The following is a 117,854-nucleotide window of genomic DNA, read 5'->3' on the forward strand; positions in this document are numbered from 1 at the left end:
ATCTTGGCTTAGGGATACTATCATGTGCAGAGAAACGAAGAATGATTTCAGTTCTTTTTAATTGAATGTATATGAATTTCACTGGTCTCTAACTCCAATGTTAAAAAGATTTAACCTCTTTATTTTTTAAAGAACTGAATTTAATATTTATATTGAGTCCTTGCTAATGGCAGAAATTTAATGATATTATAGAAACTTAGTAAAATCAAAGTTTGCTTCTTCCTCTTTGTCCTTAGTCTGGCATAAATGTTTCATGGGAAGGGTAGGAAAGCACAGGGTCAGTTGTGGTCTTTAGTCATTGAAATGCTCATTAATCTTTTGGTCCTGGCCTTTGGCATCTTTCCATATCATCTGCTGAGTCATCATGTGTCAGCCTGAGGTCCTGTTAGGCAATTCCTTTTTCCCTCTGCCCGCAACCACAGGGCCCCTTCCAGCCTAGAGGGTCATTCTTAGCTTCTTCAATGTTTTTCTTCTTCTTTTTAAAAAATATATTTTTATTGATTTCAGAGAGGAAGGGAGAGGGAGAGAGAGATAGAAACATTAATGATGAGAATCATTGATTGGCTGTCTCCTGCATGCCCCCTACTGGGGATAGAGCCTGCAACCCAAGCATGTGCCCTTGACTAGAATTGAACCTGGGACCCTTCAGTCTGCAGTCTGATGCTCTATCCACTGATCCAAACCAGCTAGGGCTTAATGTTCTTCTTGATAGCCCCATATTTCAAAACATGCCTGCAGAAAAGTCTAAACATATTGCCCAATGGATGATGTTCTTGGACTTTGGCCATCAAACATTTTGCTTTGTCTCTACTTACTAAATAGGCAGGAGCTCGTTTAACCTTCCTGAAAAGTAATTTGGAAATATGTGTAAAGAAAAAAGTCTTTAAACAGCCACTGACATTTGACCCAGAAATCCCACTTCAAAATTTTGTAATAATAGGTATATTTGCAAAGATTTTTGCAAATTAATGTTCTGTGAATAATACACTGTTAAACTAAAAATTAGAAAACAGTAAAATGACCTGCAGTAGGAAATAGAAAAAAAATTAAGTTAGCATTCTTTTCTATAATGGATAGTAGAGGCCCAGTGCACTAATTCATGCATGGGGGTAGAGGGGGTGATCAGGGTCTGCCAGCCGGAGGGAGGGACTGCAAGAGGTTGACCGGCTGGCCCTGATCTAGTTGTGTAGATGTGCTGAGGTAGCAGCAAGCAAAGACCACAGACAGAGTGCCCCAAAACGGCCTGAACACCAGCTATGCTCTGAGATGGAAATACAGCTCTACTTTGTTGCCCGTGCTCAGGCAGCCTCACTCTCCCCAGGGCAGAGTTGCTGACAGACAGACAGGTCTCTCGCCTACCTCAGCCACACATTTTCTCAGGGATCCACCACCAAGCAGGATAGGTAGCTGACTTCGGCCAATGGTGGCACACCACGATAGGAGTGCTAGCCAATCAGTGGTTGGGAGCCCGGAAAGGCACAGGGCCAAGCTAGAAGTGGCTGATGGGGGTAGAAGGGCATGCACGGTGCAGTGGCAGAGGTAAGATGGTGGTGGTGCTTACTTTGTCTTTGCAGTTAGGCTGCTGCCTTGTCCCTTTTGCCCCCTCCAAGCTGCTACTCTATCTCAATCAGCATCTGGGCCATTCTCCTCCTACAGGCTTCCCAGACCCAGATTCTCTGGTGCCCAGAGCCTTAGCCAGAGGAAGGGACCAGCTGGGGGTAGGGACCTCGGGAGGTTGGCTGTGGGAGTGCACTGACCACCAAGGGGCAAAACCTGCATTGACCATTTGCTCCCTGGTTGTCAGTGCATGTCATAGCGGCTGGTTGACTGATTGTTCTGGTTGCTCCAGTCATTTGGTCATAATGGTCTCTTAGGCTTTTATACACTGAATGGCCAGATTATTATGACCACCTGATGTTTGTAGGCAAATTAGCTATAATTTCATGCTGAAGCTGCTAGAGGGCCAGACCATTATAAATAGGGAAGCAGGTTGTTTACCACGACAGTAGAAGTGATTTTTTTCTGAAGATATGGGTAAACAACGCGATTTAACAGCCTTTGAACGTGGGATATATTTGAACATGAGTGGCCAGATTATTATGACCACCCCATCAGTACTTCATTGGGCCACCTTTTGCCTTCAATACTGTGGCGATTCTTCTTGGCATTGATTCCAGGAGATGTTGAAAGGTGATGCGAGGAATCTGACACCATGCCTGATGAATAGCAGTGCCCAGTTCTGTGAGATTTGATGGTTGTGGAACCAGCTGCCTGATAGCTCTTTTAACTTCATCCCACAAATGCTCAATTGGATTGAGATCTGGTGATTGTGGGGGCCACCTTAGCAAGGTAAAGTCTCCCTCATGTTCTTGAAACCACTCCTGCACAATACGAGCACCATGGCGTGGCACATTGTCTTGTTGGAAGAAGCCATCTCCATTGGAATACACCATCAACATGATAGGATGAACTTGATCAGCATACTTAGGTATGTTGTGCTATTCAGATGTTGTTCCACACAAATTAAAGGGCCCAAATCATGCCAGGAAAACATGCCCCAAACCATAACACTGCCCCGCCAGCTTGAAGGGTTGTACTCACGCATGTGGGGTGTATGCTTTCATGCTTTTTCTGCCAAATTCTCACTCTGCCATCTGCATGATGCAACTGGAAACATGATTCATCAGACCACATGACTTTTTTTCCAATGCTCAACTGTCCAATCCTTGTGTTCCTGTGCAAATTGGAGATGTTTTATCTTGGTAACTGCAGACAGCAAAGGTGATTGAACAGGCCTTCGGCTTCCATATCCCATATGATGCAGTGTACGGCTAATTTGCCTACAAACGTCAGGTGGTCATAATAATCTGGCCACTCACGTTCAAATATATCCCACATTCAATGGCTGTTAAATAGCATTGTTTACCCATATCTTCAGGAAAAAAAATCACGTCTGTCATGGTAAACAACCTGCTTCCCTATTTATAATGGTCTGGCCTTCTAGCAACTTCAGCGCAAAATTATAGCTAATTTGCCTACAAACATCAGGTGGTCATAATAATCTGGCCACTCAGTGTATATATAGACTAGTGGCCTGGTGCATGAAATTCGTGCACAGAGGGGAGGGTTCCCTCATCTCACCTGCACCCTCTCCAATCGGGGACCCCTTGTGGGATGTCCGACTATGGGATCGGGCCTAAACCAGCAGTCAGACATCCCTCTTGCAATCTGGGACCACTAGCTCCTAACTGCTCACCTGCCTGCCTGCCTGATCGCCCCTAACTGCCTCTGCCTGCCTGCCTGATCGCCCCTAACTGCCCTCCCCTGCTGGCCTTATCTCGCCCCCAACTGGCGTTCCCTCCTGCCAATTTTGTTCTGATTGGTCAGTTTCTATGCCAGTCAGCATCAAAAGCTCTGCCTCCTAGGAAGCCATTGGATCCTCACAGTTCAGCCAGATTTGATTCTGATTGGTTGGTTTCTATGCCAATCAGTGTCTCTGGGCCTATCTCTGGGCCTGATCAGAGAGGCAGGGCTGATCAGTTGCCCATGCGGAGGCCCGGAAAGAAAGAGAAAGAGAGGCCAGTTGCTGGCGAAGCCCGGAGAGAAAGAGAGAGGCAATGGCTGATCAACGGATGCTGCAGATCAGATCCTGCCTCTCTCTCCTGGCCTCTCTCCGGGCCTAATCCTCAGCCCCCTTGGCAGTCAGTGCTGGGTCACTGTGCCCACACCAGCAGCAGTCAGTGCTGGGTCACCACGGCAACCCAGCACTGACTGCAGGACTGACTTCTGGTGTTCAGTCCAGCCTTCAGTCAGTCGTTACAGACCCTGGGTTTTCATATATTAGGATTATAAATGATTACATAAGATTTGTGTTTCTGGACATTAAAATATGACCATTGTATAGTATGTGTTTGTGTGTGTGGAAGGGCATAAATGTTAGACAAATGTATATTAGGTAATTTCATTATGAAAGCACTCTTGACAACTGTAAAAACAACCCGGAGAGGTTAAGAAACTAGTTTAAGATACAAGGGAAGGGGGTAGATGCCCTGGAATCTTCTGAGTGACTGAGTGACTGAGTGACTGAGTGCAGGTAATGGCTGAAGGAGAGAGAGGACTAGGGGTCTGACTTCCAGGACTGGGTACAGAAGGATCCCAGTCTTTTGTTGTAATCAACTGTGAGATACAGACCCTACTGGGACCTAGGAGTTCACTCTGTTGATAGTGACAGAATACTTTCATTGTCCTTTGTCCTTGGAGAAAGAGTAATAAATTATTGTAATGACTTTAATCCAGGAGATAAGATTGAGAATTAATACTCTAAGAGGGACAAGACTCCTAAAAAGGGCAGAAAAAAAAAATGCAAACATGCTCTGTACTGGTCCATGGACTGAGGGAGCACTCAAGCTTTTTGTACTTTCTCTCTTTTTACTTTCGCTACCCTGTCCCAGTTCCTTGAATTAGTTACTCTTGTTGACTCCATAATGAAACACTCTACTAATGTGGTAAACAAGGATAAGAGTGATGAGGACAAGATGGAGACAGCGACAAACTTCCCTCCTTCTTTGTCTCACACAGTGGCATTGATATTCAAATGATCACTTCTATGAATCCCACCTTTCTTTTCTGAGGATGGTAGATCAAGGGTTAACGTGGGACAGTGAGCACATTGGAGTGAAGAGGCTCTGGGTTTAAATTCTACCTAACTCAGCCACACTGAGCCTCAGTTTCCTTCTCTACGAAAGTGAGACTAAGAAGTGCCCACATTGAATCATATTTAGGATGCTTATCTGCAGCCTCAGAATGGGCAGTGGTGAGAGCACAGCTTATACTAAAAAAGGAGGATTCTAAAAGCTTTAATAACACCATTCAAGTGATATTCTGGTCTCCATATGTGTAAGAAAATAGATCTGATTTTGCAAATCAGATCTTGTCAATATCTTTCCTACTACCTTGCTCTTATTACAGGTACTTGAAATGGGAAGGGAAAGAAGGTATAGTCTACACAATCTGACCCTCCTTCTAGTATCAGCCTGGCAGTCTCGCACACGTTGCAGAGACATGGCAAGGCCCGTGGGGGCAAAGAGCAACCTGGCATTTGGTGGGGGTAGCTCAGCCTCTGAACCTTGCAGAGCCAGCTCCTTCACCCTGAACCCAGAGAAGAAGAGCTGGATTTCATGAGAGCTGACACCAGAAGATTTTGCTTTGTGCACTGTCCACCTTACAAGCCTCAGCTCAGCAATTTCTGGAGGAGACATACTTAAATGCACTCTGTTAGATCCTGTTGAACTGCCTGCATTAAAAGGTAATTGCATCATGGGGAAGTCTTCCATTCCCATTTATCTCTGGGGACACCTGTGAAGATTGGTGTGGAGACAACTCTCCAGGTAAGGGCTCATGCTCCTCTCCTCCCCCCAAAAACATAATCATTGTTTTGTGATCCTCTCCACTTACATGACACAAACCTAAATGTCATATTGTGTTATGTTCAGAAATACCATGTGCCTTAGGATAAGAAATAACTTCAACTTCAGTAATATACATCTAGCACCTGCTCTGTAACAGGCAACTCGTTAGGCACTGAAAAATTTCTTACAGATTTGAATAGATAAATGAATGAAGAGAGTTTTGGGCACTTTCTGGAAGTAGGTGAGTGAATGGAACACTTAATATGGGAGACACTGAAAACATGACCATATTTAATCCTCCTGGTTATATTATAAATTCTTTTTTTTCAATGGATTTTAGTTGCATCATACATTAATCAAAAAGAAAAATGTACAAAAATAACCCTTTTGATTTATTTCATTTTTTCCATCACCATTTATACTCTCTAAGTCAAGCAGGTCCAACTTGCGGTCTGTGGCGCACAACGAATATTTTTGCGGCCCAGCCAATATAATGGTATATAAGTAATGTTTCAATAAAAATTTCATGACTTAATTTTTACAATATCCTGTTATACATAATTATTAATAATGAACTACAATGTTTGCTAATGACTGGTTACTATAATCGTGTTGCATTCATTTCCCTTACACACCTTACGTGCAGGCTCACCATTTCTCTCCACTAATATTAGCAGCAAATATTCTAGCAGCCGATTGCCACATCATTAGTCTTGTACTGACTTGTTTGGTGTGCGCAACAGGAAATATTTCGCTTTCAGGGAACAAGAAAAATAGATTTATTTGCGTTACGCTTATTAATTTGTGCAGTTAGTATGTGGTAAGTTAATGTTCAAGAAAAAATATTAATTTTTATTAAAATGTTCTATTATTTTATGTTAATGATTACTCATTTATTTCAGCCCTTTGTATTCAGCATGCCTCCATCGAAATAAACCTACGTTTATATGAAAATTGAAGCTTTTGGTTTTTTTGAGGCCCACATAAACTTCAACCTTGTTTATTTGGCCCGTGTTAGCCTTTGAGTTTGACAGGCTTGCTCTAAGCCCTCTTTCACCTGCACCCATCCCATCCACTGTTGTCCATGTCCATGAATTTTCTCTCTCTCATTTTTTTGTTGTTTTTGGTTCAATCCCTCTAACACTCCCAACACTCTCCCCCATACCAGAGCTGTCAGCCTGCTCTCTATCTATGAGCGAGCCTCCTTGGAATTCCTGTCTCCTCTTGATTAGTTCAACCTGTTTGTGCACAGGATATGTTGAGAAGAATACAGAAAAGTTAATGTGCCAGTGTGTGTTTCTCGGTATCTAGAAGGGTTCAGGAATCTGGAGAAGGGGCTGCTGTAAATTATTAAAGAGTCTGGAGACAAAACATAATTTTGGAAGGCATTTTGGGGAGCCAGAGAAGACTTGGCTAAAGAAACCAAGTCCTCTGTCTCTCTGGATCCCTTGCTTTTTATTAATACATATTGTCCTAAGGCAAAGTAGATAAACAGATCAAAGGCAAGATTTAGTGCACAGAATCCATTGTCAGATTGGGGGAACTGCCTACCTACGGTTGTTCAGGTGTTTGGCCACTAGGAGGCAATAAAATGTAGATTAAAATGCCCTCAGCTGTCAGGCAGCAAGCAATCATCTATGCAGATCTTTAGGTATGGGGAAATACCCTTAGCCATTTCTAGCAGGCAAGCCTTAAGGTTCCATCAACATTTTTTTTTAATATACTTTTATTGATTTCAGAGAGGAAGGGAGAGGGAGAGAGATATAGAAACATCAATGATGAGAAAGAATCATTGATCGGCTTCCTCCTGCCCACCCCCCACTGGGGATTGAGCCTGCAACCCAGGCATGTGCCCCTGACCAGAATCGAACCTGGGACCCTTCAGTCCTCAGGCCGGCGCTCTATCCACTGAGCAAACTGGCTAGGGCTCCATCAACCTTTTGATGAAACTTCTCGCATTTATGACATGCCTGAATTAGCTTCCGGCATTAATGGAAGTTTAAAAGTCAATAAAGTGGTGGGACAACCTGATGACAGAGCCACGTGGGACCCAGGGGGAGGGTTCTCCACCTCACACTCTGCTGCCTGAAGATTCCACAACGTGCTTCACGGGTTCTATTAAGAAATCAGCTCACCTGTTGGGGGAGGAAACAGATCAAAGTACACTCTTCCAGATCACTATACTCAGAGGACATATTTCACCTTCTGGAATAATCTGCTGCTTCTTGTTTTTCCCCGAGGATCTCTGCAGAGACTGAATGAGAGAACAGCTTTGCAGGTGAGAACAAGGGAGAATCATTGCTCTGGGACCCCTCGTCTCCTTTTGCTTCCCCTCTGTAGGGGAGTGATTCCGAATGCTACTGCTGGGTGTGCATGAAAATTTCTGGTTCATTTGTGTTGAGAATTCTGCAGAGGAAAAGAAAGCACTTCCATTTGAGGAACCTGTATTAGGAACCTAGGGTGTATAGGGTAGTACCCTAGTTCTGAGAGAAATTCTTGACTGACTAAAGTCAGGCTTTTGCTCTGAATTGGTAAATAAATGTGAAAAAAAACCGAGAGTTTTCCGTTGGTAGATAAGTAACAGAAAATGTAACAGCCCCTAGGAAGGAATATGCTGATTCAGGTGACATTTATATAGCACAGTTTGTACAGGTATCATGCAAATGTTATTTTTTTAAATCCTGGGTAACATTCTAAAGGTAGTCAGGTTTTTTCCCCCTTGGATAAATAATGACTAGGAAAATTACATTCCCTGCTTAGAGCTTCAAAAGGACAATGTAGATTCTGGTACCAGGACTATAATTCAGATGAGATCAATTATTAACTGAAGGGCATAAAAATAAATGTAATTTTAATAATCTCAGATGAACAGTCATTTTTCCACCCTTTTTATGTTAATTTAAAGTTCTCCCATATGGCACCATATATATCATAAACTTCATGTGAATGGGTCTTAGAGTAGGAAAATAATGATAAGTCATACCTGATTTACCATGTGCCAGATTCCATGGATTCTCCCCCATTTAAACCACATCACAAATTCTTGTGTAGAAAAAGAGTCACTCAATAGACTTTTTGGATGACAGTGTGGTTAAATGTTGCTTCTACTAATGATAATAATCAACAGGATACTGATTATAATCATTAATTGAGTGTTTACTATGTCCCAGACATTCTTCTAAGAACCTTACATGTACTGATTTATTTAACTCTTCAGTTACTCTGTGGTGCAGGTACTATAGTCATTGTCATTTATAGAGGAGAAAACCAAGGCACAGAGGAATTAAGTAACTTGCCCTATGGCATAGCTTCTAATTTGCAAAGTCAGGCTGGCTTGTCATGAATGGAAACTTAATCTCGAAGGATGGTCATTCATGCTTAGAGAATATATTTCTTAATCTCTGTGGATCATTAATTACTAGAATGCTGGATGATGTAAAAATCAAAATAATATTTTCAGAAATATTTTTTTATTATTGTCTACAGTTTTACATATGTCTTCTCTTTCCCCAATTGATACCTCCCTCCTCCCCAGCCATTCCCATCCCTGGAAAAATAACTTCAGAAAGAGGCACCTATGCTTTTTGCCAGACTTATCCTTCCTTAGAGTTGGTGAGGAGTTGAGTGAATGGGGCACCAATGCAATTACTAGGATAAAGGCCAGACCATTAGCTAGAACTGCCTACTGTGTCTTCTTTATGCCTTTGTACTAATATGTATTCCAGCACTTCTCATTCCTTGATGTTTCTTTTTTTTTAATATATTTTATTGATTTTTTACAGAGAGGAAGGGAGAGAGATAGAGAGTTAGAAACATCGATGAGAGAGAAACATCGATCAGCTGCCTCCTGCACATCTCCTACTGGGGATGTGCCCGCAACCCAGGTACATGCCCTTGACCGGAATCGAACCTGGGACCTTTCAGTCCGCAGGCTGACGCTCTATCCACTTTCGGCTCCTTGATGTTTCTTGATCCCCTCTTTAGGATAAGGTGCCTGCCAAGATGTTCCAATTACAAGACCCACGAATGCTGCAGATGCTAGAGAAATCCTTGAGGAAATTCCTCCCTGAGTCCCTAAAGGTGAGAGTGGAATCTTCTAGGGAAAAAAGGACAAGCGTCTGTCTGTGGAAAATGTGGGAAAGAGAATTAGCATTCACTGAGCCCCTGTTCTGTGCCAGGCACTCACTCATCTTGCACCTCACATAGTTCACATCATCTTGCTGCCAGACAGGTATATTATATCCATATAACCAAAGAGGATCTGGAGGCTCAGTTATATGGCTTGACCAAGACCACACAAGTAGTGAGTGGCAACGCTATGATTTGAACGCGCTATGATCTTTGCTATGTGATGACCCAAAACCATTCATTCCCTTCGGCCCTTCTAAGAACTATGTCAGATAGCAATGCAAGTGTTTCCAGAATTGCAAAGTTGGCTGTAACTAACTCATTAGTGTTCTAATCATTCTTTCTAAAAATCAAATGAGTAGTGAAACATTAACCATTATGATTCTTCTTTGCAATTAATAACAGATCAGGTTCTATTTTGTCAAACACAGATGAATTAGTTTTAGTTTGGGGTGACACAGACATTTTAGTTTTAGAAATGGATCAATGACCTTGCACCATAGAGAGCTTTGTGTTTTTTGGCAATAGCATATGTTACAAAAGGACTAGAATATTACCAAGGATAAAAAAATGCCATTGCATTCTAACGAAGGTACCTATTTACTAAAACAAAAACAAAAAATGCTAAAATGTATACACTTAACAACAGAGACTCAAAGTACCTGAAGTAAAAACTGATGGAACTGAAAGAAGAAATAGGTAAACCTGCAGATATAATTTTGTTTCTTTTTTTTTTAATTGAAGTTCTTTATTGTTAATATTACATGAGTCTTCTTTTCCCTCACTGACCTCTCCCTGGCCACTCCCACCACCCCCCACAGCACATGCCCTCACCCCTCTACTGTCTGTGTCCATTAGTTATGCTCATAACCCACAGATATAATTTAAGACTCCAACGCTTCTCCCTCAATAATGTTTAGAATAAATATAAAACCTGTAAGGATAGAGAAGAGCTGAACAATACTATGAGCCAACTTAAACTGATTTTTATGGAATACTTTCCTCAACAACAGTAGAATAATATTACTTTTTAAAGCACATTGAACATTTACAAAAAAAGGCCATATTTTTAAGAATTTTAAAAGATTAGAAATTATATCCAGTATGTCCTAAACAATATGGAATTAAACTTAAAATTTAACAAAACCTGAGAAGTATCTGGAAAATATCTACATATTTAGAAATTATACAATACACTTCTAAATAAATCATGCTTTAATGTCCCAGGTAAGTTTTAAAATACTTTATTTGAATGAAAAGGGAAGTACAACATCTGTAAAGTTCTGGGATACAACTAACGCAGTGATAAGTGGAAATATATAGCATTTAGTGCTTGTGCTATAAGAGAATAATGGTCTCAAATCAATCTTTCAAGTTTTCACCTTAAAAACTAGCAAAAGGAGAGTAAATTAACACCAAAGCAAATAGAATTAAAGAAATTATAAAAGATAAGAGTGAAATCAATGAATGTGGGGAGAGAAGAGCAATTAAGAAAATCAATGACTTCAAAATTTTGTTCTTTGAGAAGATTAATAAAAAAACTGACCAAGAAATTAAGAAAGAAGACAATTTACCCACATAAAGAATGAAATAGGGGACACTACTACAAACCCAATAGACATTATAAGGATATATAATGACATACTATTATCAGAACTAGGCCCATAATTTTTACAATTTATGGCCTATGAAAAGCACAAATTACCTATCACTGACTTATCACTTAATATGGGAATCTTTTGTAGACTAAGCCACAGGCACTTAGTATAAATCTAAATCACTGATTGTTCTGTCTAACATAGGATAGGGTAACTGTGGAGAAGGCAGGATCTAGAGTCAGACTGTTGTGATTCCACAATTTACTGTTTCAGGGAAACATTGCAGAAGTCAAACATCTATGATTCTCAGTGTTCTTGGATGTAAAATGAGTAAAACCAGAAAGTCTATACTTTTTGATAGCTGTTTCTCAATCTTTACCAGGGTTACCAAATAAAACATGATAAAATTAATATCCAACTCTTCTTGAAGAGTTACTATCAGGAGTTACAGCAACTATTTTACATAAACTCAAAGGTCTTACTTGAATCATACTGCCTCTCAATTAATTCCAAGGCTTGAACCAGATTACAAACCTAGACCCCTTGAATGAAGGGAAAAGTGGGTGCCCTTGAAAAAGAAATCACTACACTGTCAAAAATATGACCATTGTGTGCCACATCCAGCATGGCAAGAATTCAAGATCTGGAGAAGGGGCCACGCACAAATGAAAACACTAGACAAGAAATATGAATTTAGAAGGCATGGGGGCCAGGCAGAAACTTCCCTCTAGAGGAGAAGCTCCCCAAAGCCCTGGACCTGTTAGCTTTTATTAAATTTTAGATACACATCTTGCCCTCAGTTAGGCATGGCAATCTGGTAGCAAACAGACTATCTCAAAGGTCAGTAAATATTAGTAAAGATTTAGTTTGAGACTATTGGTCAGGAAATTGCTTCGAGCCACCACTCTCTAGGCAGAACAATCAGTGCATAGGTTTAGGCCTTGCTAAAACTCAAGGTTCATCAGCCTTCCAAGTTCCTTGTTGCACTTTCATGATAGTGTTTGACAGTGGATGGTTTCCTGCAATTGTGCCCTGGCTGGGTGGCTCAGTTGCCTGGAGCATTGTCTCATACACCAAAAGGTTGCAGGATCAATTCCCTATCAGGGCACACACACAAGTTGAAAGTTAAATCCCCATTCCGGGTGTGTACAGGAGGCAACTGATCACTGTTACTTCTCACATCCATGTTTCTCTCTCCCTTCCTCTCTCTATAAAATCAACAAACACATATCCTCTGGTATGGACTTAAAAAAAAGGAAAGAAAATATGATAATTGTATAGTGTGTACTAGAGGCCCAGTGCACAAAATTCATGCATGGGGGGTGGTCCTTTCAGCCCAGCCTGCACCCTCTCTAATCTGGGACCCCTTGGGGGATGTCCGACTGCCTGTTTACGCCTGATCCTGGCAATCGGGCCTAAACCGGCAGTTGGACATCCCTCTCACAATCCAGGACTGCCAGCTCCTAATTGCTCACCTGCCTGCCTGCCTAATTGCCCCTAACTGGCCCCCCTGCCAGCCTGATCACCCCTAACCGCCTCTGCCTGCTGACCTGATCACCCCTAACTGCCCCCCTGCCAACCTGGCCGCCCCCAACTGCCCCCAACCGCTGGCCTGGTTGCCCCTAACTGTCTCCCCCACTGGCCTGGTTGCCCCTAACAGCCCTCCCCCACCAGCCTGGTCACCCCTAATTGCCCCCCTCTGTGGGCCTGATTGCCCCTCACTGACCCCCTGCTGGCCTGGTAGCCACCAACTACCTCCCCTGCTAGCCTGGTCGCTACCAACTGCCCCCCCCCCAGCTTGGTCGCAGCTGATGGCCTTCCCTGCATGCCTGGTCGCCCCTCACTGCCCCCTCTGCCAGCCTTGTTGCCCCACACAGCCTACTGCTCAGCCGTTTGGCCATCACTGACTAACCCCTCGGCCAGCCTGGTCGCTCCACAGAGCCTGCTGTTCAGTTGTTTGGTCATTCCTCATTAACCCCCTTGCCGGCCTGGTCGCCCTACGCAGCCTGCTGCTCAGTCATTTGGTCGTCACTCACTAACCCCCCTGCTGGCCTTGTCGTCCCACTCAGCCTGTTTGGTCATTTGTTTGGTTGTTTCAGATGTGACGGACCCTGGCTCTTTATATATATACTAGAGGCCTGGTACATGAAATTCGTGCGGGGCGGGGGTGGGGTGTGTCCCTCAGCCCAACCTGCAAGAGATGTCTGACTGCCTCTTGCAATCAGGGACCGCTGGCTCCTAACCACTCGCCTGCCTGCCTGCCTGATTGCCTCTAACCGCTCTGCCTGCCTGCCTGATCACCCCTAACCCCTCCGCCTGCCTGTCTGATTGCCCCTAACTGCTCCCCTGCTGGCCTGATCGCCCCTAACTGCCTCTGCCTCACCCTGCACCCGGGACTCAGGATTCCCTCCTCTGGCTGGCCATAGGCACCCAGGACCCAGGCCAGCTTCTCCTGGGCTGGCCGAAGGTGCCTGGGACTGTGGGGCAGACGGCTTGTCCTTCTCCCGGGCCGCAGCCTGGCTGGTCCCCATTCCTCTCTCTTGAGCTCAATTTTGCCTGGCTGGTCCCATTCCTCTCTCCCCAGTGTTGAGCGTCTCAGCAGTTATGGTGTGGTGGCGTGAGGGCGTGATGATATGAGGGCATGATGACCATTTGCATATTAGCTCTTTATTATATAGGATAGATGTGTGTGTGGAAGAAGATAGATGTTAAACAAATATAAATTAGGTAATTTCATTATTCAAAAATTGGGTGTGACTATGAAAATAAGTGGAATAAAATGAAAAAATATGTCACAAAATTCTACAGTGTGATAGTGAATGATTTTTAATTTATTTGATATATCTAGATATTTGACTATATAATTATCCTCAGGGCTCAACCCAAAAATCTATTTCTATTGGAGTAATAAAGTAGGACCTGAAGACTGTTTGAAGTAAGTGCCCTACCAGTTACTTATCCTGATTTCATAGAAATAATCTTTATCCTGGTAAAAGAGGGCACTGGTCATCCCTTCCTAATAAGCTGACCCTCACTTTCTCATGATGCTACAGGTTTATGGGACTGTCTTCCACATGAACCAAGGAAACATGTTCAAGCTAAAGGCCCTGGTGGACAAGTGGCCTGATTTTAATACAGTAGTTGTCCGCCCTCCAGAGCAGGTAAGGTGCCACATGTGAAATGCATGCACTTCTGTTTGCTATACTAGCATGTGTCTACAATGCACATGGCAATGTAGACCCAGGGGACAGAGAAATAAATCACAATGCTGTTGAAAAGGTCCTTGTCCTCAAGGAGTTTACAGCCTGAAGGAAAATATAGGTAAGCAAATAAATGACAATATGGTGTGAAAATGTATGAAAACACTCATGAACATACAAGTAACAGAAGCAGCACTGGCTAAGAAGTGATTCAAGCCTAGATGTCAGGGTATGGAGGGAGACGAAAGGAATCTTCCTGGTAACCATTTCACCCAAACTGGATTTTGAAGATAAATAGGTTTTTGACAGCTTGACAAGAACAGAAGGTACATTCTAAGCAGAGAAAATAACACTGAAAAATAGGTTAGTTAAATATGAAGAATGTTAGGGAAATATAAAGAAAAAATTGCAATGCCTGCATTTGGCGATGCATTTTCAGTACCAGTTTTTAAACAATATCTCAAACTCATATATGACAATCCTATAGCTAACATCATACTAAACAGGAAAATCTGGAAGCTTTTCCTTTAAAATCAGAAATAAGACAAAAATGTCCACTTTCACCACTCTTACTCAACATGGTACTAGAAGTCCTGGCTACAGCAATCAGGCACAAAAAATAAATAAATAAAAATAAAGGAGAAGAAGAAATATATGGATCCAAATTAGAAAGGAAGAAGTATAATTGTCATTATTTGCAGACGACATTATACTTTATATAGAAAACCCTAAATATTTTTTTAAATTTAAATTCTTTATTGTTTAAAATATTACATAAATCTCATTTTGCCCCATTGACCTCTCCCTGCCCAATCCCACTGCCTAGTAATGCCCTCGCATCCCCCACCCCCATCTGTGTCCATTGGTTATGCTCATACAAGTCCTTTGGTCTATCTCTTACCCCCTCACCCCGCCCCCCACCCATCTTCCCTCATAGGTTGGATAGTCTGTTCAATGCTTCTATGACTCTGGTTCTATTTTTGTTCATCAGTTTATGTTGTTCATTATATTCCACAAATGAGTGAGATCATGTGATATTTATTGTTCTCTGCCTGGCTTATTTCGCTTAGCATAATATCCTCCAGTTCCATCCATGCTATTGCAAATGGTAAGAATTCCTTCTTTTTTACAGCAGCGTAGTATTTACAGGGAACTCATACAACTTAACAAAAGGAAGATAAGCAATCCAATCAAAAAAATGGGCCACAGACCTAAGTAGACACTTTTCAAAAGAAGACATACAGAAGGCCAAGAGACATATGAAAACATGCTCAAAGTCACTAATTATCCAAGAGATGCAAATCAAAACAACAATGAGGTACCATCTGACACCTGTCAGAATGGCTATCATCAACAAATCAACAAATGACAAGTACTGGCGAGAATGCGGAGAAAAAGGAATGCTCTTGCACTGCTGGTGGAAATGTAGACTGCTGCAGCCACTGTGGAGAACAGTATGGCATTTCCTCAAAAATTAAAAATGGAACTGCCATTTGACCCAGTGATCCCACTTCTAGGAATATATCTCAAGAAATCAGAAACACCAATCAGAAAGGATATATGCATCCCTATGTTCATAGCAGCACAGTTTACCATAGCTAAGATTTGGAAACATCCTAAGTGTCCATCAGCAGATGAGTGATAAGAAAACGGTGGTACATCTTCACAATGGAATACTACGCTGCTGTAAAAAGGAAATCCTAAACATTTTACACACACACACACACACACACACACACACAGAGACAACTACTAGAACTCTCTCCCTTCTTCTCTCTCTCCAAATTAATAAAAACATATCCTCAGATAAGGAATAAAAATAGATATACATAAAATAAAAATAAATTCAACATGGTCCTGGCATATAAACAAATACATCAATCAAAGGAACAGAATAGAGAGCCCAGAAATAAAACTCAACACATACACAAAAAGACCAATCTGATTTTAAAAAAAGTGGGGGAGGGGACAGCAGGCCTGACTAGACACTTCTCCAAAGATGGCATACAGATGGCCAATAGACATATAAAAAATGTGCAATGTCACTAACCATTAGAGAAATGCAAATTAAAACCATAATGACATATCACCTCATACCTGTCAGGATGTCTCATCAATAAATCAGCAAACAACAAGTGTTGGCAAGTATGTGGAGCAAAGGGAATCATTTGGTGGGAATGCAAATTGGTGCAGCCATTATGGAAAATTGTATGAAGTTTCCTCAAAAAATTAAAAATGGAACTAAGCAGAGAAAATAACACTGAAAAATAGGTTATTTTTATTACCCAGAGATTCCATTTCTGGGCATATATCTGAAAAAATCCAAATTGCTAATTTCAAACAATACATATGCACTCCTGTTTATTGCAGTGTTATTTGCAATAGCCAAGATATGGAATCAACCCAAGTGCCTATCAATAGATGAGTGGGTATAAAAGTGGTGGTACATATATACAATGGAATATTATTCAGCCATAAAAAATAATGAAATCTTACCATTTGTGACAGCATGGATGGACCTAGAGAGTATTATACTAAGTGCAATAAGTCATAAGTAATTCAGAAGAAGACAAATACCATATGATTTCACTTATATGTGGAAATGAAAGAGCCAAATAGGTGAGCAAACAGTGTATAAACAGACTCATAGATATAGAGAACAGACTGATGGTTGCCAGAGGGGAGGGATGTGTGAGAACTTGGTGGAAAAGGTGAATGTATAGAGAAGTACAGATTAGTAGTCACAAAATAGTCGTGTGGATATAAAGTAAAGCATAGGGAATAGAGTCCATAATATTGTAATAACTATGTTGCTGCCAGGTGGGTAGTGAAAACATCAGGGGACCACTTTGTAAAGGATATGATTACCTAAGCACTATGCTGTACATCTGAAACTAATACAAAATAATACTGAATGTAAACTGCCATCCTATATAATAAAGAGCTAATATGCTCATTAGACCAGAGGGCGGAACGACCTTCCGGAACTACCAGTGGGCAGGGGGCGGAGCTGCAGGGCCAGGAGGCAGCAGGTAGGGCTGCGAGGGCTGAGGCAGCTGGGGCTGTGAAGGCCTACCCTTGCACATATTTCATGCATTGGGCCTCTAGTTAATAAATAAGTTTAAGAAGAGAAAAAATAAAATTACCCAATCTAAGTACTTCATACATTTCATATACAAGTATGTTATAAAGCATATCAGAAAATATAAAGCAAAAACTTATGCATGCAAGAATATATAACTATATAATATCATTTTAATATAAAATATTTACAAATAAAATATAAATGTATAGTGCTTTTCAGAAAATACCAAACTAGACAGCATACAAACTGAAGATATTTAGCTTAGTTGAAATTTAAATATGAAAAAATGTTTATTTTTTAAATTGATCTTAAAAGCATAGATTGTCCTTGTATTAATGCAGTGGATTTCTGTATAACACTTTTTGGCCATTCTACCTTTGTTGAGTTGTTGTTCTCTAACTCCTTCCTTCATTTTCCAATAATTCCATTTCTTATATATTAATTTTGAGAATATACTTTTGAATAAATTTTGCATATCAATTTTGTTGGAAATGCAAATTATTTTTTAAATAATAGTGCATTGTGGCTTGCATTTCAAAGACATTGAGCCTCTATAATTTGTATAGCATTATCATACGTATGTGAGAATGCTAATTTGTTTAGCATTGTTTCCCTCATCTGTGTCAATTTTAATGTTGTCATGTTCATAATCCATTTGTTCTGAGACTCTTTAAAATGGAGTAAGATTTATTCTTGCAATGGAAACTTGCCTTTGATAAGAGTACTTTATTTTTCCCAAGGATTCCAGAATTACAGAAGAATTCTTTCTAAAGCAGTACATGTTTGGTTGATTCAAACTTGTAATGCAAGATATAAATATCCAGTTCAGCAAGTTTTTCTTAATCAGAAATTGAATAATTTAGTAAATATGTAACGTGGTTTTATTATGTAAGCGATACACAGATATTGATAGCATGTTAAGAAAAATATCAATATTGAAGTTTGTAAAGTAGTAAAGTAGTATAATGAAAATCCTAAACTCAGGTATTATAAACAATTTGATTTATCTCACATTACTCAATGAAACAGGAGATGACAGATGACTTTGATCATTATACCAATACCTACCAAATCTATTCCAAGGATCCCAAGGACTGTCAAGAATTCCTTGGCACATCAGACGTCATCAATTGGAAACAACATTTACTGATCCAAAGTAAGTTAAAAATCTGGGATGTGTGTTAGCTGCTGGGACAGCTAATGTCTATACCTGGTGGATCACTTTTCATCCCAAGAATATTCATCTATTACATTTATTCCTTCTACCAAACCCTAGACACTCAACTTGATGTTCATTTCTTGTATCAGCTGCCACCACCTTTTTCTTCAGGGTGGTAGAATTCAAACTGCAAATTATGGGGTTCATATAGGGAAATGTGAGTAAGTAAACTTCTTGTTAGCTGAGGATATATTTTTGCAGTCATATTCTGGATCCCACAGGGTGATTACGTATAAGAGCAGAGCTACCCCTATGGCCTCCATCCCCAGAATAAGAATGATAGCATCTTGTGCCATAAAGCACATCCCAGGTGACAAGGACAACTGTCATGCTTATGATCATACCCTCCAGAGTCAGGCTCCCTAGGGTGGCATCCTTGCTCTGCAGGTTAGTTTCTTTGTGATCTTGAGCAAGTGATGTAACTAGTCCATTATTCAGATTTTTTTGGATATAAAAAGAAATGAGGATATTACAAGTATGTATAACATAGGGTCAATGTAAAGATAAAATGTGGTACTAGACCAATACCTGGGCATGTTGTATGTGCCTATGCAAGCTTGGCTACTATTCTTAACTATCACTTCTCCTTTGATTTCACAGTCATAGAGTCAGGATTTCTAGTATTACCTCTGTTTTGTAGCATTTCACTTGTCTCCTTACTTTACCCCCCTCTAGGTTCACAGTCCAGCCTGGATGAGAAAATACGCAATCTTGCAGCCATAAAACAGGTCAAAGTCAAGCAATCCCAATGCATCCTCTATATGATGCCCAAGACAGCCAGAAGGCTGCTCCCTTCCCTGTCAGAGGCAAACAACTTTACTCTTAAAACTGGCAAGCCCAAATTCATGTGAGTTTGAAAAAAAGATGCTCTCACTACTCACATCTTTCACTACTTTCCTTCCTACATTCACTCTTGCCTCCCTACAATTCATTTCCAGTACTATGTCAAACAGGAGTGGTGAAAGTGGGCATTCCTGTCTTGTTCCTATTCTTAGGCGAAATGGTTTTAGTTTTGGTCCATTGAATATGATGTTGGCTGTAGGTTTTTCAAATAAGGCTTTTATTATGTTGAGGTATGATCCTTCTATTCCCACCTTGCTGAGAGTTTTTATCAAAAATGGGTGTTGGATTTTGTCAAATGCCTTTTCTGCATTGATTGATATGATTATGTGATTTTTGTGTCTCTGTTTGCTTATGTGATATGTCAGGTTTATTGATTTGCGGATATTGTACCATCCTTGCATCCCTGGAATAAATCCCACTTGGTCATGGTGTATGATCTTTCTAATGTAATGCTGCATCCAACTTGTTAAAATTTTGTTGAGTATTTTACCATCCATGTTCATCAGGGATATTGACCTATAATTCTCTTTCTTTGTAGTGTCTTTATCTGGTTTTGGAATTAGGATAATGCTGGCCTCATAAAAGAGGTTGGAAGTGTTCCTTCTTCTTGGATTTTTTGGAATACTTTGAGTAGGATAGGTGTTAGTTCTTCTTTGAATGTTTGGTAAAACTCCCTTGTGAAGCTATCCAAAATAGGGCTTTTGTTTGCTGGAAGATTTTTGATTACTGCTTTTATTTCATTAGTAGTTATTGGCTTATTCAGATTTTCTTCTTCCTTATTCAGTTTTGGAAGACTGTTTTCTATGAATTTTTCCATTTCATGCACATTGTCCAGCTTGTTGGGATATAGTTGTTCATAGTATTTTCTTACCATTCTTTGTATTTCTGTGATGTCAATTGTTACTTCACCACTTGCATTTGTTATTTTATTTATTTGAGTCCTCTCTCTTTGTGTCTTGGTGAGTCTGGCTAAAGGTTCATCAATCTTGTTTATCTTTTGAAAGAACCAGCTCTTGATTTCATTGATTATTTTTGTGGTGTGTGTGTGTGTGTGTGTGTGTGTTTGTGTGTGTGTGTGTGTTCTCTCTATGTCATTTATTTCTACTCTAATCTTCATTACTTTCTTCCTTTTACTTGCTTTGGGGATTTTCTTGTTGTTCTCTTTATAATTCTTTAATGTGTAGGGTTAAATAGTCTATTATTAATTTTTCTGGGTTTTTTTTTTGAGGTAGGCCTATAATGCTATGAACTTCCCTCTCAGAACTGCTTTTACTAAGGATGTTCTTAATATCCCTATTTTATGAAGAAATAAATGGAGACAGAGAGACATTATGTTGCCTGCTAAAGATCGCACAGCTAAGTCAGATTATGCATCCATGCATGCTGGCTATAGATGCATTACCCAGAGATAATTTTGAGGAAAATAAATATAATCCTACACAGTGTGTGTGATATTACAGGCTGTTCATCTCTCTTTTCTAACAGTAATGAAGAGCTGTTTAAACTCTCCTCCCTGGATGTTACCCATGCTACCCTGGTGGATAAATTCTGGCATTTTGGTGGCAATGAGAGAAGCCAGAGATTCATCAAGCGCTGTATTCAGACCTTCCCCTCCTTCTGTCTTCTGGGGCCTGAGGGAAGCCCTGTGTGCTGGAACCTGATGGACCAGACAGGAGAGATACGAATGGGGGCCACCCTGCCTGAGTACTGGGGCCAGGGTCTAATATCCCATACATTGTTTGTCACTACTCAGACTTTGGAGAAACTGGGCTTTCCTGTATATAACCATACAGACAAAGCCAACAGTATCATACAGAAAGCCAGTCATAATCTGCACCATGTCCTCTTGCCCTGTGACTGGAACCAATGGCAATGTGTGCCTCTTTGAAGCAGCCCTGAACACAAGGCAGTGTTGAGTGGGTTTGTCCTACAGCAGGAGAAACATGTGGATGGATGCAAAGAAAAAAGGAATGATGATCAGCAATAAAGCAGTTCATGTTTTGTGAGCTCTGTAGAAGCAGTGTGGGTGGTCAAGAGGACTGACACAGTCCCGGCTCATGAATTTCCCCTGGGTCCAGCAGACCTGGAATAGACAGAACTTGCTGTAGTGAACCCTGATATTGTTCTGTTTCCTACACTTTTGGATCTCAGTGATACTCTTTATTAAACTGCACACTGCCCTAACACTTCTCCTGGTCTCCTATCTCCGTGTGGATTGTTGTTGTCAATGGGGAAATTGGACAGGTACATTGCAAAAAAAAAAAAAAAGAAAGTAGGCCACCTTTATACCCTACACAAGAATAAACTCAAAATGGATCAAAGATCTAAATGTTAGACCTGAAACCACAAAAATCCTAGAAGAAAACATAGGCAGTAATATCTTGGACATTTCTCATAGCATTATATTTTCTGATATATCTCCTAGGGCAAGAGAAACAAAAGAGAAAAGTAAATGTGACTATATAAAACTTAAAAGTTTTGGACAACAAAGGAAACCATCAGCAAAAGGTAAAGACAACCCACTGAATAAGAGAACTTATTTGTGTATACATCTGATAAGAGGTTAATATCCAAAATTTGTAAAGAACTTATAAAACTCAACACCAATCAAACAATCTAGTTAAGAAATAAGCAAAGGACCTGAACAGGCACTTCTCCAAAGAGGACAAGCATGGCCATTAGATATATGAAAAGATACTCAACATTACTAATCACCAGAGAAATGCAAATTAAAACCACAATGGAATATCACCTCACCCCTGTCAGAATGGCTATTATCAATAAATCAACAAATAACACATTTTGGTGAAGATGTGGATAAAGGCAAACCCTTGTGGACTTTTGAAGGGAATGCAGATTAATGCAGCCATTTTGAAAAGCAGTATGGAGTAAGCTCAAAAAATTAAAAATGGAACTGCTTCATGACCCAAGATTTCACTTCCAGGAATTTATCTGAAGAAACCGGAAACATTTATTTTTTAAAATAAATCTTTATTGTTGAAAGTTTTACATATGCCTCATTTTCCCCCCCATTGATACTATCTAGCCCACCACTACCCCCCACCCGAGGCCTTCACCACCCTATTGTCTGTGTCCACAGGTTATGCATATATGCATACAAAATCTTCAGTTGATTACCTCCCACCCACAAACATTCTCCCTTCTTCCCTCCAAGATTCTGCACTCTATTCTATGCTTCCATGTCTCTGGATCCGCTACGTTCATTGGTTTATTTTGTTAATTATATTCCACATATGAGTGAGATCATGTGATACTTGTCTTTCTCTGACTGACTTATTTCACTTAGCATGATACTTTCCAGGTCCCTCCATGCTACCTCAAAGGGTAAGAAATTCTTTTTTTCTACTGCTGCATAGTATTCCATGGTATAAATGCACCATGGCTTTTTTATCCACTCATTAACTGATGGGCATCTACTGATCTTAGTTATTGTAAATTGTGCTACTATGAACATAGGAGTGCATACATTCTCTGAAACACTAATTTGAAAGAATATATGCACCTTTCTTTTTATTATAGCACTATTTACAATAGCCAAGATTTGGAAGCAGCCCAAGTACCCATTAGTAGATGAGTGGATAAAAAAAGCTATGTCACACACAATAGAATACTACTTAGCCATAAAAAAAGAAAGAAATCTTACCTTTTGCAACAGAATGGATGGACCTGGAGAATATTATTGTAAGTAAAATAATTCAATCAGAGAAAACACATATCATAAGATTCCACTTAAAGGTGGATTCTAATGAACAAAATAAACTAACAAACAAAATAGAAACAGACTCATAGCTGTCAGAGGAGAGGCAGTAGGGAGGCTGGGTAAAACAGGTAAAGGAATTAAGCAAAAAAAAAAAGTTTCATAGACAGAAAACAATATAGTTATTCCCAGAAGGAAATGTGGATAGGGGAACCTAGAGAGGGTTAATGGGAGATAAATGATGATGGAAAAAGACATAGAGACACAACGTGGGATAGTGAACACACAATACAATATATAGATACTGTATTTTAGATTTGTACACCAAAAACTTATATAATTTTATTAACTAACATAACCCCAATAAATTCAATAAAAAATTAAATTAAAAATAATAATAATGAATCTTAGCAAATATTTAAGTGGTTAGCACAGTATTGTTATCTATATGCACAATGTTGTACAACAGATCTCTGGAACTTTTTCATCTTGCACAACAGACATACTTTGCCCTTTGAGCAAGTCATTATGCTTCCGCTCCCCAGCTCTCAGTAAGTACCACTCTATCCTCAGCTTCTATGAGCATCATTACTTTAGATACCTCATTTAAATGGAATCATACATTCTTTGTCCTTCTGTGACTGGCTTATTTATTTAGCATAATGTCCTGAAGTTTCACCTATATTGTCACATATGGCAGGATTTTCCTCTTTTTCAAAGACTGAATAATATATATATATCAGTAGACCACATTTTCTTGATCAAGTCATCTGTTGAGAGACACTTAGGTTGCTTCCACTCCTTGGCTATTGTGAATAAGGCTGCAATGAACATGAGAGTGAAGAAAGCTATCCAAGGTCCTGATTTCAACTCCTGTGAATACATTCCCAGAAGTGGGATAGCTGGGTAATAAGATAGGTGTACTTTTTTGTGTGGAATTCTCATATTGATTATAACAGTAGCTACACTATTTTACATTCCTATCATTAGTGCACAAAAGTCCCAATTTCTCCATATCTTTCTCACACTTGTTCGTTTCTGATACCTCAAAACTGAGCACAGGAAGAGTTCAAAACCCTACCAAGTATTATTATTTACTGCTCTTTATATATACAGAAAAAGAGCACGAAAGATGAAAAGTCTGTCCAAGGTCACATCGTAGGTAAGTAATGCAGTCAGGATCTCAATCCTGTTAGTTTGGCCCCGTTGTTCTCTCTCTGAGCCACTATGCTAGGCTGCTTCTATCATCATTGCCAGCACCTCACTCCATTACCCAGGGAAAAACACAGAGATGAAGACTGACACCAGAGCTCCTGAACCCCTTTCCTTGTACCTTATCCCAAAGAATGCAAGAAAATTTACATTCATTACTTCATGTAACACAGCAAGGATAAAAGCACAGAGTCAAGGAAGAGCAGAACAATGCTTGGTTATCTGGTACGAAAGCACTCTTGACAGCTGGGGAAACAACCTGGAGAGGTTGAGAAACTAGTTTAAGATACAAGGCTTGGGGGTAGAGGCCCTGGAATCTTCTGAGTGACTGAGTGCAGGTGATGGCTGAAGGAGAGAGAGGACTAGGAGTCTGACTTCAGGTACTGGGCACAGAAGGATCCCACTCTTTTGCTGTAATCAACTTTAGTGAGAAACAGACACTACTTGGGACTAAGGGGCCCACTCTATTGATAGTGACAGAATAGTTTCATTGGCCTTTGGCTTTAGAGAAAGAGTAATAAATGATCATAATGACTTTAACCCAGGAGATAAGATTGAAAATTAATAGTCTAGGAGGGACGAGACTCCTAGAAAGGGCAGAAAAAATATATGGAAACCTGTGTTGTGCTGATCCATGGACTGAAGGAGCACTTAAGCTCTTCTTTCTCTCTGGACACCAGTTACACCTGTCTCTGCTCCTCTGATTAGAGTTACTCTTGTTGCCTCCACACTGAAACTAATGTGTAAGCAAGGATTAATGTGACGAGGACAAGATAGAGATAGTGTCAAACTTCCCTTGTTAGTTGTTTCACACAGTGGCTTTGATATTCAAAATATCACTTCTATGAATTCCCCTTTCTTTTCTGAGAATGGTAGAGCAAGAGTTAATGTGAGGCAGTGAGCACATTGGAGTGAAGAGTCTCTGGGTTTAAATTCTATCTAATTCAGAGGAGAGAACCAAGATGGCGGCATAGGTTAACGCCGGAGTTTGCTGCTTTGAACAACTACTTCAAAAGTGAAACTAAAACACGGAACGGACATCACGCAGAACCACAGGAACGCCGGCTGAGTGGAAGTCCTACAACTAGGAGGAAAGAGAAACGCATACGGACACTCAGAGGAGGCGCAGTGCTGAAGTCAAATTCTGAGGTGCGGAGTGCGCCGAGCGGGCTGGCGGCGGAGGGCGCGGTTGGCGTTTTCAGTCGGAGGGAGTCGCAGACTCTGAGCTCCAGATACAGGTGAGTCTTTAGGGACCCAGACTCAAACGGGAGAAGCGGGACTGTCTGGCTTCGGTCAGAGCAAGTGCAGCTTTCTCTCCCAGCTTTGCAGCGGGTGCTGGGACTCAGGGAGGCAGAGCCCCTGGGGATAGGACTGAGAGCCGCCATAACTGCTCTCTCCGGCCCACGCTGTTGATCCTGTTCGACCCGCCCTGCCCAAGCCCTGCACAGAGGCATTTGCCGGATAGCCCCAGGCAAAGGCTAGATTAGCACCTCCCTAGAGGACAGAAGTTCTCTCACTGCTGACACAGCTGATTCTCATAGCCGCTTGGCCTGGAGGTCAAACCCTCCCTAGTATTAGCTACAACAATCAAGGTTTAACTATAAGACTGCGAGCAAAGACCACTAGGGGGTGCACCAAGGAAGCATAACAAAATGTGGAGACAAAGAAACAGGACAAAATTGTCAATGGAAGATATAGAGTTCAGAACCACACTTTTAAGGTCTCTCAAGAACTGTTTAGAAGCCGCCGATAAACTTAATGAGATCTACAAGAAAACTAATGAGACCCTCGATGTTATGTTGGGGAACCAACTAGAAATTAAGCATACACGGACTGAAATAACGAATATTATACAGACTCCCGACAGCAGACCAGAGGAGCGCAAGAATCAAGTCAATGATTTGAAATGCGAGGAAGCAAAAAACACCCAACCGGAAAAGCAAAATGAAAAAAGAATCCAAAAATGCGAGGATAGTGTAAGGAGCCTCTGGGACAGCTTCAAGCGTACCAACATCAGAATTATAGGGGTGCCAGAAGATGAGAGAGACCAAGATATTGAAAACCTATTTGAAGAAATAATGACAGAAAACTTCCCCCACCTGGTGAAAGAAATGGACTTACAGGTCCAAGAAGCGCGGAGAACCCCAAACAAAAGGAATCCAAAGAGGACCACACCAAGACACATCATAATTAAAATGCCAAGAGCAAAAGACAAAGAGAGAATCTTAAAAACAGCAAGAGAAAGTAACTCAGTTACCTACAAGGGAATACCCATACAACTGTCAGCTGATTTCTCAACAGAAACTTTGCAGGCCAGAAGGGAGTGGCAAGAAATATTCAAAGTGATGAATACCAAGAACCTACAACCAAGATTACTTTATCCAGCAAAGCTATCATTCAGAATTGAAGGTCAGATAAAGAGCTTCACAGATAAGGAAAAGCTAAAGGAGTTCATCACCACCAAACCAGGATTATATGAAATGCTGAAAAGTATCCTTTAAGAAGAGGAAGAGGAAGAAAAAGGTAAAGATACAAATTATGAACAACAAATATGCATCTATCAACAAGTGAATCTAAGAATCAAGTGAATAAATAATCTGATGAACAGAATGAACTGGTGGTTATAATAGAATCAGGGACATAGAAAGGGAATGGACTGACTATTCTTGGGGGGGAAAGGGGTGTGGGAGATGCGGGAAGAGACTGGACAAAAATCGTGCACCTATGGATGAGGACAGTGGGTGGGGAGTGAGGGAGGAGGGTGGGGCGGGAACTGGGAGGAGGGGAGATATGGGGGGGGGAAAGAGGAACAAATGTAATAATCTGAACAATAAAGATTTAATTAAAAAAAATAAAAATAAATAAAATAAAAACTTTCAAAAAAAATAAATAAATAAATAAATAAATTCTATCTAATTCAGCCATATTGAGCCTCCGTGTTCTTCTTTATAAAAGTGAGACTAAGCCCAGCCAGTATGGCTCCGTGGTTGAGTGTCTACCCATGAACCAGGAGGTAACTGTAAGATTCCCTAGTCAGGGCACAAGCCTAGGTTGTGGGCTTGATCCCTGGTGGGGTGTGTGCAGGAGTCAGCCAATCAATGATTCTCATCATTGATGTTTCTATCTTTCTCTCCCTTTCCCTTTCTCTCTCTCTCTCTCTCAAATCAATTAAAATAACTTTTTTTTTAAAAAAGTGAAACTAAGAAGTGCCTATATTGAGTCATATTTAGGATGCTTATCTGAAGCTTCAGAATGGTCAGTGGAGATGGCAGTGCTTACACTAAAAAAGGAGAGTTCTAACAGTTTTAGTCACTCCATACATGTGATATTCTGTTCTGCATATGTATAAGAAAATAGATCAGATTCTATAAATCAGATAGCATCTATATCTTTACTACAATCTTGCTCTTATTGAAAATGAGAAGAGAAGAAAGTATTGTCTACACAGTCTTACTCTCCTACCAGTATCTGGCCTGGTAGTTTCACACACATTGTAGTGTCATAGCAGGGCCTGTGGGGGCAAAGAGCAACCTGGCATTTGGTGGGGGTAGCTCAGCCTCTGAATCTTGCAGAGCCAGCTCCTTCACCCTGAACCCAGAGAAGAAGGGTTGGATTTCATGAGAGCTGACACCATAAGATTTTGCTTTGTGCACTGTCCACCTTGCAAGCCTCAGCTCAGCAATTTCTGGAGGAGACATACTTAAATGCACTCTGTTAGATCCTGTTGAACTGCCTGCATTAAAATGTAATTGCATTATTGAGAAGTCTTCCATTCTCATTTGTCTCTGGGGACACCTGTGAAGATTGGTGTGGAGACAGCTCCCAGGTAAGAACTTGTGCTTCTCTCCTCCCCGACAAAAGATGGGCATTGATTTTGAAATCCTCTCCACTTAAGTGACACAAATCAAAATGCTCCTATTGTGTTATGTTCAGTAACTCCATATACCAAAGGAAAATACATGTGGCACCTACTCTGTAAAAGCAACCTGTTAGGCACTATGAGCATTTTCTTGCAGGTTTCTGATCTGAACTGATAAATGAATGAGGAGAGTTGGGCACATTCTGGGAGCAGGTGGGTGAGTAAAGCACTTATGTTGGAGACACTGCAAACATCACTACATCTAATCCTCCTGGTTATAACTTTTTTGTTTAAAAGTTTAAAGGTCAATAAAGTGTTGGCACAACCTGATGACAGAGCCACGTCCTTGAACATAGGACCCAGGGGGAGGTTCTCCATCTCACACTCTGCTGCCTGAAGATTCCACAGCGTGCTTCACGGGTTCTATTAAGAACCTCAACTCACCTGTTGGGGGAGGAATCAGATCAAAGTACACTTTTCAAGATCACTATACTCAGAGGACATATTTCAACTTCTGGAATAATCTGCTGCTTCTTGTCTTTCCCCGAGGATCTCTGCAGAGACTGAATGAGAGAACAGCTTTGCAGGTGAGAACAAGGGAGAATCATTGCTCTGGGACCCCTCGTCTCCTTTTGCTTCCCCTCTGTAGGGGAGTGATTCCGAATGCTACTGCTGGGTGTGCATGAAAATTTCTGGTTCATTTGTGTTGAGCATTCTGCAGGGGAAAAGAAAGCATTTCCATTTGAGGAACCTGTATTAGGAACCTAGGGTGTATAGGGCAGTACCCTAGTTCTGTGAGAAATTCTTGACTGACTAAAGTCAGGCTTTTGCTTTGGATTGGTAAATAAATGTGAGAAGAATTGGGAACTTGCTATTGGTTGCGCAGAAAATGTAACAGCCCTTGGGAAGGAATATGCTGATTCAGGTGACATTTATATAGCAGTTTGTAGACATACTATACAAACGTTATCTTCTTTAATCCTTGGTAACATTCTAAGATAATCAGCTTTTTTTCCCTTGGATAAATAATGACTAGGAAAATTAATTTCCCTGCTTAACATTTCAAAAGGAGAAGGTATAGTCTAGTGCAAGGATTAAAATGCAGATGAGATTAATTGCTAACTTAAAATCATAGATAATAAATGTAATGTTAGTAATCTCAGCTGAACTGTAATTTTCCTAACTTTTTCATGTTCATTTTAAGACTCTCCTATTTGGCACCATAAATATCATAACTTTCATGTGAATGGGTCTTAGAGTAGTAAAATAATGATGGCCATTCCTTATGTAAATTATCTTTATAAAGAGAAACAAATTGTGTGCGGTACTTTCCCATCTGTTAATATTAATTCACAAAAGTTCATGGACATCAAAAGTAGAACAAGGGTGAACCTTAAATGGTCATTAAAGTAGGTAGATAAATGAATCTAGACAGCAGTGACTTTCTCCTGATATCTACAGGGGTTTGCAAATCCAAGTTTTAACACAATTGGAGCCTCATAAGAATACTTTTCTCCATAGTTCCTAACAGAGAGAGTTAGCCTATACTTCCCAGGAATATGGCAACTAACACCATCCTCCTCCCCAGTTCTCCCGTGAGAACCCTATAAACTTCCACTTAGAAGTAATGGCTCCCTCTTGTAAAATCTCATAGAGTTTAGGCAAAACTCTTGATTTTCCTTGTCCACCATTTTTAGTCAGCATGCTTGATCCAATCACCTTGAGAATCCCAGTTTGATGCAGTAAATCAAAACAGACAAATGCTCTTCATATTATGTAGTAATATACACTACATACACCTCACCCTTAGGTTTAAGGACGGGATAAGGTTCAAGAAGAGGTAAGGATTGGGGATACGCTAAGTTAATCAGTTTTTAATATAATTTAATTATAAAATTGAAAAGAAAAGTTATTTCTGTTTCAGACCACATCAAAATGTCCCCCATAAAAAAGGCTGTATCAAAATGTCATCAAATCCACAGCACATATATGAAGTAATTTAGGGGCATTTTCTTTAGTTATGTACCTGTTTTATTTCCTTTATTAGTTTGTGAGTTCTTAAAAGGTAGTTTGTTCAAGTGTCTTCTAAGCTCACAGTTGCTCAGATTATTGATCAGAGTTGTGTGTTTCAGTCAGGGTTCAAAGAGAAGCAGAAGTAGATGTGTCACAGGATTCAGCCGTCTGCACTTCTGTGTGGTAGTTCAGCAATTTTGGTAGGCTGTTTCTTCCCATATGCTGCTGAAGACTGAATTACTAGAAGAGGTAGTTGGGAAAGAGAAATTAATTTAAAGTGGAAGAGAATAAGAACAAGCTAAACCCACAGCACAAGCTGGCCCTCACAGGAACAGAAACCTCATCAATTCTTGCTGACTTTGACCTTTGGAGAATGGGTACCCTGCAGAAGCCAGGCTTCTTCATTAGGGAGCTGAACACTATGCAGCTGATGACAGTGAAGGTGAAGGCAAACCCAGGGGACAGTGAAACCCTTGCCAGCCCAGCCACTGCCTCATGTCGCCAAGTCAGCTACAAAAAGCCTGTGGCTCCATCCTGCCTTCCAAGTAAGTCCCCCATAGAATCCCATAAAATCCAAAGGGAATTCCAGGAAATATAGTCCAGCCAAGCTGAAGTACACCTTACAAAGCCACAATAGTCAAGTTCTCAATCAATAGTATGGTGATTACCAGAGGGAACTGGGGTGGCACAGGTGGAAGAGGTAAATGGGGGATAAATGATGTTGGAAGGAGACTAGACTTTGGATGCTGAGCAGATGTGCAGATGACGTATTGCAGAACTGCACTCTTGAAACCTACATAATTGTATTGACCAATGTAACCCTAATAACTTCAATAAAAAGTCTCAATCAGTGTTTATGGAGTGAATGAATAAATAAACAGGTTAATACTTAGATTTCCAGGCTAGTCACAAGTCCATTTACTAATAATGAAGCTGGGCCAAAGTATTGCTAAATAGAAAACAACTCTAGACTTAAGTAAGGAGAGAATTTATTTGAAAGGATTATTGCAAGAAGGAGAAAGGGGACTGTTATAATAGGGAGGGAGACTAGTTCAACCAGGAGAACCCCAGAACTTCTTTTGTAAAAAGGAATAAGCAAGACACATGGAGTATCTTTCTGCCAAGGGTGGTCTTCTGCTGCCAATGCTGGACCCAGGCTGAGTGTGGGTCAAAGTTCAGTCCTGTGTAGAGGAGAGAGGCTTAAAGTTTAGTTAAATCCGCTAACACTTTGTTAGCACAACAGAACTTTGTCCTGGTAGATCGGTTTGCTAACCATTAACGAAGGAAGTGTAAACAGGTCTAGAGAGAATCCCCAAGGAAGCGAGAAATGCAAAAGAGGCAGGATGCATACAGCTCAGAGAATGTTTTACCCTGAGTTCAGCCTCTTCTTGGTAGGGACTAAGAATGGGGTTATATGCTGACTCAGTCCAGGGGAAGGAGAGAAAATGAACTCAAGTTTGGTTAACAAGCAGTTTGTTCTGAAATATCAGTGGGGATTCACAGTTAGCTAATCATTCATGAGACAAACACTGGGAATTTGGAGCATCAGCATCTGGCTTTATTAGAGGTAAACAAGGAGGACAACCATGTGTCTTAAGTCAAATGGGGGAAGGCTGGTTCCTTGCAGTGAGCCATTTCAGAAATGCAAATTCGGTGGAAGAAATTCTTTAATCATTCATGTTTTCCAGGATAACAGGACTTGGGTAAAATTCAAAATTGTCCATCTGCCAAAGAATTGCATCTACTGAAATACACTTTGACCCCAGCATTTTGGCCAACTTTGAGAATTAGCTCTACAAGTCTTCTTGCTTTACGTATTTGAAAGGTATTGTTGAGGATTTACTGTATGTAAATTATATCTCAATTAAGCTGAACAACGGTAATAAAAATAGCCCAGAGAACTTTTAAAAAAATATATAATTATACATCTCATATTCCCTTAAGAACTTCTAAATAATAATATACCAGAACCAGGATTAAGTAATTTTAATTTTTTCAGATGGCTCTAACACATGGTTGAGTTTGGAAAATGTTTCATTACATCATTGATTTGTCTCCTATATAAGGGCTCTTTAATTTATTATTATTTTTTTTTTTGCTCTAGAAGCAAGAAAAGATATATGCTTTATTTAAGTTAAAGTGATAACAATAATAAAAATGGCTGACACATACTGAGTACTACTCCATGCCAGGCACCCTGTAAAGATTTAAAATTAAATGTCTCATTTACCATATGCCAGATTCCATGAATTCTCCCCCATTTAAACCTCATCACAAATTCTTGTATAGAAAAAGAGTCATTCAATAGACTTTTTGGCTGACAGTGTGGTTAAATGTTGCTTCTACTAATGATAATAATCATTATCATTAGTATAATCAGGATACTGATTATAATCATTAATTGAGTGCTTACCATGTCCCAGACACTGTTCTAAGAAGCTTACATGTACTGATTTATTTAACTGTTCAATTACTCTGTGGTGCAGGTACTATAGTCATTGTCATTTATAGAGAAGAAAACCAAGGCACAGAGGAATTAAGTAACTTGCCCTATGTCATATAACTTCTAATGGAAGTTTAATCTCAAAGGATGGTCATTCATGCTTAGAGAATATATTTCTTAATCTCTGTGAATCCTTAATTATTGGAATGCTGGATGATGTAAAAATCAAAATAATAATTTCAGAAATATTTTTTAAAGTTTAAAAACAGTACAAATAATTTCATAAAGAGGCATCTGTGCTTTCTGCCAGACTTATCCTTCCTTAGAGTTGGTGAAGAGTTAGTGAATGGGCACCAGTGAAATGACTGGGATAAAGGCCAGACCATTAGTTAGAACTCCTCCTCTGTCTGCTTTGTGTCTCCATATGTCTTCTAGAACTTCTCATTCCTTGATGTTTCTTGATCCCCTCTTTAGGATAAGGTACCTGCCAAGATGTTCCAATTACAAGGCCCACAATTGCTACAGATGCTAGAGAAATCCTTGAGGAAATTCCTCCCTGAGTCCCTAAAGGTGAGATTGGAAGCTTCTAGGGGAAAAAAGGAATAGCGACTGCCTATGAAAAAGGTGGGAAAGAGAATTAGCATTCACTGAGCACCTGTTCTATGCCAGGCACTCACTCATCTTGCATCTCACATAGTTCACATCATCTTGCTGCCAGGCAGGTATATTATATCCATGTAACCAAAGAGGATCTGGAGGCTCAGTTATATGGCTTGACCAAAACCACACCAGTAGTGAGTGGCAACGCTATGATATAAACCCACTATGATCTTTGCTATGTGATGACCCAAGATCATTCCCTGTGCCCTTCTAAGAGTAATGTCAGATAGCAATGGAAGTGTTTCCAGAATTTCAAAATTGGCTGTAACTAACACATTCATGTTTAAATTATTTTTTCTAAACAATCAAGTAACTGATGAAAGGTTAACCATTATGATTCTTCTTTGAAATTAGTAACAGATCAATTTCTATTTTGTCAATACCAAATGTATTATGTTCAATTTGAGGTGACACAGAAATTTAGTTTTAGAAATGGAACATGATCTTTTATCAGAGAGAGGGTTTTTTTGGTTGTTTATTTATTTATTATTTTTTGCAATAATATATGTTGCAAAGGGACTAGAATATTACCAGTGATAAATGTCATTGCATTATGACCAAGCTATCAATTCACCAAAAAGACAAAAACATGCTAAAATGTGTACAGAGACTCAGAGTACATGAAGTAAAAACTAATGGAACTGAAAGAAGAAATAGGGAAACCCACAGATGTAATTTAAGACTCCAACACTCCCCTCTCAATGATTTAGAGAATAGACATAAAACCTGTAAGGATATGGAAGAGCTGAACAATACTATGAGCCAACTTGAACTAACTGATATTTATGGAATATTTCCCTCAACAACAGTGGAATACATATTATTTTTAAATGCACATTGGACATTTGCCAAGATAGATGATATTTAAAAACATTTTTTAAAGAATTGAAATAATATAAAGTATATCCTTGAACAATATGAAATTAAACTTAAAATTTAACAAAACCTGAGAAGTATCTGGAAAATGCCTACATATTTAGAAATTATACAATACACTTCTAAATAAATCATGCTTTAGTGTCATACAAAAAATTAGAAAATACTTTATTGTAATGAAAATGGAAATACACCATCTCTAGTTCTGGGATGCAATTTAAGCAAGGATAAGTGGGAAATATATAGCATTCAGTACTTGTACTATAAAAGAATAATGTTCTCAAATCCATGTTTTAAGCTTTCACCTTTAAAACTAGCAAAAAAAATGAGTAAATTAACTCTAAAGCAAACAAAATTAAGGAAATTATAAAAGACTAGGGGCCCGGTGCATGAAATTCATGCACTGGGGGGCGGGGAGGGGGGGTGGTCCCTCAGCCCAGCCTGCCCCCTCTCACATACTGGGAGCCCTCAGGGGATGTCCTACTGATGGCTTAGGCCCGCTCCCTGCCCCCCTTGGGGAGTGGGCCTAAGCCGCAGTCTTGCCTCTCTTTGTGGGAGGCGACTGGGCTGATCAGGGGAAGGCACCAGCCCCATCACCCCGCTGCTGCAGCCACTGCCAGTCACCGCAGCCACCAAGGTGTTTTCATCAACACGGACTCCAGTCCCTTCACCATGAAAAATATGACAACTTTCTTTAGGCATTTTCAAGATGTGTCTTTCTTTTTTTTTAAATTTCTTTATTGGTTAAGGTATTACAAATGTGTCCTCATCCCCCCATTAACCCCCAACCTCCCCCCCAACTCATGTTCTCATCCCCCTGCTGTCCATGTCCATTGGTTTGGCTTATATGCATGCATACATGTCCTTTGGTTGATCTCTTCCCCTTACCCCCACCCTCCCCTATTTTCCCTCTGGGGATTGATAGTTTGATCGCTGTTTCTCTGTCTTTGGATCTGCCCCTGTTCATCAGTCTATGTAGTTCTCTATATTCCACAAATGAGTGAGATCATGTAGTATTTACCTTTCTCTGACTGGCTTATTTCACTTAGCATAATGCTCTCCAGTTCCATTCATGCTGTTGCAAATGGCAAGAGTTCCTTCTTTTTTACCACAGCGTAGTATTCCATTGTGTATATGTACCACAGTTTATTAATCCACTCATCTGCTGATGAGCACTTAGGCTGTTTCCAAATCTTAGCTATGGTGAATTGTGCTGCTATGAACATAGGGGTGCATATATCCTTTCTGATTGGTGTTTCTGGCTTCTTGGGATATATTCCTAGAAGTGGGATCACTGGGTCAAATGGGAGTTCCATTTTTAGTTTTTTGAGGAAACTCCATACTGTTTTCCACAGGGGCTGCACTAGTCTGCATTCCACCAGCAGTGAAGAAGGGTTCCTTTTTCTCCACATCCTCTCCAACACTTGTTGTTTGTTGATTTGTTGATGATAGCCATTCTGGCAGGTGTGAGATGGTACCACATTGTTGTTTTGATTTGCATCTCTCGTATAATTAGTGACTTGGAGCATGTTTTCATATGTCTTTTGGCCTTCTGTATGTCTTCTTTCTAAAGTGTCTACCTAGGTCCGTTGCCCATTTTTTTATTGGATTATTTATCTTCCTATTGTTAAGTTGCGTGAGTTCCCTGTAAATGTTGGAGATTAAATCCTTATTGGTGATATCATTGGCAAATATGTTCTCCCATGCAGTGGGCCTTCTTGTTGTTTTGTTGATGGTTTCCTTTGCTGTGCAAAAGCTTTTTATTTTGATGTAGTCCCATTTGTTTATTTTCTCTTTAGTTTCCATTGCCGTAGGAGCATTATCAGAGAAGAAATTCTTTCGGCATATGTTTGCGATTTCGCTGCCTGTGGATTTGTCTAGTATTTTTATGGTTTCCTGCCTTACGTTTAAGTCTTTTATCCATTTTGAGTTTATTTTTGTGTATGGTATAAGTTGGTGGTCTAGTTTCATCTTTTTGCATGTATCTGTCCAATTTTCCAAACACCATTTATTGAAGAGACTGTCTTCACTCCATTGTATGCTCTTGCCTCCTTTGTCGAATATTAATTGGGCAAAGTGGTTTGGGTCGATTTCTGGGTTCTCTATTCTATTCCATTGGTCTATATGTCTGTTCTTGTGCCAGTACCAGGCAGTTTTGAGAACAGTGGCTTTGTAATACAGCTTGATATCTAGTATTGGGATTCCACCTACTTTGTCCTTCTTTCTCAGGATTGCTGCAACTATTCAAGGTCTTTTTTTATTCCAGATGAATTTTTGGAGCATTTGTTCTAGATCTGTGAAATATGCTATTGGTAATTTAATGGGGATTGCATTGAATCTATAGATTTCTTTGGGTAATATGGACATTTTGATGATGTTGATTCTACCAATCCATGAACATGGTATGTTCTTCCATCTGTTTATGTCTTCCTCTATCTCTTTTTTCAGTGTCCTGTAGTTTTTGGCATATAAGTCTTTTACCTCTTTAGTTAAATTTATTCCTAGGTATCTTAATTTTTTTGGTGTGATGGTAAATGGGATTGCTTTTTTAGTCTCACTTTCTGTAAGTTCACTATTGGTGTAAAGAAATGCCATAGATTTCTTGACATTAATTTTGTATCCTGCTACATTGCCGAATTCATTTATTAAGTCTAATAATTTTTTGATGGAGCCTTTAGGGTTCTCTATGTACAGTATCATGTCATCTGCGAATAAGGACAGTTTTACTTCTTCTTTTCCAATTTGGATGCCTTTTATTTCTTCTTCTTGTCTGATTGCAACGGCTAGTACTTCCAGTACTATGTTGAACAGGAGTGGTGAGAGGGGGCATCCCTGTCTTGTTCCTGTTCTTAAGGGGAATGGTTTTAGTTTTTGCCCATTGATTATTATGTTGGCTCTGGGTTTGTCATATATGGCTTTTATTACGTTGAGGTATGATCCTTCTCTTCCTATCTTGCTGAGAGTTTTTATCAAGAAAGGGTGTTGGATTTTTGTCAAATGCTTTTTCTGCATCAATTGATATGACTATGTGGTTTTTATCTCTCAATTTGTTTATGTGATGTGTCAGGTTTATTGATTTGTGGATATTGTACCATCCTTGCATCCCTGGGGTAAATCCAACTTGGTCATGGTATATGATCTTTCTGATGTACTGCTGGATCCGATTTGCTAGGATTTTGTTGAGGATTTTGGCATCTATGTTCATGAGGGATATTGGCCTGTAATTCTCTTTCATTGTGTTGTCTTTGTCTGGTTTTGGTATTAGGGTGATGCTGGCTTCATAGAATGAGCTTGGAAGTGTTCCTTCCTCTTGAATTTTTTGGAATAGCCTGAGGAGGATAGGTTTTAGTTCTTCCTTGAATGTTTGGTAAAACTCCCCCGTGAAGCCGTCTGGTCCTGGGCTTTTGTTTGCTGGAAGCTTTTTGATGACTGCTTCAATTTCTTCCATAGTTATTGGCCTATTGAGATTTTTAGATTCTTCCTGATTAAGTTTTGGAAAGTTGTATTTTTCTAGGAATTTGTCCATTTCTTCCAGGTTGTCTAGTTTGTTGGAGTAGAGTTGTCCATAGTATTGTTTAACAATCCTTTGTATTTCTGTGGGGTCTGTTGTTATTTCTCCTCTTTCATTTCTGATTTTGTTTATTTGTGTCCTCTCTCTTTGTTTCTTGGTGAGCCTGGCTAGAGGTTCATCAATCTTGTTTATCCTTTCAAAGAACCAGCTCTTGGTTTTGTTGATATTTTGTATTGTTTTTTTGGTCTCTATGTCATTTATCTCCACTCTGATCTTTATTATTTCTTTCCTTCTGCTTAGACTGGGCTTTTCTTGTTGCTCTCTTTCTAACTCTTTGAGCTGTAGGGTTAGGTAATTTATTATCATTGTTTCTTGTTTCTTGCAATAGGCTTGTAGAGCTATGAACTTCCCTCTCAAGACTGCTTTTGTTGTATCCCATAGGTTTTGGATTGTTGTGTTTTCATTGTCACTTGTTGCCATGATGTTTTTTATTTCTTCTTTGATCTCTCTGGTGACCCAGTCATTGTTTAATAGCATGCTATTTAGTCTCCATGTGTTTGATTTTTTTGGATTGTTTTTATTGTAGTTGATTTCCAGTTTTATGCCATTGTGATCTGAGAAGATGCTTGATATGATTTCTATCTTCTTGAATTTGAAGAGACTTTGCCTGTGACCCAATATATGGTCTAACTTTGAAAATAACCCATGTGCACTTGAGGAGAATGTATATTCTGTGGCTTTGGGATGAAATGTTCTGAAGATGTTAATTAATTCCATCTGATCTAGTGAGTCATTTAAGATTGATGTTTCTTTGCTGATTTTTTGTTTAGAGGATTGTCCAATGGTGATAGTGGGGTGTTAAAGTCCCCTACTATGATTGTATTGCTGTTAATCTCTCCCTTGATCCCCTCCAGAAGTTTTCTTATGTATTTGGGTGTTCCTATATTGGGTGCGTATATGTTTACCAGAGTTATTTCTTCTTGTTGGATTGCTCTCTTTAGTATTTTGAAGTGGCCTTCCTTATCTCTTTTTATGTCCTTCACTTTGGGATCTAATTTTTCAGATATAAGTATTGCTACCCCAGCTTTTTTTTCACTTCCATTCACCTGAAAAACTGTTTTCCATCCCTTCACCATCAGTCTGTGTGCATCTTTTTTTCTGAGGTGGGTTTCCTGTAGACAGCAGATATATGGGTCATGTTTTCTTATCCACTCAGTTACCCTATGTCTTTTGATTGGGGCATTTAATCCATTTACATTTAAAGTTATTATTGATAGATACTTGTTTGTCGCCATTTTTATTCTTTACCCCTGTGTTCCTTCTTCGTTTCCTATTTTTTCTTTTTACAGCAGACCCTTTAGCATTTATTGCATTGCTGGTTTGGTGGTAATGAATTCCCGTAGTCCTTTTTTGTCTGTGAAGCTCCTGATTTCACCCTCAATTTTGATTGATAGCCTTGCTGGGTACAGTATTCTTGGATTCAGACCCTTCCTTTGCATGACTTTGTATATTTCATTCCATTCCCTTCTTGCCTGACGCGTTTCTTTTGAGAAATCAGTCGCTAGCCTGATGGGGGATCCTTTGTAGGTAACTTTCTGTCTCTCTCTGGCCACTTTTAAGATTCTTGCTTTGTCGTTAGTGTTTGCCAATTTAATTATAATGTTCCTTGGTGTTGGTCTTTTGGGGTTCATTTTGTTTGGGTCCCTGTGAGCTTCTTGGATTTGTGTGAGCTTTTTCTTCCTTATATCAGGGAAGTTTTCTTTCATTATTTTTTCAAACAGGTTTTCTATTTCTTGCTCAGTTTCCTCTCCTTCTGGCCCCCCTATTATGTGGATATTGTTTCGTTTTGTGTTGTCCCAAAGTTCTCTTAGGCTCTCCTCCTGCTTTTTAATTTTTTTTCCTAGAAGCTGCTCTGCTTGGGTATTTTTTCCTACCTTGTCTTCTAGCTCACTGATGCGACCCTCTGCTTCTTCTAGTCTACTGTTGATGCTTTCTATTGAGTTCTTTATAGCAGTGATGTCATTTTTCATTTCTTCTTGGTTCTACTTCATTTCCTCTTGGTTCTTACACATATTGTTGAATTTATCTTCCATTCTTTTCATCCACCTTATGACCATTTCTCTGAATTCTTTCTCTGACAGGTTGCTTGCCTCCATTGCCTCCATTTTGTTTACTTCCTTTTCTAGTGGTGCCTGTTTTTCTTTCATATGCAGGCTGTTTCTTTGTCTCCCCATGATCTCTCTTTTCCAGGTGTTTGGTTATGTAGTTCTCTCTCTGCTGCGTTCATTTAAAGGCATAAAATACAACACAACAAGGCACAAAGCACAAGGCACTGAACACAAATGTATTCACGAATCTAATAACCCCAAATAAAGGTGACCACCAGATCAAGGAGAATTAGGGGATAAGGAAGAAAGAAGAGAAAAAGAAAAAAGAGGAAAAAAAGAAAAAAAGGAGTGAAAAAATGAAATTGGGAAAAGGAAAAAAAAGTAAGAGAGAAAAGAAAGAGAATGAAATAGAAGAGGGGAAGAAACTACTTATATCTGGAGAAAACTCCAATAGAACAGCCACTAATCCCAACAAATTCCAGCAACAGAATGTAAACTACAAACAACAATTGATATCAAGTGAGGCAAGGGAAAGCAGGAGCAAAAAAATAAATAAATAAAATAACCGGAAAAGAAAAATGAAAAACAAAAACAGAAAAATAGAAAGAAAAAGCAAAACAATCTCGCAAACAAGCATAAAAAAACCCAATATACTGAACAATCAAGTAAACAACAACCAAATGACAGAGAGAGAGAAAAAATGTGGATAGTGAAGAAAGAGAAGAGAGAGGTGTATATGGATTTAGAGCGTGGGATTGGAAATTAGATATATAAGTAGTGTGAAATTTTAATGGGGTAAAAAGAAGGAATACGGAAAATCTAAAGCAGGAATAGGGTAAGAGAAACAGGACAACAAAAGGGGAAAAGTGAGGAGGAGAGTTTTGGTGTAAAGGTAAAGTTGAGGTAGAGTAAAATGATGCTAAATGAAAGATGAAAATAGAATTTAGAACACTAATCCCAAAATAAGATAAAGAGAAAATATAATGACACTTTTTTAAAAAGTAAAATGGTAGTAGTAATAATACTGGTTAAAAATAAAAATGTAGTAATTAAAAAGGTAAAATCAGGTGATGAAAAAAGAAAAAAAATTAGCTTCTTAAGTAAAAGGTGAAAAAAATAAAATAAATAAAAATGTGCAGTAGTGAAGGTCCTTCAGTTCCTCTACTCTTCTGTTTGACACGCCTTAGTCCTGTCAGGTATTCAGGAGAGTGTTGAAGTTCCCTGTGATGCACTGTTCCTCCGTGTTGTAAACCACAGTCCTGATTTTAAAGCAGGCAGTATTTGTTTCCCAGACTGCCTTTATTTGTGTTTACAGAAGAGCCAGTTTGTGGTTCAGCCTCTGGGTGGCTGTGTTTCTGGATTGACCTCCGAGGCTATAAGTCCTCTCTAGCCAGTAGTTTGGGAGAGCTGTTTCTGCCACAGAGCTGTTTCTTTTATTGTTACTCCCAGCTCTGATTCCCAGGTTCCACAAAAACAACTTTTCCCTGCAGTCTCTGCGAGTGACCCCAATTGGGCAATCCTTTCCGTGAGGAGGAGCAGGGCTCCTCTGAGTCCATGTATTCGCGCTGCTTTAGATCCAGTGTTTCTGGGACAGTAGCCAATTCCTGGATGCCATGGTTGCAAGGTCTCTGGATATATACGCTTCCAAAAACAGCCATTCAAGATCTCAAGATGTGTCTTTCATAGGATATTATTAAAAATAATTTATTATTATTTTTTATCCTCACCTGAGGATATGTTTCCATTGATTTTTAGAGAATGTGGAAGAGAAAGGGACAGAGAGAAACATCAAAGTGAAAGGAACCCTTGATTGGTTGCCTCCTGCATGAGCACTGACCTGGGCCCCAGCCAGGGAAAAGCCTGCAACCTAGGTACATGCCCTTGGTAAGAATTGAACCCAGACCCTGTGGTAGGCAGGCCGAGGCATTATCTACTGAGCCAAACCGGCAAGGGCAGGATATGATATTTCTTAGCCCCTTCAGCAGCAGACCTTCGTTTTTTTTCTCCAGGAGTGAGGTGGAAAAACCCTACATCACCTTCTTGGATTCTTATTACCCAAGTTACTAAGAATATTACCAGTGGCATACAGGGAGCTTAGCCAATGAGCGGTCAGAAAAGGTGTTTCCTCTGTAGTTCACACCAATCTCCATTCTCGGCCCCTACCCAGGCCTAAGGCCTTAGGCCAGGCATTAGGCCTGGGCAGGGGACTCCCAGCCCCTTGCAATTGCCAGCTCTGCCCCTTCCCAGGCCTCAAGCCTCTGGCTGGGGTGTTAGGCCTGGGCAAGGGACCCCCAGCCCGCTTCGATAGCAGGCTCTGCCTCTGCCCAGGCCAGAGGAGCATTAGGCCTGGGCAGGGGACCCCCAATCTCCTCCGATCGCCTGCCCAGGCTAAGACCTCTGGCCGGGGCCTTAGGCTTGGTAAGGGGACCCCCAGCCCCCTCTGATAACAGGCTCCGCCCCTGCCCAGGCCTCAGGCTTCTGGCCGGGTGTTAGGCCTGGACCGGGAACCCCAGCCCACTCTGATCGCCTACCCAGGCCTCAGGCCTCTGGCTGGGGCGCTAGGCCTGGGCAGGGGACCCACAACCCCCTCAGATAGCAGGCTCCGCCCCTGCCCAGGCCAGAGGGGCATTAGGCCTGGGCAGGGGACCCCCAGCCCCGCGCGATCACTGGCTCTACCCCTACCTAGGCCTCAGGCCTCTGGCTGGGGCTTAGGCCTGGGCAGGGGACCCCCAGCCCCAAGTGATCACCAGCTCCACCCCTTCCCAGGTCTCAGGCCTCTGGCCAGGGTGATTGCTGGCTCCGCCTCCCCGGGTGGCATCTGGCGCTGCCCGCCCTGCCTCCCTGGTCCCCGATCTGCAGCCTGGATCCTATGGGCGGTGTCTAACGCTGTCCGCCCCACCTGCAGTATGCAAATTTAACGGCCATCTTTGTTGGTTAATGTGCATACTCTTCTGATTGGCTGGCGGGCATAGCGAAGGTAGAGTCAATTAGCATCTTTGTCTTTTATTAGTGTACACTAGGGGCCCGGTGCACGAAATTCGTGCACTGGGTGTGTGTGTGGGGAGGGGAGAGGTGTCCCTCAGCCCAGCCTGCCCCCTCTCACATACTGGGAGCCCTCAGGCGTTGACCCCCATCACCCTCCAATCGCAGGATTGGCCCCTTGCCCAGGCCTGACACCTCTGGCCTAGGCGTCCGGCCCGGGCAGCGGGGACCTGCAGTGGCAGCGGCCCCGCGATCGTGGGCTTTGCTTTAGGCCCAGGCAAGGGGCCCCTAGCTCCTGGGACTGCCAGCTTCGACCGTGCCCAGCTCCCATCGCTGGCTCCACCCCTACTTCCTGCTATCACTGGCCAGGGCGGCAAAGGCACCTGATTCTCCGATCATGGCTGGGGGGCAGGGCAAAGGCGGCCCCAGGGCCGCCTTTGCCCTGCCCCCCAGCTCTTAGCTCCCCCCTGGGTTTCCAATCACTGTCAGTGGCAGGGGGTTTCTTCCTGCTTTCCCTTTCGCCTCCCTGCATTGTGCCTACATATGCAAATTAACCGCCATCTTGTTGACAGTTAACTGCCAATCTTAGTTGGCAGTTAACTGCCAATCTTAGTTGGCAGTTAACTGCCAATCTTGGCAGTTAATTTGCATATAGCCCTGATTAGCCAATGAAAAGGGTATCATCGTACGCCAATTACCATTTTTCTCTTTTATTAGTGTTGATTAGGTGTAACTATGTAAGTAAGTGGAATAAAATGGGAAGATATGTCACTAAATTTTACATTGTGAACGTGAATAATTTTTAATTAATTTATTTTATATATCTGTACTAGGGGCCCGGTGCACGAAATTCGTGCACTGGGTGTGTGTGGGGGGGGGAGTGTCCCTCAGCCCAGCCTGCCCCCTCTCACATACTGGGAGCCCTCAGGCGTTGACCCCCATCACCCTCCAATCGCAGGATCGGCCCCTTGCCCAGGCCTGACGCCTCTGACAGAGATGTAGACCCCCATCACCCTCCGATCACTTGATCGGCCCCTTGCCCAGGCCTGACGCCTCCGCCAGAGGTGTCAGGCTTGGACAAGGGACCCCCATCTCCCCCTGATCACTGGCTCTGGCCCCTGCCCAGGCCTGAGGCCTCTGGCTCAGGAATCATGCCTGGGCAGGGGACCCCCATCTCCCTCTGATCACTTGCTCCACCCCCCGCCCAAGCCTGACGCCTCTGACCCAGGCTTCAGGCCTGGGCAAGGGGACCATCATATCCCCCCAATCCCAGGCTCATCACCCCGCCCAGGCCTGACGCCTCGGCCAGAGGAGTTGACCCTCATCACCCTCCGATCACCGATCACCGGATCGGCCCCTTGACCAGGCCTGAGGCCTCTGGCCTAGGCATTCGGCCCCCGCAGTTGCAGGCTCCGCCCCTGCCCAGGCCTAATGCCTCTGGCCTAGGCATCCGGCCCGGGCAGCGGGGACCCGCAGCTGCAGCGGCCCCACGATCGTGGGCTCCGCTTTAGGCCCAGGCAAGGGACCCCTAGCTCCCGGGACTGCCAGCTTCGACCGTGCCCAGCTCCCATCGCTGGCTCCACCCCTACTTCCTGCTATCACTGGCCAGGGCGGCAAAGGCGCCTGATTCTCCGATCATGGCTGGGGGGCAGGGCAAAGGCGGCCCCAGGGCCGCCTTTGCCCTGCCCCCCAGCTCTTAGCTTCCCCCTGGGTTTCCGATCACTGTCAGTGGCAGGGGGCTTCTTCCTGCTTTCCCTTTCCCCTCCCTGCATTGTGCCTACATATGCAAATTAACCGCCATCTTGTTGGCAGTTAATTTGCATATAGCCCTGATTAGCCAATGAAAAGGGTATCGTTGTACGCCAATTACCATTTTTCTCTTTTAGTAGATAGGATACTTGACTATATTTTTATAATGTTCCTGTGATTTAACCCCAAAATCTATTTCCATTGGAGTAATAAAGTAGACAGTTTGAAGCAGGTGCCCTACCAGTTACTTACCCTAATTTCATAGAAATAATTCTTTTTATTTTTTTGTAATTTTTTAAATTAAATCTTTATTGTTCAGATTATTTCAGTTGTTCCTCTTTTTTCCCCCCATAGCTCCCCTCCACCTGGTTCCCACCCCACCCTCTGTCCTTACCACCCCCCCACTGTCCTCATCCATAAGTGTATGATTTTTGTCCAGTTTCTTCCCACACCCCCCACACCCTTTACACCCCCGAGAATAGTCAGTCCACTCCCTTTCTATGCCCCTGATTCTATTATATTCACACTTTATTCTTTATTCTGTTCATCAGATTATTTATTCACTTGATTTTTAGATTCACTTGTTGATAGATGTGTATTTGTTGTTCATAATTTTTATCTTTACCTTTTTCTTCTTCTTCCTCTTCTTAAAGTGTTGTAAATGTTTCCCTCCATGTCCCACATGGTTCAGGGTTCAGGATCTGGAAGAGGAGCCTCACACAAATGAAAGAGAAAAGACAAGAGATAATTTGGGAATATTGGGGGGCCAGGCGGGTAAGTCCAAGTCAAGAGGAAGGACTTCCACTGGTGCTCAGGCTGCACCAACCATTTTATAGTCAGAGGTAAACAAGGTAGTGGTTACCATAGTTACACTGTTCTGAGTTTCACTTGTTTTGACCATAGTTACACTTCCTGCACTTCCCTCAGCCCATTAGCTTCCCAGATAAGATCTAGGGAGTATTATAAGGTCAAGCCTAATTATGCTAAGAGGACTGTGCCCTCTAAGCTGGGACTTGTTTGTGACTTTGCCAACAGGTCAGTCTGAGGCTTAACCCTATATTGGCTCCCCACATTAAAGGATACCTTTCAGCATTTCATATAATACGGGCTTGGTGGTGATGAACTCCTTTAGCTTTTTCTTGTCTGTGAAGCTCTTTATCTGACCTTCAATTCTACATGATAGCTTTGCTGGGTAAAGTAATCTTGGTTGTAGGTTCTTGCTATTCATCACTTTGAATATTTCTTGCCACTCCCTTATGGCCTGCATAGTTTCTGTTGAGAAATCAGCTGACAGTCATATGGGTACTCCCTTGTAGATAACTGACTGTTTTTCTCTTCCTGCTTTTAAGACTCTCTCTTTGTCTTTTGCTCTTGGTATTTTAATTATGATATGTCTTGGTGTGGTCCTCTTTGGATTCCTTTTGTTTGGAGTTCTCTGTGCTTCCTGGACTTTAAGTCTACTTCTTTCACCAGGTAGGGGAAGTTTTCTGTCATTATTTCTTCAGATAGGTTTTCAATATCTTTCTCTCTCTCTTCTTCAGGCACCCCCATAATTCGGATGTTGGTACGCTTGAAGTTGTCCCAGAGGCTCCTTACACTATCTTCATATTTTTGGATTCTTTTTTCTTTTCGTTTTTCCAGTTTCTTGTTTTTTGCTTCTTCGTATTTCAAATCTTTGACTTGATTCCTGCAATCCTCTAGTCTGCTGTTGGAACTCTGTATAATATTCTTTATTTCAGTCAGTGTATGCTTAATTTCTAGTTGGTCCTTTTTCATAACCTCAAGGGTCTCACTAGACTTATTGAGGGTCTCACTAAATTTATCAGTGGTTTCTAGAAAATTCTTGAAAAACCTTACAAGTGTGGTTTTGAACTCTATATCCAGTAGTTTGCTTTCCTCCATTTCTGTCATTTATGACCTGATTCTTTGTCTCCACTTTTTTTATGCTTCCCTGTGTTGATAGAGTGGCTTTCGGTGCTAGGTGTCCTATAGGGCCCAGTGGCTCAGCATCCCCAATTACCTGAGGTGGACACTCTTGGTGCACCCCTTTGTGGGCTTTGTGCTCAGTCTTGTTGTAGTTAAGCCTTGATTGTTGTAGGTAACACTGGGAGGAATTGACCTCCAGGCCAATTGGCTGTGAGAATCAGCTGTGTCTGCAGTGGGAGAACTTCTGTGTTGGAGACACCCTTCTGGGGCAAGACTTGCTTCAGTGGGGCTTTGGTGCTCACTGAGTCTGCCCCCTGAGTGTGTCCCTTATGGATCTGAGGAGTTGTAATCTGGATGGTCACATTCTAACCACTGGGTACACTGGCTCTTGGATCTCTAAGGAGGTGCTAATTTAGCCTCTGCCTGAGGCTACCTCGCAGGAGCTATGGAGAGATCTGCAGATTCCTCTTCTTTGTTTGGGGTTTGGAGGTGACCAGATGAGGCCCATCTGTGAAGCAATGCAAGCTGCTGTGGGGCCTTGGGGCTTCTTTTGGAAGTTCTGGGTCTCTCTGACCCAGATGCAGTTTGTTAGGTAATTTTCAGATGGTAAAGGGCCAGACCTTTCATATGACAAGCCTCTGGGCACAGCTTGGGTGGGGTGGGGAATCAACAGGGTGGAGCAAACAGCTATGGCTGATCCTAAGAGGCCTCACGTCTCAGTGTCCTGGTAATCGCTGCAAGCACCTCTGAGAGAAAGCTGCCCTCGAGTTCCGACCAATGCCAGACAGTCCAGTTTCTCCCCATATGAGTCTGTGTCCCCAGAGACTCGCCCAGAACTGGAGTTCAGAGCAATCAGGAGCTTGAGACTCCCTCCCGATTGAAAAAGACAACCGCGTCCTCAGTTACCAGCCCTTTCCACATGCACCTCCGTACCTCTGCACTTTACTTCCACACCTCCTCTGAGTCTCAGTGTGCTTTTCTCTTTCCTTCTAGTTTTAGAATTTCTACTCAGCCAGCCTTCCTGTGGTTCTGGATGATGTCTGTTTTGTCTTTTAGTTGTATTTTTGAAGTGGTTGTGCGAGGCAGCAATTTCCAGTGTTTACCTATGCCACCATCTTGGTTTCTCTCCATAGAAATAATTCTTATCCTTATCAAACAGGGCACTGGGCCATCTCTTCCTAATAAGCTGACCTTCTCACTTTCTCATCATGTACAGGTTTATGGGACTGTTTTCCACATGAACCAGGGAAACCCATTCAAGCTAAAGGCCCTGGTGGACAAGTGGCCTGATTTTAATACAGTGGTTGTCCGCCCTCAGGAACAGGTAGGATGCCAGATGTGGAATCATACACTTGTATTTGCTATATGTGCCTACAATGCACATGGCAATGTAGAACCAAGGAAAAGAGAAATAAATCACAGTGATGGTGAAAAAATCCTCATCCTCAAGTAGCTCACCTTCTGGAGGAAAAGGTGGCTAAGCAAGTAAATTACAATTTGATAAGAAGTGTGTAACAACAGATGATGCACAACATACAGAAATAGCACAGACAGAAGCTGATTGAACTGTGGAGGTTGAAGATGGAGGGCACAGGAAAAGCTTGGAGGCACATCTTAGTGGAACTTTACCTGAACTATATTTTGTAGATAATTATATTTTTTTTAGGCTGAGAAGGAAAAGAGGACATAGAAAGGGCAGGACAATGAGTTGGGGTGATTCTAAAAAGTAAATTCATAATACTAGAATTTCCATATACATTTTGGGAAACATTTAAAAATTAGTGCAACTCAATATCAAAAACAAAAATTATAAGTTCACTTTAAAACATCCAGTGAAATGATCAATTTATAACAAATACAAGTAGTATATCTTTCAGACAAATAAAAATTACTTCTAAAGCCACTAAGTTAGAGAATATATAAAATGAATAAATTTATGTTAATAAAAACTGAACTGACATAAAATTATAAAATAAATTAAATAATTATAACTTTTATCTTAAATATGTTAGTGGTATCATTGCTTACTGAGTGTATGTTGTACATTTTCTAACTATGAAAAAAAAAAAAAGGCTGTTTAATTCTGCACTAGTCCTGGTAATATTTTCCTGTGCCTCCTTCTTTTAACAATCTCATCTGTTTTTTAATAATTTTAGGGGATCTTTCTAAGTCAGCAGTTTCTTTGTTCTTCTAGAACTACAATGAGGATAAGCATAGTATTGTTTTAAGAATGCATTTCTAATCAGATTTCATCTTCTTTGGCTTCATTAAATATAGATGGAGATTTTAATCCAGAGTAATCTACAACCAAATTTGAAACTGTCATGTTCATAGTTTTTGTGTTCTGCAAGTGTTTCAAATGTAGTAAAATTTATTCTTGCAATAGAAGCTTTCCTTGTCAACTGTTTGTCGATCATCCTGAGGAGGAGGATGGAAATACAGAAGAATGCTGTCTAAGTAGTTATGTCTTTGTTTAATTTGATATTTTAATGCAATATATGGGTAAAAATGATATTGTTCTGAAATTTTACATCATAAATTGAATACTTGAGTCTCTCACCTTGATCACACGATTTAAATGATTCAGAAATAATTGTAATGCATTAATAAAAATACCAATATTTTAGTACTTAAATATATCACATTGTAAAGGAATAAAAAAAGTATTGCAATCATGAACTACATGGAATTTGCTTTATTTCCCGATCACCAATGACAACAGGAGATGGTTGATAATTGGGATCATTACACCAATACTTACCAAATCTACTCCAAGGACCCCAAGAACTGTCAGGAATTGCTTGGCTCACCAGAAGTCATCAATTGGAAACAGCATTTGCAGATCCAAAGTAAGTAAGAAGAGTAGGAAGTGTACTGACTCACTTCTCTGCCCTGATAATTTCCACTATGACTCTTATCTTTCTCCATACTTCAGACCATCAGCCTGCTGTTAGTTTTTTTACTCAGCTGTGAATATACCTGTAATGGGGGAAAACACCCTCAAACTTGCAAAACAATGGGCTTCATACGGGAAACAACATAACTCTTTGATAGCCAAGAATTTATGCCATATTTGCAGACATATCCAGAATTGCCTAGGGCCAGTGGTCAGCAAACTCATTATTCAACAGAGCCAAATATCAACAGTATAATGATTGAAATTTTTTTGAGAGCCAAATTTTTTAAACTTAAACTATATAGGTAGGTACATTGTTATTAACTTAATTAGGATACTCCTAAGGCTTAGGAAGAGCCACACTCAAGGGGCCAAAGAGCCGCATGTGGCTCGCGAGCCACAGTTTGCTGACCATGGGCCTAGGCTGATTGGGTGCCAGAGCAGAGCTCTCCTCAGGTCCCAGGGCTTTCCATGCCTGGAATAAGAATGACAAGTTCTGCCTTAAGCACCTCTTGGTCATTAAGGAAACCGTCATGGTTATGAGCATGCCATCCAGAACACACTCCCTAGGATGGCATTTGTCTGTCACTTGCTATATCATCTTAGCCACATGACATATGTTCCCTGAGATAATATATAAAAACTAGAGGCCCAGTGCACAAAAATTTGTGCACTTGGGTTGGGGGGAGTCCCTCAGCCCAGCCTGTGCCCTCTCGCAGCCTGGGACCCCTCGGGGGATGACCACCTGCTGGTTTAGGCCTGCTCCCAGGGGGATTGGGCCTAAATTAGCAATCAGACATCCCTCTGGCAGCCCAGCAGCCCTCGAAGGATGTCCACTTGCCAGCGGGGAGAAGACCTAAGCTGCAGTCGGACATCCTTAGCGCTGCCGAGGAGGCAGGAGAGGCTCCCACCACCACCGCTGTACTGGCAGCCATCAGCCGGGCTTGTGGCTGAGCAGAGCTCCCCCCTGTGAAAGTGCACTGACCACCAGAGGGCAGCTCCTGCATTGAGCGTCTGCCCCTGCTGTTCAGTGTGTGTCATAGTGACCAGTCATTCGCAGTCTTTCTGCTGTTAGGGTCAGTTTGCATATTACCCTTTTACTATATAGGATAGAGGCTTGGTGCACAGCTGGAGGGGGGGGGCGGCTGGTTTGCCTTGAATGGTGTCCCGAATCAGGGTGGGGGTCCCGCGTGGGTGCCTGGCCAGCCTGGGTGAGGGGCTGATGGCTGTTTGCAGCTGGTCACACCCCCTTCAGGGTGAGGGTCACCACTGGGGTGCCTGGCCAGTCTGGGTGAGGGGCTGAGTGCTGTTTTCAGGCTGGCTGGTGACTGGAGCTCCCAGCCTCTCCTTTTTTTCTTTTTTTTATTCTGGGATTTACTTACCTTCTATAATTGAAACTCTGTTGCCATCACTGGCGCTCCCAGCTCTGAGACCGTGGCTGGCTGAAAGCAGGTATCTGGGGTTTGTTTGACTTCTATAGTTGAAACTTTGTTGCTTTTGGAGCTGTTGCTTTTGGAGCTGAGAGCCGGGCCGCGGCAGGCAGGGAACCTTGGCTCACTCCAGCACTGGAGCAAGCAAGCCTCCTGCTTGCTTCAGCTGTGTGGCTGCCAGCCGCCTTCTTTGTTGGCAGTTAATTTGCATATCTTGCTGATTATCCAATGGGAAGCATAGCAGAGGTACGGTTCATTACCCTTTTTGTCTTTTATTAGATAGGATGAGGATAATGGTAGCTAAAGCACAAGGGAATTGAAAAGATTAGGTGAAATGTTGAATAGGAATTGCTTAGCACAGTGGTCGGCAAACTGCAGATCACGAGCCACATGCAGCTCTTTGTCCCCTTGAGTGTGGCTCTTCCACAAAATACTGACTTCTGCGCATGGGCCACAAAGTTTCAATCACACTATACATGCGCACCTGCACGTGGTATTTTGTGGAAGAGCCACCTCAAGCGGCCAAAGAACTGCATGTGGCTCGTGAGCAGCAGTTTGCTGACCACTGCCTTAGCACAATACTTGGATGTGTCAATTAACTTGGACTGCAAAGCAAACCTCATAATTCTGTGAATCAACATTTGGACTGGGCTTTGCAAGACAGTTCTTCTGCTGGTTTCACCCAGATTTACTCATGTGGCTGCAGGGTACTAATGGATGGACTCTGAGCTAGTTGCTCTAGCATGGTCTCACTCACATGCCTAAATGACAGTTCTGGCTATTGGTGCTGGCCACCTTGGTGACAGCATGCTAGGAGCACAAGTCCTCAGCTGACTACCCTAATCCTATCCATATGGTGTTGGTCTCAACGAAACCAGAAGCACAAAGAAAGCCCATGGTGCAAGCCCTCTTTAGCCTCTCCCTACATCGAATTTACTCTTTTCCATTGGCAAAAGCAAGCCATATGGCCAAGGTCAGATGCAATGCAGGAGAGGACTATTCCAGGGAAAAGATACAAAGAGACATGGGCACATTGTGGGTTATTCCTGCAACAATCTGCCATACTATGAACAGAGTAAGCACACAAGAGATGTTGGCTACTACTGTTTTTATAATGCCTCTCCTATGATTATGAAAACAATATGTTCATGTAGCCCAGAAAACTTGGTCTCGGTCTTGGCATTGCCACGAATGGTATGACCATGGTTGGGAATGAATCTCTGAGCATGTTCATTGCACAAATCCTGACTAGGTGATAACCCATCACACATTGGCAGTACCAAGCCAGAACATAGGTTTTTAGACTGTAAATGTAGACATTTACCACTCTACTGTACAGCTTCACCATAAAATGTACTGAAATAATTGCATGACTCCTCTAAACCCCATCTAGGTTCCCAGTCCAACCTGAATGAGGTGATACAAAATCTCGCAGCCAGCAAATCCTTCAAAGTCAAGCACACAGAGCGCTTTCTCTATGTGGTGGCTGACACTGTAAAGAAGCTAATTCCTTCTCTGTTTGATGAAAAGAACTTACCACCTGGTGGTGGCAAACCCAAGGCCATGTAAGTTTGAGAAAAGTCATGGGACTACTCACACCTCCCATTCCTGAAGTAGCCTCCCAATGCCTCTTCCTGCTTTCACTCCTGCTTCCCTACGGTCAATATTCTTCAAAGCAGCCAAATCATTGTTTTCAGAAATGTATCATAGACAATAGAGGCAAGAACAGATATAATAAGTACTCATGGACTTTACTTTTCTCTTGGAACTTCCATAGCAATCAAGAAATGTTTAAACTCTCATCCCTGGATGTTACCCATGCTGCCCTGGTGAATAAATTGTGGCATTTTGGTGGCAATGAGAAGAGCCAGAGATTCATCGAGCGCTGTATCCAGAAGTTCCCCACGTTCTGTCTGCTGGGGCCTGAGGGGAACCCTGTGTGCTGGGACCTGATGGACCAGACAGGAGAGATAAGGATGGCAGGCACCCTGCCTGAGTACCGGAAGCAGGGCCTCATCTCCTATGTCATCTATATCCAGACCCAGGCTCTTAACAACCTTGGCTTCCCCATATATTCTCACACTGACAAGAATAACAAAATAATGCAGAAAATGAGTTACAATCTGCATTATATCCGCATGCCCTGTACCTGGAACCAGTGGTACTGTGTGCCTCTGTGACACTGTTCTACAAACAAGTATCAGATGGTCCCCTACATGTGGCTGGAACAATGGGTGGGTGGGCAGAGAGAAAAAATAAATTGTACATAATTGTAATTATCAGTAAAGTAGTGGGCTCTGGGGAGGCAGTGTGAATGTTCAATACCATGGTCCCTGCACTCAAGTCACTGCTGGCTTCCCTTAGATGTATCAGGTTGAAGCAGCCCCAGGCACTCCACATGGTTTAGTTCCCCCACGCTTCCGGGGATCTCCATGACACTCTCATCAGCTGCATGCTGCCCAGAATGGCTTCTCCTAGAACTCATACTATGTGGATCTGTAGAGCCTTGCCAGATTATCCAGAGAGAGGTAATACTAGTTTCTGAGCATTATGACTTCTTATTCTCTCTTTCTATGGTCTTTCTCTTAATGATCAGCAAGTGCACTCTGCTCAGTAGGTCTGTAGAGATTATCCTCTCCTCTGCTGCTTTCTCGATACATTAAAGGATTATATACTAATATGTGTGAAATACTAGGTTAAACATAGTGTACATGATATGGCAGGGAGAGTTTCGATGAAAAAGACCAACTTATATTATTAGCCTGTCCCCTCCTCACTCCCACACCAGGGAAAATGATTCAATGTTGCTTCTAATAGCAGAGATTTCTAAATCCACCCAAACCCAAACAATAAAGAGACTTTGTGTTTGATTGTACAAGTTGAAGTGAAGTGGTTTGTGATGGGAAGAGCCTGGGTTGGGTTTATGGAGAGTGGGAAGACCCAAACCCAGGGAGGTGGCTATTTATTGAGAAGTTTAAGGGGAGGGCAGTACATCATGGTACCTATTGTTTCACTTGACCTTGGCACATTGTTTCAGGATGCCTAAATTCTATGCAGTCCAGACAATGGTCTCATGGGAAAGTCTGGTTTGTGGTGTGGAGCAATTTTTGTCCTAGTTGGATCAGGGTAGTTGGGAGAGTTTCCTGCCCCAACATTTCAACAGAAACAGCACTAAACCTTGGCACTGGGACCCAAATAGAAAACTGGACTGAAGATAGTCATCTGGATTAAGAACCTGTTTGCTTTCAGTCCAACTACAACTAGAATTAGGCTGTAGAATTGAGGATGAAAGCCCCACAAACAGAGAAAACAATGTGTGAGGTTTAATTTCTTATCCACTCAAAAGAGTGGAGGCTCAGTTTAGAGAAGGGATTCTCAACCTTGGTACAATGGGCATTATAGAGTGGACAATTTTTTTCTCATGGGGCCATCCTTTGTGTTTATAGGATATGGAGCAGGATCCCTGCTCACTACCCACTAGATGTCAGTAACACTTTCCATTCCAGTTATGACAACTAAAAATGTCTCCAGCTCTTGATAACCTCCCCTGGTGGCAAAATCAACTTCAGTTGAGAACCACTGGTTTAGGAGTTGAGGTTCTCTCACTTGTGGATGCATCTGAATCACTTAGGGGGATTGTTAATACAAATAGTGGGTCTCACCCCTAGATTTTCTGATTCAGTGGATTTGGGGTAGATTTTCACATTTACATTTCTAACAAGTTTCCTGATGCTGCTGGTCCAGGAGCCATAGAACTATAGATGAAAATTAATATTGCACACTTCTTAGATATATTGTTTTGCCTTAATAGTTATAATGTAAATTTTTAAAAATAAATTTTTATTGATTTCATAGAGGAAGGGAGAGGGAGAGAGAAATAGAAATTTCAATGATGAGAAAGAATCATTGATCAGCTGCTTCCTGTATGTCCCCTACTGGGGATCAAGTCTGCAACCTGGGTATGTGCCCTGACCAGAATTGAACCTGGGACCCTTTAGTCCCCAGGCCAACAATCTATCCATTGAGCCAAACTGGCTAGGGTAACATAAATTTTTTTCTAATTGATATGTCATATTTCATAAAATTATTTTTTTAATTAAATAGACATTCAATACTTTATATTCACTGCAGCTATATATTACTAGAGGCACAATGCACAAAAATTTGTGCAGTTGGGTGTCCATCAGCCCGGCCTACGCCCTCTTGCAGTCTAGGACCCCTTGGGGGATGTCCGACTGACAGCTTAGGCCTTTTCCCCAGGGGATCGGGCTTAAGCTCTCAGTCAGACATCCCTCTGGCAGCCTGGGAGTCCTCAGGGGATGTCTGACTATGGCTTTGGCCAGCTCCTTTGCGGCTGTCTCTGTGAAAGGACCAGGCCCACGCTGCTGCCTCTCCCACCATCTCTATGAAAGGAGGGGTGCCGGGCCCACCATAGCTGACTGGGCAGCACAGGCTCGCTGGCCCTGCCCCTTGCCCACTGGTTGTTCTGGCAGGTCATTCCAGAAGATTGTCCTACCATCTGGTCTAATTAGAATATTAGCTCTTTATTATATAGGATAGCAGTTAGGTAGTTATATAATTTACAACATGATTTCCCCAATAAGTTTAGTTCCTACCTTATTCCATACATAGTTATTACATTACTAGAGGCCTGATGCCCAAAATTCGTGAAACGGGCTTGGCCCTCGCAGCTCTAGCTTCATTTGGAAGATCATCTGGATGGTCGTTCTGCTGTTTGGTCAAATTAGCATATTAGCTCTTTATTATATAGGATTATTGACTATACTAGAGGCCCAGTGCACGACATTCGTGCACTGGGTAGGGGGTTCCTCAGCCCAGCCTGCACCCTCTTGCAGTTTTGGACCCATTGGGGGATGCCCGATTGGTCCTTAGCACTGCCGCAGAGGCAGGAAAGGCTACCACCACCGCCGCTGCGTTTGTCAGCCATGAACCTGGTTTCTGGCTGAGTGGGGCTCCTCCTATGAGAGCACACTGACCACCAGGGGAGAACTCCTGCATTGAGCGTCTGCCCCCTGGTGGTCAGTGCATGTCATAGAGACTGGTTGTTCCACTGTTCAGTCAATTTGCATATTAGGGTTTTAAGATATAGGACTTAGAGGCCCAGGGCATAAAATTCGTGCACTGGAGGGGGGGTTCCCTCAGCCTGGCCTGCACCCTTTCGCAATCTGGAACCCCTCAGGGGATGTTCACCTGCTGGCTTAGGCCCATTCCTTATGGGGAATGGGCCTAAGCCAGCAGTTGGAAATTCCTCTCGCAGTCCGGGACCCCTCGCTCCTTACTGCCCACCTGCTTGCTGCTCCTTACCACTCAGCTCACTGCTCCTTAGCACTGCCATGGAGGCAGGAGAGGCTCCCGCCACTGCCACTGCACTTGCCAGCCGGGAGCCCTATTTTTCTGTGTAGTTGTCTGTGGGCCAACTGCTTTCTTCCTTCTCATTTAGGGTTAGCAGAATATGAGGGCAGAGCACACTGTCATGGAATGCAGACAGCTTCCTGAAGCTGAAGGGAGTGGCTGGGCCCATGGGGTGAGAGGTAGACACAGAGGACATTATCTCACCCAATTGTGGGGCTGGCTGGACAGCCTTCATCTGCCTGGCCCCTCCCAGGCAGGGATCGAGCAGGGTGTCTGCCTCTCCATTCTCCATCCTTCCATCTGTGACATCTGTCACCCTTTCCAGGCCTCCCCCAAAGTGAGTTCAGCTCAATCCCTGAATGTAAAAGGGCATAGGAGGTGTGATGTGAATGATACCACATCCCGCGGGGTTCGGGCTCTGGAAGAGGGGCTGCATGCAAATGAAAGATACAAGACAAGAAATAATAATTTGGAAATTGGGGGGACCAGGCAGGAGCCCATCCGAAGAGGAAGGACTCCACTTGGGCTCTGGCCTTGCCATCCTTTTATTTAGTTTGTGATACACCTATAGCCCTTAGGCAGGCAATTTCCAGTAACAGACAGGCTATCTTATCAGTAAGGATTTACATGACTATCTGGTGGGGAAGTTGCTTCAGCTACCATTGTCTGGACTAAACAGTTGGTGCAGAGCCGTGACCTTTGCCAGGGCTCAAGGGTCACCAGCATTCCGGGCTCCTTGTCCACACTTCTATTCTAGAGAAGACAATAGGTGGCTTCCCACAGGGGGGCTCCACTCCAGTGCCCCCTGATTCACAGCGACAGGACCTGGTCTCAGGACGGTGGCCACAGCTGCAGAACAGAGATATGTTTCAAGAAAAGTTGGGAATGCAGAATTTTGTATGAGCCCCTATTCCAAAAGGTGGCAGTTTATTCACATTGTGGCAAAGACACCTTCAAGAGTAACATAAGTGGGTAAAGTCAGGGCCAAATTGGACCATTTCCTCATCCAATCTCTCTGAGGCATGTGGACAGAACCAAGTCTCAGCTCTTAGAAGGACACTTCTGGGGTGTTTTTTAAGCCTAAAGGACAGTAGTCTGTCTCCATTCTTGTTCTTTGGGATTTTTTTCATCATTGGATAAGAGGATACATACATTGGGGCAATCCTCTGGAGATACAATATTCCAGTTGCACCCATGTGATGATGACAGCGCCACTTAGAGGGAGGAAGCCCACAGATGGAGAACAGGGAATTCTAAAAGCAAAAACAATGACAGAAATGCTAAGCCTTTCCTTCACGCGTCTGAAACCCATCCTTAGGCAGCCTTCAGGCTGGGTGTCTGCTGGACCTTTACCACTTGATGTTCTGGCAGGCTGCCCTGGGCCCTGCTAGGTGGTGTGCAGGTCTGTCTGGGCCCGGGGGGGGGGGGGGGTCCACCCCGCCAGCCACTCCTGGTACAGCTCCTGCACATGGGCGCTGGTCTCCGGGGGCCACACCGGGATGGCATGTAGATGCCTTCCATATGCCGCAGCAGTGCCCTGTCTGCACACCCGTCTTCCGCCTGGTCCTGGCCCCTGTCGCTTAGGCATCCCCAGCTCAGGCTAGGACCTCCACCAAGTGTCAGGGGAGTTTGCCGCTCTACAGCTTCAGTATCACTTCTGGATGTTCCAAATGCCATAAGCAGCCTCAAAGCATAGCAGAATTTCTCCGTCCCATTCAAGGGTGACCTCCTGGAAGTCTTTGTTCATCAGGGTGCAGTAGGTGAGCACCCCATGTCCTTGTTGAACAGCGCTTTGGCCATGTGCCTGAAGATTTGTGCCTGGTACCCGCCGGAGCTGGCACCCTCATGGAGCCTTACCTCCTCCTCCTTCGTGTCTCCAAACAGAGTGTCCATGGTGGCGTCATTTGAGATGATGTCACTTTGCTCCATTATCTGGACAATTTCACCTGAGGTTAACATGCAGTCAGCACCCTGGGAACTATGCAAGCTGTGGGAAAATCTTCTCAAAGGGCCTCCAAGTTCTTGTCATAACATGGGCCACAATGACTTGGAAAATCTTGTCTGTGCCTGGAGACAGGTTCTCCAATCTGGTGAGGTAATCCTACACCAGAGAGCCCATGATCTGCTGGGGAGACTTGGCCATGCAGAGGTGGGAGGTGATGGGGTGACCCAGCACAATCTCTGCATATCAAACTCAGCCAGGGTAGGCAGAGGTCAGCATGGATAGCCGGGGCTCTTCCTCACAGTGCTGGCAGTACCGACGCACAAATTCCTTCTGAATCTCTAGAATGCTGAAGTCCACAGCTATCTTCATGTGAAAGACAGTGTACCCCAAGGCTTTTGAGTAGCCGCAGAGCCTTCTGAATGCATCAGTGACACTGAGGCCGAATGTAGCAGCAAAATAAGGCAGAGACTGAGGACACATGACACTCCCAGCACCTTGTGTTGTGAGGTATCACATTTCTTATTAAGGTTCAGAACACAGAAGAAGTCTGTGGTGTTCTGCTGAGAAACTTGGACTCCCTCCTTTGTGGTCACACAACTGTCACACACCAGGCAGTCACTCAGAAATATGTTGGCATTGTCCAACTTATGGAATTCTCTCTTCTCTCCCTTCTCCTGAGCCAGACTCCTGACATTGACTGCGGCATTCTCTTGGTCATTGGTTTTGTTTTTTTACTACATTCCTCCCATGTGCAGTGCTCACACTTCATCTGGAGCGGGGCAGGTAGGGGAAAGCAGTCACCTTTGGTTGCCTCTGGCACTGCTGGCAGTATCCTTTCTTCCTTGTGGAGCATTTAGGGAGGTAAAGTGGCCGCAGTGCTCGAGGCTGAGTTCCAGGAGGCTGGCAGTGCTGTCGGAATAGTGCCGGTGGCATTAGTTGGTTGGTGCCTGGCCTGTCCTCTGGAGATTGAACCTGCAGGACTACTAAGGGAGCCAGTCCCCAGTCTCACCCTGCCTCCACTACCAATTGATTGGAGCCTGAGGGACCCCAGTTCCCTTTTGGCCATCCCCTGATCAATTGGAGCCTGAGGGCCAGGGGGATGGACCAGTTTTGTATATGTAGATTCCCTATACTATACTTTACATCCTCATGACTATGTTGTAACTGCCAATTTGAACTTCTCAATTCCTTCACCTTTTCCACCTACCCTCCTGACACCCTCCCATCGGACAAACATCAGTTTGTTCTCTGTATCTATGAGTCTGTTTTATTTTGTTTGCACATTTATTTTGCTCTTTAGATTCCACATAAAGGTGAAATTGTGTGGTATTTGCCTTTCTTTATCGGACTTACTTCACTTAGCCTAATATCTCTAGGCTCATCATAAAAAATTCTCAAAACTCACATAAATATTGTCATTAATCAGTGCAATAGCTACATTACAGATTCTCTGATTATAGAAAAGGCTCAGGCCATTCACCTAAGACATTCATTTTTTATTTTCCTCTCAACAACTCTCACATCTTTAATATTTCTTAGTCTTCCTTAAACTGGAGGTCCCAGCCAAGTTGCTTCGTTTACAAAGCTTAGGGATGCTAACTTACTAGGGAGTTCTCAAGGTGGGGGGTGGGAGGAAATCCCTTGAGACTCCCTAGTAAAAGGGGGGAGAGATATGTAATACTCTTTATAATACTTTTGCCGGGGTCCAACCCCAGCGGGTCCAGGGGTCCCCAAAGGTGTGGACGGAGTCGGCGAAGAAGGAACGATACAGAGATAGCGTTCAGTTGATCATCATAGCCGGGTTCGCTTGTCAGGGTCTCCAGCCAGGTTCTGTACAGGTACTCCAGTCAGGTTCAGTGTCCAGGTTCCAGTCAGGTTCTCCTACCAATCTCTGTAGTCAGGTTCAGTCCAGGATCCCTTGCCATGTTCTCCCGCTAGGCTCTGTCTCTAGGCTCCGAGGCCAGTCCCTCTCCAGGATCCTCTGGCATGCTCTCTCCAGCGAAGTTCTTCTGTCTCTAGAGAACGTTCTGTGTAGGTTCTGTGCCTAGGCTCTGTCTCTCTTGGTCCTGCCTTCCAAGCCCTGTGTTCTCGATTCTGTGTTCTGAATTCCGTGTTCTGAGTTCTGAGTGTTTCTGTCTTGTTACAACTGTATTTATACCAGTTGATTCAATCCTATCAATCTCTATTACAAAGGTTAGGGCGTTTCTTATCTCCATTCCAGGGAGAAAAGATTATGTAGTTTAAGATGATTGTTCGTAGTTAAAGGGATTAATTACCCGCCTGGCACTTAGTTGAGGGGTTTTATTCCCTCCCTAACTTCAGGGGAAAATCCCTACCTGGGGATTCAACCTTTCTCGGAGAGGTGACCTTGGTTAAAACACAGCGCCAAGAAGGTGAGCAAACATATTAAGAACCGTATGCCATATATGCCAGGTCCCTTGAAACAGCAAGGATGGACCGGCTCCCGGCAAATTCCCCCTTTTTTATTTTTTAAAAGCAAGCATTAAAAAGAAAAACCTGAAACGCTCTCTTGTATCCATTTTAAGAGTAGGATTGGCGCTTTCTGCTATTACCTGAGTCCTGATCTATCACCCCAGGGAGAGCTTGCCAATCCTGCACTTTCCCGGGGTGGAAAGGCTGCAGTGAGGTTAAGGATAAGGCTCCTTGGGCCTTACCTTCTCCCATGCCTCTACATTTACCTTTCCGGCACCTTTCCTTCCTCAGAAAAGCATGGACGTATTTCTTGTATAAAATGTTCTGTCTGACTGGGAGTAACCTTAATTCCTCTGCTAATAAGCATATATGTTAAAAGATCAATACGGAGTCTTTTTTCTTTAGACTCAGTATGGCACATCTTCTTAATCTAAAGATCAATACAGAGTCTTCTTTCTTTGGACTCAGTATGGCAAGACCGGCTCCCGGCATACTTTAAGCAATAAAACAAAAATTTTTTTAAAAAAGTAACAATCCAATGTCCTTAAAGATGAATATAAGATATTTTATGGGAAACAAGATGACTTTGCAGTCTTTGATGTGTATCTTTCAGCATGCTGGGTGCCGTATTCTTTGATGTAGATGGTAGAAAAATATCCAGAATACCTCAGGATTTACCCTCTTGTCCATTAAAGACCTAAAGTTTCTAGATCCCAAGTCTACCTAACATAGCTAAATCGTCTCTGGTAACTTTCTTATTTGTTTTAATACCAAAGATTTCCTGCCTGGGGTAGATAACAGTGCTCTATCAAGAGCTCTTGTAAGGCCTGGCCAGCGTGGCTCAGTGGTTGAGTGTCAACCTATGAATCAGGAGGTCATAGTTTGATTCCCAGTCAGGGCACATGCCAGTGTTGCGGCCTTGATCCCTGGTGAAAGGCGTAATGATTCTCTCTTATCATTGATGTTTCTCTCTCTCTCTCTCTCTCTCTCTCTCTCTCTCTCTCTCTCTCTCTCTCTCTCTCTCTCTCTCTCTCTGAAACGGGGCTAAGATCTCCGCCTATGCCTTCGACAAGAACCGGGGGAAGGGGCTCGGCTACTGCACGAGTTGCTGTGGGAGTGGCACAGGGGCGTTATCGCTCCCAGGTTCCAGGTTGTGCATCTCAACGCGGTGACCGTGGACAATCGCCTGGACAACCTGCAGCTGGTGCCGTGGGGCTGGCGGCCCAAAGCGGAGGAGACCTCCAGCAAACAGAGAGAGCAGAGCTTGTACAGGCTCGCAATCCAGCAGCTTCCCCCGGACCCCATCGAGGAGCAGTTCCCCGCGCTGAGCGCCACGCGGTACTACCACGCCAACGGGGACGTGGTGGAGGAGGAGGAGAGCTCCTGCCACTACCCCTCCTGCATGATAATCTATGATCGAAAAGCAGCTCCGGGAGTTCAACGTCTGCGGGCGCTGCCAGGTGGCCGGGTACTGCGGCTCCGCTCGCAGTGCCAGCAGAAGGACTGGCCCGCCCACAAGAAGCACTGTCCGGAGATGCTGCGCCCCTTCCAGCAGGAGCTCCAGCTGGAGCGGTGACTGGGCAGCGGCAGCACGGCCCGCGGCTCCAGGCCTGCCCTGGGCACCTCGGACACGGTGTGGGGGAGCCTGGTGTGGAAGAAGCCAGCGCCCGGAGCGGCAGCGGCCCTGGTTGTGGGCACTTGGCGGGGCCCAGCGCTCCCCTGGAAGTGCTCCTCCAGTAGAGACAGCGGGGAGGCTCCCGCCAGGATGCTTCTCATTATTTATATGTTAATATGTTTGTAAAAAATATATATATAAGAGCTTTTATAAGGAAAAAAAACAATATGAGCTTTTATAAGGAAAAGAGAACACATTGCATGTGAAAGTGACTTGTGACTGCGACATGTGGTGGAAATAGACTATTGTTTTAGTATGCCCAAATCTAGTGCACCAGCTAATGTGGTAACAAGGAAGGACTAGAGGTCAGGAGTGTGTCCACATTTGGGTATGGTTCAGCCACTCAGTGGAAAATACTGGGCAAATTACATTAGCATGCTCTGTTTTTATTTCCCATTTCAAAAATGCAGATAAAATATATGCACTTGTAAACATAGATATAAAGAGGATTGTATAAGTGCATGTTAGAGAATTGGCTCAAGATTGCAGGTGGAATCTAGTTATCATCAGTCTAATCCTCATTTGGTGATTAAATTAACATCAATAAGAGCCAGGGAAGAGAAGAATTCATTAACACTTCAGTTGTGTTGGGGAATTCCAACAAGCTGGAGAGTGAAGATCAGGAATAGGGAGAAATGAAACTGCAAGAATCCACCACCTATAATACATGTGGAGTGTCTGCTAGGAGGGCACAAGGGGGAGATTCAGCCTAGAGTCAACACACAAGTTGGAGGAAACCCAACTCAGGCCTGTTATTGATCAGAGCTAGAGTACCCAAAGCTTGGACATTGACCCTTGATTCCATTCTAGTTTTTGCTAAGCACTTTGCTAGTGTGAGGCACTGAGGAGAGACACTGGGAACGGGAAGGAACAAAGAGTTTCTGACCCTTGGAAGAGCAGAGGGTCTTACACAAAGATGGCAAACTATTGTCATGTCTTGCAATGTGTCCCCTCCCATCTTCCCAAAATACCGGGAACATGCAACTGTCATTGTTTTAGGTGTGGAGAGAAACTCTCAAACTCAAAAATAAAATGGAAACCAGGAATGACTAAAGAATTGACAAGGAAAAGAGAGGCATCAGACTCAACCTGTGGCTGAATTCACATCTACTGAAGGAGAAATAGAACAAAGAGAAGACTCCCAAGTATTTCCTGCTACAGGCATATGAAAGAATCACTTAGAGATTTTGGAAATTAAGTTTTGGAACTTCAGTAAAAAATCTCAGTAGATGGACTGAGTAGCAAAGTGGACACTGCTGACAGATAATTAGAAAGCTGGATGATCTAGCAGATAATACAAACTGAAGACCAGAGGGGACATATGAAAGAAAAGACAAGAGAACTGAACAACACTGACAAGTTTGAACATCCATCTGAGTGGCATTCCAGAAAGTGAGAACAGTACAAATGGAGTGATAAAAAATAATTTAAAAGGAAAGGAAAGGCAGAAGTTGCAGAAGAAGCAGAAAATTTTCCAAAAGTGAAGAATGGCTTAAGATTGAAAGAATGCACTTCAGACTGAGTGTGAAAAGAACTCATTAGACATATTACTGTGCAATTTCAGAGCACTGGAGATGAAGACAAGATGCCACTACTTCCAGAGAGAGGGAACAGACTGGATATGGTCAGAAGACTAAGAATCACACTGACTTCAGACTTCTCACCAGCAGCTCCAGGTACCTACTAAACAGAGAAGTGAAATAAACATTATCTGGTTTTAGGCCAACATACATAAAGGAAGACAAAACATTTGGAATAAAGTACACAGCATAGGTAATCTATACTAATAAAAGGGTAAGATGCTAATTAGACCGGACGTCTTCCAGATGTCCATTTGGACAAAGCCGCAGCGGTTCAGTGGCTGTGAGGGCCAGGGCTCAGGCAGCTGTAAACCCCAGCGGCTGCAAGGCCCGGGGCTCAGGTAGCCATGGCGGTCAGCAGTGGTAGCAGCAGCAGCAGCAGCAGCGGGGTGAGGGGGGCGGCACCTTCCCCTGATTGGCCTGGTCGCCTCCACAGAGGGAGGTTAAACTGTGTCTTAGGCCCACTCCCTGTGAGAGGGGGCAGGCTGGGCTGAGGGGACCCCCCCCCGCCACCCCCAGTGCAGGAATTTTCATGCACCAGGCCTCTAGTATAGTCAATAATGTTGTATTATCTATGTTTGATGTTGGATGGTTACTAGACTGATCGGCATGATGACTTCGTAAACTATTATATAAATGTCTTACTAATACATTGTTCACCTGAAACTAATATAATATTGTATGTCAAATGTAATTGAAAAGTTAAGAATAAAGAAAATGTACTAATAAAATAAAAAATGTTCAGTACATTAGAAAATATGACAAAACAGCATTTAATTAGAAGAGAAATTTTTTTTAAAATTTGGACATACAATTAGTTCAGTAAGTTTAATACACGGAGATTCTCACTTTCTATCTTTTAAAATGAGGTATAATTAACAAGCACACAGATCTTATAATTCTGTGGGGTTGAAACAAGTTTACATCATAAAACCTATATCATTTTCAAAGAAAAAGAACAATATTATCACTTCTGATAGCACTTCATAAATGTTAGCTTATTTAACTTAAAAATGAAAACACCAGTAAGAGTGGGTACTATTATTCCCTACCTGTAGATGAGGAAACTGAAGCACAGAGATTAGACAACTGGACAAACACTAGTAAATGGATGCAACCTTGGGACACGAGCAGATTCCCAAACCTGTAGAACCAGCTTTCTGAATATGCCACCAAGAGGGAGGGACTGCCTCTGGATCCCACACCAGCTAACAGAAATTTCCTACTCCTCCCAGCCTTTAAAAGGGCAAGTCCTGCATTAAGTGCTTCAGCTTAATGATTTCTATAGAAAATTTACCAAAACACGCTTTGCAGGTCTGAGCTGTGCATGCAAAGATAAAGGGGGTTTCATATTCTGGGAAAGTCTGCTGCCTCCCATCTGTTCCTGGGGACCAGTCTGCATGGAGTTCACCTTCCAGGTGAGAACTCATTTCACTGGAAAGACCCACTGGCTTTGGGAAACCCACCCACCCCCTTCTCCCTTTTCTCCTACAGCAAATGACCTTGGTGGTTTTACAGAAGTGTTGAGTTTATTTAGTGATACTTGGACCATGGGAAAGGGAGTCTATTCCCTTTGAAAGAAAACGTTTCTGCACCTAGTATGTACAGAGCAGATGTGCAGTGGAAAATTCTCAGGAGGACTAAGTCAGTTCTCCATTCTGAATAAATAAGTTATGAAGGGATTTTGGAAGTGGGTGGGTGAAGGGAGAGATAATAACATTGGCAAGAAAGGATTCTTGGTCCAAGTAACATTAATTTAGCACCTAGTGTATAGAGATACTATGCAGATGTTATTTTGTTTTTTGGGGGGGAAACAGTCTAAAGGAGGCAGCTTGTTCCTGGGATAAATGTTAACCAGGAGAGTAAAGTACTCTATTAAAATAAGAAAGAAAATATTCAGACCAGATGTACTATTCATTTAAATCATGTGTGTGTGTATGTGTGTGGGGGGGGGGGGGAGGGGGAGCTAAGGAGGTAATTTAAAAGATTTTATCTATAGTGCTCTGACCATAAAATAGGTTTTTTAAATTTTAAAATATTGTTTACTATGTTTGAATATTATTTAAAGCTTAAAAATAAGCATTTCTTTTCATCCAGCAATTACACTTCTAAAAACTGTATCTTAAGAAAATAAACATGGATGCATATTAACAGAATCTGTTCAACAGAAAATTATTAACAAAAGAGAAACACAGTTAGCAACCCTAATGTCCAATAATAGGAGACTGGTTCAAAATATGTATGGTACATGCCTGCAATGAAATAATAAAAATAGAATATCTGTAATTTATAATAATGAAATATATATGAACTATATAGAGATATTTTTTAACATTCATGTTCTAAAATATTTGATGACATGGATTCTGTCATTTTAAATTTAAAACAAGTTAGATTTTTATATATATACTAGGGGCCCGGTGCACGAAATTCGTGCACTGGGTGTGTGTGGGGGGGGGGGAGTGTCCCTCAGCCCAGCCTGCCCCCTCTCACATACTGGGAGCCCTCAGGCGTTGACCCCCATCACCCTCCAATTGCAGGATCGGCCCCTTGCCCAGGCCTGACGCCTCTGACAGAGGCGTCAGGCCTGGGCAGGGGACCCTCATTTCCCCCCATCACTGGTTCTGCCCCCAGCCCAGGCTTGATGCCTCGGCCAGAGGCGTAGACCCCCATCACCCTCCGATAGCCTGATCCGCCCCTTGCCCAGGCCTGACGCCTCCGCCAGAGGTGTCAGGCTTGGACAGGGGACCCCCATCTCCCCCTGATCACTGGCTCTGGCCCCCGCCCAGATCTGAGGCCTCTGGCCCAGGAATCATGCCTGGGCAGGGGACCCCCATCTCCCTCTGATCACTTGCTCCACCCCCCGCCCAAGCCTGACGCCTCTGACCCAGGCTTCAGGCCTGGGCAAGGGGACCATCATATCCCCCCAATCCCCGGCTCCGCCCCCACCCAGGCCTGATGCCTCGGCCAGAGGAGTTGACCCTCATCACCCTCTGATCACCAATCACCGGATCGGCCCCTTGACCAGGCCTGAGGCCTCCGGCAGAGGTATCAGGCCTGGGCAGGGGACCCCGAGCTCCCCGCGGTTGCAGGCTCCGCCCCTGCCCAGGCCTAATGCCTCTGGCCTAGGCGTCCAGCCCTGGCAGCGGGGACCCGCAGCTGCAGCGGCCCCGTGATCGTGGGCTTCGCTTTAGGCCCAGGCAAGGGACCCCTAGCTCCCGGGACTGCCAGCTTCAACCGTGCCCAGCTCCCATTGCTGGCTCCACCCCTACTTCCTGCTGTCACTGGCCAGGGCAGCAAATGCACCTGATTCTCCGATCATGGCTGGGGGGCAGGGCAAAGGCGGCCCCAGGGCCGCCTTTGCCCTGCCCCCCAGCTCTTAGCTCCCCCCTGGGTTTCCGATCACTGTCAGTGGCAGGGGGCTTCTTCCTGCTTTCCCTTTCGCCTCTCTGCATTGTGCCTACATATGCAAATTAGCCGCCATCTTGTTGGCAGTTAACTGCCAATCTTAGTTGGCAGTTAATTTGCATATAGCCCTGATTAGCCAATGAAAAGGGTATCGTCGTACACCAATTACCATTTTTCTCTTTTATTAGATAGGATATATATATAAAATGCCCTTATTTTTGTAAAAAAAAAAACAACAATGTGTGAAAACAAATGGATACATAGTCTCAAGTTAATATGTATCCATATTAACTGGATACTGCAATTTTTATTTTTTTTATAAAATAGTTTTTAATATTTTATTTTCCCTTCTAAACTTTACTTTCTATATTCTTAAATTTCTCATGTATATTGCATATTGAATATGTATAAGCACAGTTTATATATTACAATAATAAAAAACTATGTACTATTTTCTGTTCCACATTTTCTCCTTTTGTTTTAATACTGTCCCTTGTGCATGCCTGTGTTGTATCATAGTTCTTATGGTAATGGCTCCTTGAAGTTGGAATTTACTAACAGGTCATATTTATGTAACCTCATTCTAGTGACAAAAGAGATTGTGTCTTATTTTTTCCTATTTGTTGATGTTGCTTTATAAAACTGCTCTCTACGACTCATTTTCCTTGTTTGAGTTGTCCCTTTTGAGGACATTTCCAGTAAGGGGAAGACTGGGTCTAAAGCGCCTTCTCTGTGGACTTTGCCCACTGCCAGGGCTGAAAGCTCACATAAGCTGTTTTAGAGCCACTTCAAGTTTCAGAAACGTCTAAGACGAAGAAAATGTTCTCTCTCTTAAGTATGATGAAGGTTTCATAGGCTTATAATGTGTTAAATCTGTAGACTTGTTCACATTATGTGCTTTTAATTGTGCCCATTTAACTACTCAGTGTGCCCTAGCCGATTTGGCTCAGTGCCCTAGCCCCGTGGTCCGCAAACTGAGGCTTGAGAGCCACATGCGGCTCTTTGGCCCCTTGAGTGTGGCTCTTCCTAAGCCTTAGGAGTACCCTAGTTAAGTTAATAACAATGTACCTACCTATATAGTTTAAGTTTAAAATATTTGGCTCTCAAAAGAAATTTCAATCTTTGTACTGTTGATATTTGGCTCTGTTGACTAATGCGTTTGCCAACCACTGCGGCCTAACCGATTTGGCTCAGTGGATAGAGGTTGGCCTGCGGACTGAAGAGTCCCAGTTTTGATTCAGGTCAAGGGCACATGACTGGGTTGTGGGCTCCATCCACACTAGGGGGCATGCAGGAGGCCTCTGATCATTGATTCTCTCTCATCATTGATGTTTCTATCTCTCTCTCCCTCTCCCTTCCTCTCAGAAATCAATAAAAATATAATTTACAAAATAAAATAAATTACTGAGCTTTAAAGTTGTTTTTAAAAGAGACAACAAAAATCATAACGATGCCAGAAAAGACTTTCCTCTCCCCCCACTGAGAAGTAGTGTTAAGGGGAATAAAATGGCTGTTATTTTCCCTCAAAGGACTGACAAGCAACTGAGGGTGTGGGACAGGACACATGCACATGAAAAAGTCAAGAACATTCACAAGTGCAATTTCAAACCTGCTCAAATAGTAGGTGCCAAAGAGTAAATGAGATCTTTAGAACCAGAAATATTTTCCCGTTGAAAACAACCACCACTGGTCCCATCTCTATAGTCTCTGTAGTTGATCATTCACAAAGGACATCTGTTTCTGGAAGAAAGAAAGAAAGAAAGAAAGAAAGAAAGAAAGAAAGAAAGAAAGAAAGAAAGAAAGAAAGAAAGAAAGAAAGAAAGAAAGAAAGAAAGAAAGAAAGAAAGAAAGAAAGAAAGAAAGAAAGAAAGAAAGAAAGAAAGAAGAAGAAAGGAAGGGAAGGAAGGGAAGGAAGGAAGGAAGGAAGGAAGGAAGGAAGAGGAAGAGAGAGAGGAGGGAGGGGAGGGGAGGGGAGAGGAGGGGAGGGGAGGGGAGGGGAGGGGAGGAGAGGAGAGGAGAGGAGAGGAGAGGAGAGGAGAGGAGAGGAGAGGAGAGGAGAGGAGAGGAGAGGAGAGGAGAGGAGAGGAGAGGAAGCGAACAACGTCCTGGCCTAAGGTCTGGGAAGCCAGAGTGCCTCAGCACTAAAGGGATGAGTACATCAAACAATATATTCTCTGCTTCCTTCAGGGAATGATGTTAATCATGACACATAAATACTATTCTGTGTCAGGCACTTACTAAGAAATTCCCATGGGCTTTTTTATTCCCTTGATGCCAGTGCCTGGATTACTCATTTAATCTCCACAAACTCTCTCAGTAAGTGTTGGTGTTATTCTCCGGACGCTATTCACACTGAAAACACTCACACGGTGAGCTAGGTTAAAGTTACACTGCATTTCTTAAATAAACAAAAAAACAAACAAAAAATAATCCAATGGGCTGAGCTAAAATACTGTGTGGTTAGCTGCCAGTTATAATATTAATAATAACAGTAATGAAAATAATAATTTTGAGTTATTATATGCTAGAAACTCTACTATGCACTTGATATGTATTAACTCACTTAACCATCACTATGATTTTCTTTTTATTTCCAAACCAACAAGGTGTTCAGTTAGGTTTTTGTAAGAAATTTCAGACACCAGTTTGTGAGGATAAAGCCAGTTGATGAGAATAAAACACAGAAGGGACGTAGCCTGGAGCTGAGGAACACCTTTAATTTTTGGCAAAAGTTGCAAGTCGATGGCTTTCTGATCAACCTTGTGCTGCTCTGTCCTCTCATATTTCTGTTTCTCTGTGTTGAGGAGCTCACCCTCCTGGTGACTGGGGAGGCGCTGCTCCTTCTTCCTGAAATAAGCACCAGTGAGATGTTTAGGGATTTTCACCTCCCCTCTGTGTTTGCTCTCACCAGTGCAGGGGGCTTTATCCTCACACACTGGTGTACTAAATTTCTTACAAAAAAAAACTAATTAAACACTGATATCGGTCTTGCTAGAGATGGTGATGATGAATTTCTGGTGTGCTCTATGCAGAGGAACTTGATTAAGGCACAGAGGCGCAGACATTAAGGCCCCTGCTCAGCTGCTTCAGGAAAACCACTCTCTTGGCTCCGTGGTGCCTAGGGAGGACCGTCAGAATGGTCCCGGGTGTGATATGGGCCCACAGTTTTCTCACATGCTGACCGAAGGGCTTCTTGTAGTGGTTCAACAGCTTTGGAGGCACATCTTCAGTGGGGTAGTATCTAGGCATTTTGCAAAGTATAAGCACTTGGGCACCACCTTTCTTGTCACTACCAACTGGGTTTGTGACAGCATTAAGAACTTTCTCCTTTTTCATTTCAATCCAGGATTTACCTACTGAATACTTCCACTTGTGCATGGTCTTTAGGAATACATAGCCGACCAGGAATATCTGCCAATTCCTCTGACCAGGACAGGGTTTCACCTCTGTGGGGCTTCCTCTTCTTACACATATTACCTTGGGGTTACCCTTCTTGACCTTGTCACCAGCATCAGCCTTCTTGGCTCCAGGTTTCTCTTCCTTAGTATCCAGCTTCTCAGCTTCTTCAACCTCCATCTTGCAAAATGGGAAGGAGAGAATAATTTTCTAGGTAGAACTTCTTTTCTTTAGGATTCATAAGTAAACCAAGAGGGAAGTAACTTTTCTAAGGCTAAAGTTTGTTAGTGGTGGCATTAGGGACATCACTGACTGCAACCTAATCCCCAAAGATAAACTAGCATATTTAAAGAACATATTTGTTAACATAAATGTGCATTAAATAAAAATTCAGGGCAGCGTAAGAAAGGGAAGCGAACATTTTCAAAAAGAGAACCAAGTGCTTTCTGACAACCTCCTCCTTCCTTGGTGTTACTGAGGACGTCAGTGTGGGTAACACCAGTAGAAGGCACTGAAAAAGGTTCTGGACATTAGCATAGAACCTGCTACTCTTGTGTCTTGGTGTTGGTTTCATTTGAACTTTTATGGTGTGTCTCCTTCGCAGTAATGGTAGAAATTTAGTTTGACTCTACTTTCTCTCCCCCCATGGCAGTTATTTTAGACGTGGGCAGACTTATCTTACCTGATACCTTCTAAGATTCAGGTAAAGGTGTGTGGATCTAATTCCTATGGGTTCAACATTTTCTCATCCTGACTGTTTCTTGATCCTCCCTCTAGGCTAAAATACCTGCCAAGATGCTCCACTTGCAGGGTCCACAGATGCTGCAGATGCTAGAAAAATCCTTGAGGAAGAACCTTCCTGAGTCCTTAAAGGTGAGAGTGAGACAACCTCAGGGAGAGAAAGGGTTGTGTATTCTTTTGATACAAGTGGGGAAGAGAATGATCTTTTAATGTTCAGCTATTTTGTGGTGGAAATTCACTCATGCTCCATCTCATTTACACTCATGTTCACATCACCTCTTTTGCAAGGGAAGTATATTATGAAATCTCTTTATCCTATCTTTGTTACTTCATGTGAATAAATTAGAAGTTTAATAGCTATAGTGAATTTGGCTTAGTAGGTAAAGTGTTGGCCTAAGGACTAAAGGGTCCCTGGTTCTATTCTGGTCAAGGGCACCTACCTGGGTTGTGGGCGTGATCCCCACTGGGGGGCATGCAGGAGGCAGCTGATCAATGATTCTCTCTCATCATTGATGTTTCTATCTCTCTCTCCCTCTCCCTTCTTCCCTGAAATTATTAAAAATATATTTAAAAAGAAAAGTTTAAGAAATAGGTTTGTTCATCCATGTCATAGAATGCTCTTAAGTCATTAAAATTATTTTTATTTATTGGAAAAGAAATATGAGTAGAATGTATTAAATCAATGGAGAAAAACATTTTAAAATCACATCTATCTGAAAATTTTCAGTTTGTAAAATTTCTTGTGTGTGTACATGAATAGTAGAAAATCTATTAAAAGATTTTTTCAGAAACCAAGATGGCGGCATAGGTAAACACCGGAGATTGCTGCCTCGCACAACCACTTCAAGAATACAAGTAAAAGACAGAACGGGCATCATCCAGAACCACAGGAAGGCTGGCTGAGTGGAAACACTACAACTAGAAGGAAAGAGAAAAGCATACCAAGACTCAGAGGAGCTGTGGTGCCGAAGTTAAGTGCAGAGGTACTGAGGCGGACGCGGAAAGGGCTGGCGGCTGAGGACACGGTTGGCTTTTTCAATCAGGAGGGAGTCTCAAGCTCCCAACTCCTCTGAACTCCAGTTCTGGGCGAGTCTCTGGGGACCCAGACTGAAACGGGGAGAGGCTAGACTGTCTGGCATTGGTCGCATCTCAAGGGCGGCTTTCTCTCAGAGGTGTTTGCAGCGATTACCCGGACACTGAGACTCAGGCCCTCTTAGGGAAGAACTGATGATCAGCCATAGCTGTTTGCTCCACCCTATTGATCCCCTGGGACGCCGCCCCACCCAAATTGTGCAGGGAGGCTTTTGCATATGAAAGACCTGGCCCTTTGCAATATGAAAATTACCTAACAAACTTGTAGCTGGCCCAAGGCCCCAGGGCAACTTGCATTGCTGCACAGCTGAGCTCCTGCTAAGTAGCCTCAGGCAAAGGCTAGATTAGCACCTCCTGAGAGATCCAGGAGCCAATGTACCCGGTGGTCAGAGTGGGACCATCCAGATTGCAGCTCCTCAGACCCATAAGGGACACACTCAGGGGGCAGACTCAGTGAGCACCAAAGCCCCATTGAAGCAAGTCTTTCCCCGGAGGGGTGTATCCAGCACAGAAGTTCTCCCACTGCAGACACAGCTGATTCTCACAGCCAATTGGCCTGGAGGTCAATTCCTCCCAGTGTTACCTACAACAATCAAGGCTTAACTACAACAAGACTGTGCACAAAGCCCACAAGGGGGTGCACCAAGAGTGTTCACCTCAGGTAATTGGGGATGCTGAGCCACTGGGCCCTATAGGACACCTAGCACAGAAAGCCACTCCATCAACACAGGGAAGCACAAAAAATGCGGAGACAAAGAAACAGGACACAAATGACAGAAATGGAGGAAAGCAAACTACTGGATATAGAGTTCAAAACCACACTTGTAAGGTTTTTCAAGAATTTTCTAGAAACCACTGATAAATTTAGTGAGACCCTCAATAAGTCTAGTGAGACCCTTGAGGTTATGAAAAAGGACCAACTAGAAATTAAGCATACACTGACTGAAATAAAGAATATTATACAGAGTTCCAACAGCAGACTAGAGGATTGCAGGAATCAAGTCAAAGATTTGAAATACGAGAAAGCAAAAAATACCCAACCAGAAAAGCAAAAAGCAAAAAGAATCCAAAAATATGAAGATAGCATAAGGAGCCTCTGGGAAAACTTCAAGCGCACCAACATCCGAATTATAGGGGTGCCAGAAGAAGAGAGAGAGCAAGATATTGAAAACTTATTTGAAGAAATAATGACAGAAAACTTCCCCTACCTGGTGAAAGAAATAGACTTACAAGTCCAGGAAGCACAGAGAACCCCAAACAAAAGGAATCCAAAGAGGACCACACCAAAGCACATCATAATTAAAATACCAAGAGCAAAAGACAAAGAGAGAATCTTAAAAGCAGCAAGAGAAAGACAGTCAGTTACCTACAAGGGAGTACCCATACGACTGTCAGCTGATTTCTCAACAGAAACTTTGTAGGCCAGAAGGGAGTGGCAAGAAATATTCAAAGTGATGAACACCAAGAACCTATAACCAAGATTACTTTATCCTACAAAGCTATCATTCAGAATTGAAGGTCAGAAAAAGAGCTTCACAGATAAGGAAAAGCTAAAGGAGTTCATCACCACCAAACCAGTATTATATGAAATGCTGAAAGGTATAGAAGAAGAAGAAGAAGAAGAAGAAGAAGAAGAAGAAGAAGAAGAAGAAGAAGAAGAAGAAGAAGAAGAAAGAAGAAGAAGAAGAAGGAGGAGGAGGAGGAGGAGGAGGAGGAGGAGGAGGAGGAGGAGGAGAAGAAGAAGAAGAAGAAGAAGAAGAAGAAGAAGAAGAAGAAGAAGAAGAAGAAGAAGAAGAAGAAGAAGAAGATACAAATTATGAACAATAAATACACATCTATCAACAAGTGAATCTAAAAATCAAGTGAATAAATAATATGATGAACAGAATAAACTGGTGATTATAATAGAATGAGGGGCATAGAAAGGGAGTGGACTGACTATTCTCGGGGGGGAAAGGGGTGTGGGGGATGCAGGAAGAGACTGGACAAAAATGGTATACCTATGAATGAGGAGAGTGCGGGGGGAGGAGGGGTAAGGTCAGAGGGTGGGCTGGGAACCGGGTGAAGGGGAGCTATGGAGGGAAAAAAGGAACAACTGTATTAATCTGAACAATAAAGATTTAATTTAAAAAAAGATTTTTTTCACCTTTTTAAAAATTGAGGTATAATTGACATACATTACATTAAATGTTTATTAAATTCTACAATGGGAGAGTTCATGATTTTTATTCACAAATTTTATTAGTCTGAATATTTTACATTGTGAATATATTTCTAAAAGATACATTGATTGAGACAAAACACTGAAACTTAAAATTGCTTGGCAGAAATACTCATTAGAGAGTATTTCATAGAAATATAAAATTTGATGATAAAATTTCATGATTTCATAGAAATAAACCTGTCCTGATCAAATAAGTTACTTTACCATTCTTTCCTAATACAGGGGTGGGAAAAGTAGTTTTACAGTTGTGAGTACGTGAAACAGAGTTAATAAAGCTATTGTAATAAGCATAACCTGCATTTTTCTCAGATAAACAACCATAAGCCTACTTTTATCGACCCCTGTATATTGACCCTCCCACTTTCTTGTGATGCTGCAGGTGTATGGGACCATATTCCACATGAACCAGGGAAACCCGTTCAAGCTAAAGGCTCTGGTGGACAAGTGGCCTGATTTTAATACAGTGGCTGTCGGTCCTCAGGAGCAGGTAAGGTGTCAGATATGGAATGAATGTGCATCTATGTATGTATTTGCTATGTGTTTATCTGGACCTGGCAGTGTGGGAGACCTGGGCATATAGAAATGAATTCCTAGAATAGTAAACAGTCCCTGTCCTTGAAAATTCCACAGTCTGGAAGAGAATACAGATGAGTCCACAGATAAATTACAGCATGGTCTGAAATGTGCAGCAAGAGGAGAATTGAATGAAATGATTGTCTAACCACTATGCTGTGTACCTGAATCTAATCTATATAATAAAAGCCTGATATGCAAATTGAACGAACAACGCAACGACTGGTGGAACGACTGGTTGCTATGATGCACACTGACCACCAGGGGGCAGATGCTCAAAGCAGGAGCTGCTCCCAACCAGCAGGCCCCAGGCAAGCCAAGGCAGGTGCAAGCGGGGGCCCCCCTGATCACCCCACCAGTCGCCCCGCAGAGGGAGGCGACCAGCAGCATTGGGGAGGTGGTGCTGACTAGCGAGCAGGCTACCACTGCCCCCTGATTACCCCACCCGTTGCCCCACAGATCGGCCTTGATTGCCGGCCAGGCCTCGGGATCTTACCCATGCACGAATTTCATGCACCGGGCCTCTAGTATAAAATAATATTGAAGAGCAACTATAATTGGAAAATAAACTTCATTATGAAAAAAAGTAACAGGTGGGAAGCTGATTAAAATTATACAGGAGACATTTTCATACTCACTCATTGTTTTAATTTATTTTCAAGGCAGGACCCCAAATGGAATCCTGGTTATGCTGAACACCAAGCACCCTTCATTATTTCCTTTTTTTAAGTTAAATTCTTTATTGTTTAAAGTATTACATAAGGCTCCTTTTCCCCTATTGACCTCTCCCCGGCCGCCCCCACCCCCAGCACATGACCTCTTCCCCTCCCCACCCCGTCTGTGTCTCTTGGTTTTGCTCATATGCATGCATATAAATCCTTTAGTTGATCTCTTAATCCCTTACCCTCCAACCTCCCTCATAGGTAAAGTTTGTTCAATGCTTCTATGACTCTGGTTCTATCTTTGTTCCTCAGTTTATGTTGTTCATTATATTCCACAAATGAGTGAGATCATGGGATTTTTATCTTTCTCTGACTGGCTTATTTCACTTAGTATAATGCTCTCCAGTTCCATCCTTGCTGTTGCAAATGGTAATTCCTACTTTTTTACAGCAGTGTAGTATTCCATTATTTCTGGCCTCTAATTTATGGGAAGAGAGGCACCCAATGGAAGATTGTGCTAATGTAAGATTATATTGAGGACATAGACAAAAGGCTGACATTTTGTTAAAGATATTAAAGCAACATTTCTCAGACTCAACATCTTTATTGGTGTGAATCAAACCCTAGTTCCATTTTTAACCTATGGAGAAAAATTATTTTCTATCTTTTAAAAATATCAACCTTGAAACCACACCAACTCACTAGTGCTAACTCACAACTTCTTGTGATACTGCATCCCCCTTGAGCAGCTGAATGGTATTTTAACCAACTGTCATCAATAAAGTCAATAAAATAGGGCATTAAAAATAATTATATGTAGTAGAGGTTGCAGAGAAAGGATCAGAAATGCTTCCTGGTGGAAAATTTACCAAAACTGCATGTCAATGATAAATAAGGTTGTGTTTGTTTGTTTTATGGAGGGTCAGGACAGGATTTCATCCAAAGCAAACAAATTACAAATTGTGAGACATAATGTCTAAAACAACACAGCAATTTAGGGAATGTTAGAGCAAAATGCCATGGTTGTAGTTGTTGGTTATATATTGTGATAATTTTTAAAAATTAATAAAATTAAATAGTTGAAATATTTCAAAACTAAAAATCCTATAAATAAAAGCCTAATATGCTAAGTGTCCAGTGGTACGTTCAACCAATCAAAGCGTAATATGCTAATGATATGCTAAGGCCACTCAACCGCTTGCTATGACATGCACTGACCACCAGGGGGCAGATGTTCCAACTGGTAGGTTAGCTTGCTACTGGGGTCTGGACAGTTGGGACTGAGCAAGATGGACCAGACATGTCCTGGAGCCCTTGGGGGTCCATCTCTGGCTGGTCAACTTCCCGTGTCCCTCCCCGGCCCCAGTCATGCACTGGTGGGGTCCTTCTGCCTGGCCTGCATCTTCTCACAATCCGCGACCCGTCCGGGGATGTTGGAGAGCTGGTTTTGGCCTGATCCCACAGGTCAGGCTGAGGGACCTCACTGGTGCACAACTGCATGCACCAGGCCTCTAGTTTATTAACATTAAAATATTAAACTTGTATATAACTTGTATAGAAGTAAAATTGGTAAAAAACAAAACAAACATATTTCATCAAATCAAATAATTTGGGAAAAAAAGACTGTATTATTGATAAAAACCTCAATGAGAAGTATTATTTGAGCTACTTTCAAAAACACAGTTTTAAAAATAAAGTTTTCCATCTTATGAGACTTAATTGACATATAAGATTGTGTATGTTTAAGATGTGCAATGTGTACATTTGATACACACATGTATTGCAAAATGATCATTACCATGACACCTCCATCATGATACATACTGACTATTTCTTTCCTATGTTGAAAATATTTAAGATTTTCTCTCTTAGCAGCTTTCAAGAAAGCCAACTGCATGGGAGAACATATTTGCCAATGTTATCACCGATAAGGGTTTAATCTCCAACATTTACAGGAAATTCATACAACTTAAAAAAAGGAAGATAACAAGATGAACAAAAACAAATCCAGAGACAGAGAAGCATCGATCAGACCGTCAAACCTCAGAGGGAAGGTAGGGGAGGGTGGGGGTATGGGGGAGAGATCAACCAAAAGACTTATATGCAATAATATAGGCCTAACCAATGGACACAGACAACAGGTTGGTGAGGGCATGAGTGGGGGCGTCAGGGGGGTAATGGGGAGATAAGGACACATATGTAATATCTTAATCAATTAAGAAATTTAAAAAAGAGTATATAATACAGTATTACTAACTACAATCACCATGCTGTACATTAGATCCTTAGAACTTATTCATCTTATAACTTTTTTTTTGTTTCATCATTCATAGGTGGGTATTCAAGTCTGTTACCTCCATCAATTTTGATAGAGACATGTTCAGAGCCCACATTTTGTAGAAATCTTTGGTCTACAGCAAGATTTATATTTTTGGCCAAAGGTTTTCACTGTCGGTTTACTCTCTACATGAGTTTTAAGTGCTAGCTAAATACTTTATTTGATTTTAGTTTTGAAAATGTTGCATCTTTATTTAGAAAATCATATTGATGTTTAGAAAGTTCTGACAATTGCATCTGACTGTTCCTAAGAATTTGCATAGCATGGTAGAATGTGAACATTTCCCTAATCTGATTTGTTTAAATATCATAAGAGAACAAAAAGTGACTTTGTTTTTGTTTTGTTTTGTTTTGTTTTGTTTTGCTTTGTTTTGCTTTTGTTTACTGAAGCCGTTGGAGCTAACACATTTACAACCATAACATGTACAAAAAGCATTTTACTAAAAGTCTGACTATCCTGTGCTTTTTGAAAGAAATGTTAAATTCTAAGTGGGTCAATTTTGTTTGAAATTTTAAAGCAAGAGTTGAGTTCAGAATAGTTTTATTCAGGAAATTTTTAAATATGAATTGAATAAGGAAGTCCTTGACTTGACTTCATAACCTAAAAAATTCCTCAATAAAAGTAATACACTAACAAAACACCTGATATTTAAAAATAACAGAGCATAATGGAACAGGTACAACCGGTATGGCAATCACAAAATACAAATATTTTGGTTGATTCTGCCTTTCCCAATGCAAACAGGACATGGTAGATGACCTTGATCACTACACCAATACTTACCAAATCTACTCCAAGGACCCCAAGAACTGTCAGGAAGTGCTTGGCTCGCTAGAAGTCATCAATTGGAAACAGCATTTGCAGATCCAAAGTAAGTAAGAGGAATGGGAAGTGTGCTGAGTCACTTCTCTGTCCTCTCAATTTCCCATATGATTCATATATTTCTCTATACAGTGGGGCCTTGACCTATGAGTGTCCCAACTAATGAGTTTTTTTGAGATATGAGCCATCTCTCGACCGATTTTTTGCTTTGAGTTGCAAGCTCAAAAAAATTCAGGTTACGAGCCAGCTTCAGATAGCCCACCGCTAGTTGGCGCAGCGAACGTCACAGTGATTTGACATATGAGTAATTTGAGTTATGAGCTCCGTCATGGAACGAATTAAACTTGTAAGTCAAGGCCCCACTGTACTTCAGACCCTCAGCCTGCTATCAGTTTTTTACTCATCTGTGAATATAACTGTAGTGGGGAAAAACACCCTCAAAGCTGGCAAAAAATGGGCTTCATATAGGAAACATAATTTTTTAATAGCCACGAATTTATTTTGCAAACATATCCAGAATCCCTTAGGTTGGTTGAGTGCCAGGCCAGAGCTTCCCCTAGGACAGCGGTTCTCAACCTGTGGGTCGCGACCCCTTTGGGGGTCAACCAACCCTTTCACAGAGGTCACCTAAGACGATCGGAAAACACATATACAATTACATGTTGTTTTTGTGATTAATCACTATGCTTTAATTATGTTCAATTTGTAACAATGAAATTGGGGGTTACCACAACATGAGGAACTGTATTAAAGGGTCGCGGCATTATGAAGGTTGAGAACCACTGCCCTAGGGCCTTCCATGCCAGGAATAAGAATGACAACTCGTGGCATAAAGTACCTCCTAGGTCATTAAGGAAACCGCATGGTTATGAGCATGTCGCCCAGAATCACACTCCCTTGGATGGCATTTGTCTGTTACTTGCTATGTCATCTTAGCCACTAGAATTATCCTCACTGAGTCATATATAAAAACAAGGATAACAATGGTAGCTAAAGCACAAGGGTGTTGAAAAGATTAGATAACATATTGAATAGGAATTGCGTAGCACAATACCTGGATGTGTCAATTAACTTGGACTGCAAAGCAAACCTCATAATTCTGTGAATCAGCATTTGGACTGGGCTTTGCAAGACAGTTCTTCTGCTGGTTTCATCCAGATTTACTCATGTGGCTGCAGGGTGTTAATGGATGGACTATGGGCTAGTTGCTCTAGCATGGCCTCACTCACATGCCTGAATGACAGTTCTGGCTGTCGGTGCTGGCCACCTTGGTGACAGCATGATAGGAGCACAAGTCCTCAGCTGACTACCCTAATCCTATCCATATGGTGTTGATCTCAAGGAAATCAGAAGCACAAAGAAAGCCCCTGGTGCAAGCCCTCTTTAGCCTCTCCTTGCATCAAATTTACTCTTTTTCATTGGCAAAATCAAGCCATATGGCCAAGGTCAGATGCATTACAGGAGGGGACGATTCCAGGGAAAAGATACAAAGAGACATGGGCACATTGTGGGTTATTCCTGCAACAATCTGCCATACTATGAACAGAGTAAGCCCGCAAGAAATGTTGGCTACTACTGTTTTTATAATGCCTCTCCTGTGATTATGAAAACAATATGTTCATGTGGCCCAGAAAAATGAGTTCCAGTCTTGGCATTGCACCAATGGTGTAACTATGGTTGAGAATGAATCTTTGAGGACCTTCATTACACAAATCTTGACTACGTGATGCCCGATCACACGTTGGCAGTACCAAGCCAGAACATAGGTTTTTAGACTGTAAATGTAGACATGTACCACTTTACTGGACAGCTTCACCATAAAATGTACTGAAATAGTTGCATGTCTCCTCAAAATCCCATCTAGGTTCCCAGTCCAACCTGAATGAGGTGATACAAAATCTCGCAGCCAGCAAATCCTTCAAAGTCAAGCACACAGAGCGCTTTCTCTATGTGGTGGCTGACACTGTAAAGAAGCTAATTCCTTCTCTGTTTGATGAAAAGAACTTACCACCTGGTGGTGGCAAACCCAAGGCCATGTAAGTTTGAGAAAAGTCATGGGACTACTCACACCTCCCATTCCTGAAGTAGCCTCCCAACTTCTCTTTCTGCTTTCACACTGCTTCCCTACGGTCAATATTCTTCAAAGCAGCCCAAATCATCATTTTCAGGAATGTGTTATAGACAATAGGGACAAGAACAGATATAATAAATACTCATGGACTTTACTTTTCTCTTGGAACCTCCATAGCAATCAAGAAATGCTTAAACTCTCATCCCTGGACGTTACCCATGCTGCCCTGGTGAATAAATTCTGGCATTTTGGTGGCAATGAGAAGAGCCAGAGATTCATCGAGCGCTGTATCCAGAAGTTCCCCACATTCTGTCTGCTGGAGCCCGAGGGAAACCCTGTGTGCTGGGACCTGATGGACCAGACAGGAGAGATACGGATGGCAGGCACCCTGCCTGAGTACCGGAAGCAGGGCCTCATCTCCTATGTCATCTATATCCAGACCCAGGCTCTTAACAACCTTGGCTTCCCCATATATTCTCACACTGACAAGAATAACAAAATAATGCAGAAAATGAGTTACAATCTGCATTATATCCACATGCCCTGTACCTGGAACCAGTGGTACTGTGTGCCTCTGTGATGCCGTCCTACAAACAAGTATCAGATGGTCCCCAACATGTGGCTAGAGCAATGGGTGGGTGGGTAGAGAAAGAATAAATTGTACATAATTGTAATTATCAGTAAAGTAGTGGGCTCTGGGGAGGCAGTGTGAATGTTCAATACCATGGTCCCTGCACTCAAGTCACTGCTGGCTTCCCTTAGATGTATCAGGTTGAAGCAGCCTCAAGCACTCCACATGGTTTAGTTCCCCCACGCTTCCGGGGATCTCCATGACACTCTCATCAGCTGCATGCTGCCCAGAATGGCTTCTCCTAGAACTCATAGGGTGTGGATCTATAGAGCCTTGCCAGATTTTCCAGTGAGAGGTAATAGTTTCTGAGCATTATGACTTACTCTTCTCTCTTTCTATGGTCTTTCTCTTAATGATCAGCAAGTGCACTCTGCTCAGTAGGTCTGTAGAGATTATCCTCTCTTCTGATTAATGCTTTCTCGATACATTAAAGGATTACACACTAATATGTATGAAATACTAGGTTAAACATAGTGTACTTGATATGGCAGGTTGAGTTTCGATGAAAAAGACTAACTTATATTATTAGCCTGACTCCTCCTCACTCCCACACCAGGGAAAAGGATTCACTGTTGCTTCTAACAGCAGAACTTTTCTAAATCCACCCAAACCCCAAACAATAAAGAGATTTTGTGTTTGATTGTACAAGTTGAAGTGAAGTGGTTTGTGATGGGAAGAGCCTGGGTTGGGTTTATGGAGAGTGGGAAGACCCAGACCCAGGGAGGTGGCTATTTATTGAGGAGAGAAGGTGAGGGGAGGGCAGTACATCGTGGTACCTACTGTTTCACTTGACCTCGGCACATTGTTTCAGGATGCCTAAATTCTATGCAGACCCAATAGTCTCATGGGAAAGTCTGGTTGGTGGTATGCAGCAATTTTTGTCCTGGTTGGATCAGGGTAGTTGGGAGAGTTTCCTGCCCCAACATTTCAACAGGAACAGCACTAAACCTTGGCACTGGGCAACAAAGAGAGCACTGTACTGAACATAGTCATCTGGATTAAGAACCTGTGTGCTTTTGGTCAATCTACAACTAGAATTAGGCTGTGGAATTGAAGATGAAGGCCCCACAAACAGAGAAACCAATGTGTGAGGTTTAATTTCTTATCCGCTCAAAAGAGTGGTGGCTCAGGTTAGAGAAGGGATTCTCAACCTTGGTACAATGGGCTTTATAGAGTGGACAATTCTTTGTTAAGGGGCATCCTGTGCATTTATAGGATATGGAGCAGGATCCCTGCTCACAACCCACTGGACGTCAGTAACACTTGCCATTCCAGTTATGACAACTAAAAATGTCTCCAGCTCTTGATAACCTCCCCTGGTGGCAAAATCAACTTCAGTTGAGAACCACTGGTTTAGGAGTTTAGGTTCTTTCACTTGAGGATGCATCTGAATCATTTAGGGGGATTGTTAATATAGATAGTGGGCTTCACCCCTAGATTTTCTGACTCAGTAGATTTGGGGTAGATTCCCAGATTTACATTTCTAACAAGTTTCCTGATGCTGCTGGTCCAGAGCCATAGAACTATAGATGAAAATTAGTATTGCACACTTCTTAGATATATTGTTTTGCCTTAGTAGTTATAATGTAAATTTTTAAAAATAAATTTTTATTGATTTCAGAGAGGAAGGGAGAGGGAGAGAGAAATAGAGACATTAACGATGAGAAAGAACCACTGATCGACTGCTTCCTGCATGCCCCCTACTGTGGATTGAGCCTGGAACCTGGGCATGTGCCCTTGACAGGAATTGAACCCAGGACTGTTAGTTCCCAGGCCAACACTCTATCCATTGAGCCAAACTAGCCAGGGCAATGTAAATTTTTTTCTAATTGATATGTCATATTTCATAAAATCATTTTTTTCTGTTAAATAGACATTCAATATTTCATATTCACTGCAGCTATATATTACTAGAGGCCCAGTGCACAAAAATGCATGCACTCAGGGGTCCCTCAGTCCAACCTACACCCTCTTGCAGTCTGGGACCCTTTGGGGATGTCTGACTGACGGCTTAGGCCCACACCCCAGGGAATCGGGCCTACGCTGTCAATCAGACATCCCTCTGGCAGCCTGGGAGCCCTCAGGGGATGTCCAACTGTGGTTTAGGCCAGCTTCTTTGCAGCTGACTCTGCGGAAGGCACAGTGCCAGGACCGGGCCCCTGCCGCTGCCTCTCCCATCGCTTCTGCGGGGGGGGGGGGGGGGGGGGGGGCGGGGGCGGGGTGCCAGGACCATTGAGGCTAGCCTGGCAGTGCAGGCTCGCTGGACCTGACCCCACCCACTGGTTGTTCTGGCAGGTCATTCCAGAAGGTTTAATTATAATACTAGCTCTTTATTATATAGGATAGTAGTTAGATAGTTATATAATTTACAACATGGTTTCCCCAATAAATTTAGTTCCTACCTCGCTCCATACATAGTTATTACAATATTAGAGGCCCGATGCACAAAATTTGTGCAAGGGGCTCGGCCCTCACATCTGCGGCTTTGTTCACAAGGTCGTCCAGATGGTCGTTCTGCTGTTTGGTCTAATTAGCATATTAGCTCTTTATTATATAGGATTATTGACTATACTAGAGGCCCAGTGCACAAATGTTGCACTGGGCCTCTAGTATTGATGGAGGGGTCCCTCAGCCCAGCCTCCACCCTCCTGCAGTTTGGGACTCCACAGGGGATGACCAATTGGTCCTTAGCACTGCCATGGAGGCAGGAGGGGCTCCTGCCACTGCCGCTGCACACGCTGCCATGAACCTGGCTTCTGGCTGAGTGGTGCTCCCCCTGTGGGAGCGCACTGACCACCAGGGGTCAGCTCCTGTGATGAGCATCTGCCCCCTGGTGGTCAGTGTATGTCATAGAGACCGGTTGCTCCACCGTTGGGTCAATTTGCTTATTAGGGTTTTATTATATAGGACTAGAGCCCTGGTGCATGAAATTCATGCTCTGTAGGGGGAGTCCCTCAGCCCACCCTGCACCCTTTCACAGTCCCGGACCCCTCCCTCCTTACCGTCCTCCTGCTTGCTGCTCCTTACCACTCAGCTCACTGCTCCTTAGTACTGCCACTACACTCACCAGCCATGAGCCCTGTCTTTCTGTGTAGTTGTCTGTGGGCCAACTGCTTTCTTCCTTCTCATTTAGGGTGAGCAGCATGTGAGGGCAGAGGGCACTGTCATGGAACGCAGAGGGCAGCCCAGAGCCGAGGGGAGTGGCCAGACCCACGGGGTGAGAGGTGGACACAGAGTACACTATCTCACCCAATTGTGGGGCAGGCTGGCCAGTCTTCATCAGCCTGACCTCACCCAGGCAGGACTGAGCAGGGTGTCCGCCTCTCCATTCTCCATCCTTCCATCTGTGACACCTGTCTCCCTTGCCATCCTCCCCCAAAGTGAGTTCAGCTCAATCCCTGAGTGTAAAAGGGCACGGGGGCTGGGGGGCGGGGGGGGCTCCACTCCAGTGCCCCCTGATTCCCAGCGACAGGACCTGGTCTCAGGATGGTGGCCACAGCTGCAGAACATAGCTCTGTTTCAAGAAAAGTTGGGAATGCAGACTTTCCTATGAGCCTCTATTCCAAAAGGTGTCAGTTTCTTTACATTGTGGCAAATACACCTTCAAGTAGGTAAAGTCAGGGCCAAAGTGGGCCATTTCCTCACCCAATCTCTCTGAGGCGTGTGGACAGAACCAAGTCTCAGCTCTTAGCAGATCACTTCCAGGGTTTTTTTAAGCCTAAAGGACAGTAGTCTGTCTTCATTCTTGTTCTTTGGGATTTTTTCATCCTCAGATAAAAGGATACATACAGTGGGGCAATCCTCTCGAAATACAATATTCCAGTTGCATCTATGTGACCACAACAACACCACTCAGAGGGAGCGAGCCGACAGATCCGAAGCAGGGAATTCTGAAAACCAAGGCAATGACAGAGATGCTAGGCCTTTCCTTCATGTGTCTGACACCCCTCCTCAGGTGGCCTGCAGGCCGGGCATCTGCTGGGCCTTTACCACTTGATGTCCTGGCGGGCTTCCCTGGGCCCTGCTAGGCGGTGTGTAGGTCTGCCTGGGCGCGGGGGGATTCGCCCCCCCGTCCCTCAGCCACTCGTGATACAGCTCCTGCACATGGGCGCTGGTCTCCGGGGGCCACACCGGGATGGCAGTGGAGATGCCTTCCATCTGCTGCAGCAGTGCCCTGTCTGCACGCCCGTCATCTGCCTAGGCCTGGCCCCTGCAGCTTAGGCATCCCTGGTGCAGGCCAGGCTGCCCCTCTACAGCTTCAGTACCACTTTCAGATGTTCCAAAAGCTATAAGCAGCCTCAAAGCGTAGCAGAATTTCTCCGTCCCTTTCAAGGGTGACCTCCTGGAAGTCTTTGTTCCTCAGGCTGTGGTAGGTGAGCACCACCACATCCTCGTTGAACAGCTCCTTGGCCATGTGCCTGAAGATGTGGGCCAGGTACCCGTCGGAGCTGGCACCCTCGTGGAGCCTTCTCTTCCTCCTCCTTCATGTCTCCAAACAGAGTCATGATACGTCATTTGAGGCGAGGTCACTTTGCTCCATTATCTGGACAATTTCACCTGAGGTTAACACACTGTCAGCACTCCAGGAACTATGCAAAGCTGTGGGAACATCTTCTCAAAGGGCCTCCAGTTTCTTGTCATAACACCGGCCACAATGACTTGGAAAATCTTGTCGGGGGACAGATTCTACTACCTGATGAAGTAATCCTTCACCAGCGAGCCCATGATCTGCTGGTGAGATTTGGCCGTGATGGGGTGATCCAGCTGGGGTAGGCGGAGGTCAGCATGGGTAGCCGGGGCTCTTCCTCATGGTGCTGGCAGTACCAATGGACAAATTCCTTTTGACTCTCTAGGACTAGAATGCTGAAGTCCGCAGCTATCTTCATATCAAAGACAGTGCACCCCAAGGCTTTTGAGGAAGCCTCAGGGCCTTCTGGATACATCAGGGACACTGAGGCTGAATGTAGCAGCAAAATAAGGCAGCGACTGAAGACACATGATACTGCCAGCACCTTGTGCTGTGAGGTATCACATCTCTTATTAAGGTTCAGAACATGGAAGAAGTCCATGGTGTTCTGCTGAGAAACTTGGACTTTCTCCTCTGCGGTCACATACCAGGCAGTCACTCAGAAACATGTTGGCATCGGCCAACTTATGGAATTCTCTCTTCTCTCCCTTCTCCTGAGCTGGACTCTGAACATTGACTGCGGCATTCTCTTGGTCATCGGTTTTGAGGTTTTTTACTACATTCTTTCCGTGTGCAGTGCTCACACTTCGCCTGGAGTAGGGCAGGTGGTAGCCAGCTCGAGTGACCTGGAAGGATCACAGGGAGAGCAGTCAGCGTTGGTTGCCCCTGGCACTGCTGGCTGTATCATTTCTTCTTTGTGGAGCGTTTAGGGAGGGGAAGCAGACACAGTGCCCGAGGCTAAGTTCCAGGAGGCCACAGCACTGTCGGGATTGTGCTGGCAGCACTGGTCCCTTGGTGCCTAGCCTGTCCTCTGGAGATTGAACCTGCAGGACTACTAAGGGAGCCAGTCCCCAGTTCCAGCCTGCCTCCACCACTGATTGATCAGAGCCTGAGGGACCCTGGTTCCCCCTCTAGGCATCCCCTGAACAATCAGAGCCTGAGGGCCAGGGGGATGAACTGGTCATTTGGTTGTCCTGGTCGTCACGGCCATGGGCTTTTTATATATATAGATTCCCTATACTATACTTTACATCCTCATAACTATGTTGTAACTGCCAATTTGTACTTCTCAATTCCTTCACCTTTTCCACTTCCCTCCTGACACCCTCCCATCGGACAAACATCAGTTTGTTCTCTGTATCTATGAGTCTGTTTTATTATGTTTGCACATTTATTTTGTTCTTTAGATTCCACATAAAGGTGAAATTGTGTGGTATTTGCCTTTCTCTATCTAACTTACTTCACTTAGCCTAATATTTCTAGGCCCACCAAAAAAAATTTCTCAAAACTCACATAAACATTGTCATTAAACAGTGCAATAGATAGATATCAAACTACCCTTTTACAACTTTGTCATGATACCTGACAACTAGAGAGCACCTGAAATTCTTTTTTAATAAATGGAAAATAGTCTTCAGCTATTGAGTGTTGTGCAGTGTAAAAATGCAGACCTTTGAGTGATAAGTCTTTGCCCGTTATGTATATTCAACTGGGTTGTTTGAAATCTGACCTAATGGATTGGCCTGCAGACTAAAGAGTCTCCGGTTCGGGCCCCTGATCAGACTCTCCCAACCAAGATGGCGGCATAGGTTAACGCCGGAGATTGCTGTCTTGAACAACCAAATCAAAATACACCTAAAAGACGGAACGGACATCATCCAGAACCACAGGAAGGCTGGCTGAGTGGAAATTCTACAACTAGGAGGAAAGAGAATATCATACCCAGACTCAGAGGAGGCGCAGTGCTGAAGTGAAATACTCAGGTACGGAGTGTGCGCGGAGCAGGCTGGCGGCGGAGGGCGCGGTTGGTGCTTTCAATCGGGAGGGAGTCTCAGATTCTGAGCTTCAGATCTGGCCTTTGCCGCCCTGGCCAGTGATAGCAGGAAGTAGGGGTGGAGCCAGCGATGGGAGCTGGACACGGTCGAAGCTGGCAGTCCCAGGAGCTAGGGGTCCCTTGCCTGGGCCTAAAGCGGAGCCCACGATCGCGGGGCCGTTGCAGCTGTGGGTCCCTGCTGCCCGGGCCGGACGCCTCAGCCAGAGGCATTAGGCCTGGGCAGGGGTGGAGCCTGCAACCGCGGGGAGCTGGGGGTCCCCTGCCCAGGCCTGACACCTCTGCCGGAGGCCTCAGGCCTGGTCAAGGGACCGATCCGGTGATTGGTGATCGGAGGGTGATGAGGGTCAACTCCTCTGGCCGAGGCATCAGGCCTGGGTGGGGGGCGGAGCCGGGGATTGGGGGGATATGATGGTCCCCTTGCCCAGGCCTGAAGCCTGGGTCAGAGGCGTCAGGCTTGGGCCGGGGGAGGAGCAAGCGATCAGAGGGAGATGGGGGTCCCCTGCCCAGGCATGATTCCTGGGCCAGAGGCCTCAGGCCTGGGCGGGGGCCAGAGCCAGTGATCAGGGGGATATGGGGGTCCCCTGTCCAAGCCTGACACCTCTGGCGGAGGCGTCAGGCCTGGGCAAGGGGCCAATCAGGCAATCGGAGGGTGATGGGGGTCTATGCCTCTGGCGGGGGCGTCAGGCCTGGGCAAGGGGCCGATCCTGCGATTGGAGGGTGATGGGGGTCAACGCCTGAGGGCTCCCAGTATGTGAGAGGGGGCAGGCTGGGCTGAGGGACACTCCCCACACACACACACACACACCCAGTGCACGAATTTCGTGCACCGGGCCCCTAGTAAATAAATAAATAAATAAGAAATCTGACCTAATGGATCTTTTCTATTCAGAGTGACATCTCTACTGTCCTCATGGCCCCACATTTAAGGGCACATTTTCTGTCTATGCTGCTCAGCACCAGCCTAGCTCTACAACTACTTGTCATGAGCCCTCTTCATACCACCCCAAGGTAAGTTGCATACACAATCTGGCATTCTTCAAAATGCTTTCTGAGCTAAGCTGCAGACCTCCACACATGAAAGCTGCCATTTGTTTTTAGATTTTAGTGCCTTTGTCAAGAGCAGGAAGAATTACAGTGGACTAGATAAGAACCCCCCGCACACACACATACACACACACACACACACACACACACACACACACACACACACACACTCCAAGAAGTACCTGTGGTCAGTGAGAAGGAAGAGGCTGATGACACTGAAATAGGGAGAAGGACCTCAGGGTCAGATAAAGGAAAGCACACTCCACTCATGACACCAGCACAAAAGAGGAGATCTCATGGCAATTATGAAATCAATAGGATATATTGTGGAACACAGCAGGCAAAGTGAGGGTGGAGTTGAATGTGTTATTGTTGCACTTTTAAGGATTTGGAATTTTACAGAATAAAGGCCCAAATTTTTTTTAAAAAAATGCCTTTTATTGTGGATAGGATTAATTGATTTTCACATTTTTCAATGATCCAATAAATAAGTTAATAATACCATATTGTCTGTATGTAATTGTGGACTCACAGAGTTAATGTATTTCAACTACAGTCATAACTCTCCATTATTGCAACTTTCACCAATAGAACCCTCTATTCTGTTGATTCTTAAATTCTTTGGACATGACCTCATTAATGTTTGAAAGATTTTTTTCTTTCATACACATAAAATGCTTCAAATTTATTTTATATCTCCCTGCAGGAAACCAGAATCAATTCTTTCTTCAAGAAGTCATAGTTATTTTTACTGGAAAAAAAAATAGTGTTAGAAATAAGGATGTCTGTATCTTAAAATTGTCAAATGTAGAATGAGAATAGCACTACCTACCAACATTGACTTGTTAAAATAATTCAACAAGATAATTCATATAAATTTCCCTGCTCAGTGTCTGGTCCACAATAAATGTTACCTCCCCTTATTATTATCACTGAAATGGAAAAAATATGAAACAGATTCTCTGGCTATTCCAATTCTTCAAGAATTGGTGAGGAATTCATTGATCTATGGTTAATCTAGTTACTGTAGAAAAGGCTCAGGCCATTCACCTAGGACATTCACTTTTTATTTCCCTCTCAACTCCTCTCACATCTTTAATATTTCTTAGTCTTCCTTGAACTGGAGGTCCCAGCCAACTTGTTTCTTTTACAAAGCTCATGGATGCTAACTTTACTAGGAAGTTCTTTTAAAGGAATAATCCAATGTCCTTAAAGATGAAGATAAGATATTTTATGGGCAACAAGATGGCTTTGCAGTCTTAATACATATCTTTGGATATCTTTCAGCATGCTGAGTGCCTTATTGTTTGATGTAGATGATAGAAAAATATCCAGAATACCTCAGGATTTACCCTCATGTCCGTCTAAAGACTTAAAATTTCTGGACCCCAAGTCTACCTAACATAGATAAATTGTCTCTGTTAAGTTTCTTATTTGTTTTAATATGAAGGATTTCCTGCCTGGAGTAAATAATAGTGCTCTATCAAGAGCTTTTGTAAGGCCCGGCAGGTGTGGCTCAGGGCACATGCCAGTGTTGCGGCCTCGATCCCTGGTGAAAAGCATGCAGGACGCAGCTCATCAATGATTCTCTCTTATTATTGATGATTCCATCTCTCTCTCTCTCCCTCCCTCTCTGGCATATAGATATAGATATAGATATAGATATAGATATAGATATAGATATAGATATAGATATAGATATAGATATAGATATAGATATAGATATAGATATAGATATAGGTATAGATATAGGTATACGTATATATACGTATACGTATACATATACATATACATGTACATGTACATATACATATACATATACATATACAGGTAGATATATATTATATCTATATCTATCTATATCTATATCTTAAAGAGCTTTTATAAGGAAAAGAGAACACACAGCATGGGAAAGTGACTTGTGACTGCGACATGTGGTGGAAATAGACTATTGTTTTAGTATGCCCAAATCTAGTGCACCAGCTAATGTGGTAACAAGGAAGGACTAGAGGTCAGGAGTGTGTCCACATTTGGGTGTGGTTCAGCCACTCAGTGGAAAATACTGGGCAAATTACATTAGCATGCTATGTTTTTATTTCCCATTTCAAAAATGCAGATAAAATATATGCACTTGTAAACATAGATATAAAGAGGATTGTATAAGTGCATGTTAGAGAATTGGCTCAAGATTGCAGGTGGAATCTAGTTATCATCAGTCTAATCTTCATTTGGTGATTAAATTAACATCAATAAGAGCCAGGGAAGAGAAGAATTCATTAACACTTCAGTTGTGTTGGGGAATTCCAACAAGCTGGAGAGTGAAGATCAGGAATAGGGAGAAATGAAACTGCAAGAATCCACCACCTATAATACATGTGGAGTGTCTGCTAGGAGGGCACAAGGGGGAGATTCAGCCTAGAGTCAACACACAAGTTGGAGGAAACCCAACTCAGGCCTGTTATTGATCAGAGCTAGACTACCCAAAGCTTGGACGTTGACCCTTGATTCCATTCTGGTTTTTGCTAAGCACTTTGCTAGTGTGAGGCACTGAGGAGAGACACTGGGAACGGGAAGGAACAAAGAGTTTCTGACCCTTGGAAGAGCAGAGGGTCTTACACAAAGATGGCAAACTATTGTCATGTCTTGCAATGGGTCCCATCCCATCTTCCCAAAATACCAGGAACATGCAACTGTCATTGTTTTAGGTGTGGAGAGGGACTCTCAAACTCAAAGATAAGATGGAAACCAGGAATGACTAAAGAATTAACAAGGAAAAGAGAGGCATCAGACTCAACCTGTGGCTGAATTCACACCTACTGAAGGAGCAATAGAACAAAGAGAAGACTCTCAAGTATTTCCTGCTACAGGCATATGAAAGAATCACTTAGAAATTTTGGAAATTAAGTATTGGAACTTCAGTAAAAAATCTCAGTAGATGGACTGAGTAGCAAAGTGGACACTGCTGACAGATAATTAGAAAGCTGGATGATCTAGTAGATAATAACACAAACTGAAAACCGGATGGGAAATATGAAAGAAAAGACAAGAGAACTGAACAACACGAACAAGTTTAAACATCCAGCTAAATGGCATTCCAGAAAGTGAGAAGAGTACAAATGGAGTGATAAAAATAATTTAAAAGGAGGAAAAGGAAAGGAAAGGCAGAAGTAGCAGAAGAAGCAGAAAATTTTCCAAAAGTGAAGAATATCTTAAGATTAAAAGAATGTACTTCAGACTGAGTGTGAAAAGAACTCATTAGACATATTACTGTCTAATATCAGAGCACCAGAGATGAAGACAAGATCCTACTAGTTCCAGAGAAAGGGAATAGATGGGTTATGGTCAGAAGACTAAGAATCACACTGACTTCAGACTTCTCACCAGCAGCTCCAGGTACCTAGTAAACAGAGAAGTGATATAAAAGTTATTAGGTTTTAGGCCAACACACATAAAGGAAGGCAAAACCTTGGGAATAAAGTACAGCATAGGTAATATAGTCAATAGTGTTGTATTAACTATGTTTGATATCAGATGGGTGCTAGACTGATCGGTGTGATGACTTCGTAAAACATTATATAAATGTCTTACTAATATGTTGTTCACCTGAAACTAATATAATATTGTATGGCAAATGTAATTGAAAATTTAAGAATAAATAAAATGTGCTAATAAAATAAAAATGTTAAATACATTAGAAAATATGATAAAACAGCATTTAATTAGAAGAACAAGTTTTTAAAAAATTTGGACATACAGTAACTCGGTAAGTTCAATACACAGAGATTCTCACTTTCTATCTTTTAAAATGAGGTATAATTTACAAGCACACAGATCTTAAGTTACAATTCCGTTGGGTTGAAACAAGTTTACACTTATGGAACCTATATCATTTTCAAAGAAATAGAACAATATTATCACTTCTGATAGCACTTCATAAATGTTAGCTTATTTAACTTAAAAACAAAAACACAAGTAAGAGTGGATACTATTATTCACCCTTCCTATAGATGAGGCACAAAGATTAGACAACTGGACAAACACTAGTAAATGGATGCAACCCTGGGACACAAGCAGATTCCCAAACCTGTAGTAGAACCAGCTTTCTGAATATGCCACCAAGAGGGAGGGACTGCCTCTGGATCCCACACCAGCTAACAGAAATTTCCCACTCCCCCCAGCCTTTAAAAGGGCAAGTCCTGCATTAAATGCTTCAGCTTAATGATTTCTGTAGAAAATTTACCAAAACACGCTTTGCAGGTCTGAGCTGTGCATGCAAGGGTAAAGGGGATTTTATATTCTGGGAAAGTCTGCTGCCTCCCATCTGTTCCTGGGGACCAGTCTGCGTGGAGTTCACCTTCCAGGTGAGAACCCATCTCACTGGAAAGAACCACTGCTTTGTGACACCCACCATTCTCCCTTTTCTCCTACAACAACTGGCCTTGCTGGGAAAAATCAAATGACTTTGTTGGTATTAGAGAAAAAGTGTTGAGCTTATTTAGTGATACTTTGACCATGGGAAAAGGAATCTTTTCCATTTGAGAGACAACATTTCTGTACCTACTATGTACAGAGCAGATCTATGGTGGGAAAATTCTCAGGAGGACTAAATCAGTTCTCCATTCTGAACAAAGAAATGTGACGAAGGGATTTTGGAAGCTAGTGGGAGAAGGGAGAGGTAATAACATTGGCAAGAAAGGATTCTTGGTCCAAGTAACATTAATTTAGCACCAAGTGTATAGAGATACTATGCAGATGTTGTTTTGTTTTGAGGGGAAACAGTCTAAAGGAGGTAGCTTGTTCCTTGAATAAATGTTAACCAGGAGAATAAAGTACTCTGTTAAAATCAGAGAGAAAATATTCAGACCAGATGTACAGTTCATTTAAATCATGTGGGTGGGTGTGCGGGGGGGGGGGGTGTGATTTAGCAGATATTATCTATAATGCTCTGACCATAAAATAGGTTTTTTAAATTTTAAAATTTTGTTTAATATATTTGAATATTATTGAAAACTTAAAAATAAGCCTTTCTTTTCTTCCAGCAATTACACTTCTAAAAACTTTATCTTAAGAAAATAAACATGGATGCATATTTACAGAATCTGTTCAACAGAAAATTATTAACAATAGAGACAAACAACCCTAATTAGATAGCAACTCTAATGTCCAACAGTAGGAGACTGGTTCGAAATATGTATGGTACATGCATACAATGAAATAATAAAATATAAAATCTATTATTTATATTAATGAAATATATATTCACTATATATAAATACTTTTTAACATTCATTTTCTAAACATATTTGATGACATGGATTATGTCATTTTAAATTTAAAAACGGGTTACAAAATCATATATATATATATATATATATATATATATATATATATATATATATCATGCCCTTATTTTTGTAAAAAATAAAACAATGTGTAAAAACAAATGGATACATATTCTCAAGGTAATATGTATCCATATTAACTGGATAGTGGAATTTTTCTTTATAAAATAGTTTTTATTATTTTATTTTCCCTTCTAAATTTTATTTTCTATATTCTTAAAATTCCCATGCACATTATGTATTGAATTATATAAACGCAGATATACATATTATCATTAAAAACCATGTACTATTTTCTGTTCCACATTTTCTCCTGTTGTTTTAATACTGTCCCTTGTGCATGCCTGTGTTGTATCATAGTTCTTATGGTAATGGCTCCTTGCAGTTGCAATTTACTAACAGGTCATATTTATGTAACCTCATTCTAGTGACAAAGGAGACTGTGTCTTATTTTTTCCTATTTGTTGATGTTGCTTTATAAAACTGCTCTCTACGACTCATTTTCCTTGTTTGAGTTGTCCCTATTGAGGACATTTCCAGTAAGGGGAAGACTGGGTCTAAAGCGCCTTCTCTGTGGACTTTGCCCAGTGCCGAGGCTGAAAGCTCACATAAGCTGTTTTAGAGCCACTAAAGTTTCAGAAACGTCTAAGATGAAGAAAATGCTCTCTCTCTTAAGTATGATGACTTATAATGTGTTAAATCTATAGACTTTTTCACATTATATGCTTTCAGTTATGTCCATTTAAATTACTCAGTGTGCCCTCGCTGGTTTGGCTCAGTGGATACAGCGTTGGCCTGCGGACTGAAGAGTCCCAGGTTTGATTCAGGTCAAGGGCACATGACTGGGTTGTGGGCTCCATCCACACTAGGGGGCGTGCAGGAGGCCTCTGATCATTGATTCTCTCTCATCATTGATGTTTCTATCTCTCTCTCCCTCTCCCTTCCTCTCAGAAATCAATAAAAATATAATTTACAAAATAAAATAAATTACTGAGCTTTAAAGTTGTTTTTAAAAGAGACAACAAAAATCATAACGGTGCTAGAAAAGACTTTCCTCTCCCCCATCTGAGCAGTAGTGTTAAGGGGGATAAAATGGCTGTTATTTTCCCTCAAAGGACTGACAAGCAACTGAGGGTGTGGGACAGGACACATGCACATGAAAAAGTCAAGAGCATTCACAAGTGCAATTTCAAACCTGTTCAAACAGCAGGTGCCAAAGAGTAAATGAGATCTTTAGATCCAGAAACATTTTAGAACCATTGAAAACAACCACCACTGGTTCCACCTCTATAGTCTCTGTAGCCGATCATCCAAAAGGACATCTGTTTCTTAAACAAGAAAGGAAGGGAGGGAGGGAGGGAGGGAGGGAGGGAGGGAGGGAGGGAGGGAAAAAGAAAAGAAAAGAAAAGAAAAGAAAAGAAAAGAAAAGAAAAGAAAAAAGAAAAGAAAAGGAAAGAAAAGAAAAGAAAAGAAAAGAAAAGAAAAGAAAAGAAAAGAAAAGAAAAGAAAAGAAAAGAAAAGAAAAGAAAAGAAAAGAAAAGAAAAGAAAAGAAAAGAAAAGAAAAGAAAGCCAACAACATCCTGGCCTAAGGTCTGGGTAGCCAGAGTGCCTCAGCACTAACGGGCTGAATACATCAAACAATCTTTTCTCTGCTTCCTTCGGGGAATGATGATAATCATGACACACAAATACTATTGTGTGCCAGGCACTTACTAAGAAATTCCCTTGGGCTTTTTTACTCACTTGGTGCCAGTGCCTGGATTACTCATTTAATCCTCACAAACTGTCTCTCACATAAGTGTTGGTGTTATTCTCAGGACACTATTCACACTGAAAGCTCTCACACTGTGGGCTAGGTTAAAGTTACACTACATTTCTTTTAAAAAAACAACAACACACACACACAATCAAATGGGCTGAGCTGAAATATTGTGTGGTAAGCTGCCAGTAATGATATTAATAACAGTAATAAAATAATAATTTTGAGTTATTATATGCTAGAAACTCTACTATGCACTTAATATGTATTAACTCACTTAACCATCACTATGATTTTCTTTCTATTTCTAAACCAACAAAGCATTCATTTAGGTTTTGGTAAGAAATTTTGGACACCAGTTTGTGAGGTTAAAGGCAGTTGGGGAGAACAAACACAGAGGGAGGTAGCCTGGAGCTGAGGAACACCTTTAATTTTTGGCTGAAGTTGCAAGTCCATGGCTTTCTGATCAACCTTGTGCTGCTCTGTCCTCTCATATTTCTGTTTCTCTGTGTTGAGGAGCTCACCCTCCTGGTGACTGGGCTGGCACTGCTCTTTCTTCCTGAAGTAAGCACCAGTGAGATGTTTGGGATTTTCACCTCCCCTCTGTGTTTGTTCTTACCAGTGGGCTTTATCCTCACACACTGGTGTACTAAATTTCTTACAAAAAAACTAATTAAACACTGATATTGGTCTTGGTAGAGGTGCCGGTGATGAATTTCTGGTGTGTTCTATGCAGAGGAAACTGATTAAGACACAGAGTTGCAGACATTAAGGCCCCTGCTCAGCTGCTTCAGGAAAACCATTCTCTTGCCTCTGTGGTGCCCAGGCGTATGATAGAATGGTCCCGGGGGTGATGTTGACCCACAGTTTTCTCACATGCAGACCAAAGGGCTTCTTGTTGTGGCTCAACAGCTTTGGAGGCACATCTTCAATGGGGTAGTATCTAGGCACTTTGCAAAGTGTAAGCACTTGGGCACCACCTTTCTTGTCACTACCAACTGGGTTTGTGACAGCAGCAAGAACTTTCTCCTTTTTCATTTCAATCCAGGACTTAGCTACTGAATACTTCCACTTGTGCATGGTCTTTAGGAATACATAGCCGACCAGGAATATCTGCCAATTCCTCTGACCAGGACAGGGTTTCACCTCTGTGGGGCTTCCTCTTCTTACACATATTACCTTGGGGTTACCCTTCTTGACCTTGTCACCAGCATCAGCCTTCTTGGCTCCAGGTTTCTCTTCCTTAGTATCCAGCTTCTCAGCTTCTTCAACCTCCATCTTGCAAGATGGGAAGGAGAGAATAATTTTCTAGGTAGAATCTGTTTTCATTAGGATTCATGAGTAAACCATGGAACCAAGAGGGTAAGTAACTTCTCCAAGACTACAGAGTTTGTTAGTGGTGGCACTGGGGACATCGCTGACTGCAACCTAATCCCCAAAATGCACTGCATATTTAAAGAACATATTTGTTAACATAAATGTGTATTAAATAAAAATTCAGGGCAGTGTAAGAAAGGGAAGTGAACATTTTCAAAAACAGAACCAAGTGCTTTCTGCCATCCACCTCCTTCCTGGCCATTACTGAGGACTTCAGTGTGGGTAACATCAATAGAGGGCACCGAAGAAGGTCCTGGACATGAGCATAGAACCTGCTACTCTAGTGTCTTGGTGGTGGTTCCACCTGAACTTTTATGGTGCTCTCCTGCGTAGTAATGGTACAAACCTAGTGTGACTCTACTTTCTCTCCCCGCAAGGCAGTTATTTTAGAAGTGGGCAGACTTATCTTACCTGCTACCTTCTAAGATTCAGGTAAAGGTGTGTGGATCTAATTCCTATGGGTTCAACATTTTCTCATCCTGACTGTTTCTTGATCCTCCCTCTAGGCTAAAATACCTGCCAAGATGCTCCACTTGCAGGGTCCACAGATGCTGCAGATGCTAGAAAAATCCTTGAGGAAGAGCCTTCCTGAGTCCTTAAAGGTGAGAGTGAGACAACCTCAGGGAGAGAAAGGGTTGTGTATTCTTTTGATACAAGTGGGGGGGAAAATGATCTTTTAATGAGCAGCTATTTTGTGGTGGAAATTCACTTATGCTCCATCTCATTTACACTCATGTTCACATCACCTCTTTTACAAGGGAAGTATATTATGAAACTTCTTTGTAGTATCTTTGCTACTTCATGTGAACAAATTAAAAGTTTAAGAAATAGCTATAATTGATTTGGCTTAGTAGGTAAGCGTGGGCCTAAGGACTGAAGGGTCCCTGGTTCTATTCTGGTCAAGGGCATCTGCCTGGGTTGTGGGCTTGATCCCCAGTTGGGGGCATACAGGAGGCAGCCAATCAATGATTCTCTCTCATCATTGATGTTTCGCTCTCTTTCCTTCTCCCTTCCTCCCTGAAATTAATAAAAATATATTAAAAAGAAAAGTTTAAGAAATAAGGTTTGTTCATCCATGTCATAGAATGCTCTAAAGTCATTAAAATTATTTTTATTTTTTGGAAATGAAATATGACTAGAATGTATTAATTCAATGGAGAGAAACATTTTAAAATTACATTTATCTGAAATTTTTCATTTTGTAAAATTTCTTGTGCATGTACATGAGTAGTAGGAAATCTATTAAAAGATTTTTTCACCTTTTTAAAAATTGAGATATAATTGACATACATTACATTAAATGTTTATTAAATTCTACAATGGGAGAGTTCATGATTTTTATTCATAAATTTTATTAGTCTGAATATTTTACAATATGAATATATTTCTAAAAGATACATTTATTGAGGCAAAACACTAAAACTTAAAAGTGCTTGGCAAAAATATTCACTGGAGACCTTTCAATGATAAAATTCAATGATTTCACAGAAATAAACCTGTCCTGATCAAACAAGTTACTTTAACATCCTTTCATAATATAGAGTTGGGGAAAAGTAGTTTTACATTGTGAGTACATGAAACAGAGTTAATAAAGCTATTATAATAATCATAACCTGCACTTTTTTTCAGATAAACAATTGTAAACCTACTTTTACCAACCCCTGTACACTTTCTTGTGATGCTGCAGGTTTATGGGACCATTTTCCACATGAACCAGGGAAACCCTTTCAAGCTGAAGGCCCTGGTGGACAAGTGGCCTGATTTTAATACAGTAGTTGTCCGTCCTCAGGAGCAAGTAAGATGTCAGATATGAAATGAATGTGCATCTATGTATGTATTTGCTATATGTTTATCTTCACCTGGTAATGTGGGAGACCTGGGCATATAGAAATGAATCCCAGGAATAGTAAACAGTCTCAGTCCTTGAAAATTCCACAGCTTGGAAGAGAATACAGATGAATCCATAGCTAAATTACAGCATGGTCTGAAATGTGCAGCAACAGGAGAATTGACTGAAATGATTGTCTAACCACTATGCTGTATACCTGAAACTAATCCACACTAATAAAAGAGAAACATGCAAATTGGTGTCACTCCACTACTCCCAGCAGCCAATCAGAGCAACTATGCAAATGAACCCAAAAAAGATGGCAGTTAATTTGCATAAGCAGGAGCAGAGTGAAGACTGAAGGCTCCGGCCAGAGTAAAGACTGAAGACTGAAGACTGAAGAGGCTTGGATTCTCTGCTGCGACCAGACCAAAGGCCTGGGTCCCGGGTGCCAGAGGAAAACTGGTTCCAGCAGCCAGGGGAAGGAAGGCCTATTGTGTGAATCTTCGTGCAATGGGCTTCTAGTCTATATAATAAAAGCCTAATATGTAAATTGCCAAATGGCAGAATGACCGGTGGAATGAACGGTCGTTATGAATCACAGTGACCACCAGGGGGGCAGAAGCTCAATGCACTGGCACCCGCCAAGGTGGGTGCCAGTGGGAGCCCCACAATCACCCCCCCCAGTTGCCCTGTAGAGGGAGGCGACTGGTGGTAGTGGAGGGGGGCAGGCTGGTGAGTGGGCTGACACCACCCCCCTATCGGCCCATCAGTTGCCCCACAGATCAGCCCTGATCACCGGCCAAGCCTAAGGACCCTACCCACGCACAAATTTCATGCACCGGACCTCTAGTATAAAATAATATACTATAAATGAAAAATAAACTTTATTATAAAAAGAAATGACACAGGTGGAAAGCTGATTAAAATTATATAGGAGGCATTTTCATACTCACTCATTGTTTTAATTTGTTTTTAAGACAGGACCCCAAACAGCATCCTGGTTATACTAAACACCAAGCACCCTTCATTATTTCCTTTTTTTAAATGAAATTATTGTTTAAAATATTACATAAGTCTCCTTTAACCCCATTGACCTCTCCCCGACTGCCTCCACCCCCAACACCTGACCTCTTCCCTGCCCCGCTCTCTGCCCCCCGCCAGTCTGTGTCAATTGGTTTTGCTCATTTGCATGCATATAAGTCCTTTGGTTGATCTCTTACCCCCTCACCCTCCGCCTTCCCTCATAGGTTGGACAGTTTGTTCAATGCTCCTATGACTCTGGTTCTATTTTTGTTCCTCAGTTTATGTTGTTCATTATATTCCACAAATGATTGAGATCATGTGATTTTTATCTTTCTCTGACTGGCTTATTTCACTTAGTATAATGCTCTCCAGTTCCATCCAATGCTGTTGCAAATGGTAAGAATTCCTTCTTTTTTACAGTAGTGTAGTATTCCATTTTTTCTTGCCTCTAGTTTATGGCAAGAGAGGCACCCAATGGAAGATTGTGCTAATGTAAGATTATGTTGATGGCATAGACAAAAGGCTGATCTTCTGTTAAAAATATTAAAGCAACATTTCTCAGATTCGACATCTTTATTGGTGTGAATCAAACCCTAGTTCCATTGTTAACTCTTAACCTATGAAGAAAAATTATTTTCAATCTTTTAAAAATATCAACCTTGAACCACACCAACTCACTAGTGCTAACTCGCAACTTCTCCTTGTGGTACTGCATTCCCATTGAGAGGCTGAATGGTATTTTAACCAACTGTCATCAATAAAGTCAATAAAATAGGGCATTTAAAAAATTATATGTAGTAGAGGTTGCAGGGAAAAGACCAGAAATGCTTCCTGGTGGAAAATTTACCAAAACTGTATGTCAAGGATAAATAAGATTTTTTTTTTATAGAGGGTCAGGACAGGACTTCATCCAAAGCAAACAAATTACAAATTGTGAGACATAATGTCTAAAACAACACAGAGAATTAGGGAATGTTAGAGCAAAATGACATGATTGTAGTTGTTGGTTACATATTGTGATAATTTTTAAAAGTTAAAGAAATTAAATAGTTAAAATATTTTAAAACTAAAAATCCTATATAATAAAAAGCCTAATATGCTAAGTGTCCTGTCATCCGGTCTTCGGTTCAACCAATCAAAGTGTAATATGCTAATGATATGCTAAGACTGCTCAACCACTCACTATGACATGCACTGACCACCAGGGGGCAGATGTTCCAACTGTAGGTTAGCTTGCTGCTGGGGTCCAGCTGATTGGGACTGAGTGAGATGGACCAGACACGCCCTGGAGCCCTCCCACAGTCCCTCTCTGGCTGGCCAACCTCCCGTGTCCCTCCCCGCCCCCAATCATGCACCAGCGGGGTCCCTCAGTCTTGCCTGCACCCTCTCACAATCCGGAACCACTCGGGGGATGTTAGAGAGCTGGTTACGGCACGATCCCAGAAGCCAGGCTGAGGGACATCACTGGTGCATGAATTCATGCACCGGGCCTCTAGTTTATTAACATTAAAATATTGAACTTGTATATAACTTGTATAGAAGTAAAACTGGTAAAAGAAAAATAGTTCACCAAATTAAATAATTTGGGAAAAAAGACTGTATTATTGATAAAAACCTCAATGAGAAGTATTATTTGAGCTACTTTCAAAAACACAGTTTTAAAAATAAAGTTTTCCATCATATGAGAGTTAATTGACATAATTGTGTATGTTTCAGATGTACAATGTGTATGTTTGATACACACATGTATTGCAAAATGATGATTACCATGGTTGTAGTTGACACCTCCATCATGTTACATATTGACTATTTCTTTTATGTAGTGAAAATATTTAAGATTTTCTTCTTAGTAGCTTTCAAGAACATATAATACAGTATTACTAACTAGAATCACCATGCTGTACATCAGATCCTCAAACTTATTCATCTTTTAACTTTTTTTTGTTTCATCATTCATAGGTGGGTTTTCAAGTCTGTTACCTCCATCAGTTTTGATAGAGACATGTTCAGAGCCCACATTTTGTAGAAATCTTTGGTCTACAGCAAGATTTATCCTTTTGGCCAAAGGTTTTCACTGTCGGTTTACTCTCTACATGAGTTTTAAGTGCTAGCTAAATACTTTATTTGATTTTAGTTTTGAAAATGTTGCATCTTTATTTAGAAAATCATATTGATGTTTAGAAAGTTCTGACAATTGCATCTGACTGTTCCTAAGAATTTGCATAGCATGGTAGAATGTGAACATTCCCCTAATCTGAGTTGTTTAAAAATCATAAGAGAACACAAAGTATCTTTGTTTTTGTTTTGTTTTGCTTTGTTTTGCTTTTGTTTACTGAAGCCTTTGGCGCTTACACATTTGCTACCATAACATGTACAAAAAGCATTTTACTAAAAGTCTGACTGTCCTGTGCTTTTTGAAAGAAATGTTAAATTCTAAGTGGGTCATTTTGGTTTGAAATTTTAAAGCAAGAGCTGAGTTCAGAATAGTATTATTCAGGAAATTTTTAAATATGAATTGAATAAGGAAGTCCTTGACTTGACTTCATAACATAAATAATTCCTCAATAAAAGTAATACACCAATAAAACACCTGATATTTAAAAATAACAGAGCATAATGGAACACATACAACCGGTATGGCAATCACAAAATACAAATATTTTGGTTGATTCTGCCTTTCCCAATGCAAACAGGACATGGTAGATGACCTTGATCACTACACCAATACTTACCAAATCTACTCCAAGGACCCCAAGAACTGTCAGGAAGTGCTTGGCTCGCCAGAAGTCATCAATTGGAAACAGCATTTGCAGATCCAAAGTAAGTAAGAGGAATGGGAAGTGTGCTGACTCACTTCTCTGTCCTCACAATTTCCCGTATGATTCATATCTTTCTCCATACTTCAGACCCTCAGCCTGCTATAAGTTATTTTACTCAGCTGTGAATATAAATGTAATGGGGGAAAACACCCTCAAAGCTTGCAAAAAATGGGCTTAGTATAGGAAACATAATTTTTTGATAGCCACAAATTTATTTTGCAGACATATCCAGAATCCCTTAGGTTGATTGAGTGCCAGGGCAGAGCTTCCCCTAGGGCAGCTGTGGGCAAACTACGGCCCGCAGGCCAGATGCAGCCCATTTGAAATGAATAAAATTAAAAAAAAAAAAAAAAGACCGTACCCTTTTATGTAATGATGTTTACTTTGAATTTATATTAGTTCACACAAACATTCCATCCATGCTTTTGTTCCGGCCCTCCGGTCCAGTTTAAGAACCCATTGTGGCCCTCGAGTCAAAAAGTTTGCCCACCCCTGCCCTAGGGCCTTCCATGCCAGGAATAAGAATGACAACTCGTGCCATAAACTACCATCTACGTCATTAAGGAAATTGCATGGTTATGAGCATGTCATCCAGAATCACACTCCCTAGGATAGCATTTGCCTTTTACTTGCTATGTCATCTTAACCACTTGAATTATCCTCACTGTGATCATATATAAAAATGAGGATAACAATGGTAGCTAAAGCACAAGGATGTTGAAAAGATTAGATAATGCTGGGGTCCAACCCCAGCAGGTCCAGGGGTTCCCAAAGGTGTAGACAGAGTCGGCGAAGAAGGAATGACACAGAGGCAGTGTTCAGTTGATCAGCATGGTTGGGTTCTCTTGCCTGGTTCTATTGCCAGGTTCTGTAGGTTCTCCAGCCGGGTTCTGTAGCCAGGTTGTGTCCAAGATCTTTTGCCATGTTCTCTCCAGCGAAGTTCTTCTGTCTCTAGGTTCTGTGTAGGTTCTGTGTCTAGGTTCTGTGTCCTTTTGTCCTGTTACATCTGTATTTATACCAGTTGATTCCAATCCTATCAATCTCTATTCCAAAGGTTAGGGTGTTTCCTATCTCCATTCCAGGGAGTAAAGATTATGTAGCTTAAGCATGATTGTTCATAGTTAAAGTGATTAATTACCCGCCTGGCACTTAGTTGAGGGGTTTTATTCCCTCCCTAACTTCAGGGGAAAATCCCTACCTGGGGAAACAACCTTTCTAAGAGAGGTGACCTTGGTTAAAACACGTAGTTCCAAGAAGGTGAGCAAACATATTAAGAACAGTATGCCATATATACCAGGTCCCTTGAAACAGCAAGGATGGACCGGCTCCCGGCAAGATAACATGTTGAATAGGAATTGCTTAGCACAATACCTGGCTGTGTCCATTAACTTGGACTGCAAAGCAAACCTCATAATTCTGTGAATCAGCATTTGGACTGGGCTTTGCAAGACAGTTCTTCTGCTGGTTTCACCCAGATTTACTCATATGGCTGCAGGGTGTTAATGAATGGACTATGCACTAGTTGCTCTAGCATGGCCTCATTCACATGCCTGAATGACAGTTCTGGCTGTCGGTGCTGGCTACCTTGATGACAGCATGATAGGAACACAAGTCCTCAGCTGACTAGCTTAATCCTATCCATATGGTGTTGGTCTCAAGGAAATCAGGAGCACAAAGAAAGCCAATGGTGCAAGCCCTCTTTAACCTCTCTCTGCATCAAGTGTACACTTTTCCATTGGCAAAATCAAGCCATATGGCCAAGGTCAGATGCATTACAGGAGGGGACAATTCCAGGGAAAAGACACAAAGAGACATGGGCACATTGTGGCTTATTCCTGCAACAATCTACCATACTATGAACAGAGTAAGTGCACATGAGATGTTGGCTACTATAGTTTGTATAATGACTCTCCTGTGATTATGAAAACAATACAGTCATGTAGCCCAGAAAATTTGGTTCCAGTCTTGGCATTGCCACCAATTGTATGACCATGGTTGTGAATGAATTTCTGAGGATGTTCATTGCACAAATCTTGACTACGTGATGCCCGATCACATGTTGGCAGTACCAAGCCAGAACATAGGTTTTTAGACTGTAAATGTAGACATGTACCACTCTACTGGACAGCTTCTCCATAAAATGCACTGAAATAGTTGCATGCCTCCTAAAAACCCCATCTAGGTTCCCAGTCCAACCTGAATGAGGTGATACAAAATCTCGCAGCCAGCAAATCCTTCAAAGTCAAGCACACAGAGCGCTTTCTCTATGTGGTGGCTGACACTGTAAAGAAGCTAATTCCTTCTCTGTTTGATGTAAAGAACTTACCACCTGGTGGTGGCAAACCCAAGGCCATGTAAGTTTGAGATATGTCACTGCATACTCACACCTCCCATTCCTGAAATAGCCTCCCAATGTCTCTTCCTGCTTTCACTCTTGCCCCACTACAGTCAATATTCTTCAAAGCAGCCCAATTCAACGTTTTCAGAAATGTATTGTAGATAGTAGGGACAAGAACAGATATAATAAGTACTCATGAACTTTACTTTTCTCTTGGAACCTCCATAGCAATCAAGAAATGCTTAAACTCTCATCCCTGGATGTTACCCATGCTGCCCTGGTGAATAAATTCTGGCATTTTGGCGGCAATGGGAGGAGCCAGAGATTCATCGAGCGCTGTATCCAGACGTTCCCCACATTCTGTCTGCTGGAGCCCGAGGGAAACCCTGTGTGCTGGGACCTGATGGACCAGACAGGAGAGATACGGATGGCAGGCACCCTGCCTGAGTACCGGAAGCAGGGCCTCATCTCCTATGTCATGTATCACCAGGCCAAGGCTCTTAACAACCTTGGCTTCCCCATATATTCTCACACTGACAAGAATAACAAAATAATGCAGAAAATGAATTACAATCTGCATTATATCCGCATGCCCTGAACCTGGAATCAGTGGTACTGTGTGCCTCTGTGACACTGTTCTACAAACAAGTGTCAGATGGGCCCCAACATGTGGCTGGAGCAATGGATGGGTGGGCAGAGAGAAAATAAATTGTACATAATTGTAATTATCAGTAAAGCAGTGGGCTCTGGGGAGGCAATGTGAATGTCCAATACCATGGTCCCTGTACTCAAGTCACTGCTGGCTTCCCTTAGATGTATCAGGTTGAAGCAGCCCCAGGCACTCCACATGGTTTAGTTCCCCCACGCTTCTGGGGATCTCCATGACACTCTCATCAGCTGCATGCTGCCCAGAATGGCTTCTCCTAGAACTCATAGGGTGTGGATCTGTAGAGCCTTGCCAGATTTTCCAGAGAGAGGTAATAGTTTCTGAGCATTATGACTTACTCTTCTCTCTTTCTATGGTCTTTCTCTTAATGATCAGCAAGTGCACTCTGCTCAGTATGTCTGTAGAGATTATCCTCTCCTCTGATTACTTCTTTCTCGATACATTAAAGGATTACACACTAATATGTATGAAATACTAGGTTAAACATAGTGTACTTGATATGGCAGGTTGAGTTTCGATGAAAAAGACTAACTTATATTAGCCTGACTCCTCCTCACTCCCACACCAGGGAAAAGGATTCACTGCTGCTTCTAACAGCAGAGCTTTCTAAATCCACCCAAACCCCAAACAATAAAGAGATTTTGTGTTTGATTGTACAAGTTGAAGTGAAGTGGTTTGTGATGGGAAGAGCCTGGGTTGGTTTATGGAGAGTGGGAAGACCCAGACCCAGGGAGGTGGCTATTTATTGAGAAGAGAGAAGGTTCGGGGGAGGGCAGTACATCGTGGTACCTATTGTTTCACTTGACCTCGGCACATTGTTTCAGGATGCCTAAATTCTATGCAGACCCGACAATAGTCTCATCGGTAAGTCTTGTTGGTGGTGTTGAGCAAGTTTTGTCCTGGTTGGATCAGGGTAGTTGGGAGAGTTTCCTGCCCCAACATTTCAACAGGAACAGCACTAAACCTTGGCACTGGACAACAAGACTGAAGATAGTCACCTTAATTAAGAACCTGTGTGCTTTTGGTTTATCTATAACTAGAATTAGGCTGTGGAATTGAAGATGAAGGCCCCACAAACAGAGAAACCAATGAGCAAGGTTTAATTTCTAGTCCTGTCAAGAGAGTGGAGGCTCGGTTTAGAGGAGGGATTCTCAACCTTGGTACAATGGGCATTATAGAGTGGACAATGTTTTCTTCTCAGGCCATCTTGTGCATTTATACAATACTAGTAGCACATTGCACAATATTGCGCAGTAGGCTGCCCACTGCTTCCTCGGGAGCTGGCAGGAACTGCAGTGCACCGCCCAGAGCTGCGCTGCTTCCACCAGAAGCAGGAGGGAGCCGGACTGATTCCGTGGGAGGTGGGAGGGAGTCATGCCACTTCGGCTGGAGCATGAAGGGACTCGTGCAGATTCCGTGGGAGACGGAATGGACCCGCGCTGCTTCTGCGGGAGGCAGGCCCGCAGTCTCCTCTCAGGGCCTGCGCTCAGCTGCAGAGGCTGCAGGCCAGCCCCCTGTCCCTGTCCGTGTCTGTTCCGGCTGCCTCCAAGCCTGTGCGATCAGAATCACTGGCCACAGGCAAGGCGGCTCCTTGGTCCTGGGGTGCCGCCTTGCCTGCGCCCGGCTTTCTGATCGGGATCACCAGTTGGAGGCGGGCAAAGGCGCCCTGGTTCTCCAATCCAGGGCCAGGGGGCAGGGCAAAGGTGGCCCTCAGGGCCGTCTTTTGCCTTGCCACCCAGCTCTTGCCTTGCCACCCAGCTCTTGCCTGCTGCCTGGGTTTCCAATCACCATTCTTCTGTCCTTCCCCTTTTGCCTCCCATTATTGTGCCTACGTATGCAAATTAACCGCCATCTTTCTTGGCAGTTAATTTGCATATCACCCTGATTAACCAGTGAGAAGGGTAGCGGAAGGTATGGTCAATTACCCTGTTTGTCTTTTATTAGATAGGATGGAGCAAGATCCCTGCCCTCTAACCAGTAATATTCTCCATTTTAGTTATGATAAGTAAAAATGTCTCCTGTTCTTGATAATCTCCTGTGGGGCAAAATCACCGGTAGTTGAGAACCACTGGTTTAAGAGTAGAAGTTCTGCCACTTGAGGATGCATCCTAGTCACTAATACAGATTGTGGGCCTTGCGCCTAGATTTTCTGATTCAGTAGATTAAGGGTAGGCTCCCAGATTTACATTTTTTTTATGCTATTACTTTTTTTTTTTACTTTTATTTATTTTTTTTTTTTATTGCTTAAAGTATTACAAAGAGTATTACATATGTCTCCTTTTTTTTTGCCCCGCCCTTGACATTCCCCTGGCCTCCCCTATGCCCCTCCCCCGCGCAGTGTCTTATGTCCATTGGTTATGCTTATATGCATGCATACAAGTCCTTTGGTTGATCTCTTACCCAAGTTTCCCAGTGATCCTGATGTTGCTGGTCTAAGAACCATATTTTAAAAATCATTGGTTGAGAAATAAGAGCACATGTCTTATTTTCTAGAAGTATAGATGAAAATTCATATTACATACTTCTTAAATATATTGTTTTACCTTAGTAGTTATCATGTAAATTTTTCTTTTAATTCATTTGTAATATTTCATATATTTTTTTTCAATTAAGTTGACATTCAATATTATTTTATATTAGCTTTAGGTGTATAGCATAGTTGTTATACATTTATGTAACTTACAACATGATTTCCCCAATAAGTCTAGTACCCACATTATTCCATATATAGTTATTACAATATTATTGACTATTTTCCCTATGCTATACTTTTCATTCCCATGACTATGCTGTCATTGCCAATTTGTACTTCTCAATTCCTTCACCTTTTCCGCCTAGCCTCCTGACTCCCTCCCATCTGATAACCATCAGTTTGTTCATTTATTTTGTTTTTTAGATTCCTCATACACATGAAATTGTGTGGTATTTGCCTTTCTCTGTCTGACTTATTTCACTTAGCCTAATATCTCTAGGTCCATCATAAAAAATTCTCAAAACTCATATATACGTTGTCATTAAACAGTGTACTAGAGAGTCATTAAACTACCCTTTTACAACTCTGCCATGAAACCTGACAACTGGAGAATACCTAAGATTCTTTTTCAATAAAGGGGGGAAAAAATCCTCACTATTGAGTGTTGTACAGTGGAAAAACACAGACCTTTCAGTACTAAAACTTCATATATATTCAAGTGGGTTGTTTGAAACCTGACATGAAGGATCTTTTCTATTCCGAGTGACATCTTCACTGTTCTTCATGGCCCCATATCTAAGGGCACATTTTTTGTCTACGCTGCTCAGCACCAGGACAGCTCTCCAACTGCTTGTCATAAGCCTTCTTCACACCATCCCAAAGTCAGTTGCATCCACAATCTGGCATTCTTCAAAGTGCTTTGAGAACTAAGTTGAAGACCTCCACATATGGAAGTTGCCTTTTGTTGTTGTTGTTTTTTTTGGGGGGGTGGAGGGGGTTAGTGTCTTTGTCAAGAGAAGGAAGGATTACATTCCTTATAGGTTAGCTAGACCCTACTATTGAGATGAATTAAGATTCCCCATAAATACTGTTGACTGGGGGGAAATGAACAACACAGCAGATTCAGCATTCAAGAGTTGTGCATTTCAAATAATTGTATTGCAAAAAGGGGAGAAACCAAGATGGTGGCATAGGTTAACGCCGGAGTTTGCTGCCTCGAACAACCACTTCAAAAATACAACTAAAAGATGGAACGGACATCATCCAGAACCACAGGAAGGCTGGCTGAGTGGAAGTTCTACAACTAGGAGGAAAGAGAAAAGCATACCGAGACTCAGAGGAGGCGCAGTGCTGAAGTAAAATACTAAGGTGCAGAGTGCATGTGGAGCGGGCTGGCGGCTGAGGGCGTGGTTGTCTGTTTCAATCAGTAGGGAGTCTCAGACTCTGAGCTCCAGATCCGGGCGAGTCTCTAGGGACCCAGACTCAAACAGGACTGTCTGGCTTCGGTCGGAACTCAAAGGCAGCCTTCTCTCCAAGGTTTGCAGCGGTTGCTGGGACTCAGAGGCAGAGCCCCTGGGGACGGGACTGAGAGCAGCCATAACTGCTCACTCCGCCCACCCTGTTGATCCCCTGGGACCTGCCCCGCCCAAGCCCTTCACGGAGGCATTTGCCAGATAGCCCCAGGCAAAGGCTAGATTAGCACCTCCCTAGAGGACAGAAGTTCTCCCACTGCAGATACAGCTGATTCTCACAGCCACTTGGCCTGGAGGTCAAATCCCCCCTAGTATTACCTACAACAATCAAGGCTTAACTACAACAAGACTGCGCACAAAGACCACTAGGGGGTGCACCAAGAAAACATAAGAAAATGCGGAGACAAAGAAACAGGATGCAAATGTCAGAAACGGAAGATATAGAGCTCAAAACCACACTTTTAAGGTCTTTCAATAATTTCTAGAAACTGCTGATAAATGTAGTGAGATCCTCAAGAAATCTAATGAGACCCTCGATGTTGTGATAAAGAACCAACTAGAAATTAAGCATACACTGACTGAAATAAAGAATATTATACAGACTCCCAACAGCAGACCAGAAGAGCACAAGAATCAAGTCAAAGATTTGAAATACGAAGAAGCAAAACATACCCAACCGGAAAAGCAAAATGAAAAAAGAATCCGAAAATACGAAGATAGTGTAAGGAGCCTCTGGGACAGCTTCAAGCGTACCAACATCAGAATTATAGGGGTGCCAGAAGACGAGAGAGAGCAAGATATTGAAAACCTATTTGAAGAAATAATGACAGAAAACTTCCCCCACCTGGTGAAAGAAATAGACTTACAGGTCCAAGAAGCGCAGAGAACCCCAAACAAAAGGAATCCAAAGAGGACCACACCAAGACACATCATAATTAAAATGCCAAGAGCAAAAGACAAAGAGATAATCTTAAAAGCATAAAGAGAAAGACAGTCAGTTACCTACAAGGGAGTACCCATACGACTGTCAGCTGATTTCTCAACAGAAACTTTGCAGGCCAAAAGGGAGTGGCAAGAAATATTCAAAATGATGAATAGCAAGAACCTACAACCAAGATTACTTTATCCAGCAATGCTATCATTCAGAATTGAAGGTCAGATAAAGAGCTTCACAGATAAGGAAAAGCTAAAGGAGTTCATCACCACCAAACCAGTATTAAATGAAATGCTGAAAGGTATCCTTTAAGAAGAGGAAGAAGAAGAAAAAGGTAAAGATACAAATTATAAACAATAAATACACATCTATCAACAAGTGAATCTAAAAATCAAGTGAATAAATAATCTGATGAACAGAATAGACTGGTGATTATAATAGAATCAGGGGCATAGAAAGGGAGTGGACTGACTATTCTCAGGGGGAGAAACGGGTGTGGGGGATACGGGAAGAGACTAGACAAAAATTGTACACCTATGGATGAGGACGGGGGGGCAGGGGAGGGGGGTAAGAGCAGAGGGTGGGGTGGGAACCGGGTGGAGGGGAGCTATGGGGGAGCTTAAGAGGAACAACTGTAATAATCTAAACAATAAAGATTTAATTTAAAAAATAAAAAATAATTAAAAAAAGATATTTGTACTATGAATTTGACTCCCCTAAACAATTGTCCCCAGCCTGTGGTTAATTTGGGCCTCCAGCGTACATTTGAAAAGGTCAGGAGACATTTTGGTTATCACAACTTGGGGAGGTGGTGCTCCTGGCATCTAGTGGGTAAAAGGATACTGCTAAACATCCTACAGTGCCAAGGCAGATCCTCGTAAAGAATTATCTACAGTGTCAAGGTTGACAAGCACTGCTCTAAACATTTGTATATTCTATCTCTTACCTACATGAAAAGTATCTATACCATCCCAATTTTTGGAAGTTATTTCCTATCAGAAAAGTAGTTAAGATAATTAATTTCTTTGCTTTTTTACATTTATTTTTGTTCATTTTTATTGAATTTATTTGGGTGACATTTATTAATAAAATTATATAGGTTTTAGATGTACAATTCTATAGTCCATCATCTGTATACTGTATTGTTCACCAACTCAAGTCAAGAGGACCCCTAGTTTCCTTTTCAGAAAACTGATAGAACATGTTGGACAATGTTTTTAATATTATGTCAATAATTTCATAACTTCAAGGGTGAAGAAACAATTTAACCCATTTCCTTGAATTAGAGTTATATTCATGTCAATATTTTTTATTTGCTCACAGAAGTCTATAACTTCCATCTCGGTTGGCCAAATAATTGGGTTTTAGGGTTTTCAGATGCAAAACTATAAATTGGGATACCTTTGGATATGAGGGGTTTCTAAGACTTCAATAACTGAGAGACACTTCTGTTGTACCTTTAGGACATTATAACTCTGAAGGATATTTTAAATGATATCCTATTGAAATTTCCAGATTTCTAACAACACAGAGCAGGGTAACGATTAAAGAACCAGCTCTGGACAGTTGACCTCCCCAAACCAGTTTTAAGTGCAATAGAGAAAATAAACCCTTGCTACTGGATAGAGAAGCCGTATAGCCTCAGAGGCCAACCCAAAAACACTGCCACCCAGAGGCTGAGCCACAAACTGACTCTTAGCTAAACACAAATTAAGGCAGTCTGGGACACAAATACGGCCTGCTTTAAAATCAGGACTGTGGTTTACAACACGTAGGAACAGTGTATCGCAGGGAAATTCAACACTCTCCTGAATACCTGGCAGGACTAAGGCGAGCCAGACTGACGAGTAGAAGAACCGAAGGACCTTCACTACTGCAATTTTTTTTTTCTTTTTTCACCTTTTAACTAAGAAACCAATTTTTTTCTTCTTCTTCTTTTTCCATCACCTGATTTTACCCTTTTAATTACTACATTTTTATTTTTAACCAGTATTATTACTGCTACCATTTTACCATTTTTTAAAGTGCCATTTTATTTTCTCTTTATTTTATTTTGGAATTAGTGTTCTCCATTCTATTTTCATCGTTCCTTTAGCATCAATTTTCCCTACCTAAATTTTACCTCTATGCTAAAACCCTCTCCCTCACTTTTCCCCTTTTGTTGTCCTGTTTCTCTTACCCTATTCCTGCTTTAGATTTTCCCTATTCCTTCTGTTTACCTCCTATCAAAATTTCACCCTACTTATATATCCTATTTCCAACCCACTGCTCTAAATCCTTATACACATATCCCTTATCTTTCTTCACTATCCAAAATTTTTTTTCTCTTCTTTTATCTTTCTATTGTTTTGTTGCTGTTTGCTTGATTGTTGAGTATATTTTTTGTTGTTTTTGTTGTTTGTTTGTTTGCTTGTTTTGTGTCACTGTGTGTGTGTGTGTTTTAGGACTGGTTGTGAGGCTGTTTTGCTTTTTCTTTTTATTTTCTTCTTCTCGTTTTTCCCCTCCCTCCACCCCTTCACCCCCCTCCCCACCCCCCGGTTATTTTTGTGCTTCTGTTTTCCCTTGCCTCTCTTGATATTATTGGTTGTTTCTAGTTTGCGTTCATCTCCAGGGAGCTGTTGCTGGAATTTGTTGGGATTAGTGGCAGTTTTATAGGAGTTCTTTTCACTCTTTTTTTTCTCTTTTTTCCCCCCTCCTTTTTCCCAATTTCATTTTTGCACTCCTTTTTTCCCTAACTTTTCTTTTCTTTTCTTTTTTCTCTTTTATCTTTTTCTCTTCTTTCGTCCTTATCCCTAATTCTCTTAATTCAGGTGGTCACCTTTATTTGGGGTTATTAATATCATGAATATATTTGTGTTCAGTGCCTGGTACATGGTGCCTTGTTGTGTTGTATTTTGTGCCTTTAAATCAACGCAGCAGATCCAACCAACAGCAGCCTCCTGAGCACCACGCCCTCTGTCTGAGGAACAGCAGCTGTACGTGAAGCCTCCCCGCACCAGCCAGAAGAGCCACCATAGCTGTGAACAGCACCCAACAGAGGAGCTGCTGCCAACTGAGGAGCAGCTGCTACCGCTACCGCCCGAAGAGCAACCACAGCCCAAGGAGCCACTGCCACCCAGGGAGCAGCCACTGAATGACTCAACGTCTAGATATGTCAGTGAGATCAAACATGGGTAGACAAAGAAACCCCCAAAGGAAAGAAAAGGAGGACTCGCCAGAAAAGCAGCTAAGTGATACAGAGGCATGCAATATGACAGAAAAAGAATTCAGAATAAGGGTCCTAGAGTGCATAAACTGGATGGAGGAAAAAATCAGCAACTTATGCAAGAATCAAGAAGAAACAAATGAAAAAATCAATAACATATTCAAGAAGCTAGAAGAAACAGATGAAAAAATCAATAAATTATGTAAGAACCAAGAAGAAAGGAAGAGCAATATAGCTGCAATAAAAAACACCATGAAAGTATGAACAGTAGACTAGGAGAAACAGAGGACTGAATTAGTGAATTAGAAGACAAGGAAGCAAAACACACCCAAACTGTACTGCAGTTGGAGAAAAAAAATTAAAGGACAGGAGGAGAGCCTAAGGGAACTTTGGGACAACATGAAATGAAACAACATATGAATAATAGGGGTGCCAGAACAACAGAAAGATGAACAAGGATTAGAAAACCTATTCGAAGAAATAATATCAGAAAACTTCCCTGGGGTGAGGAAGAAAAAAGTCACACAAGCCCAGAGAGTCCCAAACAAGGTGAACCCAAAAAGACCCACACCAAGACACATCATAATTACCATGGCAAATGTTCAGGACAAAGAGAGAATCTTACAGGCTGCAAGAGAGAGACGGAAAGTTACATACAAGGGATCTCCCATTCTATTATCAAATGATTTCTCAACAGAAACACATCAGGCCAGAAAAGAATGGACAGAAATTTCCAAAGTGATGCAAAGAAAAGGACTGAATCCAAGAATACTCTATCCAGCAAGGCTCTCATTCAAAATTGAAGGAGAAATAAGAAGCTTCACAGACAAAAAAAAAAAAAAAAAAAAAAGGCTAAGGGAGTTTATCACCACCAAGCCAGCAATGCAAGAAATGCTAAAGGGACTGGTGTAAAAAGAAGAAATAAAAAGCTCAGAAAGAAAACAGCCACACAAAAAAAGAAATGGCTACAAACAAGTACCTTTCAATAATAACTTTAAACGTAAATGGACTAAATGCTCCAACCAAAAGACATCGAGTGGCTGAATGGATAAAAAAACATGACCCATACATCTGCTGTCTACAAGAGACCCACCTCATTAGAAGGGACTCACACAGACTGAAAGTGAAGGGATGGGAAAATATCTTTCAGGCAAATGGAAAGGAAAAGAAAGCTGGGGTAGCAATACTTATATCGGACAAAATAGACCTCAAAGTGAAGGCCATAACAAGAGATAAGGAAGGCTACTTCATAATATTAAAGGGATCAATACAACAAGAAGATATAACCCTGGTAAACATATATGCACCCAATGCAGGAGCACCCAAATACATTAAAAAAATCTCCTGGAAGATATCAAAGGAGAGATCGACCACAATACAATCATAGTAGGGGACTTTAATACACCACTGACAGCACTGGATAAGTCCTCTAGACAAACAATCAGCAAAGAAACAGCAATCCTAAATGACTCACTAGATCAGATGGACTTAATAGATATCTTCAGAACACTTCACCCCAAAGCCGCGGAATATACATTCTACTCAAGTGCTCATGGGACAGATACAAAAATAGACCACATATTGGGTCACAAGCAAAGTCTCCCCAAATTCAAAAAGATTGAAATCATAAAAAGCATCTTCTCAGACCACGATGGCATAATATTAGAAATAAACTACAATAAAAACAACCCAAAATACTCCAACACTTGGAAGCTGAATAGCATGTTATTAAATATTGATTGGGTTACCAATGAGATCAAAGAAGAAATTAAAAACATCCTGGAAACTAATGACAATGAAAACACAACAATCCAAAATCTATGGGATACAATGAAAGCAGTCCTGAGAGGGAAGTTTATAGTTCTACAGGCCTATCTCAAAAAAAAACAAGAAAGAATGGTATTAAATCATCTAACTCTACAACTCAAAGAATTAGAAAGAGAGCAACAAGAAAAGCCCAGAGTGAGCAGAAGGAAGGACATAATAAAGATTAGAGCAGAAATAAATGACATAGAGACCAAAAAAACAATACAGAAAATCAATGCAACCAAGAGCTGGTTCTTTGAAAGAATAAACAAGATTGAGAAACCTCTAGCCAGACTCACCAAGAAGCAAAGAGAGAGGACCCAAATTAACAAAATCAGAAACGATAGAGGTGAAATAACAACAGACCCCACAGAAATACAAATGATTGTTAAAAAATACTATGGACAGCTCTGCTCCAACAAACTAGACAACCTGGAGGAAATGGACAAATTCCTAGAAAAATACAACATTCCAAAACTCAATCAGAAAGAATCTAAAAATCTCAATAGGCCAATGACTATGGAAGAAATTGAAGCAGTCATCAAAAAGCTTCCAGCAAACAAAAGCCCAGGACCAGACGGCTTCACAGGGGAGTTTTACCAAACATTCAAGGAAGAACTAAAACCTATCCTCCTCAGACTGCTACAAAAAATTCAAGAGGAAGGAACACTTTGAAGCTCATTCTATGAAGCCAGCATCACCCTAATACCAAAACCAGGTAAAGACAACACAATGAAAGAGAATTACAGGCCAATATCCCTCATGAACATAGATGCTAAAATCCTCAACAAAACCTTAGCAAATCGGATCCAGCAGTACATCAGAAAGATCATACACCATGACCAAGTAGGATTTATCCCAGGGATACAAGGATGGTACAATATCCGCAAATCAATAAACGTGATACATCACATAAACAAATTGAAAGAAAAAAACCGCATGGTCATATCAATTGATGCAGAAAAAGCATTTGAAAAAATCCCACCCCCATTTTTGATAAAAACTCTCAGAAAGGCGGGAGTAGAAGGATCATACCTCAACATAATAAAAGCCATATATGACAGGCCCACAGCCAACATCATACTCAATGGACATAAACTAACACCATTTCCCCCAAGAACAGGAACAAGACAGGGATGCCCACTCTCACCACTCCTGTTCAACATAGTACTGGAAGTATTAGCCATTGCAATTAGGCGAGAAGAAGAAATAAAAGACATCCAACTTGGAAAAGAGGAAGTAAAACTGCCCTTATTTGCAGACGAAATGATATTACACATACAAAACCCTAGAGACTCCATCAAAAAGCTACTAGACTTAATACATGAATGTGGCAATGTAGCAGGATACAAAATTAACCCCAATAAATCTGAGGCATTTCTATACACCAATAGTGAACTTTCAGAAAGAGAGA

General features: G+C 42.2%; 4 protein-coding genes and 5 pseudogenes across 9 annotated transcripts; 5 read left to right on the forward strand and 4 right to left on the reverse strand.

Annotated features, from left to right (window-relative positions):
• Positions 1–7,539: 7,539 nt before the first annotated feature.
• On the forward strand, positions 7,540–21,753 carry LOC132241126 (glycine N-phenylacetyltransferase-like). The gene is made up of 6 exons (XM_059709261.1): positions 7,540–7,686; positions 9,393–9,488; positions 14,188–14,295; positions 18,449–18,575; positions 19,314–19,485; positions 20,967–21,753. Exons 2-6 carry the CDS (start codon positions 9,411–9,413, stop codon positions 21,367–21,369), a joined length of 888 nt encoding a protein of 295 aa, XP_059565244.1. The 5' UTR covers positions 7,540–7,686; positions 9,393–9,410; the 3' UTR covers positions 21,370–21,753.
• Positions 21,754–28,570: 6,817 nt separating this feature from the next.
• On the forward strand, positions 28,571–82,476 carry LOC132241127 (glycine N-acyltransferase-like). 5 transcript variants are annotated; one of them, XR_009454455.1, is made up of 8 exons: positions 28,571–28,857; positions 31,972–32,108; positions 33,201–33,296; positions 47,755–47,862; positions 49,261–49,387; positions 52,258–52,429; positions 52,642–53,481; positions 82,210–82,476. XR_009454455.1 is itself a non-coding variant. In XM_059709262.1 (7 exons), exons 3-7 carry the CDS (start codon positions 33,219–33,221, stop codon positions 53,042–53,044), a joined length of 888 nt encoding a protein of 295 aa, XP_059565245.1. In that variant the 5' UTR covers positions 28,571–28,857; positions 31,972–32,108; positions 33,201–33,218; the 3' UTR covers positions 53,045–53,951. The 5 variants fall into 5 exon arrangements, 4 of the variants coding, with proteins under 4 accessions (XP_059565245.1, XP_059565247.1, XP_059565246.1 ...); XM_059709262.1 differs by lacking the exon at positions 82,210–82,476 and having other exon boundaries at positions 52,642–53,951; XM_059709264.1 differs by lacking the exons at positions 47,755–47,862; positions 82,210–82,476 and having other exon boundaries at positions 52,642–53,955.
• LOC132241919 (nuclear prelamin A recognition factor-like) lies at positions 57,625–58,951 on the reverse strand (annotated as a pseudogene).
• On the forward strand, positions 61,653–62,411 carry LOC132241920 (zinc finger MYND domain-containing protein 19-like; annotated as a pseudogene).
• LOC132241921 (large ribosomal subunit protein eL6-like) lies at positions 69,852–70,854 on the reverse strand (annotated as a pseudogene).
• Positions 71,453–82,476, forward strand: LOC132241129 (glycine N-acyltransferase-like). Of its 2 annotated transcripts, none has more exons than XM_059709266.1 (5): positions 71,453–71,547; positions 75,111–75,218; positions 79,049–79,175; positions 80,991–81,162; positions 81,375–82,476. In XM_059709266.1, exons 1-5 carry the CDS (start codon positions 71,470–71,472, stop codon positions 81,775–81,777), a joined length of 888 nt encoding a protein of 295 aa, XP_059565249.1. In that variant the 5' UTR covers positions 71,453–71,469; the 3' UTR covers positions 81,778–82,476. The 2 variants fall into 2 exon arrangements, with proteins under 2 accessions (XP_059565249.1, XP_059565250.1); XM_059709267.1 differs by lacking the exon at positions 71,453–71,547 and adding an exon at positions 77,922–78,020 and having other exon boundaries at positions 75,118–75,218.
• Positions 82,477–85,779: 3,303 nt separating this feature from the next.
• On the reverse strand, positions 85,780–87,628 carry LOC132241922 (nuclear prelamin A recognition factor-like; annotated as a pseudogene).
• Positions 87,629–93,586: 5,958 nt separating this feature from the next.
• Positions 93,587–107,203, forward strand: LOC132241131 (glycine N-acyltransferase-like). Its single transcript, XM_059709270.1, has 6 exons — positions 93,587–93,754; positions 98,379–98,474; positions 99,560–99,667; positions 103,420–103,546; positions 105,728–105,899; positions 106,112–107,203. Exons 1-6 carry the CDS (start codon positions 93,599–93,601, stop codon positions 106,479–106,481), a joined length of 1,029 nt encoding a protein of 342 aa, XP_059565253.1. The 5' UTR covers positions 93,587–93,598; the 3' UTR covers positions 106,482–107,203.
• LOC132241683 (large ribosomal subunit protein eL6-like) lies at positions 96,783–97,773 on the reverse strand (annotated as a pseudogene).
• Positions 107,204–117,854: the final 10,651 nt, after the last annotated feature.

Source organism: Myotis daubentonii, chromosome 9, assembly GCF_963259705.1.
Source record: "Myotis daubentonii chromosome 9, mMyoDau2.1, whole genome shotgun sequence".
In the NCBI taxonomy this organism is placed as follows: domain Eukaryota; kingdom Metazoa; phylum Chordata; class Mammalia; order Chiroptera; family Vespertilionidae; genus Myotis; species Myotis daubentonii.

Excerpts from the sequence above, each read along its gene's own strand:
- LOC132241126 (XM_059709261.1), top strand. The coding sequence starts at position 9,411 with ATGTTCCAATTACAAGACCCACGAATGCTGCAGATGCTAGAGAAATCC. Across the intron at positions 9,489-14,187 it reads TCCTCCCTGAGTCCCTAAAG|GTTTATGGGACTGTCTTCCA; the intron begins GTGAGAGTGGAA and ends ATGATGCTACAG. Across the intron at positions 18,576-19,313 it reads ACAACATTTACTGATCCAAA|GTTCACAGTCCAGCCTGGAT; the intron begins GTAAGTTAAAAA and ends ACCCCCCTCTAG.
- LOC132241127 (XM_059709263.1), top strand. The coding sequence starts at position 33,219 with ATGTTCCAATTACAAGGCCCACAATTGCTACAGATGCTAGAGAAATCC. Across the intron at positions 49,388-52,257 it reads ACAGCATTTGCAGATCCAAA|GTTCCCAGTCCAACCTGAAT; the intron begins GTAAGTAAGAAG and ends AACCCCATCTAG. Across the intron at positions 52,430-52,641 it reads GGTGGCAAACCCAAGGCCAT|CAATCAAGAAATGTTTAAAC; the intron begins GTAAGTTTGAGA and ends GAACTTCCATAG.
- LOC132241129 (XM_059709266.1), top strand. The coding sequence starts at position 71,470 with ATGCTCCACTTGCAGGGTCCACAGATGCTGCAGATGCTAGAAAAATCC. Across the intron at positions 71,548-75,110 it reads ACCTTCCTGAGTCCTTAAAG|GTGTATGGGACCATATTCCA; the intron begins GTGAGAGTGAGA and ends GTGATGCTGCAG. Across the intron at positions 81,163-81,374 it reads GGTGGCAAACCCAAGGCCAT|CAATCAAGAAATGCTTAAAC; the intron begins GTAAGTTTGAGA and ends GAACCTCCATAG.
- LOC132241131 (XM_059709270.1), top strand. The coding sequence starts at position 93,599 with ATGCTTCAGCTTAATGATTTCTGTAGAAAATTTACCAAAACACGCTTT. Across the intron at positions 93,755-98,378 it reads GCGTGGAGTTCACCTTCCAG|GCTAAAATACCTGCCAAGAT; the intron begins GTGAGAACCCAT and ends TCCTCCCTCTAG. Across the intron at positions 98,475-99,559 it reads GCCTTCCTGAGTCCTTAAAG|GTTTATGGGACCATTTTCCA; the intron begins GTGAGAGTGAGA and ends GTGATGCTGCAG.